General features: G+C 39.7%; 1 protein-coding gene across 2 annotated transcripts; it reads right to left on the reverse strand.

The window, feature by feature from the left end:
- Positions 1 to 12,801: 12,801 nt before the first annotated feature.
- Positions 12,802 to 71,745, reverse strand: LOC127421749 (WSC domain-containing protein 1-like). Of its 2 annotated transcripts, XM_051664834.1 has the most exons (10): positions 71,438 to 71,745; positions 46,783 to 46,868; positions 44,426 to 45,148; positions 44,131 to 44,245; positions 28,340 to 28,524; positions 24,476 to 24,597; positions 21,413 to 21,584; positions 17,195 to 17,359; positions 16,013 to 16,213; positions 12,802 to 13,992 (listed from the first exon to the last, which is right to left on the reverse strand). In XM_051664834.1, exons 3-10 carry the CDS (start codon positions 44,829 to 44,831, stop codon positions 13,640 to 13,642), a joined length of 1,719 nt encoding a protein of 572 aa, XP_051520794.1. In that variant the 5' UTR covers positions 44,832 to 45,148; positions 46,783 to 46,868; positions 71,438 to 71,745; the 3' UTR covers positions 12,802 to 13,639. The 2 variants fall into 2 exon arrangements, with proteins under 2 accessions (XP_051520794.1, XP_051520795.1); XM_051664835.1 differs by lacking the exon at positions 46,783 to 46,868.
- Positions 71,746 to 144,179: the final 72,434 nt, after the last annotated feature.

Genomic DNA, 144,179 nt, shown 5'->3' on the forward strand with positions numbered 1-144,179 from the left:
AGCACATTTCAAAACAACAAGTGTATACCAAATTGCTGTACATGGGCAAATAAAACAATGAACTAAGGGGAAATAAAAAACAAGGTTGACATTAAAAACAATAAACAATGCAATATACATTCATACAAAAGCCAAAGAATATACATCTTCAGATGTGATTTTAAAATGTGAAGCGTAGGAGCGGATCTAATGTCCAGAGGTATGTTATTCCATAGTCTAGGACCAACTACGGAGAAGGCACGATCCCCTTTAAACTTAAAGCATGAGTGTTGTGTATGCAGGATTTGAGAGTCCTGGAGGATTGTTGATGACTAAGGAGATCTGAGAGATGAGGCTAAACCATTAATAGCTTTAAAAACAAATAACAAAATCTTAAAATGAATCCTGTATTAGACTGGTAACCAGTGAAGAGATACTAGAACAGGTGAAATACTTTCCCTCTTCCTAGTTCCAGTCAGCAACGTAGCAGCTGCATTTTGGACTAACTGCAAGCGATGAATGACTAAGACCCATGTAAGGTACACTATATTGCCAAAAGTATTCGCTCATCTGCCTTTAGACGCATATGAACTTAAGTGACATCCCATTCTTAATCCATAGGGTTTAATATGACGTCGGCCCACCCTTTGCAGCTATAACAGCTTCAACTCTTCTGGGAAGGCTTTCCACAAGGTTTAGGAGTGTGTTTTGGGAATTTTTGACCATTCTTCCAGAAGCGGATTTGTGAGGTCAGACACTGATGTAGGATGAGAAGGCCTGGCTCGCAGTCTTCGGTCTAATTCATCCCAAAGGTGCTCTATCGGGTTGAGGTCAGGACTCTGTGCAGGCCAGTCAAGTTCTTCCACACCAAACTTGCTCATCCATGTCTTTATGGACCTTGCTTTGTGCACTGGTGCGCAGTCATGTTGGAACAGGAAGGAGCCATCCCCAAACTGTTCCCACAAAGTTGGGAGCATGGAATTGTCCAAAATCTCTTGGTATGCTGAAGCATTCAGAGTTCCTTTCACTGGAACTAAGGGGCCAAGCCCAGCTCCTGAAAAACAACCCCACACCATAATCCCCCCTCCAACAAACTTCACAGTTGGCACAACGCAGTCAGACAAGTACCGTTCTCCTGGCAACCGCCAAACCCAGACTCGTCCATCAGATTGCCAGATGGAGAAGCGTGATTCGTCACTCCAGAGAACGCGTCTCCACTGCTCTAGAGTCCAGTGGCGGCGTGCTTTACACCACTGCATCCGACACTTTGCATTGCAATTGGTGATGTATGGCTTGGATGCAGCTGCTCAGCCATGGAAACCCATTCCATGAAGCTCTCTACGCACTGTTCTTGAGCTAATCTGAAGGCCACATGAACTTTGGAGGTCTGTAGCGATTGACTCTGCAGAAAGTTGGCGACCTCTGCGCACTATGCGCCTCAGCATCCACTGACCCCGCTCTGTCATTTTACGTGGCCTACCACTTCGTGGCTGAGTTGCTGTCATTCCCAATCGCTTCCACTTTGTTATAATACCACTGACAGTTGACTGTGGAATATTTAGTAGCGAGGAAATTTCACGACTGGACTTGTTGCACAGGTGGCATCCTATCACAATACTATGCTGGAATTCACTGAGCTCCTGAGAGCGGCCCATTCTTTCACAAATGTTTGTAGAAGCAGTCTGCATGCCTAGGTGCTTCATTTTATACACCTGTGGCCATGGAAGTGATTGGAACACCTGAATTCAATTATTTGGATGGGTGAGCGAAAACTTTTGGCAATATAGTGTATATTACAATAGTCAAGTCTGGATGAGATGAAGGCATGAATAACTATCTCCAAATCCTTAAATGAGAGCAATGGTTTTAATTTAGCAATCAACCTGAATTGCAAAAAGCTGCCCTTCACTGCAGCACTTATTTGTTTTTCAAAATTTAGAGCCTTGTCAAAGATCACTCCCAAGTTTTTAGCAAAGGGGTGAACATTTAATGACAGGGTCGTTAGATTGCTAGTGATTTCAGAGACAGTGATAGGGAGGTCAAACACAACTATTTCAGTCTTGCTCTCATTTAGCTGGAGAAAGTTTCTTGCTGTCCTGCATTTTATATCCTCAGAGCATTGAAAAATATCTGAATATGAATCATCAGAACTAAGTGGGACATACAGCTGTGTATCATCGGCATAACAATGATATGAAATGTTATATTTCCTAAAAAATTAACCCAGGGGAAGCATATATAAAGAAAATAAAATCAGGCCTAAAGTGGAACCTAGAGGTACCCCACAAGTGAAAAGTGAGAGGAAGAATTCCCAAACCCAACACTCAGAGTTCTATATGAAAGGTAAGATGTAAACCAATCTGAGGTTGTGCCTTTAATACCAACTTCACACCTAAGATGGTCTAGGAGGATAGTATGATCAACTTTATCGAAAGCAGCACTAAGATCAAGCAACATTAAAATTGCAGGTCTACCAGAATCCAAAGTGAGCAGTAAATCATTCATCACCTTGAGTAGTGCAGACTCTGTGCAGTAACGAGCTTTAAAACCAGACTGAAACTTGTCTAAAATGTTGTTTTCAGATAGGAATGAAGAGAGTTGAGAAAAAAACTATTATTATTATTATTATTTATATTTATATATATAAGAATGGCAGTTTAGGAATGGGCCGGAAATTATTGAGGTTGGTAGGATCCAAATTTGGCTTCTTAAGAAGTGTCTGGATCACTGCTTGCTTAAAGCAGGATTGAACAATGCCATTAAATAAGGAGCTATTCATAATAGGAAACACACTAGAACCAACAGTGTCCAGCATCTTTCTGAGGAGCCGAGCAGGAATAACATCAACATAAGAGGTGGTATCATCAGCTCGGTGAGAGATATAGGTTTAAACCGATCAAACAAAACATAATAAGTGACTGGTTTAGAGGGGTCATGACTACTAGTGGTAATGCAAGATCTTAAAGCATCAATCTTACCAATAAAGAAATCTAAAACGCTACACTAGTCTCAGGTGTAGCATCAAAACATCAGCAAATTCCTGAATGAGGTCCTTATTATATTTAGGAGGCCTGTAAATGAGAGCACAGAGTACTGGACTGTACAGCTGAGACTTTAGTAAATGTACTTCAAAACTATTGTAATGTTCTGAGGGCAATAATTGGCACTTAAAACAATTTTTAAAAACTGAAGTCAACCCCCACCTAGCCCCACAGTCCTAGGGGAGCTAAAAAAGTCACAGTCACTTGGAGAGAGTTCAGATAAAGGATCCAACTCACCAATGTGAAGCCAAGTCTCTGTTACAAACAGGAAACCCAGTTTATAAGATTTGAGGAAGTAATTTTAGATGAATGTTTTATTGGAAATAGATCTTGTGTTTACCAAAGCCATCTTAGCAAGATAGGAATTTTCAGCTTGTAGTGAAGCAGCATCTGATGATGCTTTTGATGGCTTTGAGTCTTCCAGTGATTGGAGATTTCTGAGATTGGCGCCTCTTCTGATGATTCGCGGTCGCACTGGAGCGCACACAGATGATGCCATATCTGGTAGGATGGGCAGTAGACAAGTGTATCGGGGCTCCAAAGTATGCAGAGGGATGATGTATTTGTGCCAGCCATCGTCTCCACAAACATCGGCAAACGTGGAACCGACAATCACCGTAGACGTGTGCAGAGATCTCTTAATCCTAACCAAGAGACGTTTTCCTCGTTTTCTGTGGCATCTCTTACGATGAAGCGAGCAGCCGGGAATATGGCACACACCCATGGGAAAAGGTGAAGAAAAGCATTTATAGAAAAATCGCTCTCCACCATTTCGAACACACAAGTCCATGACTGAGGATTGTATATTAAGAAGGGCTTGGCGATCATAGGACAGTAAGGTACTAATTCCTTGTGCATACACACACGAATACCACAAACAGACTCAGGACAGGTAACAAGGGACAGGGGCGACGGCATGCCAACTACCACACTGGCGCCATCTTGCCATCTTGCCACCTGTGATAACTCAACCCATAGCCCAACCCTAACCTAACCATCAGTGGAGTAAAATTAAAATTTTAGAGCAAAAATGCATCCTTCAAATCCATTGTTTATGTGAACGCAATTACTTCCTGGTTCCCATGGGACCAGAACCTGTGTCTCGGGGGTTGCTTGCGCAATGTGCTATCAGTAAAATTAGAAACATATTTACTTTTTAATTGATGCAAACACATCTGTTGGGGGATGGCTCTTGTCAGTATTTCAGCTGTATGGAGTTGATTTAAGGGTACATGAGCTTTCGGAAGCAACATGTCGATTTGCCGTGTGATCTTGTTACAAAAGCATAGAGCCTTGAGTGAGAATATTACTTGCATCCAACAATCTCTCTGGTTGTTTTTATGTGGGTTGAAAACATACGCTTATAGGTAGCCTACTTATATTTACCTTATTGATGAAAATCAATTTATACAGTATGCATATTGTGGCTGGAAATGTTCATGTTTGTAAACGTGTAATATGAGTTATCACAAACACTGGATTTGTTACTGTTTGAGGCTACGTCTACATAAATCCGGATACATTTGAAAATGGTGTTTTCGTAACACTCTCCGTCCACAATGCCGCTTTCAAGCATTTTCCAAAAGTTGCATGTCCACATTGACCATGTATGTTCTGAAATGCAATTGTCCTCATGTTCCGTAACAGGACAGCAATTCAGAGTAAACTTCCCTTCAACTTTGAAGGAATGCATTGCGACGGTTGTACAAAGTAACATTTATCTTTAACAATGCTATCAAAGTGAATATCAGGCATAATAGAGCTGCTACAACATGTGCCGGCATCTTGATTGTTTTGGGTTGAATGGATCACATGACTGCGTCACATGACAACAGTGACGGACTGGCCATTTTAAGCACCGGGACTTTTTCCCAGTGGGCCGGTCAGTGCCCCACTCTTATTTATTAAGCACTGCCATTTATTGCTGTGCATGGAAAACACCAAATACTCCCAAAATTATGACGAAACAGCACTGTCTGATTAAACAGCACAGCACGAGAGCAAAGCGGGACTGGCCCTCCCGCACAAGGCATCTACTGGCTGCAGTGCAAGAGCCGAGAGGGACTGACCCTCCTGTGCAATGCATCTACTGGCCACAGAGTGAGATCTTTTCAATCCACACATCTCCATTTTTATTGCATTGCAGTTAGTAGCCTAACACTAACTGTAGAAACTGTGGTACCGATTTTTTGTCCCAGTCCAGCCCTGTATGACAACAAATACGTCATCAATTTCAAATATCTCCATTTTCCCTGTCCACACTACAACACGATTTATCCACTTGGGAGAGTGTTTTCGAAAAGCTCAGTTTTTGCTGTCAAAAATGCCGTCTCAGTGTGGACAGAAGACTGAAACGTGCAGAAAATGATGCATTTTCAAACAAAATGTTTCAGTGTGGACGTGGCCTGAGATGTTTGCTGTTGTACAACCATTATGTGCCTTTGTCAGAGTACTCAGATAAACCTTTGCATTCTCAAGCTTTTGCTTAGTTTACTGCCACAGGGCTCCTTTTTCATCTCAGGTATGTTTTAACTGTACACGCATGATATAGGGCAAGAGTCAGTTGTGTTGAACTTGAGCTACCATGAGAGAGGCACACAGCCATATTTAAAAGACAGAATGCCTGCAGCTTTAAATGACACAAGGGAATGAATATGCAGTCTTTTTCTGTTTGGTGTGCTCTAAGGGGGCTCAAAGCAATGAACACAGAGAGAGAATAAAATTATGAATAAAGTGCAATGCAAGATGGATTCAGGCACCCCGTCTTCTAAGAGAGGTGGCAAATCATAAAATAGAGCCCTTAAAGCCCTTTAAAAGGGATGGTTCACCCAAAAATTAAAATTCTCTCATTATTTACTCAATATCATGCCATCCCATATGTGTATGACTTACTTTCTTCAGCAGAACACAAATGAAGATTTTTAGAAGAACATCTCAGCTCTGTAGGTCCTTACAATGCAAGTGAATGGTGATTAGACCGTTGTAGCTCCATGTGGCATAGGGGGGCGTGGTCATGTGTCGGTCTGCGGGAGAGGGAGAATGGTAAGGCTCGTCCCCTGGCTCATAATTATCTCTAACACCTGACTCTTGTTATAGTGATGGCGGAGGGATACTTAAAAGGCCCGCCAGAGCATCAGATGGGGAGAGTGGCCAGAGAGCTTCATCAGACAGAGCTTCTGATATTTTGATGTTCATAACGACGGTTACCATCATGTGTGTGTAAAGCAATACTGCAAATTAAAGAACTGACCTTGAACCTGCTTCGTGTTCTCCTGACTCCTCCATTGCCCTGAACAAAGAGAATACAACTCAGCTGTTAGTACCAAAGAGCCATCGGGAAACACTCTTCCAGGCGGCTCACTATAATCCAATGGCTGGCCACTTAGGTCACGAAAAGATTTTGAACCGTATAATGGCACATTTCTTTTGGCCGGGCATTCACGGGGACATTCGCAAGTGGTGTGCGGCATGATGTGAATGTCAATTGGTGAATCCACCGGCCACCCCAAACGCACCATTGATGCCAACGATGCCGTTGATCGTGATCCCCTTTGACAGAATTGGCATGGATGTTGTCGGGCCATTAGAGTGGACTGCACGCAGGCATCGCTTTGTATTAGTTCTGGTGGACTATGCAACGCGATATCCGGATGCAGTGCCCCAGCGCAACATCTCAGCACATAGTGTTGCAGAGGCACTCTTCAAAATTATCTCCCGAGTGGGGATTCCAAAGGAAATCCTCACTGATCAAGGCACAACATTCATGTCATATACACTTCGCGAACTATGTGAATTATTAGGCATTAAGTCGATTCGCACCAGCGTTTATCACCCACAAACCGACGGGTTGGTTGAACGATTTAATAAGACTTTAAAAATATGATTCGTAAGTTCGTACACGAAGATGCTAAAAACTGGGATAAGTGGTTCGAACCCCTGCTGTTTGCGGTACAGAGGTCCCGCAAGCCTCCACCGTGTTTTCTCTGTTTGAGTTACTGTATGAGCGCTGGCCACGTGGCGTGCTTGATGTCATACGGGAAGCTTGGGAGGAAGGTCCTTCGAATAGTAAAAATCAAATTCAATATGTTCTTGACCTTAGAGCAAAACTCCACACTTTGGGGCAGGTAACACAGGAAAATTTGCTCCAAGCGCAAGAACATCAGCGCCGACTGTTCAACAGGGGCACTCGACTATGGGAATTTGCACAGGGAGATAAAGTGCTTGTATTGCTGCCCACCTTGAGCTCCAAATTACTCGCCAAGTAGCAAGGACCCTTTGAGTTCACACGACGATTCGGAGATCTCGATTATGAGGTTAAGCGAATGGATAGGAGGGGAGCACATCAAACCTACCACCTCAACCTCCTCAAACCATGGAGGGAGGCGGTACCTGTAGCCTTGGTGATGGTAGTTCCGGAGAGGGCAGAGCTCGGGCCGGAGGAATCTACCAAATCAAGTTCATTCACGCCGGTCCCTTGCGGAGACCACCTCTCACCGTCGCAGCTTACAGATATTGCCAGGTTGCAAGCGGAATTCGCAGACATGTTTTCACCCCTACCGGGCCTCATAGAGCACCGCATATCGAGACCACCCCGGGTTGGTGGTTCGTAGCCGCCCCTATCATGAACACAAGAAAAAGATTGTTCAGGAAGAATTAGAGGCAATGCTCGAAATGGGCGTAATACAAGAGTCACAGAGCGATTGGGCCAGCCTGGTAGTTCTGGTACCAAAGAGCGATGGCTCGGTCTGCTTCTGTGTTGACTACCGGAAAGTGAACATGGTGTCCAAATTTGATGCTTATCCAATGCCGCGAATTGATGAGTTACTCGATCAGTTGGGCGTGGCTCAAATTTACTTGACGCTGGACTTAACAAAGGGTTATTGGCAGATCCCTTTAACTCCAATGTCCTGAGAAAACATGGCTTTTTCCACACCGTTTTGATTACACCAATTTGTGACTCTTCCATTCGGTTTGTTCGGAGCCTCAGCCTCATTTCAGCGCCTTATGGACAAGGTCTTCAGACCGCACATGGCATATTCCGCCGCATATCAAGATGACATCATCATTTACAGTAATGACTGGCAGCGACTTGTGCAACATCTGGTAACATCTGGGCTGTCCTGAGAGCGCTGAGACAGGTGGGACTCATGGCCAACCCGAAGAAGTGTGCAATTGGGCGGGTAGAAGTTAGGTATCTGGGGTTCCACTTGGGTCACGGGCAGGTGGTTGACAAAACCGCAGCAATCGCAGCCTGCCCAGCGCCCAAGACCAAAATGGGGGTAAGGCAGTTTTTGGGGCTGGCTGGCTACTACCGAAGGTTTGTACCTAGTTATTCTGATGACACCAGCCCGCTGTCCAGTGGACAGAGTCGTGTCAACAGGCCTTCCTTAAGGTAAAATCTGCACTGTGTGGGGGGCTGCTTTTACATGCACCTGATTTCTCTCTCCCCTTTATTTTGCAGACTGATGCATCTGACGGGGCTGGGCGCGGTGATCTCGCAGGAGGTGGGAGGGGAGGAATGGCCAGTGCTATTTATTAGTCGCAAACTCTCCTTCAGGGAGACAAAATATAGTACCATCGAGAAGGAGTGTCTTGCAATTAAGTGGGCTGTTCTGACCCTCCGCTACTACCTGCTGGGGTGGGCCTTCACCCTCTGTTCTGATCACGCTCCTCTGCAGTGGTTCCACTGCATGAAGGATACTAACGCGTGGATCACCTGTTGGTATCTGGCTCTCCAGCCCTTTAAGTTCAAGGTGGTCCACAGAGCGGGGGCCCAGATGGTTGTGGCTGACTTTCTCTCCAGAAACGGGGGGTGGAGTAGGCAGGCCGAATGTTGCCCTGGCCTGAGTCAGCGGTGGGGGCATGTGGCATGGGGGGGCGTGGTCATGTGTCGGTCTGCAGGAGAGGGAGAGCGGTAAGGCTCGTCACCTGTCTCTCATTATAGTGATGGCAGAGGGAGACTTAAAAGGCCCGCCAGAGCATCAGATGGGGAGAGAGAGTGGCCAGAGAGCTTTATCAGACAGAGCTTCTGATATTTTGATGTTCATAAAGACGGTTACCTTCCTGTGTGTGTGTGCGTGTGTGTGTAAAGTAATACTGCAAATTAAAGAACTGACCTTGAACCTGCTTCGTTGTCTCCTGACGCCTCCATTGCCCCGAACAAAGAGCTTTTCTTCATAAGTGAGATGAAAGGTGTGGGTGAGAAACAGATAAAAATTTAAGTCCTTTTTTACTCTTACATCTCTACTTTTACAGCTGAAAGCCACATGTGGTGCCTGTTAAGTTTCACTTTCACATCTGAAAGTGAAAGTGCAGATTTAGAGTAAAAAAAAGGACTTACATTTTGCATTGTATGGACCAACAGAGCTGAGATAATCTTATAAAAATCTTTGTTTGTGTTCTGCTGAAGAAAGTCATACACATTTGGGTTGGCATGAGTGTGAGTAAATGATGAGAGAATTTTCATTTTTGGGTGAACTATCCTTTTAAAGAAAGAAAAAGTTTTATAGTGAACAAATAATTTTTTTTGAAAAAAATAAATAAATACAATAAAATACACAGAATAAAGAATAAAGTCTGTAGATTATATAGAATGAATTCTTCTAAGTTTTGGATATTGTTGATAAGATAAAATAACAAATAATCCAGTCTGCCAGGCATCTGTCAGAGTTTATTTTTCACTGTATATCGTAAGAGTGAATCATTGAACACCTGACACATTCAAGTGACTTTATGGCCTGAAACAATTTTATCAGTTTCTGAGACAAGTGAATATCAGTCACCAAGTCTGAATGACATCAAAAGACTTTAGCCCATTAAGCCTCTTGTTCTTGTTCCTTTGCTTTAAGATGGCAGAAACAAGAACCAATTTCCTGCTGTGGAAGGATCAGCAAACATAATTAATTCATGAAGAAATAATTTTTTCTCCCCACAGAATGAGGCACTAAAACACAAGCACAAGTGTACGTGCATACACACACAACACATATGCAGTCACACACTACCATACTTTGATGTTGTGCATGTGTACCGTATACTGCAGCAATCTTCAACTTAAGCATGGAAATAAAAGTCCTTTTCATTTAGAAATTAATCTGTCACAGTTCTCCATGCAAGACTCAATGACCTCAGCACCAAGCCTGCAGGAAATCACAGTGGGGGCACACATCATTCTACTCTCGAAGGCATAGACTTGCTGAATCCCTTTTTTTGACAATTAAGGGGGGAAGCTGTATAGACCAACCTATTGCATTTATATTTCATTAAACCTGATATATGGCTCACATTATTCAAATTTGTGTTGAGATCACTGATGAATCTATTCCAGAATCCAGAACTGGGCAAAAAATATGATTGCCAAACAAATTTATTAACAACTTACAAAGTAACTAAATGATAAAGTAAACATGAGGACTGGTGTATCAAACTCAAACATTATATTTGCATTACCTGAAGGAAATGCCAGTGCTTCCAAGGCAGCAAATGAATAGTTAAAAAAAGTTTTAGATAAGCTCAGGTTTTAGGCTTTGGATCTGTTTCAAAGAATAGTTGAATTAATTGCAAATTCAATCAAACTGAATCAACATCCTTGTAGTGCAAAGGCAGCTATAGGTGGTTTAATTGATATATGAAAAAAAAAAAAAAAAAACAGTCTGAATTTATCTGCAAATAATTGCAATGATGTCATTGTAATCATTACATTTAGAATGCTGAACATTCAATCAAAGTTAGTCAGTGGAAGATTTTCAAACTTTAGTCTTGCATTTTTTAAAAGACTTACAAAAACCTCAAAACAGATAGCACATCTAAAACTAAAATGTAGTTTTATGGAGTTTGTACTGCAAAGTAACAGTTTGTCAACCGTGTAACAGTAAAGTAGTTGTTCAGTAAAAATCTTCCCCTCCAGTGTACTGTGACCAGATCATTGAGTCAGTTAGTAGAACTCAAGAACTGAATTAGTCCAATACATGTACGAATCAATCAGAACAGTTTTGTTAACTGGAGAAACATTGGGTTTGGGACTATTTCTTTAAATGGTTCAGGCTGAATTATTGGCAAACATTTATAAAAGAAGAATAAAAAGAAGAGGAATATCAATACTCGCCTTGTAAGCACAGTAATTATTACAATAAGATGGAAATATTCTTAACCTCTTCCAGAAATTTTCATTAGCCTATATTAAATCATACAAACTGATAGATCTTTTGTGTCTCTTTAAATAAATTAGACCCTTGTGGGAATCCTGCCACCAACCCTACGGTGACATTGTCTTAATTTGCAGCTGATCCCAGTTCAGCAATGTGTAATGTAGTATTACACCAGCTCTTAATCCAGACACATCTGGAGCATGCTAGTGGTGTGCTAATCAGCACTGGGAGGATTAGCATCAGGCTAACATCATTCTGCTATTCAAGTCTTGAATAGGCCAGCTGAAAAAGCTTCCTTTCCATGTTTGAAGGAAGCTAGCAGGATGGGGACAATCACCATTCATTTGACTTTGATGTATGCCAAGGCTGTTTGCTGCATTATTCTTCATCGTTCACAGGTCTTCGGTGAAGGTTTACAAAGCAAATGTGGCTTATTCAATCTGCGACCCCATGACATTTCCCAGAACTAAGTATTATGTTTATCATCCGTTATGTTAATAGGTTACAACCATCCTGGTGTTTATCAGCCTTGTAAATGTTCTGAAACTTTCTGCGACATACAATTAGAGTTCAAATTTGTTCCTACATAGAAAACAGTCACTGTTTACAACAATAGTGAAATGGTAATGTTGTTATTATAACATTTAATGTTGTAAACTCTAATATTTCAAAGAAATCTGTCATCTAACTGATCATGTCAGATTAATTAGCAACATCTGTTGTGCACTAAAACTCTTGTAGGTTAAGTGTTAAGCATTTAAAGTCAACAAAATTTTTGTCATGGTACCAAAATTTCAGTAGTCGGTACCGATCACAGTGAAATTTCACGGTTCTTGATACCACAGAAAAAAATTGCTAATATGACAATGTGTATTGAACACACTCCTTTGGCCTGAAGTTAATTTTGTAAGTAATAAATTAAAAGATATGCATGTTTCCTTCAAGTGTTTCTAACACTTGTTTGTTTTTTAGCAGGGCCCTACTGAAATCTGTTTTATTTTTTCGCCAAATTATTTTTTCCCCCATTTTTTAAATAAAATTTTCCAGAATTTCATGTTTTAATGTTTAATTTACTGTCATTATCAAAATGGTGTCTAATCAAATAATTTACCTTAAACTTTTAACCAGTAAAAAAATAGAACAATTACTTGTCAACATACCACTGCATTTTTTAACAAACATTTATTCAGTACAAAAGCACTCTTGCTTGTGATATATTGATTAATTTGTATTATTACAATAATTAATAATTAATCATTATTTAATATTATTATTATTATTTCTACAGTGAGGATTACATTTTACCATACAGTTATATTTCAGTTGCAATTTCTTCAATTTCAGACATTTAGTTTTATTATGAATCGTGCTTTTATTTTGACGTGTATTGTTGACGGAAGTTCAATTTCTCCGGATAAACAGTTTTCTACATGGCCCAGTGTGATCGTTTAAGCGCAAATGCTGTGATTTAATTATATAAATGATATAAAAATAACACATCAGAGTAGATTAGTGCTCTGCTCTGTCATCTCTCATACAACGTGAATGATTCTCATAGTCTGTGGAGTTTCCAGTGTATGAGCGGTCTGCTTCACACATTCATTTAAAGCTCAAGCAGCTCATACAGACTAAGATTGCAGCATTTCATGGTTTAATAATAACACTAGGACATATCACGATTTTAATTTGAGTAGTTGTGCATTTCAGTGTAAAAGGAGCAACAGAGCACACGCTCACATAAGCATGTGACCATTTGAAAACAATCGTGTGTCAGTAAGACAGTGTGCGGGTACCGAATTAAGTCGGCGCTCGGTACTACCAGTACTGTAGAATCACTGGTATCGGTACATCTTTTTTATTTTAGTACCGACTTGGTACCAAAGTACCGGTACTTTTGACAACACCAGTCAACATGAAATCAAAATGGGCCCTATTTACTTTCTTAATGCATGTTTTTGGTTGTATTGTAAACAATTAAATTAGCTTCAAATTGCTTGGTTCCATACTGGTACTGTATGTAATGCTCACTTTCTACAATCCAGTGATTTTCCAGTGGATAAAATCAAGTCATGGCCTACATTTTTCTTGTTGAACTCTAAATCTCTCAAAAAACGTGACATTATGATGTAAAATGAATACAAATGCTGTTTCATGTTGACTAAGTTCTTCCCATATGTGTAGAGAAAGACCTAAACAACTTTAATATAGACTTCAACTAGAGATGTTCATTTAGAGTCCCAGTTTGCCATTGTCAGATCTAATGTCTATAATTATTCATCACAGTATTTCACCATGTTGAAGTACTACTTGTAGTGTAATGAACAGTATCATATGCCATTATTTTCCACCACACTTTGGGAGGAATTACATTGTCGGGAGATTTAAAATATCTCCAGTGGTTGGTAGTCCTAGACATCACAGTTTTAGGTACCGGGCCTTGAGGCTATGAGTGCTGCACTAGTTCTGGACTTATCATCTTGGAAGGTACTCCTGTGGCAAGCAGGTATGGTTGCTGGCTTTGAGAGCCTGGCTCACAGCACTAATGTAACCATCAATCAACCGCTTCATATCTGGGGTGAAAGGGTCAAAGGTGGGCCGTCGCGCACCTGAGCGTTTAAAGTGGCCATCCTTGTTGCACTCAGCACAGAGGAGGCGTTCTTCACTGACATTTGCATTGAGGAAAGAAGTGATGGATTGCAGTGTAGGCACCAGTGACTCTTGCAACTCCTCATAATGCACCACCAGCAGTCTCTTTCCATAACGCAGCCAGTCCAATACGTGTGAAGCCCACCAGGATGCATAACTACCCACAAATTCTGGCCAGTCTAGTAAGGGAGAGAAAGAAGAATAAAGTTGGTGAGAAAGAAAGATTAGATACAGGATTTATATGATGGATGGATGGATGGATGCATGGATGGATTGTGATTAAATTGTACTTGTTTAACAAAATCTGAATAGACTATTTTCACAGTTGTTGTTACTATGTCATATATTCAGGTCACTGGACAATGCCCACCTTTCTGGATATACAATGGAAAGAAAAAGTATGAACCCTTTGGAATTACCTGCATTTACTGTATGTATAAATTTGTCTTAAAATCTGATTTGATTTTCATCTAAGTTACAATAATGAACAAACACAATCTGTTTGAACTAATAACACACAAATTATTGTATTGTTCTTGCACATACTGAATACATCATTCAAACATTCTCAGTGTATGTTGGAAAAAGTATGTGAACCCCTAGTCTAATGATGTCAACAAAAGTTAATTCGATTCAGGAGTTGGCAAACCAGGCATCCAGTTAATGAAACTAGATTGGAGGTGTGGGTTAGAGCTGCTTTGCTTTTCCTGTATGTGCCGTTGGTATTTTGTCAGTTGTATCCATCCAGGTTCTTTCTGTATTAGTTCATATAGTTTGAGTTCACCCCGCGTGGGTTATTAGCCCTACGGAAGCTAGCGCGATGTATGGGCTGCCTCCTTACAGCGGTCATGCCCGCTGGGTTTTCTGCCAGGTTGTCTTCCCTTGTCTCCTGTTGGAGTGTCCCAGTTAGAGCCCAGACCTTAACCCAATAGAGATGCTGTAAAATGACCTCAAGAGAGCCATTCACACCAAACATTCTAAGAATATGGCTGAGCTGAAACAGTTCTGTAAGAAAGAACGGTTCAAAATTCCTTCTGAAAGTTGTGCAGGTCTAATCCGCAGCTACCACAAAATCTTGGTTGAGGTTATTGCTGCTTAAGAAGGATCGACCAGTTATTAAATCCAAGGGTTCACTTACTTTTTCCACAGCACTGTGAATGTATATTGGGATGTGTTCAGTAAAGACAAGAAAGATTATAATTGTTTTTGTGTTGTTAGCTTATGCACGTTGTGCTTTGTCTATTCTTGTGACTTTGATGAAGATGAGATCACATTTTATGACCAATTAATGCAGAAAACCAGCTAATTCCACATACTTTTTCTTGCCCCTCTATGTCCAGGAATGTTTACATACTACTCACCTGCATACCTAAAGAACATTTTTACACTTTAATGGCCGAGAAGTACGTTCTTTGTAAATGCAGAACATACTTTAACAGTACGCAATAAAAGTTTGAATGAATTCTCGAGTACATTAGTTCAGGCTGAATGAATTACAGAAGTTTAACATGTGAGATAAGGAGTTAAATAAGAAAAAACAGGATGTCTGAGGAATGTCAATACAGTACTGCCTTGGGGGCCTGGGTAGCTCAGCGAGTAAATACGCTGACTACCACCCCTGGAGTCGCGAGTTCAAATCCAGGGCGTGCTGAATGACTCCAGCCAGGTCTCCTAAGCAACCAAATTGGCCCGGTTGCTAGGGAGGGTAGAGTCACATGGGGTAACCTCCTCATGGTTGCTATAATGTGGTTCTCATTCTCGGTGGGGCGCGTGGCGAGTTGTGTGTGGATGCTGCAGAGAATAGCGTGAAGCCTACACACGCGCTATGTCTCCACGGTAACGCGCTCAACAAGCCACGTGATAAGATGCATGGACTGGCAGTCTCAGATGCGGAGGAAACTGAGATTCGTCCTCCGCCACCCGGATTGAGGTGAGTCACTACACCACCACGAGGACTTTGAGAAGTGGGCATTCCAAATTGGGAAGCAAAGGGGAGAAATAAAAATAAAATAAAATAGAATACAGTGCTGCCTTGCAAGCACTGTAAAAAAGGAATCTTTTTAAAACCACATGATTAGTTGTGTGACTGTGTATTTTCGTCATGAGAAGGCAGTGTGTAATCTTATAGAGTCTGTGTCCTCATTTTTGTGTCTGTAAGTCACGCACCCTGCAGAGCTAAACATAATGCAGTCATAATACCTTTGCTTTTCCAATGCTGATCAGAAGCATAACCGAGATGCCCGGCGCATTTGCGGTTGAACTCAGCCATTAGCGAGCGGTAGGGGTTTCTTATCAACAGGATTGCTGAGTCATACATCTCTATATCCCGCTGGCTGCTCTCGTGTGTTTTCACGCAGATGGTTCGTCCACTCTTCCAGTAATCTTTCTCACCCTTAAAGCCTGCAGAGTTGGAAGGAGAAGAGGATTAGCATATACAGCCAACTGCATGTGGCGACCACTCAGTGCCACCTCTAAGTCCAAACAAATACATTCCGAAAAATGCTATTACATTAAGCATGAGCACCAAGACCCCCCTCAGGCAAATGTTTCAGGCTCTGTGATAGATCTGAAAAGGCACTGTGACTTTCAAGGCAGGTCAAGTTTATAATGACAGAAAAAAAAAAAAAAAAAAGCTCAATAAAATTTGGCATTTGAAAGAGAAAAAAAGGTCAGCCGTGCCCACTAAATGCACATAGACTTACTGCACAATCTCAAATTGTGGCACTGTAGGAGCTGAAGAAAAATAAAAGACATATAGTTTCCATTAGTGGCTTAGCCAAGTATAGACTGGAATGGAGCATATATTCACCCATTATACAGTACTTTATGCATCACATACACATACAGAAGTACAAACCATGACCTGCTGTATTATATTGATATGTATTTATTTTCACTGTACTTTGCAGTCTTAAATAGCTGTACATTGTAAGACAGCACAATTTAATTACAACAATCCTGTAAATAGAAAAATAGAAAACGTGTGAAATGTTTAGGTTGTCGAAGGATAAGCATGAAATCAGTGAGACTTGGGATCAAAACCAGTATTATACACTTCACTTTTCAATAAATTGAGTAACAGGGCGCCCAAACCTGCTCTACAGAACAAAGCATATATTGCCTCTCTATTGTGCTCCCTATGGCCAGTTCTATACCTGCATGACAGCAGGACAAAAATGGATGGGGTGTATCGGTAGAACTGAAGACCTCTTCAAAAGAGATAGCAATGATGATAATCTCATCTCATCAAATATCCAGGCATTATTATCTTTCTGAATGGCTGAATTTGCAGGACATTTTGCCACCAGTAGAGATGTGTATGAGCTTCTAAAATGACAAGATTTATTATCACAGACAGAATGGCAATAGTGTTAGTGTTACCTCTGTTGTAGAGGGTGCCATCAAAGTAGTAACTGCCTGTGTAGTAGCCTGTTGCAAGCTCGATCAGGTGCCTCACCCAGGTGTTCCCAGCACCGGGAAAACTGGATAAAGCCACCAGAGAGCTTGACTTCTCCGGCAGAAACTTCTTCTCTGTGCATCTGGAGTCTTTAAAAAAAAGGGATTCCAAATATTTATTTGCCACTTATAAGAAAAAGTACACACAAACCTCATAAAACCATTATTTTCAGCCATCAGATTAATTTGTGTCTACTCATAGATAACATATAATTAAAGACTTTTAAATAGGTCATATAATGAAAAACCTAATATTCCTTCAATCCTTTACATTTTGAGAAAAAGAAAAGCAAACTTTCACTACTAACAAATTTCACTTTTCTGTTTTTCGCTGTGTGTAGCACCTGCCGCATGCTGAAGGATCCATACGTAATTAAAGAGTGGCTGAGTTTTAAGCTCTAAAGGTGTTTTTACAGATTTCCTGTTTCAGTGGCATGCCCAAAATTAAAGGCATATAACTCTACAAAAACCCCAAACAGGGCCAATTGCTTGGTATCATTTTAAAGAAAACTATTCAAAATGTATAATGATGTAAAATATGACTAATTATGAGACTCTCAGCCTAAGAAACAAAAATAAACTTTTTTTCTTATTTGTTTTATTTGACATCATATTGTATATTTCAGGGTTTAAATAAGGTAGCTCCAAAAAAAAAAACTGCTTTTGTTTTGTTCCCAATCATGTAAACTGTACCTGAACAAAATGTTGTGTTGATATGATAAAGCAATCAAAAGTTACAGCATTACAAAAATAATTTATCCTAGTGTCCAAAAATGTCTTCAAACAAATAAAACATATTAATTGTGCATAAGAACTAATTACAAATGCAAATACTGTACAACAATGACTAAAGGTATGCTCTCTCTCCAAAGCATGCAGACATGAGTAATGAGATTTCATTCAGTTCAATTCTGTGTCATTTGAGCCATCATATGACCTATGATACTTGGCGCCATCTCCTGGTGGCCATATGTAATTAGAGTGAACGGTCCTCTCTGCCCATATTTGGATGACTTCTATCTCTGGTTCCAGCGATCTGAATCCTAATACGATTGGTTTAGCGTACAATGATGCTGTATAATGTACTGCATAATTTATGATGAAGTCATCTGATCCAGGAAAGCTAACGTATTTTTAGCCAGATAGGACATTATCTATGCATCTGATTACGTTGAATCCCCTCCTCTAAGTAACAGTATGTGATTTTATCGTGAAGTTATAAGCGAAAATGTGGCTTATAAGCAACACCTGTTTACATGTAACGTATGTCAAAGACATGTACTTAGCTATTGCTCGCAATGTGTGTGTGTGTGTATATACAGTGGTGTGAAAAATTGTTTGCCCCCTTTCTGATTTCTTATTTTTTTGCATGTTTGTCACACTTAAATGTTTCAGATCATCAAACAAGTTTAAATATTAGTTAAAGATAACACAAGTAAACACAAAATGCAGTTTTTAAATGAAGGTTGTTATTATTAAAGGAAAACAAAATCCAAACCTACATGGCCCTGTGTGAAAAAGTGATTATAACTGGTTGGGCCACCCTTAGCAGCAACAACTGCAATCAAGTGTTTGCGATAACTTGCAGTGAGTCTTTTACAGCGCTGTGGAGGAATTTTGGCCCACTCATCTTTGCAGAATTGTTGTAATTCAGCCACATTGGAGGGTTTTCGAGCATGAACTGCCTTTTTAAGGTCATGCCACAGCATCTCAATAGGATTCAGGTCAGGACTTTGACTAGGCCACTCCAAAGTCTTCATTTTGTTTTTCTTCAGCCATTCAGAGGTGGACTTGCTGGTGTGTTTTGGATCATTGTCCTGCTGCAGAACCCAAGTTCGCTTCAGCTTGAGGTCACGTACAGATGGCCGGACATTCTCCTTCAGGATTTTTTGGTAGACAGCAGAATTCATGGTTCCATTTATCACAGCACGTCTTCCAGGTCCTGAAGCAGCAAAACAGCCCCAGACCATCACACTACCACCACCATATTTTACTGTTGGTATGATGTTCTTTTTCTGAAATGTGGTGTTACTTTTACGCCAGATGTAATGGGACACACACCTTCCAAAAAGTTCAACTTTTGTCTCGTCAGTCCACAGAGTATTTTCCCAAAAGTCTTGGGGATCATCAAGATGTTTTCTGGCAAAAATGAGACGAGCCTTAATGTTCTTTTTGCTCAGCAGTGGTTTTCGTCTTGGAACTCTGCCATGCAGGCCATTTTTGCCCAGTCTCTTTCTTATGGTGGAGTCATGAACACTGACCTTAACTGAGGCAAGTGAGGCCTGCAGTTCTTTGGATGTTGTTGTGGGGTCTTTTGTGACCTCTTGGATGAGTCGTCGCTGCGCTCTTGGGGTAATTTTGGTCAGCTGGCCACTCCTGGGAAGGTTCACCACTGTTCCATGTTTTCACCATTTGTGGATAATGGCTCTCACTGTGGTTCTCTGGAGTCCCAAAGCTTTAGAAATGGCTTTATAACCTTTTCTAGACTGATAGATCTCAATTACTTTCTTTCTCATTTGTTCCTGAATTTCTTAGGATCTCGGCATGATGTCTAGCTTTTGAAGATATTTTGGTCTACTTCACTCTGTCAGGCAGGTCCTATTTAAGTGATTTCTTGATTGAGAACAGGTGTGGCAGTAATCAGGCATGGGTGTGGCTAGAGAAATTGAACTCAGGTGTGATAAACCACAGTTAAGTTATGTTTTAACAGGTGGGGCAATCACTTTTTCACACAGGGCCATGTAGGTTTGGATTTTGTTTTCCCTTAATAATAACAACCTTCATTTAAAAACTGCATTTTGTGTTTACTTGTGTTATCTTTGACTAATATTTAAACTTGTTTGATGATCTGAAACATTTAAGTGTGACAAACATGCAAAAAAATAAGAAATCAGGAAGGGGGCAAACACTTTTTCACACCACTGTATATATTGATGTTTTTACCAATGACAGTAATAGGTAAGAATGGGCCAAGATTTCAGCAACTTATTGTGAGAAGCTTGTGGAAGGCTACCCAAAACGTTTGACCCAAGTTAAACAATTTAAAGGCAATGCTACCAAATACTAACCAAGTGTATGTAAACTTCTGACCCACTGGGAATGTGATGAAAGAAAGAAAAGCTGAAAGAAATCATTCTCTCTGCTATTATTCTGACATTTCACATTCTTAAAGTAAAGAAGTGATCCTAACTGACCTAAGACAGGGAATGTTTTCTATGATTAAATGTCAGGAATGTTGAAAAACTGAGTTTAAATGTATTTGGCTAAGGTGTATGTAAACTTCTGATTCAACTGTAGGACATGTGCCTATAGAAGATGGATGTATGGAACACTTCTGATTTGTCTGCTTATGTTTGTTCATAATGCCTATATGCATTGTAAAGTAAAGCTTCTAAGCTTTAAAACCATACCTATTTTGTGTTGGTCAAGACTGTAGTTATTAATATTTTTATTTTATTTTTTTCTCAGTGGGTACATCCGAGCTTAAATTGTTAAGTTCAGTCCGACCTCAACAGTTTGTGCAGCACATTAAAGCGCATATTGATTTGTGAACCTGCAAAAATGTGATGCAGGCTTCACAAAAAGGCAGTTTTTGAAGGATGGGGCAGCGCAACTACTGGACTCAACAGTAATCAACCTGTAAGTAAATATTCTTATTCATTTCACATGCAGAGGTTAGCTAGTCATAAGAAAGGATTAAGTCATAAAGGCATAGTGGTCAGAGTGAGGGTAGAAAATGGACAGGTAAAACTGAATAATGACTGTTTTTGGTTCAAGATACCCTTACTAACACAATAACCACAGGGGAAAAATCTAATTATATTTTTTAAGCAAGTATCAGTCTCAGAACTTTTCAGACATGCAGGTACCCTTGAGCTACTATGTGTTGCTTTAAAGGTCACCATTTCTAAATAACAAAAAGGTATTCACTTATACATTCATTTATGACCTACCAGAGGGAAAGGTTAAAAATTATTTAAATCTTATAATGGAAGGAACAGGTACCCTTTTAAAAAAAATAGCATATTTACTTCTGATGGCTAAGCTCTACGTGAGAAGAATAAATAGACCGAGCAGGGAAACATGAGCACCTAGGCAATTATAAAGACCAGTGAGAATGTATCCATAGATTCACAGTCTTACCCTGAACGGGTGTCTGGTAGACCTGGAGAAAGAGCTGCTGGGAACTCCTGATATTCAAACTGCTGTTGTCCAGAGCACAGAACTGCTCATTCATCGGATCATGAAGAGTGAAGTGAGGGGTGGCATAGCCACAGTAACAGTCTGGTTTCCTGATCATGGCCAGAGGAAACTCCTGATGTGGAAGAACAGGGAATACATTTTTATGGGATATTTATTTACACCACTCAAATGAACTAGTAGATTACAAGTGGTGAAAAACTTTCCCTTAAACAAATAAATACATTTACCTAAAAGTTCATGTCCATCTATATTTGTCAACTGCCCAATAAATACATGTATGAGTAAGGATGACACCAATCTCTCTCCATCCATACATCAAATCGAATTTATTCTCTATAGGGACACATTAAAGTTTAAATAAGCAGACAGTTTTCAGAAGACTGTGGGAAAGATCAAACCTTAAAATAAAATATCAGGTGGTCACCTAACAGTGCAATAACTAAAGCAGAGCCATATCCAATCCACTTTAATCTAGTACAGTGGTTTTCAACTGTTGGGTCGCATAACTGATCTTACGGTCATGAACAGCAGAGAAAATACACTGTTTAATGCAAGAAATAAAATGCTGTTTATTCCAAAATGTTAAATTTGTTCTATTCAGCCTATGTGATGGTAATAATATTGCATATTGTTGGACCTATGCAGTTTCTGGTACTATTAACCCTTAAATGCATATCTCGGGTCTTTAGTGACCTGGGACCTCATTCCACCCCCTGTACCTCATCCATTTTTTGGAGTTTTGCCCACACCTCTTTAGTATTCCTCAATCAAAAAAGCCAAAATTCCAAAAGAAATTAAAATAAATAATCATAATTTATAATTGCTTCAATGTGCTGCAAGCGATTATTTCATGGAAAGGTATGCAAAAAAATGAAATAAGTGTTGTGAGATATCTCACCGGTCACTGTGACAGCACTAGACTCTGTAAACAGCCAACAAAAATGTGTCCATGGGCCGCGGACGATGCTTTCTTCCTGTCAGTCATTTTGCATGTTCTCATAGCATTATGCCATTTTTTATGCCATGTTGCTCATAATAGTTATCAGTTGAGGGCGCTATTTTGCTGCTGTTGATTTGACAACCGTTTCTGCTCATGTTGGTCTCAGTAGAGCTCATTTGGTTTCTTTGGAGTGCGGAGTTTTGGAAAAAGGTGGCGTGGCTAATACGTTCTCAGCTTGTGGAAATTCTAGAACAGCTAAAATTGCATACAGCACCTTTAAGTACCAAAAGTGTACAGGGTCATTAGAGACACTAGGTATGTAATAGTGTCGCTTTTTTTTATATTTGTATGATTACTTCTTATCTATATAAGTTTACTATCACAGGATACCTATTTCTTTGTTTATTATAAGACAAATGAGTATTATATTCATACAAATAGATACTATATCACATTATTTTTCTGGGCAACAATGGTGAATTATCAGTATCCCATATGCTATGCTATTTACACATGCTATTTCTCACTCAAGGTTGTGCTGATGTTTCAGTGATTGGTTTGAGATACATTTGACATTGCTATTTGATGAAGAAACAACATGGAAGTAAACTATAGCAAGTACAACACATGAACAGTATGATATGACTGTTGTCATTTGGGTTACTCCTAAAATTATGTAAATTGTGCATCTGTTTAGACTCAATAAGTGCCTGAGAAAATACATGTATAGCTTATGCGTAGCTTATGTGTAGCTCAATATGTGTTTGACAGTCAGTTGCGTCTCGTTAAATTTCAGTGTGAAAGTAATGAATCCTGTTCTAGATTTGTCCTGATTTGATGCATTTTTTCTTTGATATGTAAAAAAATGTAAACATCAAAATATATCAGAATATATTCTATTCTATTATTTTCTAAAAGTCTTGAAAATATTTTGAAAACGTTACACTACCTGGGCATTTTGTAGATCCATTTGAGATAGATATTCGTGCCGGGTCTCTAAAGACCCAAATATGTAAGAGTGTTTGGTGAAATTCCCATGCATTTAAGGGTTGATACATATCAATGTTTAATTCAAAGGACTTTTTTTTTTGTTTAGTTTTGTGCGATAAACAACTTTGGAACTGTGTTGGGTCACAACTTCATTTACAATGTAAAGGATTCTCACCCTTTTTGAATAAATAATTTTCATGACCTTTTCAGACATTTGTGATTTTTAAAACACATTTTGATTCAGATAGATTTGTTAATGAATCATTCAGATCTATTTGTAAACCATTTCGACTACTCATTCGTGAATCATTCACTGACAAATCACACAACTTTTACTCTACACAAGAGCAATATCTAGCTCATAAAATATATTGTAGAGCAGAGAACAACTAAAAAAAAATATTTTCTACAGAAACTTCTATGACACTTCCATTACTTCTGAGAATTTATTTATTTCTGTGACCTTCCCAGGCCTGGAAAAAACAATTTTACAATACCGGATATATCCACATTTTCCATGACAGGGGGAACCCTGAATGCTAAATTCTACAGCCTGAATGCCTGAATTCTAAAGCAACCCTAGTTGAGAACCACCTCAATCTTTCTCATATAAATAGTGTAAAAAAAAAATTAAAAAAAATTTTTACATTAATTTTTATAATGGCTTCAATGTGCTGTGAGCGATTTTATTTTTATTTTTTCATGGAAAGGTATGCAAAAAAAGGAAATAAATGTCATGAGATATCTCTCCGGTCTCTGTGACAGCAATAGACTCTGTAAACAGCAAACAATAATGTGTCCACGGGCAGCGGACATTGATGCTTTCTGCCTGTCAATCATTTCGCACATTCTCATAGTATTGTAGTTGCAGCGAATTATTAAGCATAATGCCATTTTTATGCCATGTTGCACATAACAGTTGTCAGTTGAGGGCCCCATTTTGCTGCTGTTGTTTTTGATAACCGTTTCTGCTCGTGTCGGTCTCAATAAAGCTCAAAAGAACCACCAGTATTGATATAGTCAGAGAAGATAAAAGTTAGTATGTTGCAAAGCTGTTGAGAAATATGTCAGACCTGATCCATGCAGGTCTCAGTGCACCAATGGGAAGTAAGGTTGGGCTGGACTACATGGACCAGGGAAGCTGCTGTTGTGTTGTCAGGTTGTTTGAAGCACCCCCGGTAGTGCACATTCCTGTCTGAAGGCAAAGAAGACATGAAGAATATTGCTGATTGACAACAAAAATTATGTAAGGGAACACAGCATTTTGTGCCGACACTCAATTTATTGCTTTAAGGTCTGGAATACTGTAATTTGGTAATCAGTAATTAGGTGTAAAGTAAAAAACCTTACAGACCTTTAAAACAACTTCAAACAGTTCAAGGAGTGAACAGCAAGGAAGCCTCAGAAACAGGAAACTAAGCTATATGAATAAATCCAAAATTTTTCCTTGGTTTCTTTAACTTTTTCAAAACCCATAAAGGCACAGCTGGATGTTACTTTTATCAGGTTCTCTCTTTAATCTAAGCAAATTTGTTGACAATTTAGGATGCCTTAATTTGCCATTTTGATTTAGAACTAACCCTCTTCTAACGATATCATATACACACACTATAGAAACATTATAATGGTATACTTCCAACTAATTCAATATAACCGATCAGCCACAACATAAAACCACCTGCCTATTATTGTGTAGGTCACTCTCGTGCCACCAAAACAGCGCCAACTCGCATCTCAGAATAGCATTCTGAGATGCTATTCTTCTCACCACAATTGTACAGAGCAGTTATCTGAGTTACAGTAGACTCTGTCAGTTCGAACCAGTCAGGCCATTCTCTGTTGACTTCTCTCATCAACAAGGCGTTTCCATCTGCAGAACTGCCACTCACTGGATGTTTTTTGTTTTTGGCACCTTTCGGAGTAAATTCTAGAGACTGTTGTATGTAAAAATCCCAGGAGATCAGCAGTTACAGAAATACTCAAACCAGCCCATCTGGCACCGACAATCATCCATGCGATTATCTAATCAGCCAATGTTGCAGCAGTGCAGTACAAAAAAATCATGCAGATACGGGTCAGAAGCTTCAGTTAATGTTCACATCAACCATCAGAATGGGAAAAAATATGATCTTAGTGATTTTGACCGTGGCATGATTGTTGGTGCCAGATAGGCTGGTTTGAGTATTTCTGTAACTGCTGATCTCCTGGGATTTTTACACACAACAGTCTCTAGAATTTACTCAGAATGGTGCCAAAAACTAAAAAACATCCAGAGAGCGACAGTTCTGTGGACAGAAATGTCTTGTTGACGAGAGAGGTCAACAGAGAATGGCCAGACTGGTTCAAACTGACAAAGTCTACGGTAACTCAGATAACCGCTCTGTACAACTGTGGTGAGAAGAATAGCATCTCAGAATGCTACTCTGAGATGCGGGTTGCCGCTGTCTGGTGGCACGAGAGGGACCTACACAATATTAGGCAGGTGGTTTTAATGTTGTGTATGTCTACATAATTGTATCTACATAATAAATATCTATTGCAAATGTAACCATTATAAATGCTATAATTGTCTGTAGCTAATATCCCTTCCCCACTAGCGAGCTGTTAACTGCTGCAACTGGATCTGTTTCAGAAAGTTAAACTCAAGCACCGGGTCAATACGATTCGTTAATTAATCATTCAGACTAATTTTGTGAATTGGATCAACCAATTCATTTAAAGCATCCGACTCGAAAGAACGATTCGTTGTTTATAAATCAGACATTGCTGTTTCTCTTATGAACTCTTATAATGGCGTGGAGAGCAATGTCAAGATTTTCAGTGAGTACTCATTTAAATTTTGGTCTGTTTCTCACACAAAGCTAACATATGGCTTCATAATTGACATATCGTGATGAGTTATATGGACCACTTTTATGATACTTTTATACTGCTTTTGCATCCATTTTTTAAGCTTAAAAGCATCATTCTGCTTCTGCAAATCCCTCTGGATAAGAGTGTCAGCTGAATTCATCAAATGTAAATGGGCAAACAATGGCAGGATTTTCATTTTTGGATGAGCTATTCCTTTAAAGTTACTGATCCAAATATTCAACATAGAATGAAACCCAGCTGAATAAAGAAAACAGATTCACCTCATCGACAAACACCAAATGTGTGTGGATGGATACTGTGATTAAGGCAGTTGTAGCTGCATTAGCTAGTGTGTGCAAGGCCATCATTGCACTGTGTCACTTCTGCAGAGTAAACAAGCAGTCTGTGAAACCCTGGGACTTTTGTTTGCCTCTTCAAATAAATGAAAAGGCCCTGCAAAATGCTGTTAGCTTTTGTAGGGATCACATGATTCTTTGTAAGGGCTGTGAATGAGACACAGCTGCACAAAAGTATCAAACATATCGCTATTAAAACAGACAATAGCACAGAGAACCACTGCAGGCCTTGGCTTAGTCTCCAAACATCTTAGCAGACAGCAGGGACTGTTCAACTACACCAAACATACTCAGGTAACCAGTTACTAACACATGTAGAAAAAAATATTACTCTTTTGAGGAATATGAAAAAGAATGTAAAAAATAGGCTATATCAGGACCCGAGGACCTCTCTGTTCACCAAGGCCCCTTTTACATATTATAAATGTAAGTGTTGTGTTTGAATCCATAAGATGCATATATTATATTAATGTATTTACATACTTTGTTATAATGCATACTGTACAAAGCTATTAAAATAAACATTATTGATGTTCAGAATCATATACTTTGCACATTATATTTGAATTTTACTTAATACATTTTAATGTAATAGAGACGATAAAACATTTAACTGAACTTTAGCCTCTTAACCTGAGCTTTGGTTGATGTTAACTTAATATTGTAACTTTGTTTTATGCATAGTTTCATTTTGAACAAAAATTAGTTTGAGGTCAAACAATAATAAAACCCCTGAGCTACATAGTAAGCTATAGATATAGAGCTCTTTATTTTGAGATAATTAATGGTTTATTTTTCTCTTAGGTTCATATCTAATAATTTAATATACGGTATATAAAATAAAAAAAACAACAATAAAAAAAAAAAGGATTATATTACATTATTTATAGATTTGTGAGAGTGCATATTTGATAAAATGCAAATGCATTCATAATACATATAAAAATAAAAAATGTTTTTACAATTTGCAGATTTACAATTCTTACAGGTTGGCATTACGTTAAATTGTAATTAAATTGAGTATTCTTTATGGGTTTCCAATTGCATTAAGATCTTACAACCAAAAACTGCAAATTCCCTCTCATCAAAACTTTATTATCTAGATCAATGGATAGCATTTCCAATTTATAGCACAAAACATATGGTCAAGGTTTAATAGCTGTGTCTGTGAGCACTGAGTTGGGCAGACTTCAGTTGGCTTGAATCTGCACAGGGACATTAGGCCAGATCACTGAGGACCAGCAGCATGTGGAAGAGACTGATGAAGGAACCAGTTTCAAACATATGGCCACATCAAAGCTATACTTCCAGACTGTGTATCACCTGCAGAAGCAGCTCTGGGTAGGACAAGCAGGTATGTGCATTCGTGTGTGTGTGTGTGTGTGTGTGTGTTTACTGATTTCTGCCACTGCATTTCAGACACTTTAAACAATTTTTTTGCCCACAATAACAATGCAACTTAATTATTAAAACACATGAGTTGTTTATCTGTGCCAGATAGAGGCATATTACTTATAAGACTTCCATATGTGTGTGTAAAATATATTCACTTCCTGAATTTTGTGGGTAAGTGATTTGGTGTTCTTTCTAATGTGCTGTTAAAGCCTTCATGCTAGACATACAGGTATGTCCCAGTAAGTGTGTGACACAAGGTAATTAACATGTGACAAGCAGAAGAGGGGTGGGAATTCTGACCTGTGGCAAGGTAAATTTATTTCAGGCACTTACATCTCCGCTGGCCAGGATGAACCTCCTCCACCTTGTAAATGGACAGACGGGACACACCTCCACAGATGGAGCCTTTCTCGCCTTTGCAGTCCAAATTACACTCCTCCTCTTTCATCCGAACGCTTGTGATACGGTTGCCACAGTAACACTCGGACCCGTATTCAAGGCCAGCAAACTGGTACCCGCTGTGTAAAACAAAACATTCAAAATCTAATTATACTCACAAAAAGGCAGACACTGTTGATGACTAACAGGAACATTTACAGTGAAAGCTCTATTGCATTGGCTTAATACAGGACAATGTTACATTTATAAAATAATAAAATAAATGTTAATGCATTGTTTAATAATTTTATTATTTCTCTTTATAAAACTGATTTAATTAAGTTACATTGTCACAGAATAACCTGCAATAAAATGTTTGACTACGCTGGGGCACATTGTGTTGACAAATCCTTAAAGGGACAGTTCATCCAAAAATGAAAATGATGTCATCATTTACTCACCCTCATGTTGTTCTAAAACCCTATGAAATTTTTTTCTCCTCAATTTCCAATGCGCTTTAAGTCCTCGTGGTGGCGTAGTGACTTGCCTCAATCTGGGTGGCGGAGGACAAATATCAGTTGTCTGAGACCGTCAATCCACGCATTTTATCATGTGGCTTGTTGAGCGCGTTACCGCAGAGACGTAGCGCATGTGGAGGCTTCACGCTGTCATCCACACACAACTCACCACGCGCCCCACCGAGAGCGAGAACCACACATTATAGCAACCACGAGGAGGTTACCCCATGTGACTCTACCCTCCCTAGCAACCGGGCCAATTTCGTTGCTTAGGAGACCTGACTGGAGTCACTCAGCACACCCTGGATTCGAACTCACAACTCCAGGGGTGGTAGTCAGCATATTTTCTTGCTGAGCTACCCAGGCCCCGAACCTCTTTCTTATGAGAAATACAAAAGAGATGTTAGGCAGAATGTTTGGAACATCATGAGGGTGAGTACATGATTTTGGGGTAAACTATTCCTTTAAACAATAAAGAAGCCTACCTAAACCATATACTGATTTACAATAATCTTGACTTTAAACATGCACATCTTGTTGCATCAATATAAATGACAGATTATAAATGACAACAGAAGGTTAAATAAAAGCTGGCTAAAAACAGCTGGGTTCGGTTTGTTTTTTTCCCTAAGCACTGAGACTCCAAGAAAAGCCCATACACTACGCCACTCGCATTAAAGCCCCTGAATACAGCCCAGACCCAGTAGGGATTCTGATAAAGTCCTGCAGCATCTCTCTGTCCATCCCAGCCTGGGAACTAGAGTCAGCCCAGGGGGCTAACAGTTGGTGATTGGCCAACTTGCTGAGCCAAACATCTCTCTCTCCTTCTCCATGCCCTGCAATGCTAGCATAAACCACTTTGTAGTGGCAGCCCTTTATAGAGTGCCATTCCAGGCCACCTGGCCAGATATCTCACAGTAACAAGCTTGTGCAGGAAACTCCTGAACATATCTACATCTCATCTTTGTCAATGGGGGATCTAGCAGACTTTTGACTTGTGATTCATGACTTTTGCCTAACATTTTTCCTAACATATTCTTTTGTGTTAGACAGAAGAAAGTTGGAACATGAGGGTGAAAGAATGATGACAGAACTTTCATGTTTGGGAGAACTTTTCATGCTTTTCATATTTGTGATTCAATAGCTTTTGGTGAGAAATAGACCAATATTTATATCTTTTTTTACTATAAATATCTATAAAGATTTAGACTTAAATATTGATCTGTTTCTCACACACACCTATCATATCGCTTCAGAAGACATATCTTAAAATCATATGGATTACTTTTATGCTGCCTTTATATGTTTTTTGGAGCTTGAAAGTGTTTGACCCCATTCACTTGCATTGTATGGACCCACAGAGTTGAAATATTCTTTTAAAAATCATTGTTGGTGTTCTGCAGAAAAAAGAAAGTCATACACATCTGGGATGGCATGAGGATGAGTAAATGATGAGAGAATATAAATTTTTGGTAAACTATCCCTTTAAGAGCCCTCCAAAAAAATTATATCACTTTAATATAATGACATATTTGCCATTTATAGGTTTTGCCAGAATAATCAATCTAAAAACAGCATAATAAAAATTTTGTCAGAATATACAGCTACTTGTTAAATGGTCGTCATTGGAGAAAGAAGCTTCTTTGGAACCAGATGGAATAGTTACAACATCGACCTCCAGGGGATAACTTGACAAAGCTTAAGAAACTTGCTTCATAAAACATTGTAATCTTAACAAACAATTTGTCTTGATCCAATGCTTCCAAGCGTGTATCACTCTGATCAAATCATGTGATTACACCAGAAAATTTTCTAGTTTGTGATGCTATAAGCTCTTCAAATCACAGAATAACTTACCAAATGGTTTACTAAATCAATTGATTTACTTGATTCTGATCTCCAAAAAGCTTTGTGTTACCTGCCATTACTTCAAACAGTATCACACCTAACTCAAAGGATCACTAATCTCACCCACGGTAACTTAAAAAAAAAAAAAAAAAATATGTCATAACATAAAGAACAATTAACATTAAATGGAACATAAAACATAACTATAACCCCCAATAACTTTTAAATGTTAATTAATAACACCCCCAAACAGTCCCCAAAACTTGAATATGCAGTGACAACAGCCAATAGCAAGTCCTCAATCATAAACAACAACAGACATTAAAATATATTCCTATAATGCGATGTAGTTTTAGCACCTGATATTAATTTAAATAGGTAAATGTGCCATTTTACCCTTTGCACCAAGAAAAGTAAAAAAATGCAGACGTCTGATCGATCCATCTAACCACTGATCTACAAAAGCCCCGGAACCTGAATAAAACAAGTAAGAAATAAATGAAAGTAGATGAGGGGGTGCTGGCTGTCACTGCCATTTTGTGCTGTTTGTAGATGTTTATGTAAGTAGTTATAACTTGCATGATATGACTTAAATGATAGTCGTAGAATGACCATATACTGTTTGCACTATGTTATCAAGCTTATCAAGTACAATAATGGTGTTTTAAATCCTATGTGGGTTTTGTGTTATTCTTCTTTCAAGAGGGAAATTTTACTTAATTCACAGTAAGACAAGACTGATATCAAAGATCAGTTATAAAGTCAGCAGAATTAGACAAAGTAGGATAATGAATAAATCTTGCTTTGTATCCTATTATTGGGGATGAGGAAATAACTTTAACCCTTACCTCTTCAAGTCACACAATGTCAAATGCAATATGAAGTTCCCTTACGACTCAGTACACCTGACATTGTGTTTATTAATGCATACGGGGCACAGAATCCCATCAGGCCGCACTACACAACATACAGTGCATCCGGAAAGTATTCACAGTGCTTCACTTTTTCCACATTTTGTTATGTTACAGCCTTATTCCAAAATGTATTAAATTACTTATTTTCCTCACAATTCTACAAACAATACCCCATAATGACAACGTGAAAGACGTTTGTTTGAAATCTTTGCAAATTTATTAAAATAAAAAAAAAAAAAAAAAAATCACATGTACATAATTATTCACAGCCTTTGCCATGACACTCAAAATTGCCATGACACTCAAAATTGAGCTCAGGTGCATCCTGTTTCCACTGATCATCCTTGAGATGTTTCTACAACTTGATTGGAGTCCACCTGTGGTAAATTCAGTTGATTGGACATGATTTGGAAAGGCACACACCTGTCTATATAAGGTCACACAGTTAACAGTGCATGTCAGAGCACAAACCAGCCATGAAGTCCAAGGAATTGTCTGTAGACCTCCGAGACAGGATTGTATTTAGGCACAGATCTGGGGAAGGGTACAGAAAAATTTCTGCAGCATTGAAGGTCCCAATGAGCACAGTGGCCTCCATCATCAGTAAATGGAAGAAGTTTGGAACCACCAGGACTCTTCCTAGAACTGGCTGCCTGGCCAAACTGAGTGATCGGGGAGAAGGGCCTTAGTCAGGGAGGTGACCAAGAACCCAATGGTCACTCTGACAGAGCTCCAGCATTTCTCTGTGGAGAGAGGAGAACCTTCCAGAAGAACAACCATCTCTGCAGCACTCCACCAATCAGGCCTGTATGGTAGAGTGGCCAGATGGAAGCCACTCCTCAGTAAAAGGCACATGACAGCCCAACTGGAGTTTGCCAAAAGGCACCTGAAGGACTCTCAGACCATGAGAAACAAAGATTGAACTCTTTGGCCTGAATGGCAAGCATCATGTCTGGAGGAAACCAGGCACCGCTCATCACTTGGCCAATACCATCCCTACAGTGAAGCATGGTGGTGGCAGCATCATGCTGTGGGGATGTTTTTCAGCGGCAGGAACTGAGAGACTAGTCAGGATCGAGGGAAAGATGAATGCAGCAAATGTACAGAGACATCCTTGATGAAAACTTGCTCCAGAGCGCTCTGGACCTCAGACTGGGGTGAAGGTTCATCTTCCAACAGGACAACGACCCTAAGCACACAGCCAAGATAACAAAGGAGTGGCTCCAGGACAACTCTGTGAATGTCCTTGAGTGGCCCAGCCAGAGCCCAGACTTGAACCCAATTGAACATCTCTGGAGAGATCTGAAAATGGCTGTGCACCGACGCTCCCCATCCAACCTGATGGAGCTTGAGAGGTCCTGCAAAGAAGAATGGGAGAAACTGCCCAAAAATAGGTGTGCCAAGCTTGTAGCATCATACTCAAAATACTTGAGGCTGTAATTGGTGCCAAAGGTGCTTCAACAAAGTATTGAGCAAAGGCTGGAAATACTTATGTACATGTGATTTTTGTTTTTTATTTTTAATAAATTTGCAAAGATTTCAAACAAACTTCTTTCACGTTGTCATTATGGGGTATTGTTTGTAGAATTTTGAGGGAAATAATTAATTTAATCCATTTTGGAATAAAGCTGTAACATAAAAAAAATTTGGAAAAAAGTGAAGCGTTGTGAATACTTTCCGGATGCACTGTAACCTCCCAGAAAGGAATCATGGCACCGCAGTCTCGTGGGACAATGACCAACATGAGTATGCCACAGTGAGTGATCACCATGTTGGGCCAAGAGAGGAGCAATCAAAAAAAACAAAAACAAAAAGAAACTATAGTCATATAGTATGAATTAACTCCTTCACGAACCCAGTTGGGAAGGGAGTTTATTTATAATGTAAGTGCTTGTGACTTATGGTAAATTACAAATGGCCTGAATGCAGGCGGTTGTGTAAAATGATGGGGAGCGTACTTAAGGGGAGGGGCATAAGTATATGTTTGGCAAACGAAATAGCAAGCGCTCTAAACAGCAAGGACTTGTGGAAAGAGAGACATTACATCTAGGTTGTGAAACCTTGCGAATGTGTTTTGAGAAGACCATCCTGCTGCAAAATATATGTCTTGTAAGGACACACCATTCTTCCATGCCCATGAGGAGGCCATGCCTCTAGCTGAGTGTGCTTTAACACCAATTGGGCAAGTCTTACCTTGCGACTCATAAGCCAAGGCAATTGCATCGACAATCCAGTGAGAAAGTCTTTGCTTGGAGACAAACATTCCTTTCGTGTGCCTTCCATAGCATACAAAGAGCAGATCAGACAGTCTGAACTGGCGTGTATGCTCAAAGTATGCGTGTAGTGCTTGCACAGGGCATAACAAATGCAGTGATTGTTCATCATCCGAATTAAATGGAGGAGGGAAGAATGCCTGAAGGTGAACCACCTGCACTCTGAAGGGCGTGGTTAGGACTTTAGGCACATAGCCTTTTCTGGGTTTGACAGTGGCTTTTGAAAGACTGGGGCCAAACTCCAGACATAAATTGTCAATTGATAGTGCATGCAGGTCACTGACCCGCTTTACTGAGGTTAGAGCCAGCAGTAGTGTGGTCTTAACGGAGAGCATGCACAAATCAACGGAGTCCAAAGGCTCTGCGAGAGCTTTTAGGACTAAAGTTAAGACCCAAGTCGGGACTGTAGCCAGGTGAGGTGGGTTTAATCGTCTTGCTCCTTTAAGGAACTTTATGATTAAATCATGCTTGCCTATAGAGGCACCAGCTTCTTGTGCGTGATATGCAGATATAGTTGCCACATACACTTTGAGCGTTGACGGAGTGAGTCCTACATCTAATCGCTCTTGAAGAAACATGATAATTTCACGTATGGGGCAGCTTACCGGGTCTTTGCCATGTGAGAGATACCAATCAGTGAACACCTTCCATTTTACCATGTAGAGGCATCTCGTGGACGGCGCTCTGGCCTGTAAAATGGTGTTCATGACTGAATGTGTCAGTTCTAGCGTGTTTAGCGTGCTCTGTTCAGGGGCCACACATGCAGGTTCCACAGCTGGGGCTGGGGATGCCAGATTGTGCCTTGCGCCTGAGAGAGGAGACCCTCCTCAGTGGTATTTCCCATGGCGAGCTTTAAGGCATCTCTATCATTTCCAGAAACCATGGCTGGTTGGGCCATTTCGGCACAACCAATAGAATCGTTTCCTTGTCCTCTCAGACTTTACATATGACAAAGTGAATCAGGTATACCAGGGGAAATGCATAATTGTGTTTCGCCGGCCATTTGTGTGCCACTGCGTCCGCTCCCAGTGGGGCTTGTGACTTCGAGTACCAGAGGGGACAGTGGGTATTCCCCACTGAGGCAAATAGATCGATTTCTGCTTTGCCGAATATTTCCCAAATCCTCAATACAGTTTGAGGATGAATTCACCATTCGCCCAGTATCACCTCTTCGCATGACAGTAGGTTCGTGCCGTAATTCAGGTGGCCCGGGACATATGTCGCTCTCAGGGGGATGAGATGATGCTCACTCCACAGGAGGAGGCGACGCGTCAGTCTCAGCAGTGGCGGTGAATGAATTCCGCTTTGGTGGTTTATATATATAAAAAATAAACATTATATATGTTGTCTGAGCGAACCAGGACATAGCAGTTTGCTATTTCTGACTGAAAATCCTTTAAGGCTAGAGATACAGCCGATAGCTCTAGGTGGTTGATGTGCCACACTTTCTTCGTCCCTGTCCAGGTGCCGAAAGTCAGGTGTCCATCGCACATGCCCCCAACCTGTGTTGGAAGCATCCGTAGTCACCACTTTCCACCTGACAACTTGCCCCAGCGCAACACCTCGCTGGTAAAATGCAGGAGCTGTCTATGGTGCTAAAGCAACTATACAGTGACAGGATATAGTGATGCGCATGCGCCCTTGGCGCCAAGCATGTCGTGGCACACGGCGCTTTAGCCAGCACTGAAGAGGTCTCATGTTAAGAGACCTAATGGATGCCGCCTCCATAAATCCCAATGCTTTCTGAAACAGCTTCAGTGAAAGTGTTCTCCCCAGTTTGAACTGAGACAGACACTGTAAAATGCCTGAATGTGCTCGCTTGTGAGATGCGCACGCCCACTCGTGAAGTCGAGGAGGACTCCCAAAAAGGAGATTTGTTGGCTGGGGGAGAACATGCTCTTCACCCATTTCACATTGAGGCCCAAGCTGTTTAGATGCTGAAGCAGTAAGTCTCTGTGCTGGCGTAACAGAGCCTCTGATTGCGGCAGTAACAGCCAATCGTCGAGGTAGTTCAAAATGTGCACGCCGTTCAGTCTCAGAGGGGCGAAAACCGCATCGATGCACTTTGTGAACGTGCGAGGAGTCAGAGACTTCGAATTGATACGCTGTTCCCTCAAACGTGAATCTCAAAAACATCCTGTGGTGTCATACAATTTGGATATGAAAGTACGCATCCTTCAGATCTATCAACGCAAACCAATCATGTGGGCGTACATGCGATAAGACCCGTTTCTGAGTAATCATTTTGAATGGGCGCTTTGTGAGTGTGTGATTAAAATGTCTCAGATCCAGGATCGGCTGAAGCCCGCCATCTTTCTTTGGAACAAGAAAATAATGGCTGTAAAACCCTTTTTGGGCTTGACAATTTGGCACAATCTCTATCGTACTTTTCACAATGAGATTGTGTATTTTGGCTGGTAACACTGGCACGTCTTTGGGTGAAACCTTGGAAGACAGAACGCCGTTGAAATGGGGTGGCTGGTGTGCAAATTGGATCGTATAACCATGTTCGATCGTTTTTTGCATCCATTCTGAAGGGCTCGCCACGCGTCCGCGTAATAGGATAGAGGGCAATTTGGTTTGATATGATATGAGACGCTCACCATAGGGAAGTGGTTGCACATAATGTGTGTGCTTTGAACAGGAAAAGGGCTCTTTTTTGAGAATGTATGAGCATCTTGTGCATTTACAACAAGTGCTGTATTCTTTATTGCATTTTCTATAGCATTTTTTATTGAATAAGACACAGAAACAACATTTTGCATAACATTGTGAACAAAAATATTCCTTTCCTGATGAAAAGCATTGGGGAGATGGGGAACAGTGTTCTGTGTCTCCAATCAAACCTTTTTCGGAGCAGACCCAGAGGGAACCACGGGCTCCGCTTTCCGCTTCAAAGTGTTGCGCCCATCAGGAATGCTTCCACTGTACAGGGGTGTTCCTCCCGTTGGTGCGAGGTGGGTATGGCTGCTTCCGTTTGGGCCACTGCTTGTGTGGCCTCACCGGTGGCTCGGCGGCAGCAGGTGCCAGCGCTGAGGTAGCAGGCATGGGGCTTTTTGCCGGGCTCTGGCTCGAAACAGAGTGAGGGCGAGCCGGCTGTTGTATGCTCCATTTGGGCATGAAGCGTCTCATGGCTTGTAACTGCTGCTGAGTCACGATGTAACGCTCAGCAAATGTATTCACCGTGCCTCCAAAGAGGCCGGCTGGAGACACTGAAGCATCCAACAGAGAGACTTTTTCCCTATCACTCATCTCTGTGGGGGTCAGCCATTATTTGCCGATCCAGAACGACCAGGTTGCCTATGGACTTGCCGATAGACTGCGCCATGACTTTCGTGGCATGCAGCGCTAAGTCTGTAGTGGCCCGTAGCTCTTTGAAAGTCTCTGGATTGAAGCCTTGCTCGTCCATTTGCCTGAGGAGCTTGGCTTGAAATATCTGGAGCACCAGAGGTCTGACCATGGGTGCCAGAGCGTGCCCTGCCCCTGAGTGAGAAGGTCCTGCCTCAGGGGAATGTGCCACGGAGGGGCTACTGCCAGGAGCACCAGGTCTGAAAACCAAGTCCGGTTGGGCCAGTATGGCGCAACCATCAGGACTTGTTGCCTGTCATCTCTGACTTTGCACAACATCTGTGCAATGAGGCTCACTGGGGGAAATGCGTACTTGTGCAGCCCCCGAGGCCAGCTGTGCACCAAGGCATCCGTGCCGAGGGGAGCCTCGGACAGGGAGTACCAAAGGGGGCAGTGAGAGGACTCTCGGGAGGCGAACAGGTCAACCTGCGCCTCTCTGAATCTCTCCCAAATCAGCTGGACTACATGGGGGTGGAGTCTCCACTCTCCGTGGAGCGTTACCTGCCATGAGAGCATGTCCGCTGCATGGTTGAGGACACCCGGGAGGTGAGTGGCTCACAGAGACTTCAACATATGCTGACTCCAAAGGAGGTGGCAGTGGGCGAGTTGCGACATGAGCGTACCCCGCCCTGGTGGTTTATGTACGCCACAGTCGCTGTGAAGTCTGTCCAGACCAACACGTGCTTGCCCTGAATCAACGGCCGAAGCCTCCGCAGGGCCAGCGATACTGCCAGCAACTCTAGGCAGTTGATGTGCCATTGCAGGCAGGGCCCTGTCCAGAGCCCCGATACTGCCTGCCCATTGCACACAGCGCCCCAGCCCAAATTCGAGGCTTCTCGCCTCAAGACCTGCTCTAAGGGAACCCCTGTCCATAGAAACACCAGGTATGACCAAGGACTGAAAGTTTGATGGCACCGAGGTGTGATAGTCACATGCTGGGTGTCGTGGTGCCATGCCCACCTCGGGATTTGAGTTTGTAGCCAGTGCTGGAACGGTCTCATATGCATCAACCCGAGGGGGAGTACCGCCGCTGAGGATGCCATATGCCCCAGGAGCCTCTGAAATTGTTTCACTGGGACCACTACCTTCTGCCTGAAGGTTTTCAGGCAGGCTAGCACTAACTGTGCACACTCATTCGTAAGGAGTGCCATCAGGGTGACCGAGTCCAACTCCATACCGAGAAAAGATATGCTCTGTGCTAGGGAGAGCTTGCTCTTTTCCCAGTTGACCTGAAGCCCCAGTCGGTCGAGGTGCCGAAGCACAAGGTCCCTGTGTGCACACAATAGATCTCGCGAGTGAGTTAGGATCAGCCAGTTGTCGAGATAATTAAGAATGCGAATGCCCTTCTCCCTCAGCGGGGCCAGGGCAGCCTCTGCTACTTTGGTAAAGACACGAGGAGACAGGGACAGACCGACAGGGAGCACCTTGTACTGGTATGCTCGTCCCTCGAAGGCAAACCGAGGAAGCGTCTGTGTCTGATCGAAACATGAAAGTACGCGTCCTTCAGGTCGATGGCCGCAAACCAATCCTGATGTCATACAGACGTCAGGATGCGCTTCTGCGTCAACATCTTGAACACAAGCCTGTGTAAGGCTCTGTTCAAGGCACGCAGATCCAGGATCGGGCGCAAACCCCGGGCATGATAAAATAAGGGCTGCAAAAGCCCTTGTGCGACTCGGCTAAGGGGACAGGTTCTATCGCTCCCTTCGCCCGAAGGACCGAGGCATCCTCGCCTTGCACTGCGGTGGGGAGGATGCCACTGAACCTGGGGGGCCGTCTTGCGAACTGGATCGCGTAGCCGAGCCGGATCGTCCTGATGAACCATCACGACGGGCTGGAATGCGCTAACCAGGCTTCCAGCCTTTGCGCTAACAGCACCAGGGGGACGATTGGATTTATCACACCCGGGGTGGGTGGTTCACGGCAAGGCAGAGCAGACGCCCCACCGGGAGGGTCATCCAGGGGAGGCGTGCTGCTCCGAGAGCGCACAACGGTGACCGGTGGTTGGGGTGGGCGAGCGGCCCCAAGAACCACCCCGTACTTACCTTTTTGCTGGATTTCTTTCGATGGAAAATAAGGGAACGCGAGATACTCGCGTCCCGCTCACTGACCGGAAAGACTTTCAGTGCCTGGCTGTCGTGGGTGCGAGGGCTGGAGGGGCTGAGCATTAGAGAATGACCCAGGAAATGAGGAAACTGCTCTTTTATTGACAATTTGGAAAACTTACATGCCTTGGAAGGGAGCCTTGGTCGGTTCCTCCAGGTGGCTGCGCCATGCGGGCATAAATGCACCGCAACGGCGCACTCTACCTGGGGAAGCTCGACATATCTCTTAGCCGCTCCACCGTTGAGGGTAGTTAGGGTGGATGAGCCAGCGAAGCGTGTACGGGCAGACAAAGGTGCCTTCCACGACTTCGCGAACTCCTCGTGCACTTCTGGGAAGAAGGGCACTGGGGCGTGGCATGCCTGTGAGTCGCGCTCCGAGCCCAGAAACCAATCATCTAGCTGCGACTGCTCAGGGCAGGGCGGAGGGTTCCACTCAAGTCCAATGTTCGCGGCCGCCCGGGCAAGCACGGCTGTCAACTCAGCGTCCACCTCATCCTGAGCTCTACTGCCCGAGAGCGGGAGCTCAGATGATTCGTCCATTTCCAAAAGCAGAAGCCCACCCTCCGATGCTGCAACCGATAACTCATTCTCGTCGTGAGCCCCGAACGAGATATTAAATCTGCCCTGAGGCGGACCGCCTACCTCACTTTGAGAACTCTACCGGGCAGAACGAGCATGCTGGGGGCTGGGAGGTCCGCGGGGATTGAGCCGGCGCTCCCCGAATTTTGAACACTCCCATATCCACATTCAGATCGCCCGCGGTGCTCGCTGACACAGCCACCTAAATTTCAACCCAGGACGGACCGGGTCGGGAAGCAGCCACAGTGGCTCTCTGCTTCAAGAAGAAGGAAGAGAGCCGCGACCGCAAAATTCTCATTGGCATGTTCTCGCAGTGAGAACATGACCCCTCCATGAAAGCTGCCTCGGCGTGCTGGTGACCCAAGCACTCGAGACAGATGTCACGGCCATCCGGTGGGGAGAGATAACGGCCGCATACAGTACCACAAAGGCGAAAGGACATCTTTAAAAAGCCGCCAATCGTTTATGCAAGCTCTTTTAGAGAAAATATACTCTAACACCTGTGGACTCGGTTGCCGAAGCGCCCAGGGGAAGCACAACATTCGACCGAGCGAGGGTGACCGCAGCAGAAGATAAGTTGACGGGATGAACCCACACAAACACATGCGCTCGGCTCCGAAGAACAAGTCTGAATGAGTGGTGCACGCCATCTCCTTTTATACCCATATGTCCGGGGTGGAGAGTGGCATGCAAATTCCACTCGCCAATTTTTCATTGGCCTTTTCTGAATAAAGGTGATTGGGGTTCTCAAGAGCAAACCCCTAGTGTCACTCACAATGTCAAGTGAGTGACAGACAGGGAACTGACTTTCTATAGCTTGGTATTATTTAAAATTTCACAACTTAGTCCCACTGTCCACATATGAGGACATACATTTTTAAGTAAACTATATGCTCTAGAATTGTATTTATTTATTTGCTTGTTTTTAAGGTGCTACTAGTTACAAATCAACAATGAAATGGAAAATACTCAAGTCACGCGGGGTCTCAGGAGGCTATAGAGAAAATAAGGCTTTGACTTCATAGTTTTTTACTTTTTCTCGTCTTTTAACGACATGAGAGACTTCAGAAGACATGACAATGTTTCCGGTAAGGGAACTGTGATGAGGAGGAGGGCGTGGCTGGGCTGTGATGATGGACGCCTTGCGCTGAATTGCCCCAATCAGCGGGAGAGAAATAAGGAGGAGCCGGGGACACCAGTTCGAGAGAGAGACACACACGGAACTGTGTTTGTGTATGTGCACATGTTTTGTTATGCTGAAAACCAGTTTTATGGTTATGTTATTAAAGTCTTTTTGATTGTTCACTCCGTTTCCCGCTTCCTCCTTAGTAGGGAAGGCAGAGGTCTGCCACAGGAACATAGTGAGCAACAGTGCATTCTGGGAATTTTTTGGGAGAGAATGTTGCAGTGCACTGGACTGATTTTGCAATTGAGGCAGCCCTAGAAATGGCCAACTCCCTGATCAGTGCCCTGACTAATGAAGTAGGGAGCTGACTGATATTCACCTCTTGACCACTTGATTTTGACACTGAGCTGGCTGATGGCTAACTTATTCATCTCAATTATTTTGTCCTCTGGCCCTCTTTTTTTTTATGGAGGTTGTAAAATAGGTGCAGCACAGTTTCATTCAAGCACGTTGGTGTAGGGCTCAACAGGTATTGACCTGAGCATCTCTGCAAATTGTTTTCCTGATCCTCTGCTTGAAACATGGCATTGGCACTGCCATGGCAACCTAGCCAGGGACATTCCCACTGTTAATCTGTGGTCTGAATTAATGGCTCAGTCTGAGCACACATGTACCTGCAGAAACACAAGAGGTGGAGATTTTCTCCCCTCAGCCTCCCTATAAGCTGATAATACTGGGCTGGGATGTCAGATCTGTTTCTGCCTGTGCAGCCATGCAGTAAAAAGAAAACCTATCCTTTGATAAAAGTAACTTTTAAAGGGATAGTTTGCCCAAAAATGAAAATTCAGTCATCATTTACCGTTACTGATCCTCATGTTGTTCCAAACCTGTATGACTTTCTTTCATCCCTGGAAAACAAAAGGAGCCTAAATCACCATTCACTTTCATTGTTTTGGAAAAAGAGCAGCATCAACATCTTTCAAATTTCTCCTGTCGTATTCCACAGAAGAAAGATGGGTTTGGAACAACATGAGGGTGAGTACCAGAAAATAATGAAATAATTTGCATTTTTGGGCGACCTATCCCTTTAGGCTGAAAGCGGAGAGCAAGGAGTTTGTTCTTTGTACATTTACACAGTAGAACATCTGTCTGTCTAGATGCAATATAAGAACATATTTTTATGCTGTGATGTAAACAAAAATAAAGGAAATATAATTTTGTACCACCAGGAAGCTGTCAACACTGTTAATTATATAAAATCCTCTTGATAGAAACCATGCTTAAAAAAAAAAAAAAACAGCTTAAACCAGCCTAGGCTGCTTTGCTGGTCTTAGCTGGTCTAGATGGTCTCCTTGCCTGGCCAAACTGGTCTTCAGCTGGTTTAGCTGATTCATTGGTGCCCAAAAACTCATCTAAACTAGGAAGCAGGCCAGCCAAACAAGGCTGGAAGACCAGCTAAAACCAGCAAGACATTTTAGGTTGGATTAAAGGAATAATTCACCCAAAAATTTAAATTCTCTCATCATTTACTCACCCTCATGGAGTGTGGAGGGCCCCAGATGTGTATGACTTACTTTCTTCTGCTGATCACAAACAAAGATTTTAGAATAATATCTCAGCTCTGTAGGTCCTCACAATGCAAGTGAATGGTGACCAGAACTTTGAAGGTCCAAAAAGCACATAAAGGCAGCTTTAAAAATAATCCATACGACTCCAGTGGTTAAATCAACATAGTCAGAAGCAATATGATAGGTGTGGGTGAGTAACAGATTAATATTTAAGTCCTTTTTTACTATCAATCTCCACTTTCACATTCTTCTTTTGTTTTTGTCGATTTGCATTCTTTGTGCATATTGCTACCTACTGGGCAGGGAGGAGAATTTATCATAAAAAGGACTTAAATGGGTTTCTCATCCACACATATCATATTGCTTCTGAAGATTTATACAGTATTTAACCACTGGAGTCTTATGGATTACTTTTATGCTGCCTTTATATGCTTTTTTGGAGCTTAAAAATTTTGGTAACCATTCACTTGCATTGTATGGACCTACAGAGCTCAGATATTCTTCTAAAACTCTTCATTTGTGTTCCATCTGGGATGACATATTAATTTTTGGGTGAACTATACATTTAAAGCTGATGTGTGATTTTTTTTATTTTTTTATTTATGTTCAAATCATCTCTCATATCCTAACTTAATATGCAGAGTCAAGTCATTTGTAGGTTGATTTCACCTAAAAGTATAACCCAGTGGCCCTTTACAAACATTCATCTGTGTGCTTCAGCACCCATCCAGCCCAAAACAGCAACATTGTAACAACCAATAGTTTGAGTTTGGGTTGGGACGATCTGTTTGTCTGATTAATTAAGTCAGTTTTGGGCAGGACTATCTGTTTGTACAACTAATGCAGGAGTTTTCTGGAATGTGTCTGAAAACAGGGATTATTTTTGAAATTCTGTTTGGGGATGTTAGTGGCACAGAAATTACATACTTCAGCTTTAAGCTGTTTTTTTTTTTTTTTCATCAGGGAAGCCACTATGTCAGCATGAACAAAGAAGATAATTTCAAGCGCATGTAAGACTCACATTTTCCAACAGACTATTTAGTTTACCCCTACACATTGCAAATGTCACCCAAGTAATTAAATAAGCTCTGAAGTGCTGGGGGTAATCACAAGAGGCTAACCTTCCTCACATTGTTCTCTGGTGGACAATTATTTAAAGATCTAATAACAGGAGAAAGTGTTTACTTCATCCCTGCAGATAGATCTTTCTCTTCCATCAGGCAACTATATTAGCAGACCACAGGTCTAGAGCTGCGCTCCCTAAATTGGGCCTGATCCAATTCCCAGCATGTGCCAAGCCAGCTGTCATAGGGATGCACACTGCGTGTTCTTTTCCCTAAACACAGTTTCATTATTTCTTGATTTAAGATGAGCATCCAGGCAACAGATGTCCATCCACTTTTTGGTGGCTTTAAAATAAAAAAGGCAAGGTGTTTTATCTGAGGGTATGGGACACTAATTGGATACCTTTCCATGCAGGTGTCCTGACACAAGGTGCTGGTCATTTTCCGAAAGTCAGAGAACATCATCCCTTTTAGGGCACGGTCCTTGGCATCGTCCAGAAAGCAGCCAACGTATGTGCCTGAGTAGAGAAATAATGATTGCATCAGAAATTCAGAGCGTGACCTTGTTCTTTGCAAACAAATGGGAAGATTCTGCAGCACAGCTTGGAATGAAGATAATTGAGAAAATAAACCAATTATCATAAACAACCAATTTGCCATTCTGAAAAGCACAGAACTCATTTAGTACTCAGTTTCACCTTTGTGTCTGATTTTTCTCTTTGGAGTTACTTTCTCCACCCTGGACACTTCCTTTTCGGACATAAGACTGTGGAACCAGCGTCGCCTCAAGTGTCGGATCTCCTGGTTTCGTGATATTAACCACTGTGGTCCAGCATTGTCCTCGTATCCTATCCCCTTAACGCTACGAGGGCGAGGGCCCATAATGCCATATCCAGAACGGAAGGCAGGGGCCTCCAGGGCCCTGGGAGGAGACGGCAAAGACGGCAATGGGAAATAACTGCTCATCCCACGTTGTGACACCACCAAACCATGTCTCTGGAGGAGGAGGACACTTCCTGCCATAATATAGGCTACACCGAGGAACAAAAGGAACAGCTGTGTCCGTCGCAGGAAGCGTTGAAGTCTGTAGAAGGGCTTTGCCATGTCACCCTCCTTGCAGGATAGCTTGAAATAGCTCAGCCTTGGTTCTCCGGTATCACGCTGCCATTGTTCCAACAAGAAAAAAATGGCAGAGACCTATTCCAAGAGCTTCATTCTCATGAAAGCTCTACCACTGATTACTTATTCACATTCTGGTTAAAAACTCTTTGAGCAAAAAAAATTCCACAGGCGAAATGTCCTGTCGTTTACCTATGAAAGGATTGGGTGACAGCTCGACTGTGGCACTATATCCTTTGATGACACAATTACTTGTGGCAGAATGTACTCTGAGCTCTTACGGCTCAAAGACTTCGGGGAACCTGGTGGAAAAATAGAAAGCAGTTAGATTCAAGTCAAAGCACATCTTTCACCTTTTTTTTTATTCTCAGGGATAGACCAGAGTGCTGGAGAGAAGAAAGAAATATGGAGAGAGCATATGGCAGTTATTTCTGGTTGTATGTCTCTATTAAGAGGAGTGGAGGCCTTGCTGGCTGGAGAAGCACTTCCAGTTTTTGCTCCAGTCTGTCTTTAAGAGTATACTACAGATGTGAAGAATGTAAAAGGGTACACAGTAGTCTCCTAGTGGCTAAGGTTGACAGAGTAAATCATTCTTGAAATTATCATTCATGATTCTCAGTACAATGTGTCTCATTTACTAATAATTGCATACAAGTGTTCTTATGTGCGAGAGTTCCCATAGTAATTAACACACACCCGAAGCATCTCCACATAAGGGTTTTCCGCACAACCTACCATCACTCTTTGCAAATGTATCTTTACTCTTTTTAAAGATGCCTGAGTAAAGCCAAGTGTGCCATTAGCAAAACCAGTTGAAACACAATCAACACACTTAACACAAGGCTAGACATCTCATATATCAAATTTAAATGCACATATTTTTTCCCCTCTCTCTGAAATAAGTAACATGTATTGTTTGTAGTAATTTTCTTCATAGCCACATACCTCTTTGATCTTTACAAAAAAATAAATAAATAAAAAATAAAAAAACTGTTGAAAGATTTCATTGTTTTTGCTCAAGAAAAACGATACAGCTCATTGAACGCACATTGACCATTTGTGACAACTTAACCCAATAGCAGAGTTTCCCCATCACCCCATAGACTCTTACTGAGCACTTTATTAGGAACACCTGTGCACCAACTTATTCATGCGATTATCTAAACAGCCAATCGTGTGGCAGCAGTGAAATGCATAAAATCATACAGATACAGGTCAGGAGCTACAGTTAATGTTCACATCAACCATCAGAAAGAGGAAAAAATTTGATCTCAGTGATTTTGAGTGTGGCATGATTGTTGGTGCCAGACGCACTGGTTTGAGTATTTCTGTAAGTGCTGATCTCCTGGGATTTTATCACACAACAGTCTCTAGAGTTTACTCTGAATGGTGCCAAAAACAAAAAACATCCAGTGAGCAGCAGTTCTGCGGACAGAAATGCCTTGTTGATCAGAGAGGTCAACGGAGAATGACCAGACTGGTTCGAGCTGACAGAAAGGCTACAGTAACTTGGATAACTACTCTGTACAACTGTAGTGAGCAGAATAGCATCTCAGAATGCACAACACGTTGAATGTTGAGGCGGATGGGCTACAACAGCAGAAGACCACGTCTGGCACTTTACTAATACCACAGTGTTCCTAATAAAGTGCTAAGTGAGTGTGTGTATATATATATATATATATATATAATAAATAGATTAAAATAGTTTTATATCTATATTGTATATATCATTGTAATATTGTTGGAAGTTCTTTATCAAGAGTGAAGGAGTCGGGAAGCAATGAAGCAGTTCAGGTCGGTGTTTATTTTCTGCCCTCTCACACAGTTCACGTAATCGCCCTTGGAGCTTCTTATCTCAAGGTGCTCAAACGGGTTTCTTAACGGTTCCACAACATAAAATTTCATAAACGACTTCTCATTAATATAAACTCACTGTAAACACACCAACACCGCACTCTCGTGCCACTCTCCTCCCCTCTCTGGCATGTTTGGGCTGCTTTTGAGGTCTCCCCCCCATCACTGTAACAAGAAACAGCTGTTAGAAATTACGGCAGCCAGTTTGATGAACCACACCACTCCCTCTCTCCCGCAAACAGACACATGACCACGCCCCCATCCCCACAATCATTAATCTGCAGAACATTTCTTTTTCACTGCTTTGAAGATTCTTGAAACATTCAGCCCATTATTTCAGCCCCAATGAGAATCCCTTTTGTGTGGTGAAAACTTGAAAAACAAACCTTGTAACAAGCCTAACTGAACTCAGGAGTGGGCTGTCCCTGTTTTGCCAATCAAGCTAGTCAAGCTCGACAGAACCCACTGCGTGCCTCACATACAGTATTTGGCTGTCCAGTCTTTTTCATCTAAAATATGTTTGTTGGGATCACAGAGAAAGAAAACACACACTGAGCCACACACTGATTAGGCAATAAAAGTATAACCAGCAGACTTCATATGCATATGAATGTGGATTTGGTGTGTGAGACTTAGAATCGGAGCCCAGACAAAGACTGAAAACTGAAAATCCAATACATTTTTTAAGCTGTTTGTATTATTTCTATTTTTTCATTGTATCGTAATTTTAATGCTTCATACTTTGAGGTAAAAATGACATTCTTATTCTTGTAACCCTCACTAGTTTTGGAGAGAGCTGGGATCTTGGAAATAACTGGCAATCTTTGCTCAAAAGTTACCTGAGCTAATTAAAAGCTTCCTGAAAACTAACAAAACTGTTTTTTGTCAATGTTACCCCCTTACCCCTTCTTGTTTGGCCTTGTGCTGGCAATGGGCCCAGATTTGCATAAAGGTTTGAGATGCATAGACGGGTGTTCTTGCCAATGCTAGAGAAAACCATCCCTATGTGGCGGCTGAGAATGTCAGTCAGCCTGAGGGCTCATTATTCTTCCAGCTATGAACAGTGAGTGACTGGCGTCTAGGATTTATTTTATTTTTATTTTTTTGCCTTTTTGTACACAGTTGCTTCTAACAAATAAATCCTTTAAGAGAAAGAGACAGCATACATAGTTATATCAAAATAACACATACTACCGCCATTCTGCACTTATTTTATCTTATGAAAACTACCAGGCAATACCAAATCTCATTTTGTTAAATTTGTTTCAGGAATTGTATTCTAGTGTGCTACTGGTCTAGTCTAGCAGTATGAATAGTGCAATTAAAAATAAATACTGTAGAATGAGAATTGGCCATCTAACATGTGAGAACAATTTGCTTCTCATAAACCTTGTCATATCTTTATGAATTTCCATGTTTTCCATGTTTGTTTTTCATATGAATCCATTAGTCACAGAGTGCAACATGTTTTCATAAACAGTCCCATTTCTACATAGACCTATACATAATTCATACTTTTTTAATAATACATGCTAATATGAAAAACTACTTCGTAACCATGTATATGAATCCAGATTTTGTATGAATATATACATTTCAACACCCTAAGACATTTTTTAAATAAATATACACATATTGAGAACATTACGTAAAACTTATGCAGTGTTTTTGCTGTAAGGAAAGTACGTTCATTTACCATCTCCTTGTCGTTATTTGCCCAGTATTACCCTCATTCTATGCATTCTTAATGTAAAAGTTAATGCCGAATGAGTCTAACATAAAATTATAATTATACATGTTCCTCTTCTTTTGTTTTCTTGTTCTTCTTGTATCTAAAGACTGTATATCCGTGAACTTTTCTAACATTAGCCAGATTAAAAGCAAGCTACTACAACTAACTGGCTCTTTTCTGCAAAAGAGTATTTTTGATGTTGCTTTATAACAGCGGTAAAAAAATACTACATAAAATTGTGCTGAAAAATATTCACATTCATTTATTAGAGCACTATAATTTATTCATAATCTTCTCTCTTAGCTACTGCAGGTCAAATAAACTCAATTTATTATTTGTCGTATTACAGTAAATGCACGATACAGGCTAACTGATATCTTACAGCGGTACAACCTTTATTTAAATATACATGGTGTATACAGAATACATGTCTGTGGGTGATAACTGTTACATAGCAACACAGTAGATATTCCCACTGTGATGTTTGTGCCAGTCTCTCATGACAATAAACATGGACAGGTACAAGGGGAAAAATCTGTGGTAAAAACTGCACTGAATAATTATTAGATATGACAAATTAATAATGATTCAATGCTGTTGGAGTTCGACTGAGAAGCACACCTTTAATTTATACTATCCAGACAGTTTGTGTTAATTTTCAGTTTTTAATGACTTGTTAATTTAAAGTTATCCAGCCGAGAGCATGAGCAATATTTCCTTTTCAATATTGTTGGTTGATTAACATTTCCATATTACTATTTACATAGGCAATACGTGTGTAATGTAAAGGCTTCTGGGTAGGGTCGCACCAGCTGTGTGTAAGATCTCACTTAAGTTGGGACGTAAAGCTCACACTAAGGGCTTGGTAACTACTAGTTAGTTTGCAACTACAGTTGAAGTCGTTTACATACACTTAGGTTGAAGTCATTAAAACAAATTTTTTAACCACTCTACAGATTTCATTTTGGCAAATTGTAGTTTTGGCAAGTTGTTTAGGACATCTACTTTGTGCGTGACAGGAGTAATTTTTCCAGCAATTGTTTACGTCATGGTTACTAGTGTAACCTCCGTTCCCTGATGGAGGGAACGAGACGTTGGTGTCGATGTAGTGACACTAGGGGTCACTCTTGGGAGCCCGAGACACCTCTGGTCTTTGATAAAAGGCCAATGAAAATTGGCGAGTGGTATTTGCATGCCACTCCCCCGAACATACGGGTATAAAAGGAGCTGGTATGCAACCACTCATTCAGGTTTTACGCTGAGGAGCCGATATAAGGTCCAGCCATTTCAGCGGGTAGTTCAGCATTGTGGCAGGAGGGACCAACGTCTCGTTCCCTCCATCAGGGAACGGAGGTTACACCAGTAACCATGACGTTCCCTATCTGTCACTCACTCGACGCTGGTGTCGATGTAGTGACACTAGGGGTCCCTATACAAAACGCCACAAGGCTGAACTGAGTTACGTGAACTGGCGGTGTGTGGTGGGCAGACTTGCTGTGTGCCTCATAGCCAGCGCACCAGGTCGACACGTAACCTCCCCCAACATAGTTATGAGTGTCGAACGGCCCTTTTTGGGGACAAGTCGACTACCCAGAGATAGAGACAGGCTTAACCCAGTCGTGGCCTCTTTCCCCTTCTCTTTTTCCACTCCCTAAAAAAGAAGGGGGATTATCCGACTGGGCCGCCAGGTCTAGTCGGGGGGTGTCCCTCCCAAGGGGAGGACACCGCGGAGATCACACCTCACCCCAGAGAGGGGGGGGATATTTAAGTGGAAAAATACATCACATGGTCTTTCCAACCATGTGGAGAGCCTTCAAGGTAGATCCTGCCCAATGGGGGAGGAGGTACTACAACATGGAGACTGGGGCAGAGGGGCTCTGCCCAAGGAACACGCAGTTTGCCAGCAGGGAAACGAGTTAGCTGAAGATATAGATCGCATGGGGTTAGCCTTACAGGGAACCGCCACATGCGGAGCACCTACCCCAGAACCGGGCTCTTAGCTAGCACGTGTACTGGGACGGCAGTGAGTTTCTCCGAAGACTCGACTGCCACAGGGCTCGGAAGAAGTCAACCAGGGAACAACTTTTGTGAACACTACTGGGAATTAACAGCGCACGTCTTCAGCTCAAAAGGAGGTGGAAGGTGCTATGTGCAAGCGATACACCCGGCTGGCTATCCCGGGCTTATCCGCTTGTGTTGCGTGCCACTACCTGGGACGAAACCGGTTCCACCCGGAGGTTGTAGAACCTTGCAAAGGTGTTGGGTGTTGCCCAGCCCGCTGCTCTACAAATGTCTGTTAGAGAGGCACCTCTGGCCAAGGCCCAAGAAGCCGCTACACCACGGGTAGAATGGGCTCGTAGCCCTACTGGGGGCGACATGTCTTGGGCGAGATATGCCATAGATATGGCATCAACGAGCCAGTGGGCGATCCTCTGCTTGGAGACAGCGCTTCCTTTCCGCTGTGCACCGAAGCAGACAAAGAGCTGCTCAGAGAGTCTAAAGCTCTGCGTGCGATTCAAATAGATGCGCAAAGCGCGCACCGGACACAGCAATGCCAGGGCTGGGTCTGCCTCCTCCTGGGGCAGCGCATGCAGGTTCACCACCTGGTCCCTAAAAGGAGTGGTGGGAACCTTGGGCACATAGCCCGGTCGGGGTCTCAGGGTCACGTGAGAATAGCCCGGACCGAACTCTAAGCACGTTTTGCTGACAGAGAACGCTTGCAGGTCACCTACCCTCTCGATGGAAGTGAGCGCAGTCAGGAGGGCAGTCTTCAGGGAGAGTGCCTTAAGCTCGACTGACTGCAAAGGCTCAAAGGGGGCTCTCTGTAGGCCCTGAAGAACTACGGAGAGATCCCATGAGGGAACGAAGGGCGGTCTGGAGGGATTCAGCCTCCTAGCGCCTCTTAGGAACCTGATGATCAGGTCGTGCTTCCCTAAGGACTTACCGTCAACTGCGTCGTGGTGTGCTGCTATGGCAGCAACGTACACCTTCAAGATGGAAGGGGACAGCCTCCCTTCCAACCTCTCCTGCAGGAAGGAAAGCACTGATCCGACTGCGCATCTCTGGGGGTCTTCGTGTTGAGAAGAACATCACTTAGCGAACAGAGACCACTTCAAGGCATACAGGCACCTCGTAGAGGGGGCCCTAGCCTGAGTGATCGTGTCTACCACCACGGGTGGTAGGCCACCTAGGTCTTCCGCGTCCCATCCAGGGGCCAGACATGGAGATTCCAGAGGTCTGGGCGCGGGTGCCAGAGGGTGCCCCGTCCCTGAGAAAGAAGGTCCTTCCTCAGGGGAATTTGCCAGGGGGGAGCTGTCGTGAGGAGCGTGAGGTCCGAGAACCATGTCTGGGTGGGCCAGTAGGGTGCTACCAGGACGACCTGCTCCTCGTCCTCCCTGACTTTGCACAGTGTCTGTGCAAGTAGGCTCACTGGGGGAAACGCGTATTTGCGAATGCCAGGGGGCCAGCTGTGTGCCAGCGCATCTATGCCGAGAGGAGCCTCGGTGAGGGCGTACCAGAGCGGGCAGTGGGAGGATTCTTGGGAGGCGAACAGGTCCACCTGAGCCTGACCGAATCGACTCCAAATCAGCTGGACCACCTGGGGGTGGAGTCTCCACTCTCCCCTGCGGGGAACCTGCCGTGACAGCGCTTCCGCTGTAGCGTTGAGGTTGCCCGGGATATGAGTGGCTCGCAGCGACTTGAGGTGCTGCTGACTCCGGAGGAGGAGACGGCGGGCGAGTTGTGACATACAGCGGGAGCGCAGACCGCCTTGGCGGTTGACATATGCTACCGCTGCCGTGCTGTCTGTCCGAACTAGCACGTGCTTGCCCTGGATCAACGGCCGGAACCTCCGCAGGGCGAGCAGAATTGCCAGTAACTCAAGGCAGTTGATGTGCCAATGCAGCCGCGGACCCGTCCAGAGGCTGGTGGCTGCGTGCCCGTTGCAAACAGCGCCCCAGCCCATCTTGGAGGCATCTGTCGTGACCACGACGCGCCTGGAGACCAGTTCTAGGGGAACACCTGCTCGTAGAAATGAGAGGTCGGTCCAAGGGCTGAAAAGACGGTGACAGACCGGTGTAATGGCCACGCGGTGTGTCCCGTGGCACCATGCCCGTCTCGGGGCTCGAGTCTGGAGCCAGTGCTGAAGCGGCCTCATATGCATCAACCCGAGCGGGGTGGCCACCGCCGAGGATGCCATATGCCCCAGGAGCCTCTGAAAAGGTTTCAGTGGAACCGCTGTTTTCTGTTTGAACGCCTTCAAACAGGTCAGCACCGACTGGGCGCGCTCGTTCGTAAGGCGCGCCGTCAGGGAGATCGAGTCCAACTCCAAACCGAGAAAAGAGATGCTCTGAACCGGGAGGAGCTTGCTCTTTTCCCAGTTGACCCGAAGCCCTAGTCGGCTGAGGTGCGTGAGCACCAGGTCCCTGTGTGCGCATAACACGTCTTGAGAGTGAGCTAAGATTAGCCAGTCGTTGAGATAGTTGAGAATGCGAATGCCTACCTCCCTTAACGGGGCGAGGGCAGCCTCTGTGATCTTCGTAAAGACGCGAGGAGACAGGGACAGGCCGAAAGGGAGGACTTTGTACTGATACGCCCGACCCTCGAACGCGAACCGCAGGAAGGGTCTGTGTCGAGGAAGGATCGAGATGTGAAAGTACGCGTCCTTCAGGTCTACCGCCGCGAACCAATCTTGATGCCGGACGCTCGCTAAAATGCGTCTTCGCGTCAGCATCTTGAACGGGAGTCTGTGTAAAGCCCGGTTCAGTACTCGCAGGTCCAAGATTGGCCGCAACCCACCGCCTTTCTTTGGTACGATGAAGTAGGGGCTGTAAAACCCTTTCTTCACCTCGGCTGGAGGGACAGGTTCTATCGCGCCCTTCTGTAGGAGGGTAGCGATTTCCAAGCGCAGGGTAACAGCGTTTCCGTCTTTCACCAAGGTGAAGTGGACACCGCTGGACCTGGGCAGATGCCCGGCGAAGTGAATCGCGCAGCCGAGTCGGACGGTCCGGACCAGCCCTCATGATGGACTGGAAAGCGCAAGCCATGCGTCCAAGTTCTGCGCAAGGGGGACCAAAGGGACAACGTCATCGGATGTACCGGCAGGTGGGGCCTCGCGGCGGGGCTGAGCTCGAGGTGCCACACCACATCGTGGCCGTGCTGAGTCCGAGGACATCGAAGCACTTACCTGGCTCCTTGTGACCACCCCCGGAACAGCCTGGGATGGGGGAGGAAGAGACCTGTCCTCGTGACCCGTGGAGACTGTCACATCGGGGGCGGATTTGTGCCACAGCTGGGTGCTCAGGGTGGGAGACCGCCGCTGGAGCGCCAACCTGCCAAATGGAGTGGTGGACGGTGGTCGTGATGCCAGCCGTACACACCGGATATTTGACCCAGGGAACAAGTAAACCACTCTTGCTGAGCTCTTGAGTACTGCAGCCTCTTGAGCATGCAGCGCAATTAAATGCAAAAGGTAACAAAAAGATGAAGATCTGCTTACCAGCTCCAGAGCAGTGGGTTTCGTTGTCCCTGGGTCGCCCGTCTCAGGGGCACTTCGAAGACCTCCATGGGTTCTTCGGTGCCGGCTGTAAGACGGGTGGCGTCGGCTTCCTGCGGTGGGCTCCACGCCAGGGCCGGGCTGGAGGGGCGGGCTGCGGCGGAGCCGGTGCAGTCACCGCAGGGGGACGCCCTCGGCGATGAGTAGATGGGGTGCGGGATCTTGAGCCGCGCCGGGGCAGGATAAGCTGGCTAGCATCCATCTACTGCTCTACCATCGAGAACTGCTGGGCCAAGTCCTCGACGGTGTCACCGAATAGGCCCGCCTGGGAAATGGGGGCAGCAAGGAATCGTGTCCTGTCGGCCTCACCCAACTCAACAAGTTTGAGCCAAAGGTGGCGCTCCTGGACCACTAGTGTGGCCATCGTCCGCCCGAGAGACCGCGCCGTGACCTCCGTCGCTCGGAGAGCGAGGTCGGTCGCCGAGCGCAGTTCCTGCATCAATCCCGGGGCGGAACTACCCTCGTGCAGTTCCTTTAGCGCCTTGGTGGACTTGCAGGAGAGCCATGGTGTGCAGGGCAGAGACAGCTTGTCCAGCGGCACCGTAGGCTTCGACCGTCAGAGATGACGTAAACCTACAGGACTTGGACGGGGGCTTTGGGCACCCGCGCCAGGTGGTGGTGCTCTGCGGGCATAGGTGCACCGCAAGCGCCTTTATCCACCGGGGGATTGCCAAATAACCCTTGGCCGCCCCACCATCGAGGGTAGTGAGAGCGGGGAAGCTGAAAAGATCGGGACCGGGCAGTAAAAAGTGCCTCCTGCGAACTTGTCAGCTCTTCATGCACTTCCGGGAAGAAAGGAACGGGGCAGGGTGTGGCTTTGAGCGGCGCCGCGAGCCCAGGAACCAATCACCGAGCCGCGAGGGTTCAGGGAAGAGCGGTGAAATCCACTCTAACCGATGCTCGCGGCTGTCCGGGAAAGCATGTCATCATCTCCGCATCAGCCTGTGACTGGGCGATCGACCCCGAAGGGAGGAGCCCAGCTGAGGCTTCCGACTGGACGAGCCCGCTCTCTGATGCTGCGCTCGAGAGCTCATCACTTTCGCGGGCTCCGAATAAGAGGTCGAACTCGCCGTGAGACGAGCCGGCGGACTCACCCGGAAGCCCGCTCGGGGCAGACGAGCGTGCTGGGGAATGGGAGGTCCACGGGGGGATACCCGGCGGAGGCAGTCCCATTGGGGTCCCCAAATCGCCCCCAGTGCTAGCCGCACTGGCCTCAATCCCGTGGGTAAAAGGACCGAGGCGGGAGCCTCTGGGGTGGCTCGCTTTCTTACGAAGGCGAGCCGCGACCGCAACGTTGCCATGGACATATTCTCGCAATGAGAACGTGACCATCCACGAACGCTGTCTCCGCATGAGCAGTGCCCAGACACGAAAGACAGTGATCGTGACCGTTAGAAGGCGAGAGATAACGAGCACAACCAGGAATAACACACAATCGGAAAAGCATCTTTAAAAGACGCGTCTTTAAAAAGACGTTCCGTGTGTGCGCTCTTTTAGAGAAATATATACTCTTTTAGAGGGGAAAAATGCTCTTTCAGAAAATATACTCTCTAGTTTTTCTGCCGAAGCGCCCAGGGGCGTTCTCTGCAGTGCACCAGTGCAGAGGAGGGAGAAGCCGCTGAAATGCGCCGTCAGATCCAGCAGGTGAATGAACAGTAGTATTCAGCTCAGCGAGCATGACCGTTCGGCTCCGAAGAGAAAATCTGAATGAGTGGTTGCATACCAGCTCCTTTTATACCCGTATGTTCGGGGGAGTGGCATGCAAATACCACTCGCCAATTTTCATTGGCCTTTTATCAAAGACCAGAGGTGTCTCGGGCTCCCAAGAGTGACCCCTAGTGTCACTACATCGACACCAATGTCGAGTGAGTGACAGATAGGGAACAGACAGATTGTTTCACTTTTAATTGATTATATCACAGTTCCAGTGGGTCAAAGGATTACATACACTAAGTTAAAGGTGCTGTATGCAAGACTGACAACAAGCATTTGAAATGGGTACTGCAGTCCACATTCAAAATATTGGAGAGTTGTCTGCCCCGCCCCAGACTTGAAGCTCATGCGGGTTGCCAGAATGTTGACATGCAAATTAGCCAACTCAGCATCCGTTTTAAAGGATTTCTGGGCTCTGTCTCCATCTTCCAAAGGCATCTCCAATATTTATCCTTGTTTTACTACACCTCTGGTCATGGTGGTTTTTAGACGGATGGTGAGGCTTTTTAGGTCAGGTGGAATCTGTTATCTCTGATCCAGTTCGTTTGCTGGCTTCCATGGCTGCAGCACACAGTGTTGTTTGCCTGCAAACTTGTTCAAATCTGGTAACCTAGCAGTGTTGAAATACTATTGGTGAGTGGGCAGTGGGTGGGATCACACAGGCCAAAAGATAAACAGAAATTCCAGCCTGGAATGGAAAGGTCAAAGTAGAATATACTGGCTGTAGCACTGTTATCAGAGAAGCCATTATTTCAACTTAGCATGTTTTCTAATTCTCTAATGACATATTATGGTCATTTGATGATTTTGAACAGTAAAAATATTACATATAGCACATTTAACTGTAATTTTAAGCAGCTTGGAAAAGTCCAGAAAATGATGTCAAGCCTTTAGGCAATTAGCTTCAGATAGGCTAATTGGAGTCAATTGGAAGTGTACCTGTGGATGTATTTAAGGCCTACCTTCAAACCCTGTACCTCTTTGCTTGACATCATTGGAAAATCAAAAGAAATCAGCCAAGACCTAAAAAAATAAAATAAAATTGTGGACCTCCACAAGTCTGTTTCATCCTTGGGAGCAATTTCCAAATGCCTGAAGGTACCACATTCATCTGTACAAACAATAGTACGCATGTACACACACCATGGGACCACGCAGCCATAGAAAGGAGATGCATTCTGTCTCCTAGAGATTAACATAGTTTGGTGCGAAAAGTGCAAATCAATGCCAGAACAACAGCAAAGGACCTTGTGAAGATGCTGGAGGAAACAGGTAGACAAGTATCTATATCCACAGTAAAACGAGTCCTATATCGAAATAACCTGAAAGGCTGATCAGCAAGGAATAAGCCACTGCTCCAAAACCACCATAAAAAAGTCAGACTATAGTTTGCGGGTGCACATGGGGACTTACTTTTTGGAGAAATTTCCTCTGGTCAAATGAAACAAAAATTGAACTGTTTGGCCATAATGACCATCGTTATGTTTGGAGGAAAAAGGGTGAGGCTTGCAAGCCGAAGAACACCATCCCAACCGTGAAGCATGGGGGTGGCAGCATCATGTTGTGGGGGTGCTTTGCTGCAAGAGGGACTGGTGCACTTCACAAAATAGATGGCATCATGAGGAAGGAAAATGATGTGGATATACTGAAGCAACATTTCAAGACATTAGCCAGGAAGTTAAAGCTTGGTTGCAAATGGGTCTTTCAAATGGACAATGACCCCAAGCATACCTCCTAAGTTGTGGCAAAATGGCTTAAGGACAACACAGTCAAGGTATAGGAGTGGCCATCACAAAGCCCTGACCTCAGTTTGATAGACAGTTTGTAGGCAGAAATGAAAAGGCGTGTGTGAGCAAGGAGGCCTAAAACCTGACTCAGCTGCACCAGTTCTGTATGGAGGAATGGGCCAAAATTTCAGCAATTTATTGTGAGAAGCTTGTGGAAGGCTACCCAAAACATTTGACCCAAGTTAAACTATTTAAAGGCAATGCTACCAAATACCAACAAAGTGTATGTAAACTTCTGACCCACTGGGAATGTGATGAAAGAAATAAAAGCTGAAATAAATAATTATCTCTAATATTATTCTGACATTCACATTCTTAAAATAAAGTAGTGATCCTAACTGACCTAAAACAGGGAATGTTTTCTATGATTAAATGTCAGGAATTGTGAAAAACTGAGTTTAAAAGTATTTGGCTAATGTGTATGTAAACTTCTGACTTCAACTGTAAGTCAATGCTTAATTTGGTTGCACCACCTGTTCTTAAGACAAGACTAAGCTAGTAGGTCTTAAACTCTCCGTAAAGAAATGCGTAGTCGCATAATATGACGTTTACCTATATTGATCCAATAAGCATCCTTCAAATTTGAACACCAAAGTGTTAAGTGCATTTCAGTTTTATCTGGTTACAGTTGATGTTCAAACCTTGTTTTCTCATGTAATTGTCAGCTGTAATAAATTGTATCCCCATTAAAATACAATACATAATAAAAGTAGTTTTATTAAATAGTATATTTATCCTATGTAAAAAAAAAAAAAATATTCAGGAACTGTATCTAAAATTAGTAAGAGGCAATAAATAAATACTAATACAACAGGCTGGAACAATTGACATTTATTTATTTTAATATCCTATATATGTGGTCTCGATATAGTGTTTTATGAGGTTTGTGCGACCGGGGAGAGGCGAGAACACGTCTGCGAATTCTGCTTGCAACTTGGCCGTGTCTGTGAGCTGCGATGGAGAGAGGTGGTCTCCACACAGGACCGGGGTGAATGAATTAAGCTTGAGAGTTACCTCCAGCACAAGCTCCACCCTCTCCAGGACTATTGTCGCCAAGGCCACAGGGACCGCCTCCCTCCACGATTTTAGGAGGTTGAGGTGGTAAATTTGACATGCCCCGCCACTGTCCATTCGCCTAACCTAATAATCGAGATCTCAGACTCGCCGTGTGACCTCAAAGGGCCCTTGCCACTTGTCGAGTAATTTAGAGCTTGAGGTGGGCAGCAATATAAGCACTTTAACTCCCGGTGTGAATTCCCATTGTCGAGTGCCCATCATTAGTCGGCTTTGACATTCCTGAGCTTGGAGCAAATTCTCTAGTGTGGAGTTTTGCTCTAAGATCAGGAACATATTGATTTCTTTTGGAATCCCCACTCGGGAGATAATTCTGAAGAGTGCCTACGCAACACTATGTGCTGAGATGTTGCGCGGGGCACTGCTTCTGGATATCGTGTTGCATAGTCCACCAGAACTAACACAAAGCGATGCCTGCGTGTGGTCCATTCTAATGGCCTGATGAGGTCCATGCCGATTCTTTCAAAAGGGACCTCAATTAGCAGTAGATGCCGCTTTTGAGGTGGCTGGTGGATTCACCAACTGACCAAAAAAAAAAACAGGCCATTATTCGGTTGAGTGTTTTTTTGTGACCTAGATGGCAAGCCATTGGATTATGATGAGCTGCCTGGAAGAACATTTCCCGACGGCTCTTCGGTACTAATAATTGGGTTGTATTTTCTTTTGTTTCAGTGTCCTGCATCACTTGATACAACCTATCTTTGATAATTGAAAAATATGGGTATGTGAGTGCGACTACTCTCACTTACTTCGATTACCCTCACTTGGTCAAACACGTGTTTGAGAGATTCGTCACATGATTGCTCTAGAGGGAAATGCCCCTCAGGGAACCTCCTGAGGACAGGAACTCTCTCTCTTGCATCATGGAGCAGACGTAGACGGCCCTGGCACCACTTTTTTTCCAGGGATTCGGCACCACTGTTGCAGGTTTGCAATCTGGGCATGGAAGGAGTCAGGAGGCAGCGAACTGTCAACTTGAGTATTTTTTATTACTCTACAGCATCATTCACAAACTGAAACAAAAAGGGCACTCAGTGGCCATGTAATCACACACAAACGAGTCAACAATTCTTGTCACGCACACACTCAGGAACAGTCTCTCTCTGGTACTCTGACGCCTCGTGCACCTTTTATGTCTTCCTCTGCCATCACTCCAACAAGAAACAGGTGAGATAATGATAACCCAGGTGACGAGCCTTACCGCTCTCTCTCTCCTGCAGACAGATACATGACCATGCTCCCATCACCACATTTTGTTTTCTAGATTGAGTAGCCATGCTAAGAGATTTTTCTCTATGTGTCTTGCCCAGTAGTAGACTTATGTGATAGTCCTGGGCCTATGGATCATACTTGTATATTTTAATCAGACTAAATAATTCAGTCTTAATCAGTCAACCAGTGAACCTTTATTGTTGTTCCTTTCCTGTTGTGCCTGGAGTTTTTGGTTCCTTTATTACACTCATAGGTCTAATAGGACTTCTTTTTTCCAACAGCAATTTCATTTAGACACTGACATCTTTTGGTATTGAAACCCTGGATGGTTGGACTCTAGGTTCTGTTGATGTCACAGTCCAATCAGATGGATCAAGCTGTGGAGTTTTCCTTCTGATGGTTAGCAACTGCTTGATGATTGCATGTCAATTAATTAAATGACAGTGATGTTTGTTTAACTATTCTATTGTAATATGTAATATGTGAAAACAATGTACACTTTTTGCAAATACCATATAACCTGTTTTTTAAATGTGTGAAAAAGCATATATTACAATCTGCAGTAGGTGTAAATAGTATCTGCCTAAATAGAAACTTAGTGAAAATAGCATCTACCAACTATGTACACCTAGTGTAAATAGCATTTAACGCTATTTGCACTTAATGTGAAGATGCTGATTTTTGCTATTTACACAGTGTAAATAGAAACCATCGCTTTTTGCACTTAATGTAAATAGCATCTACTGCTATTTGCACTTAGTGTAAAGAAGATGCTCTTTGTTGCTATTTACACTTGGTGTAAATAACATCTACCACTATTTGCACTCAGTGCAAATAGCATCTATTGTGCAAATAACATCTTAGTGCAAATAGACGCTGCCTTTAATAATTCACTCCAAACGACTCATCAACTCATTTATGGGTTTATATATACTGTATATTATAACACATAAAGATGCCGCTTGGTCCAATTTTTCCCTCTACCTAAAATGAGTTTGACACCCCTGCTTTATAAGATGTTATGTTGAGGTTTGTGATGGGTTCATTTATTATAAAGTAAGTTATACTGCTGATAGCTGATGCTCAGCAATTTTTTATTCTCTATAAATTAAAATACCTGTTCACTGATATAAGCTCCAACGGGGTAACGTTTCACTGCTTTGAAAACTGCACACAAAGAATTTTCACTATAGATCTATTCAGTTGAAAATCACTTCTGAAAACTGAACCTGAAATGATGTTGAGATACCTCTGTATGTTTAGGAGAAATGGGTTTCTTATTTGTAAACCATAGTGTTTGGTAATCCTGAACTTTATGTAAACTTATTCAATTTAAATAATGTTACTCACTGTAATTAAATGAGCCAAAGGGAGGTGGCTGTATTAATTACAGGATGGTCCTCCTAACACAAAGTTTGTTACTGAATGTTATAGCAGAGTCTTATCTTTCAGCTCTATTGTGTGCCTTCTGGTTAATTATATTTAATTTCACACAGAAACGATTTTTTCAATAATAATGCTGGGCCAAGGGCATTTCCATTTTCTGATCAGGCAAGTCTGACAACTTGGGGGTATACTGTATTACAGAGGGCATTAAAGATGATGTTTGTTATTTGTTTTTATGTTAAAATACTTTCTTCTATCCTAGCTTAATTTTGATAGACAACTATAAGCAAATAAGCCACTTGTATTGAAACAACTATCTAGAAGCATGTTTTAACATACTTTATTTGATGTAATATTTGTTTGTTTATTTTGCTGTTGCTCTAGTGACGCATGCCACAAAATTCTGAATTGTAAAATCATCCTGCTGAGTCTTTATGGGTATCAGTGGACAGCAGAGAGTGGACGCTGTATGTCCAGATTGGTGCTCATTTGTCTTCATCTACTTTTCCAGCATGTTATCATCTCACTTACTCCAGGGCAACGACACTTCCATCTCAGAGGCTGATGGGACTGACCCTGGAACTCAGGTGCTGGAAAGCTCTCTTATCTCTCATCTAAGTGTCTAGCCACCAACTATAACCATCTGGTTGTTTTGTGCAGGTCTTTAGTGCCACTGAATACAGCATTTTTTATTTTTTGAGAGCAGTAAAAAGTATGTCTAAGCGAAGAAGATATTCAAGGTTTTTTGTTTACCATCAGAATCTTGCCTCTAATGATATTCACAGCAGAACAGCAGATTTATGAAATATGGCCCACTGTTATCTTGGCCTGCAGTGACCCCAATCTCCCCTATTCTGCTCTAATATATTTCAAGGCCAAGTTCAATAAAATAGAAAAATAAAACATTTTAGATTATTTTATTAATTTGTCACAATCTGAAATGAGTTTCCACCACATTTCTTGCCAATTAAAATAAACAGTCATGAATTGGACCCAAAGGGGTGGATTCACAAACCATTTGTGTCACTTTTGCCTGCAGTATTTCAGCACAATCAAAATTTCCATTTGCAATCCAGTTTAAACAGGTGCTAAATGCCAACATAGTTTAATGCCATCTCATAATAATTTGTACAAGATGGCAACAATGTAAGATATCATATGACTTGGCTCATACAAAAAGCTTTTTACAAAAAGCACTTTTATTCCTACAGAGACCAACCAATGAACAAACAGAATTTCAAACTGATATATAATACAGACATTACAATTTCAGATTCTAAAAGAAATGTAGTGTCAGTGAACAAATTTGGTTACTCATTCCATCCTTAATGCAATACAAATGACTGATGTATGTCAATAACCTGTAAATAGCTTCCTTCATCTCGTTCCAAACCATATGTTTTCTTTCTTCCATGGTACACAAATTATTTTCCTATTAACACTTTCTCACATGCGATCAAACCGCTGTGATTACACTAAGCTGGACTCAGAGGCATAGGATCAAACTGGTGCATTCGTGCTGCTGTTTATCAGCAAAGAGGGACTGAAGAGGTTGTCATTAGAGCTGCACGATTTGGACAAAAAGTCATATTGCGATTATTTTGAAAAATATTGCGATTGCGATTTGAACTTCAATTATGACAGAAAAAAAAAAAAGTACGGTTTTTCACATTCAACTGCTAAAAGGCTACTGGGGATTTAACACTTGAGTTCTCTTAAAAAGAACCAAACTGAGACTTTTTTTTATTTTATTTTTTATTTACCCACAAACAAACAAATATATAAACAGTGAAAAAACAAAGAACATTTTTTCTTCATTTTCAAATCCACCGTGAACCTATTTTTGTCCATTCTGTGATAGGGTCTCAGCTCACTAATCATCATCAATAGTTTTTGAAAACCAGTCAACTTGAATATTAGGGATGCTCCAATCAGGATTTTAACATCCGATACCGATCTCCAATTGTCTTTTCATCTAATCGTCCGATGCTGATCATTTAACTTTTTATCAGCAACTCTGTCAAAACTGGTTATATGTAAGCATTCTGCTCAATGTCACTGATAACTGAATTTCCCTGTTGGTAATAGGATAGTTGTTGCCTAGATTTTGCTGTCAAAAATACTGTTGGTTGGTTGAATAATTAAATAAACATAAAATATTCCATTTTACAATTTACTCTAGGCCTTTAAAAAATAGGCTTATACAAACATTCCTTACTGTATATACGGTAGTCCTAAAGAATGAGGCTTAATGTCAAACTGAAGTTGAACTGATAACCTATTGGTGTAATTAAACTTAAAGTGAATGTTTTGGTTAGTTTGTCACCATTTCATTTATTTATTTATTTTTTCATTATTTTCATTATAATTAATTTAATAATGCATTATATTATAGTTCTAAATATTTTATATAGATTTATGTAAGTTCCTTTTCATTTTGTTGGATGAAGGTAATATAAGTTCCCCTTTCACTTGTTGCCACTGGGAGTGTAATGAGGGCGGCACACTCTCTCGTGAGACAAACAGATAAACAGAAACAGGAGAATGGAGGAAGAACGCATGTTTCTTGACTCTACAGGTGCTACTGTGCAGCTGTTTGCTCAGCATTCATTTAATAAATATGTTTGAATTATACCCCATCTTGTATTCTGCGTTATTATTATGATTCCTTTGCCTGGCGGAGACTAAAATGCTGCTACCGCAGATGATAATAAAAACTGCTTCATGCAAGACCTGCTGGTTTAGTTTAAATAAAGCGCTTAGTGCATGTAAGCTAATGGAACCAAACTCTGAGTAATTCTGTTACCCTAAGCATAAGATGGTGTTGTGGAGCACAGAAACGCTCTGAAAACACTGTAATAATGCTCTAACTTAATAAAGATATAGACAGAGCAGCGCAAATAAACTTTGAAGCGAGTAGATTATTTATTTATTTAATTAAATTGCAGCCCATTGCGATGTAATAATCACATGAGGTCATATCGCAATTTCAATTTTATTTTGATTAATTGTGCAACCCTGGTTGTCATAATGAATCAGTTGCTCAAATAGTCTTTTGAACATCACAATATCTTTATTTGTGTGACAAAAATTTAAACAATCACTAAATAAGTTTAAATCCATTACTGTCGAAGCTTACTGTTTTGATGCAGCCATGTTCCCTATCTGTCACTCACTCGACATTGCATCGATGTAGTGACACTAGGGGTCACTCTTGGGAGCCCCAAACACCTCTGCTTTTTGAAAAAAGGCCAATGGAAATTGGCGAATGGAATTTGCATGCCACTCCCCCAGACATACGAGTATAAAAGGAGCTGGTATGCAACCACTCATTCAAATTTTCTCCTTGGTGCGGAGCGGTTCTATTCATTGAGCTCAATTCACCGAGTTCATTCACCTCGTCTGCTGGATTTACGGCACATTTCAGCAGCTTCTCCCCCTCTGCACCCATGGACTACAGAGATCGCCACTGGGCGCTTCGGCAGAACAGCAAAAAGAGAGTATATTCTAAAAGAGTATATTTTCAACTCTAAAAGAGCGGCACACACGGAACGTCTTTTTAAAGATGACTTTCCGTTTGTGTGTTATTCCTGGTTGTGGTCGTTATCTCTCCGCTTCTGAAGACCACAATCGCTGTCATACGTCACATGGAGACTTCGTTCGTGGATGGGTCTTGTCCTCATTGCGAGAACATGACCATGGCAACGTTGCCTTCGTAAAAAAGCAAGCCACCCCAGCGCCCGAAGCTCCCGTCCAGGGCCTGTAGGTTTACGTTGTCTCTGACGGTTAAGGCCTACGGTGCCACTGGACAAGCCGCCTCCGCCCTGCACGCCATGGATCTTCTGCAGGTACACCAATCCAAGGCACTAAAAGAGTTGCACGAGGGTAGTTCTGACCCAGAATTGTTGCAGGAACTGCGCTCGGCGACCGACCTCGCTCTCCGGGCGACGAAGGTCACGCCGTTGTCTCTCGGGCAAGCGATGTCCACCCTGGTGGTCCAGGAACATCACCTTTGGCTCAACCTGGTCGACAAGAGAGAGGCTGACAAGGCACGGTTCCTTGACGCCCCCATCTCCCAGGTTGGCCTGTTCTGCGACACCGTCGAGGTCTTTTCCCAGCAGTTCTCGGCGGTGAAGCAGCAGACGGAGGCCATTCAACAAATCCTGCCCCGGCGTGGCTCCAGACCCTGCACCCCGTCTGCTCATCGCCAAGGGCGTCCTCCTGCAGCAACAGCACCAGCTCCGCCACAGCCCGCCCCCGCGGCCCGGCCCCGGTGTGGAGCCCACCGCAGGAAGCAGACGCCACCCGTCTCATGGCCGGCCGCCAAGAACTCTAGGAAGGCTTTGAATCGCCCCTGAGACGGGCGACACAGGGGCGAGGAGACCCACTTCCACGGAGCTGGTAGACAGACCACTCCCGGCCCTCCATTAGGGGATGGAGGAGAATCTTTTGTTTAATTTTTCGCCGCATGCCCAAGAGGCTGCGGTACCCAAAACTTCAACAAAAGAGTGGTTTCCTTGTTCTCTGGGTCATATGTCAGGTTTGCACGGCCGTCGACATGACCACCATCCACCGTCCCATTTTGGCAGGCCTTGCACGCCCAGCTGTGGCACAAACACGCCCATCCCGGGTTGGTTCCGATGGACTGCGGGGACGATATTCCTCCTCCCCCCTTCCCGGCCAATCTTATGGTGGGTATAAGGAGCCAGGTAAGTGCTTTGATGTCCCTGGTCTCAGCACAGCCACGGGGCTCGAGCCCCCTTGACGTGGCACCTCAGGCTCCACCCCACCGCGAGGCCCCACCCACCGGTACGTCCGACGTGATTATCCCCTTGGTCCCCCTCGCCCGGAGTTTGGACGCGTGGCTCGCGCTTTCCAACCCGTCGCGATGGCTGACCCGGACCGTCCAACTCGGCTACGTGATTCAGTTCGCCAGGCGCCCGCCCAGGTTCAGCAGCGTCCGCTTTACCTCGGAGAAGGGCGAGAATGCCGCTACCTTGCGTGTGGAGATCGCTACCCTTCTACGAGATGAAGAAAGGGTTTTACAGCCCCTACTTCATTGTACCAAAGAAAGGTGGTGGGTTGTGGCCAATCTTGGACCTGCGAGTACTGGACCGGGCCTTGCACAGACTCCCGTTCAAGATGCTGATGCAAAAATTTTAGCGAGCATCCAGCATCAAGATTGGTTCGCTGCGGTAGACCTGAAGGACGCGTACTTCCACGTCTCGACACAGACCCTTCCTGCAGTTTGCTTTCAAGGGCTGGGCATACCAGTACAAGGTCCTCCCCTTCGGCTTGTCCTTGTCCCCTCGCGTCTTCACGAAGGTCGCAGAGGCAGCCCTTGCCCCGCTAAGGGAAGTGGGCGTCCACATACTCAATTACCTCGACGACTGGCTGATCCTAGCTCACTCTCGAGAGTTACTGTGCGCACACAGGGACCTGGTGCTCAGGCACCTCAGCCGTCTAGGGCTTTGGGTCAACTGGGAAAAGAGCAAGCTCTCCCCGGTTCAGAGCATCTCTTTTCTCGGCTTGGAGTTGGACTCAGTCTCGATGATGGTGCACCTCATGAACGAGCGTGCACAGTCGATTTGGTCGAGCACAGGTAGACCTGTTTGCTTCCTGGGAATCATCCCACTGCCCACTTTGGTACGCCCTGACCGAGGCACCCCTCGGTATAGATGCGCTGGCACGCAGCTGGCCCCCTGGACTATGCAAATATGTGTTTCTCCCAGTGAGCCTGCTTGCACAGATCCTGTGCAAGGTCAGGGAGGATGAGGAGCAGATCATCCTAGTAGCACACCTACTGGCCCACCAGACGTGGTTCTCGGACCTCACGCTCCTCGTGACAGCTCCCCCCTGGAGAATTCCCCTGAGGAAGGACCTTCTTTCTCAGGGACGGGGCACCCTCTGGCACCCGTGCCCAGACCTCTGGAATCTCCATGTCTGGCCCCTGGATGGGACCAGACATGGTGGTAGACACGATCACTCAGGCTAGGGCCCCCTCTACGAGGCGCCTGTATGCCTTTAAGTGGCGTCTGTTCGCTAAGTGGTATTTTTCCCGACGTGAAGACCCCAGAGATGCGCAGTCAGATCAGTGCTTTTCTTCCTGCAGGAGAGGCTGGAAGGGAGGCTGTCCCCTTCCACCTTGAAGGTGTACGTTGCCGCCATAGCAGCACACCACAACGCAGTCGACGGTAAGTCCTTAGGGAAGCACGACCTGATCATCATGTTCCTAAGAGGCGCCAGGAGGCTGAATCCCTCCAGACCGTGCCTCGTTCCCTCATCGGACCTCTCCGTAGTTCTTCAGGGTCTACAGAGAGCCCCCTTTGAGCCTTTGCAGTCAGCCGAGCTTAAGGCACTCTCCTTGAAGACTGCCCTCCTGACTGCGCTCACTTCCATCAAGAGGGTAGGTGGCCTGCAAGTGTTCTCTGTCAGCGAAACGTGCCTGGAGTTCAGTCCGGGTTACTCTCACGTGATCCTGAGACCCTGACCGGGCTATGTGCCCAAGGTTCCCACCACCCCTTTCAGGGACCAGGTGGTGAACCTGCAAGCGCTGCCTCAGGAGGAGGCAGATCCAGCCCTGTCGTTGCTGTGTCCGGTGCGTGCTTTATGCATCTATTTGGATCGCACACAGAGCTTTAGAATCTCTGAGCAGCTCTTTGTCTGCTTTGGTGCACAGTGGAAAGGAAGTGCTGTCTTCTTTTTTAGGGAGAGGAAAATAAAGAAGGGGAAAAGAGGCCACGACTGGGTTAAGCCTGTCTCTATCTTTTGGGTAGTCGACTTGTCCCCAAAAAGGGCCGTTCAACACTCATAACTATGTTGGGGGAGGTTACGTGTCGACCTGGTGTGCTGGTTATGAGGCACACAGTAGTCTGCCCACCACACACCGCCAGTTCAAGTAACACAGTTCAGCTAGTTGTGGTGTTTCGTATAGGGACCCCTAGTGTCACTACATCGACACAACGTCGAGTGAGTGACAGACAGGGAACGTCATGGTTACTTTTGTAACCTCCGTTCCCTGATGGAGGGAACGAGACATTGTGTCCCTCCTGCCACAACGCTGAACTACCCGCTGAAATGGCCGAACCTTATATCGGCTCCTCAGCATAAAACCTGAATGAGTGGTTGCATACTAGCTCCTTTTATACCCGTATGTCCGGGGGAGTGGCATGCAAATACCACTCGCCAATTTTCATTGGCCTTTTATCAAAGACCAGAGGTGTCTCGGGCTCCCAAGAGTGACCCCTAGTGTCACTACATCGACACAACGTCTCGTTCCCTCCATCAGGGAACGGAGGTTACACAAGTAACCATGACGTTTTAATTACAATGCGCATGAAAGAACTCCGTTATGGTTAGGTTTAGGATTCGGTCGCCTTAAGCTTGCTCAGTGGGGGTCTAAATATAAATATAATTATGATTTCTTACAATTTTGTCCTCTCATGCTTATTAATATGACTTGTCATGAGACCGGGTTGTTAATTTTTTCCAGCGCAAACATGCTTCCCTCCTATGTAAATCAGGCTTGTTAAAGATTCCATTTTACTCACAAAACTCAGCACTATTTGCCTGGTGCAATCAACATTGCGCTATTACCGCCCAAGGAAAGCAGATGGTAATCTGAATTTTATTAAAAAGAGATGTTTGTGTACATTTTCTATTGACCATGACAGCAGTAATTCATTCAGAAGAGCATAATAACCTGGCATATATCCAGACGCACAGTGTAGTTGAGCGCACTTTGGCATTTCAAAGAGTTGATTCAGGTGTTTAGATTGCAGTGATGGAGTAATGCTGTACAGTCCCAGTAAAGAATGCCATTTAGACACAGTCTGCATCATCCTCCAAAACCTAGCACTCAGATACAGCTTGCAAGGCTTTTTTTGGCTGTGGCTGTGCCATAACTGTGCATAATTCGATTAGTGAATCGGGAGACAAAATAATGCAGACAGCATGTGCAAATAAACAATGCTTTCAGTGGGCGCAATTCATTCTTAGTGATTTACCTCGATCTTGATAATTTAAGACATTCATTTTTGCCTCACTCTAGATGTATATAGAAGTTAAATTTAAAGATTAGTTTATAGGGATGTGTGCTTCATATATTCTGTCATATGTTTTGGGTAATAATCTTGCTGAGTATCACAGACTGCAGACCCAAGGGTTGAATAATCTAATCAAAGAGATTTAAAGAGTTGTTTCCTGCAGTTCATTGATTGGCAGTCTGCCAGTGAATTCATAATAGTGGATGGAATCTTCCCAAGAGAGGTCAAAACAGATTAACACATTGGAATGACTCCACCCTCCCAATAATTTTGATGAAACAAGAAAATAAATAAACAGCTAACATACAAGCAGCATGTTATTCAGCATAGTGAGTGAAAATAGAACAAACAACCAAGTCTGCCAATATTTAGACAAAGATGTATCTGATTTAAAACACAAGGCTTCAATTATTTAAGAATCAAGCTTAATGCTTAATCCAAAACCTCTGAAGAAAGAGGAACCTCTAGCTGTGAGCTGAACCACAGGTGATTGCCAATCACTTTATTTACAGCCCTTCTCATACTACTGAATGCCCACTGCACGAATTGATTGCACTGCTATTTCAAAAACCCTTTATATAAATAGAAAGGTTTATTTGTTCCTAATTCAGGACGATTTTGCTTTTGATCCAAAGCTTTTGGTTAGAACATACAAAGACTGTTGTAAGACTGACAGAAGTTGCTACTGGTGTATTCGCTATACTGTAATCATTATTCTGATACATTTCAAGCATCTTCAGTTTGGTTAGGTGCCAGCCAGTATTTACTAGACACTTACAGCAGCAATAGAGGAATGGAGATAAATTAGACTATGCATTAAAATTTTGTTAGGAATAGTCTGTCTTTGATTATTTATGCTTTGTGTTGCTTGAGGCACATTTACATTTGCAGATTTACAGCCTAGCCATAAACAAGGCACTATAACAAAAATTCGCTCAATAAATGCCGGCTGAAAAAATGGCGAATGCTGGCCCCTGGGCACCATTTTATTGACCACTAAACCACGACGGATGTGCGCGCAAAACGGTGTAGCTGGGCTACTGACACTAGAGCGCTTTAACACCCAGAGACAAGTAAGTGTGATCATTCTGTGGCCCCTTCTGGGAGATTAAAGCGAGTCCTGACAAACCGCAACACACACAAACATATACAGTAGCCCTCAGTGGAACAACCTGACAAGACTGGAGCTTTATTTCCCCACACTTTGCAGAAGAACTCATCTGCAATAGTGACATCGCATTCCAAGAAATGTAGCTCTTTATTTCTAGAGTATAATGCTTTCTCTCTTTTTTTCAGCTGCAGCAGTAAGTAAATGTAGAGGTTTTTCATCATAAATCTACCGCGAATACTTTTGTGCAGACTATGCTGTCAGGTTTGATGTAACAAGCTACATTATCACAATTATTTCTAAGGTCCTTAACCAAGAGTAGAGTTAAAGGGATAGTATACAAAAATTTTTACAATTCTGCCATCATTTACTCAACCTCATGTTGTGAGTCCCCAAAAACCTTTATGACTTTCATTCTTCGGTGGATCACAAAAGGAAATGTTAGGCTGAATGTTAAGGAATAACAGCCTCAGTCACCATTCACTTTCTTTGCATCTTTTTGTGGTTTGCCCCCTAGGTGGTAAATGTTTGATGCTGAAAGTTCAACCATGACAAAATGATATTGATTAACCCTGTGAGATATGTAGGCTGAAGACTGACTCATAAACAGTCAGTCTGGACATATTCCTTTTCTATGGCTGTAAAGAAGCGAGGATAATCAATGGTCTAAAGAAAATTATTGTATATTTTGCTCTAAAAATCAATATAACATTATATTTCTTCATCATATCATCATAATATTTCTCAATAATTCTATTATTCACTTCTGATGAGCTTTTAAACCTTCTCAAGCAACGTCTTATCAATTAAGCATTCTTTGAGCAAAAAATAAAAATGTCTGGAAAATCTAAAAGGCAGAAAACAAGGATCAGTCACTTGCACACCAGTTTATCAACACTTAATTTTGACAAAACTCCCCATGCATTATGAACAGATAGATTGGTGAATAAAAGTCACATTTCATATAATCCACATAAACTTTCCAGCGCATTTAGCATGTATAAAGTTAAATAAAACAACTAAAATTACTAAATAAAATAGCATAGAAAAAAACTAAATAAAACACGTTACATTAATAACTATTTAAACATTTTTGTTGGAAAAATATATTAAATTGTCTTACCTTCATCTAAAACCCCTTAGATGCGAAGATTAACCAAATTAAAGCAGCGGTGCGAATGTATTGCACAGCTTTAGATCACCTCGGGTTTTAAGACATTCTTCACAAACACGAGTAGTCACAACAAGCATCTCTTTCATCTCTGAGGCGAGCCGAGTCTCGCGCTCTCACTCTGTTTTGCTATTTCGCTCCACTTGATGTGCGTCACTAATCCTCTGGCGTTTTCTTATTTCGCATAGCTGTGAAACCACTATAACAGCGATAATCCTTATCTAAATCCACGCCGTGTCCCCTTTACTTTGCAGTCCCACGTCTCTCTCTCTCAATCTCTCTCTCAATCCCTCTCTCTCTCTCTATACGCACGTAATAGCCCAGCTGTTTTTAAGTCAGACAGCGCTGCCAATGTGCGCATGCACCGAATGGAATAGGAACCTAAACGCACCAGTAGGACAGAGTTGGGACCAGAGCATCAGCACTACTTTCAAGGAATAAGCTACATAGCGGTTCTAAAGTCTAAGACCACATTGAAAATCTGGCATTTATAATTTAATTCTGGAATTTAAAGGTTTTGAAAAATGTAAAAGCAAGAAAAGTTATGAAGACGAAATATTGACTGGGGCTTGGCGATATGGCTCCGAATATTATATCTAAAAAATGTTGAGCCTGTTGACGATATTCAATGTATATCTCGAAAAAGCTATAGAAAACCTTTTCACCTGTTTCGTCACATTCAAAGTCAACAAATATCCAAAAGACTATTTTTTCTAACCCTAACATTTTCTTTTCCTTTCTTTTCAATTCTTGTTGAAAAAAATAAAATATTTAGGCTACAGTGTAGTCCATATGATATGAAGTTTAGGCTGAATACTCAATTCATGATCATGCAAACAACTGTTAAAGGCACAATGGGCCCTCTCGTGTTTTCTGGGAATGTAAGTCAAATATGCTTCTGAAGAAATACCAACATATTTCTCAGCTCTGAAAAATATTGCTGCCTGTGTAGACTCAGTAACTCACACCAATGCATACACACACTTAGAACCACACAGAAATGAATTAAATAATAAATGAATGAATAAATAAACAGTGGTAAAGAGAATCAAGAATGGAAATAAATCTGATGTTGTAAATTAATGATTATAAAAATCACTGACATGTTTGTGTAACTCACACACCAATGCACATATGCACAAAAGCACACTATGACATACATAAACACATAATAAATAATTGAATAAACCACTAAACAGTGGCCAAGTAAGCAGAAGAAAGAGAAAAAAAAAAACCTGTAGATGTAACCTAATGGCCATATTTAGATGCAAGGCACAAACCCATTTACACAAGCAGCAGCACAGGGGCCGAAAACTCTCTTGGTAACATTTAGACAGAAAAAGAGATCAGATGACTATCCAGATGACTAGCAGTTTACAATGGCAGTCTCTTTCAGGGCCCCCAGCAAACATGCAGTGCAATTCAATGTCTTAATTTAAAGTTCACTGAAAGTGTTGCATTGATTGTGTTTAAGAAGATAAATTGTATGCAAATTAATTGTGATGTTGATGAATGCAGTCTAATGCACAGAAGGAGGAAAAGGTTGCCAAATCACTGTGTGCAGGAAGCTACATGGTCTTTTTCTAACACCAGATAGCACTATATGTAAAGTGTGTTGTGGGCATTTGATTGCTAAATAGGTTTGTTAGGTGAACATTATAGTGGACAAATTCCAAAGGGCATTTTTGCACTCTCGAAGTGCACTGTGTGAAGGGGGTGCTATTTGTAGGGTCGTTCCAAATTAAAGTGAGCAACTGAATTCATTCGCAAAGGGCCTTCAAAAAAGGGACTTAAAGAAAGTAATACAGTTGATAATCATGTGATCCTTGGTGGTGAGTCCTGCGATTCATTTTTAAACTGAGGTAATTCATTTAAGATCTTACATGGGATTTTCTAATGCTCATTTGTAAGGACTAACAGCAGAAAATGTTCCTTTCATATCTCAGAATCAGAATGAGCTTTATTGCCAAGTATTCTTACACATACAAGGAATTTGTCTTGGTGACAGAAGCTTCCAGTGCACAAACAATACAGCAACAAGACAGAGAAAAAATAAAATAAAAATAAAAAGTGAATAGAAAATATAAGTATATATAGAAATACACAATAAGTCTATATATATGTAATGGTGGCCAGCTGATAGATAGCTGTGCAATATGTTTAAACCTCACTCTCCTGACCTCAAGAGGTGCACTAGTGACTGACGCTAGAGGCTTTAGCCTCCTTGTTAGCACACCCGCCTTCCATGCTGGAGATGCTGGTTTGAGTCCCATATGGAGCAGGTAGAACAGGAGCATCACAATGGTGCCGTGACACAGATAGAAGTGAGGTTTAGGGGGGTGAGTGTAATGGTAGCCAGCTGATAGACAGCTGTGCAATGTGTATAAACCTCACTCTCCTGACCTCAAAAGGTGCAATAGCGACTGACACTAGAGGCTGTAGCCTTTAGCCTCCTTGTTAGTGCACCCCCCCTCCCATGCTGGAGACACCGGATCGAGTCCCGTACGAAGCGGGAAGAACAGGAGCGTCACATGTATATACACACAATATATAAATACAAATCTGTTATATACAGATGCAAGGGAATGTATGGCAGAAGAGGTATGGTATGTTGGATAAATATAAATAGACTAAGCTGTGTATTGCACATATCTATATATTTTCATGTTTATATATATATATACCAATCTCAAATCTTCCTTTCACAGGCAAGATCACTGAAAAAATTCTTACACACGAATGGCTACTTGGATAATTTCCAGTCTGGTTTCCAACTGCATCACAGCAAAGAAATGGCACTTATAAAGATACTTAATGATATTTGGCTAAAAACTGATTCAGGCAAAATATCAGTGATAGTATTACTAGATCTCAGTGCTGCCTTTGACACTGTTGACCACAACATTCTTCTAGACAGATTGGAAAACTGGGTAAGGCTCTCTGGGACGGTCCTCAGCTGGTTCAGGTCATATCTAGATAGGAGGGGTTACTATGTGAACATAGGCAACTATGAATCTGATTGGACATCCATGATGTGTGGAGTCCCACAAGGTAGAGGTCTGCATGGGCCTTAAAATGAAACCTGAACCTGACCCATAGCCCCTAACTCGTCCTTTTGCGCATGTCTGTGAGTGAGAGTGAGTGCGCGAGACAAGTTCGGTAAGCCTGTTTATTTTTTCATTAATTACAAACCCAAACCCGACCCGAAGTCCTACTTGAAAAACTGACCCGAACCCAGCCTGAAACCCATCGGGTTCTGGGGTCCTGTTGGGCCCGGGTCAGGTTGCAGACCTCTACCACAAGGCTCAATTCTTTTACCGCTCCTGTTCAACCTATATATGCTCCCACTAGGCCAAATTATGAAAAAGAACCAAGCTGATTTACCAAGCCCTATCGCCAAATGACGACAGCCCCATAGACTCTCTGTGCAAGTGCATTGATGAAATCAAAAGTTGGATGTGCTGTAACTTTCTTCAGTTAAACAACGACAAGACAGAAGTCATTGCATTTGGCAACAAAGGTGAAATTCCCAACATATGTGAACACATACCTTGACTCCAGGGGTCTAAAGACAAAAAATCAAGTCAGGAATCTTGTTATCATTTTGGAGTCAGACCTTACTTTCAGTTGTCACATCAAAGCAATAACTAAATCAGCCTACTATCATCTCAAAAATATAGCAAGAAGAATAAGAAACTTGTTCATGCATTCATCACCAGTAGGGTGGACTACTGCAATGGAATTCTCACTGCCCTTCCCAAAAAGACCTTTAGACACCTGCAGCTCATTCAGAATGCTGCTGCCAGGATTCTCACCAAAACCAAAAGATCTGAGCATATTACTCATCATCATTTCTTTACACTGGCTTCCATTTACATTTAGAATTGATTTTAAATTACTATTACTCATTTATAAATCACTCAATGGTGTAGGACCTAAATACATTGCAGATATGCTTGTTGAATATAAACCTAACAGACCTCTCAGATCATTAGGATCACGTCAGTTAGAAGTACCAAGGGTTTACTCAAAAAAAGGTGAGACTGTGTTTAGCTATTATGCCACCCACAGCTGGAACCAGCTTCCAGAAGAGGTCTAGACTGTGATTCACTTACTGATTGCACTGCATCATTTTATATTATTATTATTATTATTATAATTATTTATTTTAATCATTTTAACAATTTGGGTATTTTTCATTTTTCATTTTTATTCATTTGAATCATTTTAACTTTTTATTTTATTTATTTTTATTCTTATTTCATGTTCTAATTTTTTATTTTTTATTTTATTTTTTTATGTATCTTGTATTTTCTTTATCATTTTTATGTAAAGCACTTTGAATTGCCATTTTGTATGAAATGTGCTATATAAATAAACTTGCCTTGCCTTGCCTCTCTCTCTCTCTCTATATATATATTATGAATAATAATAATAATAAAGATTTTGCTTTAATGGAAAGAAATTGATACTTTTATTCATCAAAATGGCATTCAACTGATCACAATGTATAGTCAGGACATTAATACTATTACAATTTGAAAAAAAAATTCAGAACTTCTTAAACTACTTCAAAGCAATGACAGCTTTACAGATCCTTGGCATTCTAGCTGTCAGTTAGTCCAGATACTCTTGTAACATTTCACCCCATGCTTCCTGTAGCACTTGCCATAGATGTGGCTGTCTTGTCGGGCACTTCTCACGCACCTTACAGTCTAGCTGATCCCACAAAAGCTGAATGGGGTTAAAATCCATAACACCCTTTTCCAATTATCTGTTGTCCAATGTCTGTGTTTCTTTGCCCACTCTAAACTTTTCTTTTTGTTTTTCTGTTTCAAAAGTGGCTTTTCTTTGCAATTCTTCCCATAAGGCCTGCAACCCTGAGTCTTCTCTTTACTGTTGTACATGAAACTGGTGCCGAATGGGTAGAATTCAATGAAGATGTCAGCTGAGGACATGTGAGGCATCTATTTCTCAAACTAGAGACTCTGATGTACGTATCCTCGTTTAGTTGTACATCTGGCCTTCCTCATCTCTTTCATCCTTGTTAGAGCTAGTTTAAGACTGTAGTGTACACCTTTAAATGAAATCTTCAGTTTTTTTTTTGGCAATTTCAAGCATTGTATAGCTTTCATTCCTCAAAACAATGATTGACTGACGAGTTTCTAAAGAAAGCTGTTTCTTTTTTGCCATTTTTGACCTAATATTGACCTTAAGACATGCCAGTCTATTGCATACTGTGGCAACTCAAAAACAAACACAAAGACAATGTTAAGCTTCATTTAACGACCCAAATAGCTTTCAGCAGTGTTTGATATAATGGCAAGTGATTTTCTTGGAACAAATTAGCAATTTAGCATGATTACTTAAGGATAAGGTGTTGGAGTGATGGTTGCTGGAAATGGGACCTGTCTAGATTTGATCAAAAAAATACTTTTTTCAAATAGTAATGGTGCTGATTTTTACATCAGTAATGTCCTGACTATACTTCGTGATCAGTTGAATGCCACTTTGGTGAATTAAAGTACCAATTTCCTCCCAAAACAGCAAAATCTGAACATTATTCCAAACTTTTGGCCGCTAGTGTATATATATTTGAAATAAATGTGAATTAAAGACATAAAAGAGGCAATATTTGATGCAAAAACAAAAGTTAAGTTGATGCAACATAAATGTTTGATACTTTATCAATTTAAAATTCCACTAAATAGATAATTCACCCAAAATTTTAATTTCTGTCATCATTTACTCACCTTCATGTTGTTCCAAACCTGCATGACCTTCTTTTTCTGCAGAACACATATTTTAATTCAGTCCATGTTGGCTGAATTCAGTACAATGGCAGTACATAGGGACTAACTTTAATAGCTTAAACACACCTAAAAGTGTCATAAAAGTAGTCCATGTGACTCGTGCATCATATTCCATGTCATCTAAAGGAACAGATCCTATTTTAAGTTCTTTTTTCACTCAGATCAAATAATTAATAAATGTAAACAAAGCTGAATCCATTATGACGGTGACGTTGCTAGCATCTAATCTCGTTGGTTCTTGCACATCTTGAGACCAAACATCATGATGTCATGCACCGATTTGGAATGATATTAGGGTGAATAAAAGGTGACAGAGTTTTCATTTTTGGGTGAACTCTTCCTTTAAAATAAAGAGAAAGTGACATATCACTTTGTCTAGTTTGCTCCAAATATGCCCATATGAGTCAGTAATGCCCAGCTCCCTTCAAAGTACTCACTTCAAGTGCTCTGCCCTTTGAAGTGTTTAAGGCACAGTGATGCTCACTTTCGAATAGAATTCACCCAACCAGTCATTACGCTGCCATTATCCACTCACATCATGCTCATGAAAATTACATATGAACACAGATATGAAAAATGTACAATAACAAGACAGCAATTATCTTAATATTTTTGCAAGGATAATTGTTTAGGGCCCAGATGCTTATTTTTCAAAATAGGGTTAGAGCACCCCAACATTCACTACCACTAATTTGTTTTTTATTTATTTTTTTTATTTTTTTTATAATTGCTTTGTTTGAGACAAACAGTCCCTACCTCACATAGAGAAGTCAGTTTTACACCAAACAATAAGCCTATTAGCATTCCAGGGCCTATTTGTGCTATTATTTACATTTTCAAAAGTTACGATAAGCATTGCCATAAATCTCTTCATACCCATGATGCCTCTCTCAACCCTTTTGTTGAGCACATCATTGTTGTTTCACACTGTAAGGGAATAATTGCTCATGCACATTGTGTGACACTACACTCAGGGGATGCGTTTTTTGTTTGGTGTGTTCCTCATAAAATAAACAGGCATTAGAGAATAAGGGTGGTGGAGTCACATTAATTAGAATGCCAACCCCCAGAAGAGAACACTGGAAACACTGAAAGATAACATGATTTTTGGTATTTTCATCAAAAGAGGCAATTTGGAGATATAATGGCAACTCACACAGGAGACCAAGATATATTGATACAGTAGCTGAACTGAATGGACTTTATTAACCTTCTTGTTAGTCGCTTTTGTAAGAAAGTGTCAGTCATGGAAATGAATGCAGATGTGAACCTTTCCTATCCTATTACACAAAATCTGCAATAGCAGGACTTTGCATATTTCTGAGGAATTGGAGTGTCCATTATTCACTAAGTTCAACACATCCCTTCGCTATCAGAATAAAAGAGTACTGTTTGAGGTACAAAGGCATCATTGGGGTGGTACCCTTGTTTTGGGGAACAGTTTTGTTTTCTTAAGGAGACAAAAAGGTACACTTTTTGTTCCTCAAAGGAATAAAACATACAAATGAACCTTTAAAGGAAACAATTGGCCCCCAAGGGAGCAATTATGTACCCAAAATGAGTTATAAGATTTAACTAGAGGTAAAGAAAAGCTCCCCTTGATAGTACCACCCAAGTGTTTTGAGAGGGTTGGGTTGCATGTTTGTTTATTATTTGTTTATAATTTTTACACATTTAAATATATATTTTTTAATAAATCAAATTTTTGCCTTCACTAGTTTATTTTAAACAAATGAGCTTTTAAAAGTAAAATTATTTTCTCAGTTAGTCTCTCAATAAATTTAAGTTAATGAAAGTGCTTAATAATTCATAAAAGAATAAGCAAAACGATGTTTACAATAATTTTAAATAGAGTATAACATGTCACACTGCAAAACATGTACATTTTCAAAAAGTATTTAATATCTAACCCTTATGCTTTCGCTGCCTTAAAGGATTAGTTCACCCCAAAATGAAAAATCTCTCATCATTTACTCACCCTCATGCCATCCCAGATGTTTATGACATTCTTTCTTCAGCAGAACACAAATGAAGGTTTTTAGAATATCACAGCTATGTAGGTCCTTACAATGCAAGTGAATGGTGAATTTTTTTTTAACTTTAAATATCCACTTTCACTTTTACATCTGAAAGTTACATGGTGCCTGTTTAGTTTTGCTTTCGTATCTGAAAGTGAAAGTGAAAGTGGAGATTTAGGGTAAAAAAAGGACATACATTTTGATCTCTTTCTCACGCACACCTATCATATTGCTTCTGAAGATACAGATTTAACCACTAGAGTCATATGAATTACTTTTATGTTTCCTTTATGTGATTTTTGGAGCTACAAACGTCTGATCACCATTCAAGGTTTGTTTGTATTCTGCTGAAGAAAAAAAGTAATTCACATCTGGGATGGCAAGAGGGTGAGTAAATAATGAAAAAAAAAATCATTTTTGGGAGAACTATTGTGCAGAATTCTGCAAATTTCCCCCCAAAATCAGCACAGAAAATACAACAACAGTAAAAATAAGTTATATGGTACAGATAGTAGCAAATGTTTACAACAGAAGCAGTGAGAGGGACACAGATATGCAGCACTATATTCACAGTGTGAGTTTTTAGTCTCGGTTCCAGGTGGATTGTTTTTTTTAATCAACTTCAGTCACTATTGATTCACATTTAAACAAAAGTGGTTTTGTCAATGTGCACATCTAAACCAAACATTAACACTGTCTTCTGATTATTAAGGCCTCTGCAAATCCATTTAATTTTGCCTGTTCCTTCAGCAACAGTGTTGAACAAGCAAGCGGAGTGAATCATGATTACTGGCACAAACACAGTCTTCCTAGAACAAAGAGTTTCCTTTTCATAATGTTCTCATCAAATAGCAACTTGAGCGACCAAGGATTTTGTAACAAATTTTATGATGGACTATGCATATTCATGATTTATTTTAGTTTGCTGTCGCTATTTGCAGAGGTACAATTACAATCCAAATCTTTATTGTATTATTGTATCCTTCATCGATTTACCAGTTATTAGGAGAAATCTAAACAAAGAAGCAAATAAAACAGTTGCCTTTCCTTTGCATTTACAGTTAATGGTTAAGTGCCAGAAAACACAATTCATGAGAAGTGTACACTTTTGCTTATTTGCTTCACTAATGATAACAAATACTTAATATTAAACATATCTGTATACTTTCTGATTGATATTTGGATTACATTCTCAATAACACTCAAGGACAAAATTCTTGAGACTGAAAGATTATTCACATACACTTTTTATAAGGACTCTCTTTTGTCTGTCGGCCAGTGATATGTTAGTTATGAACTGAGAGAAATGGACATTTGATGGAGCTGTGTGAAGGCGTGGCTCAATTTCACCCGGGTTTGCCATGCATCCACATGGCTGGTCTTTGGTACCATACTTCTGTCTGTCAATGGACCCCTATCTACCTTCAACACCTTCCAATCACAATAGCCCTGGGAGGCAAAGAAAGAGCACAGTCCAAACAACAAACCCAAACCTTTTCAGAAATACCTCAATCCCATGAGGCACAATTTCAGCAAAGCTGTTTCAATGAATGCCTAGGCTTTGTTCCACAAGAAACACACCAGACACACACACCCACAAACACACCCACACACACACTCACACAAACAGGGAAGAAAAACCTGCCACAGATATGATGTATGTATTCAATTAATCTTGGATTAGGTGGGACAAAGCAAAGAGTCAAATCTCTGTCTCTCTTTAAGTGTCAAGACCCCATCAAAACCATGAAATTCCCAGCCTGTGGCTTTGAGGGAGAGTATTGTGTTTTTAATAGTATTTGGTTGGTGGGTTACGCACACAGGTCTTTGGTTGATGTTTGATGGCAATGATGAGCCAAGGTAGTCTGTTTTAAATTTATCTGGCAATTTACATTCCAGATCATGGAAAAGTGGTGATATATATCTACAACTAATAGGAAGATTCTGTTTTTCAAATGTCTCTTTGGGCATTGATGGTTTGAGGCATTTACTTTATGCTACACAAACATGAATAGAGTGCCATATCTTAAAGTCAATGTGAAGCGCCATTTACAATTCATTTAACTTTCATAATTTGAGTGAAAAGGGATATTCAATGAGAGAAACCTTATTTTATCCATGAATTGTGGATAATTAGGAGTTACATACCAGAATAGGCAACATGACCACACAGAAAATTGACATTTTGCATCCGTAAATTCATGTACCCTGAAATAAACCCCATTAGGCCGAATTACTGAAAAGCACCATATCCTATCAGACCCATATTTATAATGCATTGTAAAGGTATTGCAAATGCATTATACTGCATTCATAATGTCTCATAATTCACCTTATAATAAGTTAGAACTTCTCATGAATAATTATAACTACACTTATAATATATTATAAGACTTCCCTTTTCATAGTTATACTTTAGAATATAATTAATTATAACACAAGCAACATCCAATTTTAATGCAGTAGATGTTAATAAAGTTAATCGTATTAGTGCTGTCATGCAAAAGCAGCATATGTAAACAGTCAAAAGGCTTTATGACATGATCATATTATAAGTGGTCTTTGCCTGCTTTAAGTAAAGTTATAAAATCAATATCTTCTTATAAACAGCCATAACATAAACTTGTAACATACAATACCTTACAACAGAACATCCAGCTTTGGCCACTGGGGGCAGTGATTCAAATTTAGGTACGCACCAACCGATTTCAGCTGCAAAACCTTTGACCAGGTGGTCGGAGAGAAGGTGGAATTGGTGATGTCAGCCAAAATGAAAATTGTGTCAGAGGTGGAACAAGTCATTGCATTTTAATCAAAGATTACAAAAACAATTTTATTTGAAATAACGAGCACTAAAGAACTGTGACCATAATACCAGGACTGTGCATTTAGAAAGTAAATAGGGTACATTTTATTGATATTGTCAATGGACTTGATATCGTCAGTGGACTTCTGTGACATTTATATACTGTATCATTTATGCCATGCATGTTTGTTTTCAGTAATGAAGTGTATTTCACATCCTGGAATATTCATACTGTATGTGCATCATATTAAATTCTTATGACTTACTTTAGTGCATGTTGTTTATACATTTACTCAAATTTCAAGAATTATCACACTTCCTATACAAATTCTCTTCTAGATCAATTCGTACTGCAGTATACTTCTGTTATGTGAGTGTCTCTTTTGAAATCAGATGCTGAGTGTAAATTGTTCTAATGATGTGCTCGCCAGCCACCCACCCTCAGGTGCTTCCCCACTCTCACTGCTAACAACCCGTTTTGATGGCTCTGTTTTCCTCCTCTCCCTCCTCCTTTTCCTCTCATTTTCTCCTGTGTGCTCTTCAGTGTCAGCGGAGTGTGGGCTAACAGTGGAACAGGGTTTTTGATGTACAAAGAGCCATGTTTTCCGCAACAATAAAGACAGAACACACCCACTCCTACACACACAAACATCAAACACACATCGGCAGATATAGGATAAGAAAAAGGTGGGCTGCAGACTCACAACTGGGTGGTGTCGAAGGACATTAACACATTGCTCAAAAAACACAAACTTATTTTTAAACTGATGTCAGAGTGGCTTTGAGCTTCATAGAAGCATGTGCTTCTGAGCAATTAAATGGGAAATGACAGATGATTGGCCCCTGGTTTTATATTTCAAGAAATAATGTGCATTGTCTTGCTGTTTATCATTGAGTTCAATATTAGCATGTGACAAAAGACTGATAGTAAATGGCCCTCGTTTAATTAAGAAGTGGACAATAAATGTAGATTTCAAAATACTGATTTTATATCTCAAAACTGTGATTAACAAGTTTTCATTCTGATGATCAGTGAAATTGCCAGGCTTACAAATTATTTAGTCAGATATGTTAAAGGTGAAGTCTGTAAATTCTGCAGAGCTACTGTCACCATACAGAATCAGACCTGCCATTGGTCAGACTAACAAGTAGTCCCGCCCCAAATTCATGCCATTGGTTGGGTCCTGGGGTGTTACTAGGATGTGAGGACATTGGGGGCCCAAAGACACAACCACAGTAAGGAGGTCCTGGCAATGGTGGATCTAGGCATAGGGAATATAGGTAGTCACCATGGGCGGTAGCATTCTCTGCAAACTGAGCCAGTAATCAATTTCACAGTTTTGTTTTTAAGTACATTTAAACATATTATTCAGAAACAATATTTTAATATTCAGATATGTAACATATAGCAGGTCTTGTGACTGAGAAAAGATACTGTATGGGAGAAATTTTAGAAAACGTAAACTCCGAATGGACCATTTTTAAATTTTCCTTCATTTGAGGATTTATCAACAACAAAACAATTTCCACCACAACAGTGCAGCTTAAAGAACATTGCTTGGTATAGAGTGCAACAATCCCCGCCCACTTTTTCAACCGTGTTGGTTCCGAAAGTGTTTTTCCCATTCATTTTTCCCATTGACTTTTCAAAAAATATTTCATAAAAAAGTTCTAAACCATGAACCAAACCAAACAGCTTTGAGGTGAATCACAACATTACAAACTTTGATTTGAAGTATTTTAAAATCAGATAAAAGACAATGGTACAAAACTGTGCACTTACCATTTTTCATGAGGGCACAAACTACAATCCCATGAAACATTTCGAATGATTGAATTGGAAAAAAACCGATGGAAATATATAAAGCTATTGATTTTAGGTTGTTGATTATAAGTATAGAATAAATATATTTTATGCTTATTGCTAAATATTCTGCTATACTGTATACTAATAAATAAGTAGTTTGATGGTTAAGGAAGAATGACTCTAATGCGTCACTCAGAAAAACTCATGAAAGTGGGCGGTCTCTTCCGGGCCAATTTTTTTTGGGCCTCAGTTCTCTGAGTGGTGGATCTTCCACTGCTGTTCCATGGGTAGTGTAGTTGTTCACCAGGAATTCAGCTATTAGGCACTGTTTTTAAACAATGAAGTTGAAATAACACTGACTGATGGCTTCAAACAGAAGCATATACCGTGGATTAACAACCTCGGAGCACACGGTAGGTCTGTCTTTAAAGGTTTATAAGTTATTGTTAAAAATCAATTTGTCTAGAAAAAATGTATAGGAGTTTTGCATCCTGACTGTTGCGCTCTATTGTGAAGTAATAAATGGGCTGACTGTCACTTCAGGAAACATTTGTTTGCATTATTGACACAACAGAGAAGTCTATAGTATATATACAGTTGTGCTCAAAAGTTTGCATACCCTGGCAGAAATTGTGAATTTTTGGCATTGATTTTGAAAATATGACTGATCATGCAAAAAAACTGTCTTTTATCTAAGGATAGTGATCATATGAAGCCATTTATCATCACATAGTTATATGGCTCCTTTTTAAATCATAATGATAACAGAAATCACCCAAATGGCCCTGATCAAAAGTTTACATATCCTTGAATGTTTGGCCTTACAGACACACAAGGTGACACAGACAGGTTTAAATGGCAATTAAAGGTTAATTTCCACATCTGTGGCTTTTTAAATTGCAATTAGTGCCTGTGTAGAAATAGTCAAAGAGTTTGTTAGCGCTCATGTGGATGCACTGAGCAGGCTAGATACTGAGCCATGGGGAGCAGAAAATAACTGTCAAAAGACCTGCGTAACAAGTTAAAGGAACTTTAGAAAGATGGAAAAGGATATAAAAAGATATCCAAAGCCTTGAAAATGCCAGTCAGTACTGTTCAATCACTTATTAAGAAGTGGAAAATTCGGGGATCTCTTGATACCAAGCCAAGGTCAGGTAGACCAAAAAAGATTTCAGCCACAACTGCCAGAAGAATTGTTCGGGATACAAAGAAAAACCCACAGGTAACCTCAGGAGAAATACAGGCTGCTCTGGAAAAAGACGGTGTGGTTGTTTCAAGAAGCACAATATGACGATACTTGAACAAAAATGAGCTGCATGGTCCAGTTGCCAGAAAGAAGCCTTTACTGTGCCAATGCCACAAAAAATCCTGGTTAAAATATGCCCGACAACACCCTGACATGCCTCACAGCAGTGACGAGACCAAAATAGAGCTTTATGGTCACAACCATAAGCGCTATGTTTGGAGAGGGGTCAACATGGTGGTGGCTCACTGATGTTTGGGGGTGTGTGAGCTCTAAAGGCACGGGGAATCTTGTGAAAATTGATGGCAAGGTGAATGCAGCATGTTATCAGAAAATACTGGCAGACAATTTGCATTCTTCTGCACGAAAGCTGCGCATGGGACGCTCTTGGACTTTCCAGCACGACAATGACCCTGAGCACAAGGCTAAGTTGACCCTCCTGTGGTTACAGCAGAAAAAGGTGAAGGTTTTGGAGTGGCCATCACAGTCTCCTGACCTTAATATCATCGAGCCACTCTGGGGAGATCTCAAACGTGCGGATCATGCAAGACGACCAAAGACTTTGCATGACATGGAGGCATTTTGCCAAGACGAATGGGCAGCTATAACACCTGCAAGAATTTGGGGCCTCATAGACAACTATTACAAAAGACTGCACGCTGTCATTGATGCTAAAGGGGGCAATACACAGTATTAAGAACTAAGGGTATGCAGACTTTTGAACAGGGGTCATTTCATTTTTTTCATTGTTGCCATGTTTGTTTTATGATTGTGCCATTCTGTTATAACCTACAGTTGAATATGAATCCCATTAGAAATAAAATAAATGTGTTTTGCCTGCTCACTCATGTTTTCTTTAAAAATGGTACATATATTACCGATTCTCCAAGGGTATGCAAACTTTTGAGCACAACTGTATATTTTAAAACCTTGGTTGTCTTTAGTGATGCCATTTTTAAATTAATTTCACAAAACAATATTGTTCTTGCTGTTTATTTACTCTGACAGGCTGGTCACTAGTTGTTTAATTAGGATGATTTTAAATAAATAAACAAATTAACAAATAAACAATTAAATAAAAAAATATTATATTAAATAAAGAAATACACATAGGTTAAATAAATAACATCAGGTTTGGGCTACAGAAAGAAAGATAAAAAATATTTGGATATCTATGTCACAGAGTTGAGCCAGAGATGTTCGGTTGGACTGATTGGGATAATCAAACAAACAATTTAGTTGAGAGCACACAATGTTGTTGTTTTCAGCTGTAGGTCATCACTGAAAGCAGTGAATCTCACATGAACAGACATTATAAAGCACATTCAGATGTTCACTGCCTCTCATACATTCTTATATCTCTCTTTACGGTAATTCACAATACATAAAAAATAAAATTGTATCTTGCTAGAACAAGCTTTAAACCAAGGCTAGCTTTTGCAGATATATATTCGTATTAGAACAGTCTTGTCTATCCAAACAGTTCTGCACTTCAAACTGTGTTGCTCATTGAGACTAACTACACCTGGGCTGTGGCACAGTGATATTGCCATTTCTCCTGGACTACAGTGAGACACAGGAAATCATCCATGCTCCTCATTTGCCTGTGGTCCTGAGATCTGAAAATAGCTAGTGTGATGGGCCGATGACACCCAGGCATGGACGATGAGAGTAACTGACAGAACTCTAGTGTGATCACTGCCAAAGATCTTGCTAATGATTGCTGAGCACCATGCATTCCACTTACCTCTGGGAACCCAGTGAGATGTTTCCTGTTTTCCAGTCATGAAGATTGACATGTATCTCAAGCAAGTATCTACGCTTCTTAATTCCCAGCGTTGTGTTGTCTTGTGAATTTTCAGGGTCTGCTTTTGAGATCCATGAACCAACAAAACAAGACTTATTGTTCTCCTCTTGCTCATTGTACTGCACTCTTTACCCAAAGTGTAGGGTAGACTGAGTGCAGTAACACTTTTTGCTTTTGCTATACTGCACAAATACAGACCAGAATAAAATTGCAATTTTTTTCACATGAGATACCTTTATCTACTTTTATCTGTCTATCATCAAATGAAAAAAATCCATCCATCATCCATCCATCCAATTTCTTTCTTTCTTTTTTCTTTCTTTCTTTCTACCAATTAATTAATTCATTTATTTGTCTTAATTATCTAAGCTTTCTAATGGAATAAAAGCTAACAAAATATTAATGTGAATGTGAAAACTGATAATAAAACTTGCATTAGAAGGGAAATATTCTCAGCGTTACAACAGTACTCTGTTTCAACTGTACTTGGTCTACCCTATTTATATAAACATTTCACATATTTGGGAAAACTTTTACAGTTACAAACCTTCATGAGGCCAAAACATTCATATTGAAATGCACAATGAAACATTATGACAGTTTTGTACATATTAAAGTTTTGTTTAATTTACATGATTTCCCTCAAGGAAGATCATACCTCATTACTTTTTGGGAGCAGTACAACAATTTGGGCCTAAGTGGTGAAGGTTTGATTAGCTTGGCAGATTCTGAAACTACACAATCCAGTTCTGAAAAAGCATCTTTCTCTATTCACGGCCATTCAGAAGTAGCTGTGTTTTCTGAATAAATATTCAAACAACATATAATTGCAAATATTTAATTAAATTATAGTAGTGTTCACTATTTTGTGAGTCTCTTACAAGCATACTTGACTTTGAGCAATAAATGGTTTCTATACTGGATAAATGTGCCCAAGTTTGAGTCATTAATTATATATTCAGATCTGTCAACATACATGGTCCTGAATAAACACATTTTGTTTTTACTACTTGGACATTTATATTTACAAAATTATTTATCAGTTTTGACTTGAGTGATCAAGATTAAGTTCATATCTGTGTCCATGCAATAATGATGATAGAAGTGCAATTCATAGTGCATTTTTCAATGCAGTTTTGTCTTATATTGTTGACAGGCCACTTCCTCCAAAAAGCTGGTTCTGTTGAGACATGCTTTGACAGGTGCCTGGATCTAGACCTCACCGGTGTCAGCCCAGAGGCAATCATAACATGGAGTTGCTCAAAACCTTACACAGACAGTCTATACAGCAGGACTGAAATCCATGTCCAGGAATGGTAAACAATTCCAATATTTCCGCTGTGCTTGATAAACTGGATTATATGAAGGGCTTGTCAGCAAGAGATAAAGCAGCCATGGTATTGGAAAAATGACTGTGATTACATCATTGTCTCCACATCTTCTATTATTATTATCTATTAGTATCTAATATGATGTAAGAAAATCTTATTAACTAATAGAGGTTTAACTTTGACCTTTTGTCTGGAATTTGTGAATATCTTTTACATTGGGAAGAGAGTAATTCACAAAAACCCAAGACCAAAAATCCTTAGTAACACATGTCTTTACATGACATCAAAATTGACCAAATGTATTTTATTACAGTAAATTGTTATATTGCCACTTTCCTGGTCTTCTTTGGTCCATGTTATTCCAAAGGGGGAAAATGTTTGTCTTTGCAATCTTACAATTTAATTTGCTCCACCTTTAAAACAACTTTACATTTCAGCTGATGTCACTAAACCAACCCCTCACCTCCAACCACTTTTCACAATCCAGTCAATTTCCTGATTGTTAAAATGAAGTCTCGCCCTACATTTTATCTGTTAAAGACCTGTTTCCAACAGAGATATGTACATCACATTACAGAAGTAAAATGGGTAGTGAATTAAAAAGTTGTAAATTTTAACCTTAAAACAGGCAGGAGTGGAAAATGATTAGCAAAAAATCATTCACTTTTTATATCATTTGGACTTACAGTAAGTAAAACATATCCAAAGGAATTTTTGATATATTTGATATATTTTGGATTTTATGAGTTGTATCTCCCAGGATACATTGCCCTATTAAGGTACAAAAAATTCAAAGTCATCAATATGAAGGTAAAATAATGCCTAAATGATTTAGATTTGTAAAAGCGTAAATCAAATTGCAAGAGTAAAAATAAATTGCATTCACACAGAATGTTTTGTAAAGGTGTAAATCAAGTTGCAAGCGTGAGAAAAAAAATATTAGCAATACTTTAATGCTTTGCATGAATCTGTAATTGCGTATTAACACAAAATAAATTTGGTTTGTATTCTTCTGACCTCCTTTTTTTCACGCTTACACTTTTGGCACTGTGTTTGCACCTAAACATGGCCAAAACATTGCAAACCTGCAATCAGCGATATGCAAGCAAAGAAAGGGTGTCATGAACAGCAAAATGGATTCACAGCATTGAATCAGTCTGTATGTGTCAGAATGCTGGGGAAACAGGACCCAAGAGCAGAGGAGATAAATGTCAGTCTTTTATTAAACACAAAAAAACACAAAAGGCGCTCCAGCGCCGGCTCGTCCGAGCTCATTAAGGAAAGACGCTAAGCGGGCAAGGGATGAGAGTTCGTGAGATGGGTGTGTGCGTTTCAAGCCCAGGCGAGTGATTCCTCCTCTAACAGACAGGTGCAACACTGGCAAGGGCGACAGCGATCTGCAAGGTGAGAAACATGCAATGCATCCACATTGACAAATAACAGAAACACTGTTAACACGCACACGACAGCAAGTACTAACAAAAACAACATCGGACATGGCACACGAGAGGAAATAAATAGGGGGAAACAAACAAGAGACAGCTGCCACTCGCAGTTGATGGTTGTAACAAATCAGTGTTCCCGTGGAAACAATCAGGGTTCCCATGGAAGCTCTGATACATCATACCAGCAGTAGCTGAAAACCATAAGGGCAAAACGTAAACACGTTCTGACAAAACAGACAAGGGATGATGATGCGAATAATCACTCTGGACTCCACTCACCCAGTCCACCTTTTTGAACTGTTGCCTTCTGGCCGACGCTTCAGAGCTCTGAGCACCAGAACCGTCAGACCGTCAGGTGACGTGCGCACTGCGGTCCAAACAACCTGACCTGTGCACTCACACAAAAGGGGAACACAAATCACAAAGGCAGTTACAGTCCTAATAAGGCCAGCATGCAACCTGGCAAGGTGCCATGACCGTGACATCACCGGAGTGCGCCCACACATAACACGAACACGAAACACAAAACAGACAGGGGACAATGATGTCATGGTCCTCATCAGACAAAATCCAACTGGACTGGTTGACAGAACCATGACATACTGCCACGGTCCCATCACGTAGAACCTAAACCTGACAAGGTGACTGGACTGTGACAGTATGTGTAAAATAAACTACGGCAAACGTGTAAATGACTTGTGTTTGTGACATAAATATTTTCCAGAAATAATCCGATATACACTGTTCCGTCTTCCCTTTGTTGCGCTTGCACTTTTGGCAGAAATTTCTCACTGAAAAGAGTTTTGCGAGTGCGAGGGGGAAGGCAGGTCTACCTGCTTCAAGTAACCAATCAAATGAGGTTTTCCTTGACCAGTTTACTCTGACCTGATTGGTTTAATAACATGAGAGACAGCTTCTTCATATGGCTAAACGTTCCTCTGGGTATCTTTCCTCCCTTAAATATTAAACTGAAATATTAATACAAACACGATTTAATTATATTTGCTAATAATGATCATTGGCAAGACAATTTTAGTGAATAGATGGACTGGTATCACAAAACTCATGCTAGAAAACAAATTAATAAAGTAAGCTATATAAAACAAAACTCTGTGGAAAGATATATAGATAGATAGTTTACTTATATAATTTAGTTTTTTAGAATGTGTTCAGTGATACCAGCAAATTCCACCTGTCCATCCGTCCATCCGTCCATCCATCCAATATCTTTCTTTCTTTCTTTCTTTCTTTACATCCATCCATCCACCCATTTGCCATTCCAATAATAATTGAAAGTAATTAAAACATAATTATGAACAGCGATAAGAAGAAACATTTGAATGATGTCAGATCAACTTTACACTCGCAATAAAATAATGTGTATGTATTAATATTTCAGTTTAATATTTAAGAGAGGAGAGATACCCAGAGGAACGATGCTTAGCCATATGAAGAAGAAGCTGTCTATAACACTGTTAGACCAATCAGGTCAGAGTAAACTGGTCAACGAAAACTTAATTTGATTGGTTACTAGAAACAGGTGGACCCACATTCCCCCTCATGCTTGCACATCTTTTTTCAGTGAGAAATTTGTGCCAAAAGTGTGAGCGCAACAAAGGGGAGATGGAACAGTGTATACCGGATTATTTCTGGAAAATATTTATGCCACAAACACAAGTCATTTACACGTTTGCAGTATTTTTTGGCCATGTTTTGGTGTGAAAAAAAGGAAGTCAGAAGAATACACACCAAATTTACTTTATTGATATGAAATTACAGATTCACAACACATGAATTTCACTTATGCAAAGCATTAAAGTATTGCTAATATTTTTTCTTACACTTCCAACTTAATTTACACCTTTACAAAACTTTCTGTGCACATGCAATTTATTTTTAAGATTGCAATTTGATTTACGCTTTCACAAATCTAACTCTGTTCATGCTAATTTTTCAAACACACTTGTAACTTCTTTTACACTTTAACAAATCTTTCTCTGTGCATGCAAATCATTTAGGCACTATTTTACCTTCATACATCAATATTTCTGTGTTTTATTTGATGCAAAAAATGATGAATTTCTGACTTCTGACCCCTCTAATTTTAAAACATATCATACATGTGTGTGTGTGTATGTGTGTGTGTGTGTGTGTGTGTGTGTATGTGTGTGTGTGTGTGTGTATGTGTGTGTGTGTGTGTGTGTGTGTGTGTGTAAGTGTCTGAGAGAGAGAGAGAGAGAGAGAGAGAGAGAGAGAGAGAGAGAGAGAGAAAGAGAGAGAGAGTGTAACCAGTGCTGGGCAGATTACTTGTGAAATTTTATCAGATATTGATTACAAATTCCATGACAAAAAATGTAATCAGTAACATAATCTTGTAGATTATTTTTTTGGGGGGTAATATAATCTGATTACTTTTGGATTAGTTTCAACCTACAGTAATTCTATTTTATTTGATGTCACTAATGTCAGTTGGATAACCTCGTATCATTTTAACAGAAAAGTACAGTAAGATAGAAAATGTATTCCATGCTTTGTTACAAACAAAAATAGCCTCACAAAAAGAGCTCCTTATGACATTTTTAAAAAGTGCATTAAACATTACATGAACACAGAATAAACATTAAATCTAAGAGCAATGACAGTGCATGGCCAAAGTTTATAATTCAAAACACTGTGACATCAAGTTCATTTTAAGTGCATAAAAGAATAGAAACATTATGAACATTAATTGGTCATAAAATCATAAAATCAACATAAAATGATTATAAAATTAACAAAAATTAATGACCATAAAATCAACAGCAATGACGTTGTTAGGTATATCAGTGGTATGCTGATTTAGAATGAAAAATGCAAACGATTGAAAAAAAGTGAATGATTAGGGTGATCAATAAAATATTAACAGTTTACTGCTGTTGCCTGCTTAATATGTAATCATGTAATCCATAGTCCAATTATGAATATTTTAAAATGTAATTTAATCCAATTACAAGTACTTGATTTTTGTAATCTGATTATGTAATCCTGATTACATGTAATCCGTTACTACCCAGCACTGTGTGTAACAAAATTGAGAAAAGTTTAGCTTTAAGGTTGCATGTATGACATGTGTAAGTGTAATAAATCTGTATGTGTAATATTGTGGATTAACTGTTCTTCTTTCCTTAATTTGGCAACATATCTCAGGGGATATGCACACTTCAAAATGTGCTAAATAAAAGCATGAACAACATATGACTTAATTTTCTTATTCGGCATCTTAAGACAATGTTCTCAATTAATATTAGCAGCTTTTTTTAAGATTAATATATAATTAATTATCATAAAGTCAGCATGTCCTGCAGTATGGGCGGCCATGTTAGTTTTAGGTAATGCTGACTTAACGATCACAGAAAATCTGTGAGTCATGTGATTTCATTCATGTCATTTCTTGCAAACTTATTGTAAAAATTAACTCAGAATAAAAAAGAATAAAAAGAAAGCTTTCTGACCACAGAAATACTTCTAAATGTAAAAATCTAGTTATATTTGTCCTGCCAAGGGTCTTGATTCTTTCTGTAGTTTCTGTCAGGGAAAAGAACCGGAAAGAGAATTAATTCTTGCCAGGATTATCCCTCCACACTCAGCAGCCAGATATTTCTTGCAAACAGAACATTAGTTCTTCTGCGTAAAACTCTCATTAATGAGCCCAGCCACCTTGTCTGCTCACCTCCGTGTTTGTATAGTTTTCTGTCTGACAGCACAAACTTAAATGCATCCTGGAGTGGATTTTTTCTGCAATTAAAATAATGTCACCCTTCAAGTAGACCTCGTCCCTGCATTAGCAGCCCTTCCTTGAACCATGAAATACCCATTTATTACAGAAACATAAATTAAATTCCTCTTTCCCTGCTTCTCACACACACTCTCTCACTCCTTGTTTCCATGAGTACACCTAAAAAGTACCCAGCGCTGAACACTCTATGAGTTTTACTGTTGTAGGGCTTGAGAGTCCAGCCAGGCATTTGAAGGCAGTTTAATCATTATTACTGAGCTGATGTTGGGGGTTCTCTCGGGAGTAGGGATGAAGAACTTCTTGGGAAGATTCCGACGTAATGAGGCTGACACTCATGGCAGGGGACCTGTAACTGATTGCTTAATGCATGCAGATGAAATGTTAATGGGAAAGCTCCATGTTGAGACACAGTGGTGGAGAGCTTTGCTTAAAACTGCCAACACCCTCCCACCATATTCCCCAACAACACCCAATGACAGTGACAGCGGACAATTAGGGACATTACCAGATGTGTCAACACTTACACCGGTGGGAGGGGTTGCAAGTTAGCAACCATCATAACTGAGGGGGGCATCTCCACCTCACTTCTAGAAATTTCTAATTTCATCCCCCGGAACATTATATTATATTATACATTATATTTTCCATCCGCTGTGCAAAGAAATTGTAGCTGGCCACATAAAACGACAGTTTTAAGATCCAGCAGAAACATGCTGATACCATAATGTGCTTTAATTTGACAAGATTTTAGTCTTACATACAGTATGTGTGAATTTGTGACCAAAGTCATTAGCGATCAAACAGAGAAATCCTTATCGACACACAAACACACTTATACACAAGCCTTTGATCCAGTTTGAGTGCCAGAAGCAAAAAGCAGCTTTGAATAATAGATCAAATTAGATAAAAGGTGTGACATTTCTCATGCTATTCTTCTCCAGTGTTAATAAAAGGCTCTAATAAGAAGATGACCTTTTGGAATAGATTTGTAAATGTCACAAAGCAAGACCGTCCGTATGAAATTGGCACCTTAAACAGAGGTGCTGAAAGGAGGAGAATGGGCTCCTTTTGCCTCATAACTGAAGATGTCACATGTGTTTAGCATTTACTGATATTTTAATGTGCGTTTGAATGGACAACCAAACATAATTAAAACTAGTGGTCGATCGTTATGGGTTTTTCAATTGCCAATGCTGATACAGATATCTAGAGGGCAGGGTGGCTGATAAAATGCAGATATTTACAGAAAACAGTCTAATGATAGCAAATGAGACATAGACAAAATTGCTAAATTTTCAGCATTGGCAATTGAAAAACCCATAAGGCAAAACCCAAAAATGACTATTCTGTCATCATTTATTTACCCCATGTTGCTGATATCATGTCACTGTTGCTATTCTACAAACATTTATACCAGTCTCCTGCTCGCACCTTCAGCTGTTAGAGATTGATATACAGTATTGAAAGCATTTATTTACATTATTTGGCATAACTGTTTCATTATGTTCTTTCAATGGTGTTGATGCATTCTGAGAAGTATACATTCTGTGTTTTTATGCAAATGAGATGCGTAAAGAGCGCTGTTGCATAAATGTACATCCTGTTTATATTTGCACATTTATTTATCTACGAGTATATTCCAAACAGACTCCCCAACCCCACTACTCTTTTTATAATGTCTGGATGGTAACACTTTACATTAACATTCCCTTTGTAGAGGGTTTATAAGGGTGTTCATTAATGATAAATAACTCATCTACAAATGCATTATATATCATTTATGTGCAGTTATAACAACATAAATAAAAAGGGTGACTTTCATGCAATACCTGCCAAATAGTGAGCCAATTTTAACTCACATGTTATAAATGTTTAATAAAGGTAGTTGTTCATACTTATTTTAATCAAAATTAAAGAAATGTCATAATTAATAATTTATGTAAGGATCCAGCAAAAATAGACTAATATAGAGATTAAAAGGTCTTGTGGCTATATTCATTATTGTATTGTCTATGACTATGACACTTTCCTGGTAATGTTCATGTAAAAAGAATGGTGCTACTCCGAGTGGTGTCTTACACAGTCCTCTGCAGGTCTTCATGAAAATTCTAATTTCTTTATTGTTTATAAAAAGATTGTTCATGAATCTTTAATTTTATTGGCTATTTATGAACTAACTTTAATCGTATCTTATAAAGATTTAAGATGAATACATCAACCTTGTAACCTCAGAAAGGGTACCTTAATGCAAAATGAACACCTATGTTGTTTATTCATGAGTTAACCATGAACCATTTATTACCAACATTCTTAAACTATGAAAATGTACTTTTTATATTAATAAGTTACCAACATTAGTAAGCTGAATGTGTACTTTTATTTAAAGTGAACACCTGGGAACCATTTATTAATTAGCTACAAATGTTAGTAAATGAAAATGTGTACGTTAATGTAAAATGAGCACTTGTGAGCCATTTATTAATGACTTTCCAACATTAGTAACCTCGGAGAGTAAAACTTAAAGTGCACAATAAAGAAACCTTTATTAAACAAGTTCCCAACTGGCACACTCCATTAATTAATGAGTGACTTTTAATGTTTCAAAATTACATAATTTATCATACATATTATTCCATTCATAAATGAACATACATCATGTAATATAGTCTGATGAACATTAAGCCATTCTAAACTTTACATAAAGCAAATAAACAGTATAACAGACATTCATTAACATTAACACTTATCATAGGAAAATAGACTTAAACTATCATTAGAGAAAAATAAACACATGCATATATATATATGCTAAGGCTTTATTATTACATTAGCCTAGCCTATATGTACTATAAACAGTAGACTATTATAAGCACAAAAAAAAAAAAAAAAAAAAAAAAAAAAACATAAATAAATACATTTATAAATAAATTTCAGAACACATTTCAATCATCTAAAAAATAATCAACAAAAAACATTTGGCAACTTTTACAGGATGCGTTAAGAGTAATTAAATAAATATAACTGTGATTGGTTAGGAGAAGGGACACAGGTAATTGAAATGCAGGACTATGGAACAGCAGTGAGAAGCAAGCCAAAATTTTGAAAAGACACGTGGTATGCATAAACGAACTAGGTGAAATATAATACTTTGCTGAATGTTTTATTTTAATATCGAAGTGCTTGGATTGAAAGAGACTGAAAGGCAATAACATGAGCAAACATAACTGCTGTACTGGAAAGAGCAATGCTAATGCTAATGCTACAATGTTAGAAAGGCAGTAGCGGTTCTAGCTTGTATGGCGCCCTGGGCGAAACCCGCTTAAATAATGTTGATAATAAATGGTTCATGGTTAACTCATGAATAAACAACATAGGTGCCCATTTTGCATTAAGGAACCCTTTCTGAAGTTACAAGGTTGATATATTAAACTTAAAGCTTTATACGGTACGATTAAAGTTAGTTCATAAATAGCCAATTAAATTAAAGATTCATGAACAATCTTTTTATAAACAATAAAGAAATTAGAATTTTCAAACAATGCTGTGTGTGAGCATGAAGACCTGCAGAGAACTTTGTAAGACACCACTTGGAGTAGCACCATTCTTTTTACATTAACATTACTAGGAAAATGTCATATACATTACAATAATGAATACAGACACAACACCTTTTAATCTCTATACTAGTAAAAATAAGTATGAACCAGTACCTTTATTAAGCATTAACAACATGTGAGTTAAAATTAGCTCACTATTTGGCAAATATTGCATGAAAGTTACTCTTTTTATTCATGTTGTTATAACTGCACAAATGTTATTAATCATTAATTAACCCATTTATAAACCCTTTACAAAGGGAATGTTAATGTAAAGTGTTACTCTCTGGATTAACGCCTGGCCCTAGATAATATAACACAAGGTACTGTGATACAAATATGTGTGCACAATAGTGCACATTAAGAATAACATGTATGGTACAGCATAAAATATGATGCATAATATAAAAAATTATATAAAATATAACACTGGCTCACAGTCTTTTCTTTTTAGGAATTATTGCAATACTTTGTTATATTATCCTTGCAATAAAAATAGCACTGTGGTTCTGCAATTCATTTGTTTACAGTAAAATATTGCATGTGTGTGTTTGTGTGTGTGTGTGTGTGTGTGTGTGGGTCTGCACTTCCATAAATTACATTTTTATAATTATTTCAAATCTATATAAGTTTACTATCACAGGATATGTATTTATTTGTATATTACATTTATACAAATAATTTCTAGATCACATTGATTTGTGTGCAACAATGGTGAATTATCAGTATTCCATAGGTGTGTACACATACATAATATATTATGCTATTTCTTACTGAAAGTGGTGCTGATTTTTCAGTGATTGACTTAATTTACATTTGACATTGCTATTTGATGAAGAAACAATGTGGAAGTAAACTTTAGCAAGTGTAACACATGAACAGTATTATATTGTCATTTGGGTGTACTACTAAAATTATATAAATTGTGCATTTATTTAGACTAAATAAGTGCCTGAGAAAATACTTATGTGTAGCTTATGTGTAGCTCAAAATGTGTTCGACAGCTAGTTGCGTATCATGAAATTTCAGTGTGGAAATAATAAATCCTGTGCTAAATTTGTCCCGATTTGTTGCATTATCTCTTTGATATATGGAAAATAAAACATCAAACTATATTTTATTCTTTTATTTTCTCATTTTCTTAAAAACATTTTGAAAACTGTACACTATCTGTGCATTTTGTAGATTCATTTGATATAGATATACATATACATATATATATATATATATATATATATATATATATATATATATATATATATATATATATATATATATATATAGAATATGTAAGAGTGTTTTGTGAAATTCCCATGCATTTAAGGGTTAAGAAGCTCTAGTTTAGGTATAAACTAGGTCCTGGTGCTGAGAAGTTGGAAATCTCAGTGAGAAAAAATAAAAATAAAAATCTTACTGAATATCTGTTTTGTATTTACACTTCCTAATTTAGTAATGAATATCTCAGTTGATTTTATGGCTTTCATTGGTTATGAACAACTGAATGACACTTTTCAGTTAGATGTTTATGACCTGCAAAAACCAAGGAAGGTCGCAAGGTTTTTCCAGTCCATGGGGGGCTAAAACTGAGGCCAAAACAGCATATACGGCAGAGGCTGTGATCTGAGGTGAAGTTTAAGAACATACACTTCTTTTCAAGTTTCTGTCACAGAATGATAATGTAGTATTTTTCTGGATGTTCCTTACAGGTGAAGTGTGTAATTTCTTCTCCACATGCAGAAAAAATGAGTGATTTTTTTCAAAATGGTTTTCCCAACACTTCCCCTGTTTCCCTTCTGTCACTCACTTGACGTTGTGTCGATGTAGTGACACTAGGGGTTGCTCTTGAGAGCCCCGATCACCTCAGATCTTTGAGAAAAGATGCCTCGGCCACGTGTGATCGCTGCCCAGACACGTGAGGCAGTGCCTGTGGCCATTGGAGGCGGAGAGATAACGATCACATCCAGGAATCACACAAAGACGGAAAGGCATCTTTAAAAAGACGCGTCTTTAAAAAGACGTTCAACGTCAATGTGTGTGCTCTAATAGAGAAAATATACTCTTTAGCAGGAATATACACACTTTTAGCGCTTTCGAAGCGCCCAGGGGTGAAATCTGCCCTCGTCGTGCAGAAGGAGAGAAAGCCGCTGGAAATGCGCCATATATCCAACAGCATACGCTTCTTAAGAGGTGAATGGAACAGCAGTAGTGAATCCTGCATTCCAGCTCCCTTTTATACCCATATGTCCAGGGGAGTGGCATGCAAATTCCACTCGCCAATTCTCATTGGCCTTTTCTCAAAGATCTGAGGTGATCGGGGCTCTCAAGAGCGACCCCTAGTGTCACTACATCGACACAACGTCGATGTGTCGATCAGGGAACGAAGGTTATGATAGTAACCGAGACGTTTCCATTGGTTGGATAAACAGATAGTCCCGCCCAAAACGTATGTCATTGACATTTAATAAGGCTGTGTCAGGCTCATACAAACAGAACAATGTTTTTATAGCACCACAGTGTTTACATTATTCAGGGAATTAAACCCATAAAGCTTACTTGTCTCTGGATATTATCTGGGATAGGAGAATATTTTAACATAAAAAAGTATATGCTTCAGCTTCAAATGTTGAATGAAGGAAAGTAAGAAAAACTTTAAAAAAAAGAAAAATTAAATGTTATGGGTGCTAGGATATAATAAAAATCAACTGAGTCTGCATAGGCTTTAAGACCCCTCACACACCTTCATTTACTCCCATAAAAACACAGTTCATTGACCTATGCTTCCTGGATCCACTTTGGCTTTTAAACTTCAATATTAATTCAGTCAGTCTTCATTCAGTGTTCAAAGCTCTTCAAGCTGGCAGTGCAGGACATGAGAGAGTATTATGGTGCACTCAGTATGCATTTTACATGACTGGACACAGCGCATTTTATTAGATGATGTTTTTGTGTGAGAGATGAAATGCAGTGAGCTTGGAACTAGTTTCTAGTGAGGAGGATGTTTTAGAGTATCGAATGAAGGGAATGCTTAGAGCCTGTTTTGTTTTGGGCTGACTTAAATTCACTCTCTTCTTGATTACTGCAAACTGCATGAATCTGAAAGACTTGAGTGTGAGCATGGTTGGAGATGGGCCCCTTTCTGCTCTCCTGCTGAAATACCAATTTCTGTCTCGTCCAAGTCTCTGGGTGTGTGAATAACACATGAAGGTCTGTGTTGGGTGAAAATGTGTGTGTGTGTGTGTGTGTGTGTCATCACCTTCCAATTCATCTATCAGGTGAGAAGGTAACAAAACACAGAGAAACGTCCTGGTTACTTTCATAACCTCCGTTCCCCGATGGAAGGAACGAGATGTTGTGTCTATGTAGTGACATTAGGGGTCACTCTTGGGAGCCCCAAACACCTCTGCTTTTTGAAAAAAGGCCAATGGGAATTGGCGAGTGGAATTTGCATGCCACTCCCCTGGACATACGGGTATAAAAGAAGCTGGTATGTAACCACTCATTCAGGTTTTGTGCTGAGGAGCCGTAACAAGGTCCCGGCCATTTCAGCGGGTAATTCAGCGTTGTTGCAAGAGGGACACAATGTCTCGTTCCCTCCATCAGGGAACGGAGGTTTCGAAAGTAACCAGGACATTCCCTATCTGTCACTCACTCGACGTTGTGTCGATGTAGTGACACTAGGGGTCCCTATACAAAACACCACAACTAGCTGAACTGTGTTACGTGGACTGGTGGTGCGAGACGGGCAGACACTTATGAGTGTCGAACAATCCTTCGGGAACAAGTTGACTGCCCTGGGCTCTGGGCCCAGAAACCAATCATCGAGCCACAAGGGTTCAGGGGAGAATGGAGGGTTCCACTCTAGCCCGATGCTTGTGGCTGCCCGGGAAAGCATGTCCGTCATCTCCGCGTCGGCCTGAGAATGGGCGTCAGAGTGGACGTGTCCGCTCTCTGATGCTGCTCTCGATAACTCATCGTCTTCTCGGGCCCTGAATAAGAGGTCGAACTCGCCCTGAGACGAGCCGGCGGACTCATCTGAGAGCCCGACCTGGGTAAGCGAGTGTGCTGAGGAATGGGAGGTCCGTGGGGGGTTACCCGGCGGAGGTGGTCCCATTGGAGTTCCCGAATCACCCCCAGTGCTAACCGGCGTGGCCTCATACCCATAGGTAGAAGGACCGAGGCGGGGAGCCGCTGGGGTGGCTTGCTTTCTTACAAAGGCAAGCCGCGACCGCAACGTTGCCATGGTCATGTTCTCGCAATGAGGACAAGACCCATCCACGAACGAAGTCTCCACGTGGGCAGTGCCCAGACACGTCAGACAGCAATCGTGGCCGTCAGAAGCGGAGAGATAACAACCACAACCAGGAATGACACACAAACGGAAAGACATCTTTAAAAAGACGTTCCATGTGTGCCGCTCTTTTAGAGTTTGAATATATACTCTTTTTGATGTTCTGCCGAAGCGCCCAGGGGCGATCTCTGCACTCCACGGGTGCAGAGGGGGAGAAGCCGCTGAAGTGGGCCGTAAAATCCAGCAGATGAGGTGAATGAACTCGCCGGGTCAATTCAGCTCAATGAATAGAACCGCTCAGCTCCGAAGAGAAAATCTGAATGAGTGGTTGCATACCAGCTACTTTTATACCCGTATGTCCGGGGTAGTGGCATGCAAATTCCTCTCGCCAATTTCAATTGGCCTTTTTTCAAAAAGCAGTCAACAGTAGCTGCATACATCATATACACTTACTGGGCACTTTATTAGGTACACCTGTACATCTACTTATTCATTATCTAATCAGCCAATCGTGTGGTAGCAGTGAAATGAATAAAATCATGCAGCTATGGGTCAGGAGCTTCAGTTAATGTTCACATCAAGCATCAGAATGAGGAAAAATGTGATATCAGTGATTTCGACCGTGGCATTATTGTTGGTGCTAGACGGGCTGGTTTGAGTATTTCTGTGACTGCTGATCTCCTGGGATTTTCACGCACAACAGTCTCTAGAGTTTACTCAGAATTGTGCCAAAAACAAACAAAACTTCCAGTGAGCGGCAGTTCTGCAGATGGAAATGCCTTGTTGATGAGAGAGGTCAATAGAAAATCGCCATACTGGTTCAAGCTGACAGAAAAGCTACGGTAACTCAGATAACCAAGTACAATTGTAGTGAGCAGAATAGTATCTCAGAATGCACAAAATGTTATGAGGCAGATGGGCTACAACAGCAGAAGACCACATCTGGAACTTTATTTGGACCATAGTGTTCCTAATAAAGTGCTCAGTGAGTGAAGGTATAAAATAGGTTATATACATAATACTTAAAATATATATACTAAATATAGTTATTATTATAACTATATTTCTTTAACATACATAAATATAGAATGAGGCATGTTAATGTCTATCTCTCGTTGTTCTCTGTGAAGATTCGATCAATGTAAAATTTATATTACACATTTTAATTGTATATGGGTAGTTGACACGAAATATTTTTTGTGAAGTTGACTTGACCTTATGTGTGACATGATATACTCCAACTAAAACGGTTTAAATTGCATTTTGCTTATTCTTTTTATAATTGTATGCATGCAGTTTTTATGACCATATCGACAGACTACATAACATATTTGTACTTTTAAAACTGTATTTGTCACACTGCAAGATCATTTAAAAGGAACTAGTAAAAGCAAAAAGGTGATTAAAACCTGTGAAAAAAATTTAAAGAAATGGCGACCAGTCACAACACCTAAAATATACACTTTCCCTTATATTCATATATTTGAATGTAAAATGTTGAGGTTGATTAAAATAAGTTCATGGCCCTGTTATAATGAGCCATATATAAATGATTCAATGTCTAAGATGTTACTGTTCTTTTATTTTGAGTAGCATACATAAAATGCATTTATGTTAATCATCTAAAATGTAAATGCACATCTAAGGACCCATTCTGGTTGTGTTTAATTCATTGTTTAATTCATAATTAATGTTTGGAAAATGAGTATGTGTGCATTCATTTGGTGGTCCCATGTTTATGCAATGTGTAATTTGCTCTCAAGCAATGTTATTTTGCCAAATCTGACTCTAGAGTGAAGTGGACCATTGGGCCAAAAATGATGATAACAGTTACATAAATAAATAAATGTAAAAAAAAAAACACGACTTATGTTGTGTCTCTTAAAGTGCTTTGTGTTAAATTAGACACATGGTCACTCATGGCAACTAATTTTATACTATTTTAATAGAAAATGGTTTTGAGACTTATTCTTAAAGTTAAGAGATTCAAAAGATCGAAAACAGATTTGAAGGGAACCATGATCTTGAGTCATTTCAGCCATTTTTCTTAGTTTCCTTAATATCCTTAATATCTTAATGCTTTGACATCTTCTCTTTCTACATCGAGTGTAAGTGTGAGTGTAAGTGGGCATCAGTGACTCAAATAAACATCAGGAAACTCCCACAGTCTTGTAAATGGACATATGGCAACAGGACGACTGGTAAATGTAAAGCCCTCTGCTTTAATCTGTGTACATAATCATATGAAGAACAAATTGCCCCACTTTATGGCCTGATATGAACACAGAATAAAAATAAGTGGTTGCATGAAATTGATTTAAGTACTCGTATTATGAGTTATTTTTAAGTTAAAACAATTAAACTCAAGGCTGTAACCATGTCTTGAACATTGGGTGTGTTATGGTCACAAATGTACAAATGTAATGGTCTTTTTTGCTCTTTAAAGTACAGTAGTAAAGGTGCTGAATGGAATAATTTTTTGGAATAAAGGCTATAAATGTGATAAAGGTCCAAAATGTAATAGTTTTTGGTTTAAAAATATACACTGTTCTTTTAGTTCACACAGTAAATTCAGCTAACATAAAATTGCAGTATATAAATAACAGGAAATGTTCACACTTTTCATATTCTTTGCCACAAAATAGATTTGTGCACTGTCCAAATAGAAAATCATTTAATAGCCTCACAAGTAGTCACAAGTGTATATGTTGTAATAGAGAAATGAATTAGATAGTTAATCATTGCAATGTTATTTATATTTTACAGCCTAAATCAATGGTTGCCAAACTTTTGCTAACTTTGTAACCCTTTTTAGATGTACAGTACTCACTCTCTAAATCCCAGCTATAGACTTTTGTCTTATTGTGTATAGACACAATGAATAATCTTGAAAAAGTAAGGGTAAGAAAATTACAGATTTTTCTATTTTTAGGTGAACTACACCTTTTACGTATGGCTCTCTTTTTGAGCACAGACCTCAAAAAATGCCCGCTCAAAAAAATGGTTGCAATTCATGAACCCTGATTTTTTTTTTTCTTTATAAAGAAGACACTTAGATTGATTTTTTTCTTTTGTTATAAGAACCTCCCTATGATTCTGCAATCTGAATCCCTTGTCCTAGATTAGCCAATAATATATACATTTACAGAAATGTACACACTGTGCCACTCAGTTGACATGATTCATGAATGGCAAAAAGACATGCCAAGGTTGGAGGCAGCACATAAGTGTGGATTATCTTTTGATCTATAGCTGGTGCTGTCTCCAAACTGCTCAGGTATGTTCAGGACATGATATCAATGATGCATACCAAATTTCTTATAAATCTGACAATGCATTCAAAAGATATTTAACTTTTTGATAAAAATCAATGTGCCAGAGTGGCAGTATGGCTGATATATGGGTATCCTTGAAATCCTCATGATCGAAGGAATCCATAGACACCAAACTCATGATTTTATGACATACGGTTCACAAGTTCACGGTTCACAGGCAAATAAATAGCCATTTTCACATTTCTTGACCCATTGGTGGCGCTGTCACCAAACTTTGCATGTACCCTCAGATCATGGTCCTGATGAAGCATACCAAGCTTTGTTTCAATATGACAAACCATTGGTAAGATATAGCCTCACTTCCTGTCAATCTCGTTAAATTTGTGTTAACGTAACTTTTTAACTTAATAAAAAATAAAAATTTGGTACTATTCATTCTGTGCAGATCAGTCTGGAGTCACTGTTTAGGCAAATCGGGCAAAGTTGGTAAGAATAGTAGTGAATAAACGTCATAATACAAGATAGCGGCCACTGTAATGGTATGAGTTTTAATTTAAACAGTCCATTTGTATCATCAGGAGGACCGTAATTACATGCAATAATAATTTCTAGGACAAATGTTTTTTTGAACTGGTGGTGGCACTATAGAGTTTTCCTAGAGACTGCAAATTTGGTATGGGGCTATTCATGCTCAGAAATTACTCTTCATTTTAAAATGACTTAAATCGGAGCAACAAGTCATAAATTCATAAGGTCATGGTATTAAATGTTGCATGAGGGATTGGTTTCTCAATGCATTTAAGACCTATTTAAGACCTTTTTAATTTGCGAAAGGGCAATTTAAGACTTTTTCAAACTTTTATCAGACCTGCAGAAACCCTGAACAGATAATATATTTAAAAGCAACGTATTATTATTGAGTAAAATGAAAAACATAATTCAAACGAAAAGAAAAAAAGAAGAAGAAGCTAAATTTGATAACATCAAATTTACTATGGGTCAAATTGATTTTTTTTCTTCTTCAGTGAATGAAAGCATAGATGATTTCTGCATGTGGATTGTACTTTGACCCTTGTAATGCATTCATAATGCACAACAGCCAAGATATCCAAGCAAAGCCTCGGTTTCACCTATAAGAACAGATTACTATTTCAGCCTTGCCCCCCAATTTACCCAGTACCTCAGAAAGGCCCTAAACATTTAGCAAATATGAACCTCATTATAACAGTGGAAGCCCAATCAACTCTAAATCAAATTTGTCTGTCTGGAAATAGAATTACATTGCTGGATTTTTATTGCAGTCTGCAATTGCTTTTTAACAAACTTTAAAAGATGGGCAGTAGGCTTGTCTGCATTTATAAACATGCTTGCTCACATAAATATGAGGTTCAATGTTGTATGGACCTTAGTCAGGGTAGATATCATACCAAAGTCCCTTCAAAGCAAGTCAGTTTACTCGATGGCCATCTTTGTAATATCCCTGTCAGCTATTTTCTATATACTGTAGGCAATATGCTTATAAGTGCAGCTCTGATCTACTTAAATGGGGATATAGTATTCAAAAGTGCATGTCAAGATTATATTCATATTTGAAATCAGGAATAATATCGGACAAAATTGAGACATAATACATTTTGCTTATTTATCTCAAAGGATGCTAAAAAATGTTATTTTTCAGGCTGGTCCAGCTATTGTTTATGTGCTTTCTAGAAAAAAAAGAAAAAAAAAAAGAAAAGGCAGTCGGCTTTGTTAACTGAAAGGCGTGTCTTCCATTCCTACTGCCACCATACTGAGGATCACGAGTGGTCTGTCTCCTCCTTGTACTGTCTCTGGCTTAATGTTGATGTGAATGAAAATGTCACAGTACAGTCTGTTAAACGGGATCTACTGCAGGCTATAAGGTCTTGTCTCATTTTCACATCCCATGTTTTCCAGAGTTTTTTGTCCACTGGAAATTTTCTGAAAGACGTATTTTCAATATTTTGTTGGCAATCGACATCCAGGCATTCGACAGTAGGCTACAACAGATTGAAAGGACTGTACTTTTATCTCATATAATCTAAATATAAAATACAAATATTTTAAATATAAAAATATACAGTAGGTATATAAATACAGCATATACAGTACTCAGACTAATGTCCATTGTGCCAAGATAAGTAAATATGACAATGCGACATTCATTCATAGCATTTTTCTATATTGTGATACATGATCCGAGAAAAAAAAAAAATGTAGTTACTGTACGTGCAAGCAAACAGGAAACGCTTATTGGATTCAGTTGTAAGGTCAGTAGCTGGTGTTAGTTTGCTCTCTCTGTTTTAACCGAGGTCTATTGATGAGCACATGATTACATGAGGCTGGAGATGGAAGATGAAGTGTGAAAATGGAGTGACGTGTGGGATTATCACAGCCTGTGAAAATCAATATTACTTTCCTTGAGATCCTCTTTCTCTCAGCATGTAGACCAAAGAGGGTTGAGTCAGAGTCAAGACTAGAGAGGGCCAAGTCTGAGTCGAGACCGAGACAAGAAGAGGCTCAGTCTAGGACAAGACTTTTATAGGCCTAATGCAATCTCAATGAATGTGCTAAATGTTCATTATAAACAACTAAATTGACTCTCGTCATATATCAAATATACCTCATTTATTATTTGCTTATGCTTACAGTATGTTGGTTTAAACAATTTATCCAGTCTAGAATAAAAAAGAAATAAATGCCACATCCTAGGTTAAGTGAACACAATTTTAATACAATATGACATGTCAGTTAACAATCTGTCAGTAAAAAAACAAAAAAACAAAACAAAAAACAACTCAAATTAAAGGTGCAAGGTTCCTTTGACTTAGCATGGCAATACAAACTACCAACTTCTGTGTTCTATTATATTTTATTCTTTGTAAGACAAGTAAAAATGTCTGCTATACAAAATACAGTATTACTCTACTATAACTAAAATGGAAAAAACCTAACAATGATGTATTAAATGTAAACTGTTAAACGTAGTAAGTGAACCGAAACCTTTACTTTCAATGTGTTTACAACTTTGTCAATTGTACTATTATATTCCATCCATTGTAAGCCAAGTGAGCATTTCTGAAATACACAGGGGTGTAAAAAGTTCTCAAAAATTATACTTAAGTGAAAGTATGTATACTGTGCGAAAATTGTACTCAATTAAAAGTCCAAGTATCTAGCCAAAAACATACTTGAGTGAAAGTAAAAAGTATTCACATTAAATTGTACTTAAGTATTAAAAAAGTAAAAAGTAACTTTTTCCTAGCTAGAATGAAATCAAGAGAGGAGATTGTGTGAGAGAGGATGTTGTTAAATTCGATTGGTTTGTTAAGTTGCCTTTTTACTGTCTCTGATGACTGTCATATTTCTCCCCCAGTGGCATTCACAACCCGGTCAAAGAATCATGTTACAGTAACTACATTTTTGCAAAATGATTTTTTTGTGGCCTGTTGTATACATAACGGATATGCATTTCCTGGTGGAATGAACACTAGAGGCATTAAAACAACAATGACTTTTATCCCTTTCACCCAAATCACAAGTAAAATGGCAGATTATCAGTTCATAAACATGTACATTTTACCCTGTTCCTCACACAATTCTATCTTATTACATATAAACACTTTTACTATAGTGGATAACAAATGTTATTTGTTTAAGTGTGAACTAATTGTGAGGTAGCTCAACTGATAGAATGTTGCATATGCGATACAAAGTTCTGGGGTATAAGTCCTGAAGAGCAAGAAGATGACACATGAGCCGAAAGTGTCATAGAAGCACCACAAAATGATGTGGTTGCTTCAGAAATTGTGTTTTTCATGTCACATATGCTATTTATATTAGGTTCAGGTTTAAGGTTTAGGGTAGGGAGGTCAGTTTTGTTGATTTAAATCTTGATAAAACATTAACCTTTAAAACTTTATCTGTTCGGGACAATTTTTCTCGCTTTTAGCACCACACAGTGGACATTTCACTTCGGAACTGCCCTTAAACGTGTAATGAACCACATAATTTAATTTTGCAACAATGTTGCCACAGTGTTCACAATGTTCATTGCATGGGAGGAGGCACTCATGAATTGCTATGTCAGAGCATCCAGCCCTTTGAGACATAGAGAAAGTTATTTCAAAATAAGCTTTGAAAAAAGTTGATAATGTTGTTGGTTTTGTGAGTTGTTTTCTGAGGTTTGCTGTTGAGCAGATGAATAAATTCAATAAAATTTATAATTAATATTTGCTCAGATTCAATTATTTTTATTATCATTATTATTTTCATCATTATCATTGCTGGTTTTATAGTTATTATCATAATTATTAGTTGCTCAACAACAACAACAACTACAACAATAATTCAGCAAATAGGGAGTAGAAATTCATTGATATGATTGAAATAGGCAAGTGTAGAAATTAATGACATGTACACATTTAATTACGAAAGCCTTTATATATATATATATATATATATATATGTATGCAACGTGAATGATAATTTTTGACTTCATAACTGTCCAATCTGTTGAAGTAGCAGGTGTTTATAACAAAGTTTTGAACAAAAACTGTCAGTATTTCTCACTTCGTGCTCATAGTTTTGAATGAATACATCACATTCAGTTGGGCGGTCACATACGGTCCAGTCACACAAATATTTAGATATATTTTAAATTTGGCCTCTGCAGGTCAGAACTCCACACAGCAAATCATGTGACACTCTATTTGAAAATGACTGACCTCTGGTCTGTCAACTGTCATTTGTCGGATGCAGTAAAAAGGTGGCACCAGTCCAGTAAGACAAAAGAAAATGTTTTCCAAAAATGTAGTGAGTATTTTTCAAGTTTAAATAAAATTGTTAGTAAAAAGTACTATTTTTCTTTGGAAATATAATTAAGTACAAGTATTCTGTTTAAACTGCACTCGAGTAAAGTACAAATCCCAAAAAATAATACTTAAGTATTTTTACTCAATTACTTTACACCCCTGGAAATACTAAATACAGCATTGCTGTACAATAGTTACAGATCTTGACAGCTATAGCAGGGAATAATTACTTTTCAAAAATATGAGGGAGACCACCCTGTTACCCAAACGTACACCAGGCTCCAGATAACCCCTTTTATTATAGCCATGTATAATAAAAGTTTAAATGTTACATCTGTGTTATTGATATATAAAGTAAATATTTAAATATTACTGTAAATAAAACTATAAGGTCCACTAACTTTTGTCTGAGCCTCAGATATGCTCAATGAGTAGATTTTTTTTTTTTTTTTTTTTTTTAAATGCACTTTAAAACATGATTAAAAACTACTCCTTTAGTCCCTTTCGCTTTCTGTAGTTAAACCAAATTGTGTACAATTGTCAATATTACATCACTGTTTTGTCATGTGTGTGTGTGTGTGTTTTTTTTTTTTAAAGTTAGTTAAGAAGTTAGCAGGCTGTTAAAAATAGGTGCTTATGAGGAAAAAAATATTTCTGGGTACACTGTAAAATATAATATCTTACATTTTTCAAGGCAATTGGTTTGCATGCTTTTTCTAAGCTAATGCAATACTTATTTGGCTCAAGTAAACTGAACTTATTTAAGTAAAATAACTAGTTAAGTAAACTTAACTCATCTGTGATTAAAGTATCATTGATTTTATTTAAATATTTAAACTGAGTTATAGCACATCTTGTACAGTATAAGGGGAATGATGACTGGAATCTCGGTTAGCCATATAGTACATTGGATTCTCCTCAGTACTTCTTAGTGCACATAAATCTGCACTTTTATAAAGTAAAATTTAGTAAAGAATGTCAAACATTTCACAGGCTTCAAGTTCACCAGAGGAGCACTAATCACCCTAATGGTGACTTCACACAAATCACAACTATCAACCAGTTACAAAAAAAAAAAAAAAAAACAACAACAATAGTCATAAGAATTAAAACTATATACATTTTTAAATAACAATTGTTATTTTTTCTACATAAGTTCCCTTATTTATTCAAGTGCAAGTGCTTATGGGTATTCCACACAGCCACAATTTTGTACTTGATAATTTTGAGTTAGTAGTACTCAAAGCCAAAGTTTAAAGAACATATATATTTGAGTTATGATTCCAAAACGTGACATTTCAAGTTCCATTTAATTAGAACCACTTAAATGTTTTTATTAATGACAATTTTTGGATTTAGAGAGGAAAGGTGTAACATTGCTGGCACTGGCAATGATGAAGACGATGACGAAGTGTAGAGAACCCAAGTGCAGTTTATTTACAAACGTGATAACCTATAACCCTAACTACAAATGTGAAACAAAACATAAACTTGACTATGACTTGACTATAAGCAAGACTTGAAACAACCTTACAATCAACATTCACATTCAATACTTGACAATGGACAATGGCAAACATGAGGCTTATATACAGGACATGGGAGAACATAAACCAATGAACAAACAGAACTCTAACAAGATAATTAAACAATAAACTAATGAAAACATGACAAATTAACATGGAGGGAAAACATGAAATCACATGACAAGGGAACCGGAACTAAACTTTTCAAAATAAAAGACATGAATCAACAAAATACACGACATATCCCCCCACTAAGGGGCGGCTCCCAACGTCCCAACACAAGAACAAACACAAAAACAAAAAAAAAACATACAAAGTTCCAAAGTTCTGTAGGGAGCTGGGGGGGGGGTGTCTTTAGGCGTGGCGAGAAAGGGCGAGGGGCATGGGACCAGGGCAAAGTCTGTGGGGGGTGGAGCCATGAGAGGCTCGAGGGGTGGAGCCATGGAAGGCAGAGCCGTGAGAGGCTCGAGGGGCAGAGCCATGGAAGGCAGAGCCATGGAAGGCAGAGCCGTGAGAGGCTTGAGGGGCAGAGCCATGGAACTTGGTGCCCGGAGAGTAACCGAAGACTCGAAGGGCCAGGGTGGAGCCGATGGCAGGGAGGACCAAGGCGGTGCTGGAGGCTCGGAGGAGCAAGACGGAGCTGGGTGATCAGAAGAATGAGGTGGAGCCGGTGGGACTGAGGACCAAGGTGGAGCCGTAGGGAAGGAGGTCCCCGGTGGAGCTGACAGATTGGAAGGACAAGGCACAGCCAGAGGATCGGAGAGCCAAGGCGGAGCCAGGTGACCGACAGACCAAGGAGGAGCCAGAGGGACGAGGGACCCCGGCAAAGCCGACAGGCTGAAGGACCACAGTGGAGCCGAGGGAATGCCGAGCTGAGGCAATGTCGGGGGACCGACAGGCCAAGGTGAAGTCCAGGGCTCGGAGGGTCCAGGCAGATTCAGAGGGCTGAAAGTTCCCCTTGCCTGCTCAGTAGAACTAATGGTGGGTATAAGGGTGGGAACCATCTCCAGGTCCAACTGCTCAGGTGTGGCTGTGACGTGGCATGGAGCAGGCTGAGGCGTTGCTGTGACGTGGCATGGAGCAGGCTGAGGCGTTGCTGTGATGCGGCATGGAGCAGGCTGAGGCATTGCTGTGACGCAGAATGGAGCAGGATGAGGCGTTGCTCACTTAACCCCACCCTAAAAATGTCCTTGAGGGCAACCACATTAAAGTTCACCTGGCTGGCCAAATCGCAGAACATAATCCTCCAGGGAACGATTCCCCTGACGTAGCCGTATGAGTCAAACTGCTGGGTTCATAGTCGGTCAAGTATTTTGTAACGTTGCTGGCACTGGCAATGATGAAGATGATGACGATGACGAAGTGTAGAGAACCCAAGTGCAGTTTATTTACAAACGTGATAACCTATAACCCTAACTACAAATGTGAACCATAAAACATAAACATGAACTTGACTAGGACTTGACTATAAGCAAGACTTGACTTGAAACAACCTTACATCAACATTCACATTCAATACTTGACAATGGACAATGGCAAACATGAGGCTTAAATACAGGACATGGGAGAACATAAACCAATGAACAAACAGAACTCTAACAAGATAATTAAACAATAAACCAGTGAAAACATGACACATGAACATGGAGGGAAAACATGAAATCACATGACAAGGGAACAGGAACTAAACTTTTCAAAATAAAAGACATGAATCAACAAAATACACATGACAAACAGTAACTTCATTAAATTTAGTAAGAATAGTGAAAACTTAAGCTTAAGTTGAGTAATAAACATTTTTTACAATTTGAGATAACTATAAGTATTTACAGTAAGTTTGGATGCATCATGTTTTAATAAAAGAGTTTTGAAAAAAACGCTTATGTCCTGCTCGTGTCTTGAAGCTTGTAAATTCCTCAGGTACATCTGTATGTAACTCTTTGTTTCTGTATATGGACCAAATCAACACAGTTTTCAATATTTCATCAAGACAGGCATTTTGACTGTTCTCACACACAGCCGCAGTAGAGAGTCGTGAGCACTCTTCTTGCATACGTGCTGGAAAGCAGCTGCCAGACAGTCCATGATAATAAGCAGGCTTTTTTAAGGGTCTCGACTGGCCTTGGGAAAAAGTCAGATTCCACACTTGTTTGAGTCCAAGACCAAGTCCAAGACAGAGTCTGGTTTTGAATACTACAACACCGGTATTTACAGTAGTGTGGACATGGCCTGACAGATGTGTTGTCTCAACAACTATCATTTTCAAAGTAAATGGATGAGATGGTTTTATACAATGAAACAATATAAAATTCATTGTATATTTTTGAGTAACAAAAAAAAATTGACTTGAGAAGCTGAAAGCCTAAATATTTTGTCTTGTCTACAGATAAATCAAACAAAATGTAGTGAAGTTTATACTCAAAAAAATATTTGTCAATGGGGTAAGAAGACACTTGTTTCCCTTTGAATCAAGATTTGTATTTTTTTTTTCCCACATCGGCAAAATATTTTCACTTGTGATAATAAACCTGACAAAATTTTGTTTGAAAACAAGGTCAAATCTTATTTAACTTTACAGCTCAAGTAAATTTATTTAACTTTTTGTTTTAAGAATGTTTATACATTTTTACTGGAAAACAAGACAAACATTATTCAGTAAGAAATTATTTGCATGCAGTGTAATCCACCTTTGGCTGGACAAGCAAAAAACTTTGAAGCCTTTCTTCACAGTTTCAGTGTTGGTGCACAGTAGTTACTGTATTTGGGCTATCTAGGGCAGTATAAATCTAAGGGAATGTGACAGATCACTAGCTCTCTTGTGAAGGAGGAAGCGTGGGCCAGGTAAACTGTCCAAAGTCTTTATTTTACGCACTTTTCAGTGCAAAACAAAAGGTTTGCTTTTCAGCACAACAAATGTACACACACACGAACAATGCTGCGTGCATCTCTGTCTCTCTTCCCTCTGGCAGTCTGGTCTGCCCTTTTATCTCTCTCCATCTCTCACTGCAATGCAAAACAGCTGTTAGAGATAATTTCCCACAGGTGTCAATCCTTAATACACTTCCTCTCCCGGCGTCGCACTCCACAGACTTCGCTTGGCCACGCCCCCATCTCCACATACCCACATCGCCCAACTCAGGCCTGGGAGTCATCTGGCCTGTCACTTACTCCCCCCCCCCCCCCCCCAACATTTCTGGAGAGGAAATCCGCAGCATCCATCTGCACCCTTGGCCTGTGGACCACCTCGAACTTAAAAGGCTGGAGAGCTAGATACCAAAGGGTGATCTGCACGTTGGCATCCTTCATGTGATAGAACCACTGGAGCAGGGTGTGGTCCAAACAGAGGGTGAAAGCACGCCCCAACACATAGTATCGGAGGGTGAGGACCACCCACTTGATGGCCAAACACTCCTTCTCAATTGTGCTGTACTTAGTCTCCCTCATCGAGAGCTTTCGACTAATGTACAGCATTGGCGCTCCTCCCCCTCCACCATCTGGGACAGTACCGATCCCACCCCTCTGTCCGATGCGTCTGTCTGCAAGATAAAGGTGAGAGTGAAGTCAGGAGATAGCCTGCCGCAAAGTGCAGCCTCCACCCATGTGAACGCCTGCTGACACGGCTCTGTCCACTGGACCGGATATAGTGCCCCCTTTTTAGTCAGATCAGTCAGCAGGCTGGTGACGGCACAAACCTACGATAATAGCCAGCCAGCCCCAGGAACTGTCTCACATCCTTTTTCATCTTAGGTCTCGGAAGTGTCACGAATTGGTGTAATCTGAACGGTGTGGAAAACGCTGTTTTTTTCACGGGACATGGGAGTTAAGGGGATCTGCCAGTATCCCTTTGTCAAATCCAGTGTCAAATTAAAGTAAGACGCGCCTAACCGATCGAGCAGTTCATCAATCCGAATTGGTTTTATTTTAATCATTCTGGTAATCCAACTGCAAATCGAGGTATACTAAAAGAAGTATCAAATGGTTCTCAAGGCATTGTCTATAGACTCCATAAAGTTCATTTTCTCTGTACAGATCATTTCATTCACCTTCTGTTTAGATTAGCAATAAAGTCTTGTTTGTATTCAAAGATAATTTTGACTGTGGTATATTTTGATAAATAATCTCGTCACTTGATTTTTCAAAGACCTGTGCTCTGAAGCTCGAACAATATCTAAACATGTTTGTGATATTATTTTCAATATTGTGAATAGTATTACTCCAATAAGTGAATTAATCATAATTCCCTTATTAAAGCTAATTCCTTACAATAGAAATTGTAAGCAGATACAATGAGCTGTTGTATTACATGTTAACGGTGGAGAATTTTATTCAGACAAATAATCTAATTATTTGTAATTTATCCTTCTAATAATGTTGGTCGAACATGGCTAATTCCATTATAAAATTCCTTACATATTATGTTGAAGGTACCGGACACTTTAATCCATACCATGTACATTTATATCATCTAAATTCCTACAGTTGATTTTTTAACTGCTAGTTTGCCCAAGAGAACCCTACATTTCACAGAGAAACTAATAGAAAGACAAACCTTTATTAATTATTGTGCAGTAAATACACACAATAGTAGGTTCTGTATTTTTGTAGTCTTACAAGGTTAGAGAGTTCTTTTATCAAAAAATCTATCTTGTTCCATAATTTTGTGAGTTTAGACACAAGCAAATGACTGACTGTGCTCTGTTAAAGCTGATACAACTTAAATAAAACAAGACGTTAAATATAAAGAATGCTTTATACTTTTTGATTTCTTCTTAAACTGCTGCCAGCAAGGCAAGAATGAAAGCGCCATAAAGACTGCCAGCATTATCCTTGTTAGTGTCTGTAGATAGAATGTTTTACGAGACAAAGGATCCACACTCTGCTGGAGAAATTAAAGACTTTCTTTGAAAAGAGGGTCTCAATGTTGTTATGGAAACCTCCTTTCAAGAGATGCTAATAAGTTCAAGCCAGGTTCTCTGGTTTCCCCCACAAAACCTGCAGGTTCAGTGAATTGGAGATTCTAAATTTCCTGTAGGTGTGAATGTTTATGCATGTGTGTGTTAGCCTGTGATGGACTGGCCACCTTCAGCTGGGATAGGCGCCAGCACTACCTGTGACCCTACATAAGACGAGTGGCTTTAGAAGATGGATGGATTCAAAGGGAAAAAATGTTAGCTTTTCTTATTCTATTGGCAAACATTTATTAATTTATTTATTTATTTAAGCACAAACCTATGGAAGCCCTGAACCACACCATGAAAAAAATTAAAATCAATAAATCAATAGGTGAAAAACAGTCCTACCAAAAACAATAAAATGATCTCTCAAATAAAATAAATTTTCTTTCTCAAAAAAAAGTTTTCTCTCAATTTTCTTTCTCTCTCTCTCTCTCTCTCTCTCTCTCTCTCTCTCTCTCTCTATATATATATATATATATATATATATATATAATTATTATTATTATTTTATTTTTTTTCAAAATTTTTTTTTTTTCTCTTCAAGAGGTAACACATGAGACTTTTTTTTCTGGAAAAAAGACAAACATTATTCAGTAAGAAATTATTTGTATTCAGTGTAATCCACCTTTGGCTGGACAATCAAAAAACTCTGAAGCCTTTTTTTCTCTGTTTCAGTGTTGGTGTACAGTAGTTGCTGCGTTTGGGCTTTATAGAGCAGTATAAAGCTGAGGGAACAACTCCAAACTAGTTCCTGTATGACTCACGCAGTAATGAACTGTTTCAGTGTATAAATTTACACTTCTTAGTCTAATGTGTTTTTAACATAACAAGGCCTTACACAAGTCTTATACTGTTTACAACCACAGAATGTCTTTTTCTACCATTAATGCCTTTGCCTACGCACCACCTCTGCCTCGGGTATATGTCAGAGCATATTAGTCCAGTCAGGTGGAACCAAAACGACACTGTGAGCATTATTCAGTCAGGGGTGGGTGCGGGGTGTAAGGAGGTTGAGTCCTGTGACTCATTACTGCACTGCCCAGCGGCCCCACAGGCTCTGCTGATAAGGACCGCTCCCCTGCGTCCCTGTGCCTAGACAGAGTAATTGGAACAGTGAGGTAAAATGGCCACCCAGACTCCAGGAATGGCGAATTAAATGCATATTGACAGCTTTAGGTTGGTTCCAAAGGCTGAATGGTGATTTTTGAACTGCTAGTTTGTCCAAGAGAACCCTAAATTTCACAGCGAAACTAATAGAAAGACAAACCTTTATGAATTTTGGTGCAGTAAATGCACACAACAATAAGTTCTATATTTTTGTAGTCTTACAAGGTTAGAGAGTTCTTTTATCAAAATATCTATCTTGTTCCATAATTTTGTGAGTTTAAACAGGAGCCAATGACTGACTGTACTCTGTAAAAGCAGATACAACTTAAATAACACAAGACGTTAAATATAAAGAATGCTTTATACTTTTTGATAAACTGCTGCCAGCAAGGCAAGAATGAAAGCGCCATAAAGACTGCCAGCATTATCCTTGTTAGTGTCTGCAGATAGAATGTTTTATGAGACAAAGGATCCATACTCTGCTGGAGAAATTAATGACTTTCTTTTAAAAGAGGGTCTCAGTGTTGTTATGGAAACCTCCTCTCAAGAGATGCTAATAAGTTCAAGCCAAAGCAAAAGAAACATGTGACAGTTTTCAATGTGGAAATAATGTCCTTTATGCACTAGACTTTGCATCAATGCACTAGACTTTTAACATGCTGTAGGACATTCTGTAATTGGTGCTTGGTAAGGCAAGCATCACTATTACTATTGCTCAAGGAAAAATCCTTAACCCAAAGAAATGAACTTCAGCTCAAAAAATCATTTTCTTGTCTTGTTTACCAGTAAAAGATGGATGGATGGATTAAAATGGAAAAAAGTTAATTTTTCTTACTCCATTGGCAAACAGTTTTGTTGTTATTTGTTTGTTTTAAGCACAAACCTATGGAAGCCCTGAACTGCACTGTGAAAAAAAAAAACTGAACCGCACAGTTCAAAATTCAGTAGGTGAAAAACATTTCCAATAAAAAAAATAAAAATAAAAAAAAATTTTTTTTTTTTACATTCAACATTTTTTGCTACTCAAGAGGCAACACATGAGCATTTTTTATTTTTTTTTTGGCTTGTTAGCTAGCTAACAATTAGCATGTGGTACCAACCTCGGCTACCAGGTGCCACTATCAGTAAGCATAAAATCTTAATAAGTGCCATGACAGCTGTGGTACTTGATCTGTTGATTTATAGTTGTACAATACTCTAACAAGAATATTTTGCAAATCTTAATCAAGGAAAGAAACATACATTATATAATGTTTGAGGGTCTACTAATACATTAAATACTACAATTAAATGAATATACCTCAGGTTACATACAGTATGTTTCATATGGCATTCGTTGTCAAGTGGGACAACGGGAGATATTTCTGATTGTTTGATGACATTCACCACTGGGAATATGGATGATTTCTATTGATATTGTGCTTTTTTTAATTTGTTGAACCATGTAAACATTCGCTAGATAGACATCTTTGACTGCTGTGGTGGCTCTTGCTGTGTTTTCAGGGCTGTGATTAAAGGGATGACTTATGTTAGCGTTGTCCAAACCAGTGAACTATTTGGAGTGACGCATCAGCTTCAACGGTACCACAGCACCGTGTCAAGTTAAAGACAGATGCAGAGCTGCTTGAGGAAATGTTGTACACTTCGTGCTCAAACAACGTACGGCTGTCTGGTTGATATTTTCGTGGTGCGATTAAAGCTTTGTTTTCGCTCAGTTGTTATGGAACCACTTGCGCCAATGACCTGCTCTGCTCTAATCTACTGTATCTCTGGTGCACGAAGCATACACCATTTCCTCAAGCAGCTCTGCATCTTCCTTTAACTCGACATGGTGCCATGGTACCGTTGAAGCTGATGCGTACAAACACTACTAAATTTTATTTGGTTTATCTGAAAATAAGACTTAATATCTTATTTCATTCTGCTTCTCAAGATATTTTTCTTGTTTTAAGTTTAGATTTATTTTATTTTTTTACCCAAAAATAAAACAAAAAATACTTTGTAAGAAAATACTTTTTTTGCAGTGTGGGAGAGGATCTATTTCTTTTCTAAGTGATCAGACTCATGATTGTCACCTCAAGAACAATACAACGGGCATAAAAAATCACAGAGACAAGCCACATCTAGGGAACAGAATGTCACAGTTGCTACTGGACTATCTTTTTTACTTAGGCCTGTAAGCAACAACCTACAAATGCATAGCAAAATGTTGAATACCCAGACCACCAGCATGCCTAGGCAACCACCCAAAACACCCTAGCACTGATGTCTCATCTTTTGAACAGACAAGAATTACTTTAGCTAAAAAAATCTAGTTAAAATAGTACTGTTCCACCAAGATATCAAGAGTTAATGCTATTATTATGTTAAGAACATGCTGTTACTGGGCTATTACTATGATATTACAAATGTAAATGGATATGAAGATATCAGGCCTGTTTGAAGTTAATTGAGTGAAGTGGGATATCTGTTGACCCTTGAAGGTGGTGAAAAGTGGAGCAGTAAATGGTGATGATAATGGCAAGGTCCCAACACAGTCATGACTATGGGAAAATGGGCCTTATGCATTTTCATGAGAAACCTTGGGTGATGAGAGGTGTGACCCAATTGCAGACATAATCTGAAATGATGAAGTTCACATATGCTGAACTCACCTGAGAGCCAAGAACCCCTGTACATTTACTACTTTTATGGTTTTTATGGCAGTTATTGTGTAAACATGCTCTTCGACCCATCAGCAGCACTCTTAGTTCTTCCCTATTAACCATGTGAGAAAAAAAAAATTACAAACACTTTAAAGAACATTTGACCATGGATATGCATATGCTGTCAATAGTATAATTTCCTCTAATCAGTATGGAAAATTAGATTATAATCCAAAGGCTGTAGACAGAGATGTTTGTTGGCTATGGTTGCTGTTCAGTGCTTGACATTTTGGTTTGATATAGACACATTTTTTCTCATAAAGTTGAAACCAATCTCCTTTGGGTCTACTGGCTCTCGGCTCTCAGGTTTAAGAGGACAAACATTCAACACACCGTCTCAGGGCAGAATTTCATGTCTGTCATTTTTTCCTAGAATTGTAGATTACCTGTAACCTTTTACAGCTTCTGAGACTTATTGTCAAGCCTATATGGTGTAAAAAACTTAAATTCCTTTTTCCTGGAAACAGACCAGAAAAGGGAAAAAAAAAAAAAAGGTATACACCTCCAATTCAAATAACTGATGAAAAATATACCAGGGATGTCTTTTATACTCAGGTTCTGTATTCAATTAAAAGACTTGCATTGCATATATAAATTATCAATACAAATGTATTCAATTGTACTATTATAAAATTGTATTTTTTCTAAGATAATGTTGAATAACCCTGTTGCCATGAGACCTATGGTTATTCACACAGTCTAAGGATTCAAGTTTATTATGCACTAATCGGATTAAATTAATTGCACTGCATAATGCAATCTGTAGCAGGGCCGTAGCAAAGATTTCTGGGCCCCCTGACTGTATATTGCTCTGGGCCCTTTACCTATTAAAAAATACAGTTTTGAATTTTTGTGGGACACCCTGGACCTTTGGGCCCCTAGAATCATTACCACATTTCACCCCACTAGCTACGGCCCTGATCTGTAGCAATAGATTGTAATTTATTTATTTACTTTATTTTATTTAGGAGCAACTTGGGTGTGGGATAGACTATTTTGTATTCATTTGAGCACATTTCAACTTCTCCTAAATGAGAACACTCACGTGGGCTTTGAAGATGAGCTTAAAATTAATTATTTAACACATGTTCATCAAACAGTATTAATTTATCAGGAGGTAATTAATGGTTTTTAAATGAGCTTCAATTACCTGCATCTACATCCATGTACATGCACCTATTAATCCTAATATGTAGCACATGCACAGACTGCAGATGTCTTACATCAATTCAATTCAATATGATTCAGTTCAGTTTAGTTTTGCATAGCACTCTTTACAATTGTGGCTTACATTTAGATCATACTTGTCTTATTTATTTATTTATTTTTTACTTGAATTAAGACAGACAACACCTTTAATCACTTTGATCAATTTTAACTTTGATAATTAAATTTAATGGGATAGTTCACCCCAAAATTAAAATTATCTCTGTGTGTATGACTTTCTTTCTTCTGCAGAACACACAGAAAAATATTTCAGCTCTGTAGGTCCATACAATGCAAGTGAATAGTGCCCAGACCTTTGAAGCTCCAGAAATCACATAAAGGCAGCATAAAGGTAATCCATATGACTCAGGGGTTAAATCCATGTCTTCAGAAGAGATATGATAGGTGTGGGTGAGAAACATATCAATATTTAAGTCCTTTTTTTACTTTAAATCTCTACTTTCATATTCTTTCACATTCTGAAAATTAAAGTGAAAGTGGAGATTTATAGTAAAAAGGTATTGTAGCAAATTAGCTTAAAAAGGGAATTATTTATAATTAATTATAACTGGTTATAATCAATAACAAATATTTAGATTAGATCTTTGAATTAACTGTAGCAGAATCGATATTACAATTACTTGATCTGTCCGTCCACCGAGCAGACATATAATTATTTATCAATTCTAGGAAGATTACTTTCCTGGCCAAGGAACGATAGCCTTCCTGCTTATACAGTGCTAGCAGTAGTTTAGCATGTAGCAAGGAGCAACATTCAGTGACTTTGAATTGTGAGCGGAACACAGAGGCAATCAATTGTGAATATAAGGGATTTAATAAATGAAACTATAACTAACATACAAACAAACTAAGCAAAACATACATATATAGAATGAAGGAATAGTGAGAAAAGGAGAGACAGAGAGCAGAGAATGGCAATATTTCACGTCAGTTAACCACAACCTAAATGAGAATCATCAGAGGCACAATTCACCTTAAAAGGGGTTCAAACTTAAACGCGCATCTAATCAGTTGTAAATGGTTACTTGCATTGGTTTGTTGCTGAATAAGAGTCTTGATGCGGTAGACGAGGTTCTCGACGATTTCTTTAGGAGTGAGTTGAAGAAGTCCACAGGAAATCCACAAAGTTACTTGAACGTAAACACTGCCAGAAGGTTAAACTCAAGAGGAGAGTTTTGGAGTGGGTTGGTCTCAAGAAGAAGAGTTTTGAGCGATGATTAGTCTGCGTTCTGGAGTTTTGATAGTTCATTGCCGCACCCATTTTGTGGGTGGAGTGGCCAATCAGAGGCATGCATTTTGAGCGGGAGAAACATCCTTTGTCTCCGTTTATGGCCCATTCGCATTTTATTGCTGATCTGGACCGCTAGTGCAGCTTTTAATTCAAAACATAGTAAGAATTGTTCGATGCATTTCACGATCACATGGTGTACATTATTGTGTGAGAAATAAAGGGAAGATCATTTTGATACCAAGAAGGTAACCTCCAGACGATATTAAAGCAGAGGTACACTCATACACTTGAATATAGGCATTTAACGTCTAACTAATACAAGTAAAGGGTTTTAACTAAGTTAATATAATAGGGGAATATACATACAACACATGCATATAGCAGATACATTTATAACTGCTTACTATGGCCTAAAATAGAGAAAATGTCTTTAGGTGTGTGTGTGACGTGTATTGGAATTACTGGAGACAGACAACTGCTCTGGTGCCTGGCACGGGGGGGTCACCCCCCTTTCTGTGGAATGTGTTTGAAGCTTGATGGAGACACTTCAGAGGAGACCTGTTTTAGCATCCTTTTGATAGTGATAAAGAGCATCTGCAATTTAGCACCCATATAAATGTAAACGCGGAGACCAGGTCAGTAATTTATAAGCAAATGTCAAAAGGCTAAAAGGTTTTTTTTTTAAACAAAGTGTAATTAACCATCACTGATCTTACACAGACGTTACAGTATTGAAATATTGATCTTTTTCTCAACTGTTTCTCACCCAAAGTAATTGCATCACTTCAGAAGACATTTATTAAACCACTGGATTCGTATGGATTAAGTTTGTGCTGCATTTATGTGATTTTTGGATTTCTGGTCACCATTCACTTGCACTGAAAAGACCCACAGAGCTCAGATATCCTGCTAAAAATCTTAATTTGTGTTCTGCAGAAGAGAGAAAGTCATACACATCTGAGATGGCCTGAAAGTGAGTAAACGGCAAGATAACTTTCATTCAAAACTATCTTTTAGGCTGTAGCTAGAAAGTGTCTAAAATGCTGTGGCAGAAATGATCTATTCACATATCAACATTTGGTCAGTCTAATCGAGTTGCACCTCCTGCAGATCATTGTTTTAAACTGAAAATTTTGTTATCTACCCACCCTCATGAAATGCTTGAATCTCTATTAATTTTTCCTGTGAAACACAAAAGGTGTTATTATCAAATTGGCAAAGCTGCTATTTTCTATATAGCATTCAATATGCATTATGTTCACTGGCAGTCAAGTTCGGTTGTTATTGTTTTCTTGATTTATGACAAAATATGTGAAATTTTAACCAGGGCCTCATGCTTTTCAAAAATAATATCACTAGACTAATATTTCTTACACCTAAGAAAAAATATTATGGTTGTAACACTAAGATACTGCCCCCTAAAGAAAATGAATGCTTGACATCCTTGAGTATGTATACTTCTGCTCTTATCTGTCAGTTCCTCAAGACTACAATTGAAAGGAGGTGGGCCACAAATCAAGCAGATCAGTGGTCAAGACCACAGCCTATATCTGCAGCCCATGGCTGATTGATGCGTCTCTAAATGAGCCCTAACAATAACTGAGTGTCTATGTCAGTGCCTGCTTGCTCATACTCCTTTATCCTTGAAAACTCACCATCCAAGAGAACACCTACACAGATTGAAAAAGCTCAGATGGTGGCAGGCACTTTTTGTGCTCAGTGTATCGACAAGCATTTTCTGAGCCATCCATCACAGCCCTGAACTCTCGAAAAGAAAGAATCCACTTCGCCACTCCCTCATTCGGTGCACATTCATATCTTTGCGTTATCTGGAAGCTCCCAAAGCAGCCTCCCTCACTGAAATCATGAAGTGATATAATCTCAGTGTAATGCATTATCTTTGATCCAGCTGCTCTCTCAATTAAAAGCTTTATTTTTCAGGCTGTCAGTTCATTGCCTCATTCAATTTTATTGCTGTGTGAGGTTCCAAGGGAAGTTTAAGATTTTTCATTTTGTCCACTTTTTATTTCAACCTAGTCTCATAGAATGAACGTTACTATAAATTATTTTTTTTGTGCCGCACTCTACATTTTGCTGCAGTTTCCTGATGAAATTAAAACTAGAGGCGCTACAACAACTGTGCTTTTTATTCTCTTTCACACAAATCATGGGTACTATGGCCATTTATGACTTTATAAACACATATTATTCACTCTATTTCTCCCACCCTGCTATGTTATGATATCGAAACACTTTTACTCTAAAGCATAATTTGGAAAACAATACATTTTAATGCTTGTATTGTGGACCAACCTACATTTACACATTTATTCCAAAGTGATTAGCTAAAGTGCCATAGAGAGACACAAAATTACATGGTTGCTTCGGCAAATGCGCTTTTAATGACAAATTTGCTTTTAAAATACTATCGGTCAGGTTTAGGGGTTGATTTAGGGTTAGGATGTCTGTTTTGTTTACCTCTCATTTAATTTTTTTTTTTAACACTATTGGTCATATTTAGGTTAAAGTTTTAGGTTAGGGAATTACGTTTTACTCATTAAAGGGATGAAAAGCTTAATTGACATGATTACATGTGTTTAAAAAAAAACAATAATTTAGTAAATCTTTCATAATTTCTCCTGGATTATTCACTTGATCTTAAAATATTATTTACCACTGTATTTATTTTTTTTTATTTTTTTATTTTTTTTACATAGTATTTTTTTGTTTCTATGTTCACATGGTTAAATACCATTTTACTGGTCTTTAACTGCAGTAGGATGGGTTACCATTCACTCAGCTTTAATGTTTGTGATTCTAAAGGGCTTCAGATGTCACTGTTCAGAATGCATGCAGAGAACTACCCAAGAGACAATGATGCAACACAGAGGAAAGCTAAGAGGCAAGGATGTATTCTTGATGTTTTCTCACTCTTTGTTTGTTGGTGTCTGTTTGTTTGGTTGTGCTAGCGAAGATTGCAATGCTCATTTCTGAGTCAATTATGAAACAGGGAAGTGTTCACAGACGACATGACCTAGATTTCCTCCAAAATATCCCGGAGCAACCAGATGAGCAAATAAACCACGTTGCATCACCATAAACAACTGACCCGCAGTTACTGTAACTTCAACACGTCTTTCACATGTGGAAAAATGATCTGTGTTCCACATTTCTCTGCTGACAGGTGCTGTTCTCTTTGCATTATAATTTTGTACTATTTATTTTAACCTTTCAAGGAGGACTATAATACCTAGAAAAATCTGTACATAGCATTCCCATTTATCTCAATGGTAGATGCTTGGCTGGCACAGGACACCTCATAAGTACACGATTTGAAATCTGCCATCTTTGCTAATGGGAGCTCAGTTCTGTAGCCAGGTTTTTTCTGAGCCAATCACTCGAACCATAAATGCCATGTGACTAATGGTTCTGGTGCCACTGTCAAATGATGTAATGACCACACTGATTGGCTGATGGCAGTCCCAAGTTCTTCATTAAAAACTAACCTGAGTTGTGACGTGATATGCAGCAGAAGTCCATTTACAGCTTTTAAATGAGACTCCCAAAAATATTGTGTATCTACTATAATATAATAAGATATTTGTCATTTATATGTTACTTGCAAAAACTTTTATACAGCAACTTTTTAATGACCATCAGAGAAAGGAGAAAATACATTTTTTGGTATCTGATGGTGTAGTTACAACATCTGCCAGCACAGGATAATCCTGATCAAACCAGTTAGTTTTAATTTCGCAAAGACATTTGGATAACATTGTGCTTGTCTACAGTTGTCAGTATGTTCTCTTTGCTCAAATAATTGTGAGCATGCATTAGATAGAATAAGGTGAACTATACTGAGAAATGACTGATATAAAATGCATTTTATATTATATGTCAACCACATTTAGAATCTTTTAAAACAACAACTAAAAACCTTAATACAGTATCTTGCTAGTTCTCTTGATAGTGGAATCATGTTAGAAAAGTTAAATACATTCAACAATGGAGCTCAATTTTACAATTTTTGCTTCATATCACTGGAAAGCAGCTGACCAAGAAAAGTTTACACCTAAACAGGCAAATCGAACCAGAATTGCATTGGCTCATAATTTTTTATCTTCTTTTAACTTTTTAAAAGATTTTTATACAAAATACTAATTCAGCCCTCCTCAACTGTGCTCAACCGTGATATGCATGCATTTCAGCAAAACAAATGGTTTTGCAATGAATGTGAGGGTTTTCAAAACATATATATATATATATATATATAGATATAGATATAGATATATATATATATATATATTTTATTTATTTTTTTTTATATTTTTTTTGTGGGTATAATCCATTGGAGTAATTTTCATAGTTTTTTATTCTGTTTGTTAATATATAAGTGTTGAAACCCTTGGAAGTCCTGAAGTGTCCTCGGGTACAGATTGGTTTTAATGAAAGCTAAATGCAGTTTCTAATTATTGTATTTTTATGTTATGTTGAGAGGATACCAAAAGTGATGAATAGTCGTTGCACTTAGCACGGGCACGGAAATAAAGCCCTTAACGTTTAATTGTGTAAAAGACACCGAATTGTTTTTGTCAATGTTGCGCTGACCAATATGGCAGTCGTTTTTTGTTTATTTTTTGTAATTTAGCAACAAAGATGTAGAATCACGCAAAAGCAATCAATTTCGTTTACAAATGGCATTGTACAGATGCACTATTTGCAACTCCCAAAAAAGCATACAGTAATAGGGGTTTATCAAGATAAAATAGTCGCTGGTCATGGGATCGCAATATGCACCATGCAAAATGAAACTTATAGTAGCTAATTAATCTATTAGCTATATTAATCTGCTTATATTAGGCTCCTAATATGACTGGAGTCTTTATTGCATTTGTCATTTTAAACATAATTTTCAAAAGTGCTATGCATTTCTTTAGGGATAAAACATTTTTAATGAGGAAAAAAGTTACAAAGTGCATCTTTAAAGATAATGAGGTTAAGAAAGAACAGAAATCATTTGAAAACTTTTCTAACACTTTGCATAAATCCTGTTGCATACAAAGTGGAACCAAATATTTGCCTCTTACAGTATCAGCTGTAGTTCAAAAGGAAGAATTCTCTTTTTAAATGCATAACTTCCTGCAGTAAACATGCCACAATATTCCATCAGCAGATCATAGAGATCTTTCAGATTGGATGCATTCAGAGGGAAACAGTGGCGGGTAACAGTAATTTGATGGGTGAGAAATCCTCTTTCAGAAATGGGATTACAGTGGAACCTTGACATCTGCAGCACAAGGACTGGAAAAGTGTGACTACAATCTTGTTACTTTCATCAAAGATGGAAAACAAAGGCGCCAGCTTTATGGACAGCCTCTAAATATCCTCTCACTCTGTTGGGTAGTACAGTGCCTTTCTCTGCATGAACAAAAACAGAATCAGAGGAACAGAATTCAGATTAAATGTAAGACACGTCCTTGACCAACCCAGAAATCTGTCATTTTTTATTTATTTGAAAGTTGTTTTGCTCTATAATAATAACTCAGAGAGTATTTCTTTGAAAACATGATGCAGACTAGACTTTTCAGGGTATTTAAAGAGATGAACTTATGGCTGTGCAATCCACTTGATAAAATTGCTGGAAAAAGCAATTGGACGTTGATTAATTATCGATCAGTTTGAAAATAAAAATACAAATAAAAGTCTAGGCCTTCAGTGTGATTCATGTCATTAAGAAAACAGAGTTTCACAATGAACAAGACACCCTATGCCTTTGGGCATCATACAATATGTCGCAGCTAACTAATAATAACAATTGACGTTTTAAAAACACGTCCATGCACGAAAGCCAGAACTTGAAATGACACTTAATGCTCAAGCAAGCCTAAATTTTAACTGCAGCATGACTGTTTTGTGAATTGAACGTCTCCTGAACAGACATTCAAAAATCATAATTTTTCATATGAATATAGGAGGTCTATAATACCTGGAAAAATCTATCTAATAATACTTGCGATTTAAATGTTGCTTGCAATAAATTTCGTTTCGTCAGAGTACACAGTTATGCTGCATTCCATTCAAGTCAGATGTGGGATATTCCTACATGATATCTCCGACCATAAATGCATTCCAATCCCTGATGGAACTGCAACGCTCCCGTTAGCTTAGCGGGTGTTTGAGATGTCTCCTAGCAACCCAACTGATAATCAATGCTGCAATCACACGGTCATGCAGAACATCTCGTGTTTTTAAATCCATAAGGATCTCTATCTCAATGGCAATACCAGCAATGATGACAGCCGACTCGTCAGGCAGCTTGATCTTACACTTTTCGCTCTTGAATTACATACATCACTTAAAGCGTGATTGCGTCATTCAAGGCCAGCTAGAAGGCCTCAACTGGGACATATCCTAAAGATCACACCCACCAAGAACAAATAAATCAATCTGATTGGCTGATAAATCTGACAATCTGACTAGTTGCCCATTCATTTGCACTGTTGAGGGATTCTGCAGAAATTCTGATGGCCTGACGGGGTGGAGCTCAGACTCACGTGCTGCTTTGGGCATGCGATTTGTGAATTAGTTCTCACAATTTTGTAAGCATCAAGGAATAAATTCTGACTGGATACACTTTTTGTTTTTCTCTATTTGTTTGTAGATTAATTAAGAGTGGAAAGCAATTAAAAAATACATAAGCAAAAAGGTGATTGAGAAAGAAAGGATGAAAAATATTTATTTATTTGATATGTTAGGCCAGCAGAGAAGGATTTGCTGGCCCTGAGAGTTCACCACTGGTTATCGCAGACACTTAAATATACAGTAAAAACCTATTAACCAGACTGTTTTGATTTTTCTGAACACACCGTAGCCCCTATCCACAAGTCAAGGTTCACAACCAAGGACCAAAATTAACACTTGATTTTATATTTATTTTCAAATATTTCATGTTTACTTATTTTATGTATTTTTTTTTTTTTTAACTGTTCATTTAGTTTCTTAAATGTTCACGGTTCTGTTCAAAGTTCCTTTTTTTGTGATCTTTTAATTTAAAACACAAATTTAGTGTTTTAAAAAAAACAATTAAACTTGTCATTAAGAACAACAATAAAGTTTGTTTATCTTTTACTCTGTTTTTTTTAATACAGTACTGCAATAATACTGTATACCATGATAAAAGAGGTAACATTTTACAATAAGGTTCCATTCGTTAACATTAGTTAATGCATATAGGTATCATGAGTAATATATATATATATATATATATATATATATATATATATATATATATATATATATATATATATATGTATATATATATATATTTATTTTTATTTTTTTACAGCATTTATTCATCTTTGTTATAGTTAGTTAATAAAAACACAATTGTTCATTGTTAGTTCATATTAGTTCATAGTGAATTAGCTAAAGTTAACGTATAATGTTGATTTAAAAAATGTATTACTATATATTGAAATTAGCATCAACAAAGATTAATTAATGCTGTAAGAAGTATTGCTCATTGTTAGTTCATGTGAACTAATGTTATTAACTAATGTAAACATATGGAACCTTATTGCAAAGTGTTACCACTTCAGCAATTACCATAATATGAAAACTTGATACCGGCTTATGCCTTTTACTGGGTTGATAATATGAAAGAATTTGAGGATGAACCAACACTTTATTTGCCAAAGTTTATTGCATTAAAGATATTCAAAGAGTTTTGTTTAATGCACTAAAATGCAAGAGAACTAAATTGTGTCTGTTTATATATATGTGTGGAGACTGGCACATCATGACTTGAATTAATTTTTTCAGTCTATTGTTGTGGTAAAATATATCTCAATAAACAGATATAAAAAAAACATAGATTCTTTCAGAATTCTTTCAAAATTTCTTTCATAAATAGGTGTATGTGCATGGGTTTGTTTGTTGCTTTGTACTGTGCAATGATTCTTGCAGTTGTTATAACCTCTAGCTAACCTTGACTATTTTTGCAATCCTTCTCAACCCTTCTTACTGTGCAGAAGTGTTATGCACAGTAATTACATATATCAGAAAAAAATATTTTATCATTTTTGTGTGTATAATTGCTAAACAAGAATTAAATAGTTTTTGTTGCACAGCAAAGGTTTAAAAGATGCATGACTCCATTTGTGAAGGTTTTGTTCTGCAAATAGAATTCAAATAGGCATTCCAAATAGGAATTGATTTTCCTTTTGAAATTCACTCCACCACCATATTCTTAACACAAAAAAATCAGCCACATGTATCATTTTTAAAAATGGGATTTATTTTCCTTTTGAATCTGAATAAACCTTTTTAGACTTATGCTGCACCTCTTTGGTAAACATGAAAATGCAGTTCAGTCTCCCAGCTCCTCTGATTATAATCAAAGATCCTGCCTGTGAAGAAAACCCCTTCAGAAAGGACTGCAGTCCATCACCGGATGCACTTTCAAACACAAACTTCATTAACATTGCTAATGTGGCTTTTCATCCTCACTAATTAGAGGCTCAGTGAAGTCAGTCTTGCTTTTCAAAAGAGAGAAAAAATGAGACAGGGGCAACGGGGTCCCTGCTCTTGATCTCCACTCTGCTGTGTGAGGCTCCATATACCAATTACTGAAATACTGCTGGTGACACCGAAGCAAATATCTGCATCATCTCTTGGGTTTCTGTCTCTTGAAATGAAGAGTGAGTGAGTGACTGGCAGAGCAGAACTTGTGGTCAATCAGTGACTGCTTGCACATGGGTTCATGTGTATTCACGTAAACTTGTTTAACAGTCCTTGCCAAAATCAAGTAAATAAAGAAAAGCCAATATGCCATAAGTGTGTAAGAGGGATTTTGGAGAGGGTAAACACATTTGTGGGTGTCCTTTAAAAAACAAAACATAGGCTACAGGCTATTAGAACAGCTCAAAATGTGGCATCATCTGCCGATCCTAAATTAATCAATAAAGACAGAATTTCTATATGAAATTGTGGCAGCAGGGGCATGGTCAAGAGAGAGATTTGCAGGTTGCGGCACCAGTGTAACGAAGCTCAATGGAAAGGAGGAGGCGAGAACCGGGTTAACAATATAAATAATAGTTTAATAACAAACTTAAACAAAAAGACAAACACATGCCGGGCAGCTGCCCGTAACTCTCTCTCTCCTCTGCTGGTGGTGTGGCTGCTTATATGCCGCTCTCCCCATGCTCACTGGAATTAGAAACAGGTGTTAACCATAATCTAGCTCAGGTGCAAGTGCCCTAACCGCTTTCTCTCTCTCCAGATGGATGCTTGACCATGCCCCCGCTGCCACAGAAATATTTTTGTATTTAATATTTCTGTCTGACAGTAATGACATTAAATGTCACCATATCCTGCTTCTCAGATTTTCCCCTCAACCCATCTCATGACAAGTCTTAATAATAGTATGAGATGGTGAAGTCGTAAGAAGTTGGCACAATAAAAAACATAAAACCATCTAATAGAGACAAAATAAAGGGACCAACAAACAATGTTATTATGATTTTTCTTAACCCTTTTATACGTATCGTCACACATATGTGTTTCTGCAACAGCCAGTTACAAGCTGCCAGATTCAAATTGGCTTTCGCACCAACACAGGTTGTACTGGTCAAGTGTCTGTAATTTATATTCACTCAAACAGTTACTCATACAGTCTTTTAAACCACAGAATAAGTTTATTTTATATACATACATCCAACTCCTCACCAAAGTACCACGATAAAAAGTTTACAGCGCTTATACGCACAGTCAATACATCAAACCCAATCTTCCTCTGATGCGGCTTTCGTCAAGCAAACAGCTACTCAAAGAGTCTTTTCAAGCACTTAATATATTTATTTTATTTAACAAACAGCCTAATTGTCACCAAAGTACCACGATAACAGCTCACAGCTTGTATATGCACAGCCATCATATCTAAACGTGATCTTCCCATGCACGCAGCCATGTCTACTTATTAGGTGCAGATGCGGTTTTCATTCACACAAACAGCAACTCAAACAGTCTTTTCAGGCATTTAATACATTTGTTTTCTAAAACAGACAAACTTTCACAAAAGCACCATGATAACAGTTTAAAACTTATTTACTCACAGTGAAAACATGCTAATTGAGCATGATTATCCGATGCATGCAGCCAAGTCTGTTTACATTAGCGCTTGTCTCAAACACACACACACACACACACACATGTTGGTGCAGCTATCATTATGAGGACTCTCCATAGACAAAATTATTTTTATACTCTATGAACTATAGATTATTTCCCCTAACCCTACCCCTAAACCTACACCTCACAAAAAACTTTCTGCATTTTTACATTTTCAATAAAACATCATTTAGAATGTTTTGTAAGCGATTTGAATTATGGGGACACTAGAAATGTCCTCATAAACCACATTTAGCACATAATACCCTTGTAATTATCAGTTTGTAACCTAAAAAAAAGTCCTTGTAAACCACTTAAACCTGCCCACGTACACAATATCTGAGAAGTCAAACAGTGCATATAGGTAAACCGGACTGCTGATATTATTTGTTAATTTGTTTTTACAGCTATAAAAATGAAATAAATATAACAAATACAGTACAGCAGACATAACCCATTTGTTCACATGTTTACTATATTATATATATAGTATTTTTTTATGATAAGAAATCAAAAATTTAAATCAATAAATAAAATACTCCTCTACACTCTGCCCACCTCTACCAGCTGTGCAGTGTCACATGCAAAATAACTCACTCCAGGGGGCACTGCAGGGGAATTTAGACCCTACTCATGACCCTTTAACCCTTAACCCAAGCCTAAACCATGATTTTAATAGGACAATATCCTATTGAAAAAATAAATGTGGAATGAGTAATCAGATTTGTTCACAGACATTTCCTTTCTTAAATAAAGTGTTCGATAGTAGGCTAGCTAAAATGTAATGCCTGTATTGCATGAATTTGAAATTCTGTTTGTTGATTGGTTGGTCTATATGGGAATAAAAGTAGTATCTTTTCACCATCTTATTCAAATTATTATAGGTTTTCATGAGAATATGTTGACAACCTCCCAGAACAGTCTCGCTAGCACATAGCAATGCATAAAAAAATAAATTAAAAAAAAAACATACAGCTACTCGACAACACCTGGCAACCACCCAGAAAATCCTAGCATGGCTCACATATTGCACAGGCGAGCAACATGCGCATTTTCTACAGAAAGTTTAAAAATCCAGTTCCCTATATTTCTTTGCAGCTATTGCACCCTTGGGAACCTTCTCTGTCAACTGAACAACTGCATCCAAGCCCACAACAACTAAAGCTTGCCAGTGGCACAACATTTCAAAGGCTGACTAATTTAATCCCTCAACATACTGTGTTTAGACTGGCAGCAGTCACAAAAGGATTAGCATGTCATTGTTCCCAGATCTGTTCCATTATCTGCCTCTGTTGTTCTGATGCGTAATCCATAATAAGCGGGGCTTTACATTAATTACTTTACAGTGATCTGTAGACTCCCTACATTTATTTTTGCTATGTAAAATTACAAACAGAATTGGACACTTGCATCTTCTCATCAGTTATTAGTGATTTTGGTGATCTGGAATACTGATGTTTCTCCAGAGGTTCAAATAGAGGTAAATTACATTAAAAGCTCATATTGCTTTAAAAACTGATCTAATACCATGCAAAATAATGACTATTTCAGTCTGGTCTCATAAAAATTATATGATGACATCATTTTGCAAAGCGCAATTACGTGCCTTATTACACGTTTGGCTGCAGTTTTCCAGTGAAATGTCCAGCTGGGGGGCGCTAAAAGCAAGTGAAATGGTGTCGTAATCAGACAAGTTTTTGAGGAAAATATTAAATGGGGGTTTTAATGAGTAAAACGTACTAAACCTAAAACTTTAACCTAAACATAACCAATAGTGATCTAAACTGAAATAAGGGGTAGACACAAAACAGGCATCCTTACCCTTAACCAATGCCTAAACCTAACTGATACTATCCAAAAAAGAAAGTGAGAGATTAAAATCACATTTTCTGAGGTAACCACTTCATTTAGTGTCGCTTCTATGACACTCTCGTCTCACGTGTCAGCTTGCGTGTTTGACAGGTCTCCAACCGTAGTCGTCTGAGTCCAAAGTCCAACACTCTATAAGGTGAGCTACCACAGAAGCTAATCACATTGGAGTAAGTGTGTAAATGTAGGTAACACAAGTCTGTAATACAATCGTCAAATGATGCATTGGAGTAAAAGTGTTTCAATTTCATAACATAGTAATGTGTGAGTAATAGTGTGGAAAATGAATGTTTATAAAGAGATAATCAGCCATTGTAGTCGTGATTTGTGTGAAAGTGAATAAAAAGCACAGTTGTTGTAGCGCCTCTAGTGTTCATTTCACCAGGAAACTGCAATAAAACGTAGAATTCGGTACGTAAAAGTCAGTTTGCAAAAATGTAGTTATAGTAATGTACATTCACATTTATATTTAGTCATTTAGCAGACACTTTTATCCAAAGCGACTTACAAATGATGAGCATAGCAAGCAATTTGTTGTACAAAATTCAACAATATCTGTAGTATCGTGCTGCCAAGTTTTCAATGTGGCTGGAGTAGAGTAGAAGCTAGCGTGGAAGAAAGAGACAGACAAGATTTTTTTTAAAATATATAATGTTAAGTTAATTTAGTGTGGATTGGTTAAGTGCTCTCTAAACAGACGTATTTTCAGCTGGTTCTTGAATGTTGAGATGGTTTCAGCAGATCGTGTGGAGGTTGGAAGCTCATTCCACCATAGAGGAACTGAGAAAGTGAATGACCTTAAAATAGACTTTGTGCCTCTGTGCGACGGGACCACCAGGTGCCACTCATTCACTGACTGCAGAGAGCGAGTTGGGACATAGACTTGGAGGAGTGAATTGAAGTAAGAGGGTGCTGTTTCACAGGCTGTCCTGAAGGCCAGAGTCAAAGCCTTGAATTTGATGAGGGCAGCTACAGGTATCCAGTGGGGTTTAATCAAGAATGGGCTGACTTGAGCCCTCTTTGGCTAATTGAAGACCAGATGCACTGCTGTGTTCTGGATAATCTGCAGTGGCTTAATCATGCTAGCTGGGAGTCCGGCCAAAATAGCATTACAGTAGTCCAGTCTTGAGATAACCAGAGCTTGGACCAGGAACTGTACAGCATATTCAGTGAGGAAAGGTCTAATTCTCCTAATGTTTTAAAGTGTGAATCTGCAAGACCGGGCGGTTGATGAGAAGAAGCACTATTTAATGGTATCTTACTACTGTAGTTTCTTCATTTATAATTCATGAAGGCGCATTATGATTTTTAGCTATTCCCCCTCAATGTGGCCCACTTTTTCAGCACAGACATGTGGGAGTTGTATTAAGTCTTTCATGTTCTGGATATTCCCATGATAGCTCAGTTTAGTAAAGATGCAACTTCAGAGGGTTCTGGCTATAGTCAGCCATAGACTTTCAAATAAGCAATACATGTCTTTCATATACAATATGCAGATGTACACATCTGTTTCAGCTGTTTTAAAATGTAATATATTTCTCTACATCGTCAAAACATGATCTACTAAAAATATACCCCTTTTGATGCAATATGGACCTAAAGAATTACCATACTTTTCAACAAACAGTGCATAATGCATTTAGAGTTACCCAGCGATGCCCCACAACTTCTCAGGAAGTGGTTGTACTCTGTGTGCTATGCTCTGTTGATCTTAGTTCAGCACACGCCTCAGGGTATCATTTGTAAGGCTTATTAGAGAAGCTTTGAGTAAGTAGATATTATTCTCCTCCCTGCACTGCCCTAGCAAAACTGCTTCTGTATTGCATCTGCATGTCTATTTTATGATCCTTATATTTGTGTGTTTGTGTATCTATCTCTATGATGGCTTTAGGAGATGTTGTCTGTTATCCTAGATATTATTAAGTACTCCTTGCACAGCATATTTTATACATATATCTCACAGTACTATGATAAAGTTCATATTAAGATTGTTTATGACTGTCATACAAAATAGTTACTAGCTATTGTTAAAACTGAAATTATGTTATAATTAGTTTGCATTAGCTAATTGGTTTCATATGTTCATGTTTATATTTGTTATCAAATGACATGAAATGTCTACCTTTTTTAAGGCGGGCTTAAGTATTCACATATTTGTGTGGCATTAGCAGAGATACATGTTCTGGTTCTATCAGAGCAAGTTGTTCTGACTGTGTTGATTCAACAACTTTCTCCTGCCTGCATTTTAAACCCTCCTTTCTTCCACTGCAGAGGAAAATGGTTACGCTCTAAAAGGGAATTTACATTAAGGCTGATTCATTTATGCCAAAGACCATTCAATGTGCTCTGTTTTTCCCTGTTCCGTATCCATGGAGATCCACAATGTTCCATTACAGATGACATTTTTCTCCACTCGATGTAATTCACTGCCGCTCCTTCTCGACTCTACCCTCTCTCTTTGAGTAGGCCATAAGAACAACGCCTGAATAATACATACATGGAACACTTTCTCCTGAGCCGTGAATACGTACTCAGTTCACCAGGCAGAAAATGAAACCTCTCCTTCTCCGCTGTCACCTCCTCCACGCGTACGCTGGTGTGCTGGGTAGTAGTGAAGGGAAAGAATACTAATGAGGAATCATCAAACATGAACATAGCTCTTGAAGTAGTGAGTCCTTCAAGAGGTTTGCCTTAAGACTTGTTGAGCGTGACACTGACAATGTAAAAATTTAACTTTTTTTGCTTGTGACTCCAATTTTCCATTAACTTAGCTCAGTGTTGCAGAGAAGTGGTAGATTGCAGTGTAAGTCATTGTGCAAATGTGCATGACATTCAAGAGTGAATTCACAAAATAGTTGGTGTTTTGGCGCAAAAACCTGCATTTGATTCACTTATCACCTGCAATAAAATGTTATTAAAAGTGATGTTTGTGTACATTTTCTATTGATGATGGCAGCAGTAATTCACCAAATAATGATCAAATGAAGGAGAAGAGTATTAGAACCAGTTCTTTAATTGTTTCATCATTGTAACGAGCCCATTCAGGTGCCTTAGTTAAGTATTTCCTCAATACATTAAAGGAATATTCTGGGTTGAATACAAATTAAGCTCAGTCGACAGCATTTGTGGGATAATGTTGATTAGCACAAAAATATATTTTCGACTTGTTCCTCCTTTTCTCACTGGGTTACAGTGAGGCAAGTGCCATGGAAGTGAATGGGGCCAATCCGTAAATGTTAAAATGCTCACTGTTTCAAAAGTATAGCCACAAGACATAAACAATATGCATGTTAAAATGATTTGAGTGTAATAAAATCACGTATTAACCTCACCTGTAAAAAGTTATATTCAACTGTATAATTTCGTTGCCATAACAACGTAAAGTCATAAACCCTAAAGCCCTAAAATGACCATAAAATGATAAGCTTCACATTGTTGCCTTTAAACTCTCCAAAAATTGGCCCCATTAACTTCCATTCTAAGTGCCTCACTGTAACCTCGATTTTTGCATTTTATTTGTATTTTTATTTAATTTTTTAGAAATTATCAATTTTATTTTTGTGTTAATCAATATTATGCCACAAATGCTGTCAATTGAGCTTAATTTGTATTGAACCTGGAATATTCCTTTAAAGGTAGACTTCACCCAAAAAGTCTTCACAGGGTTTACTTGCCCTACAGTTAACAACATTAGTTAACGAACTAACAATGAACAATACATTTGCAGCATGTATTAATCTTGTTTAATGTTAATTTCAACTTGTAAAACATTTTAAATCCAAAAGCTGTTGTTAACAGTTAATAAACTATGAACTAACATGAACTGAAAATGAACAATTGTAGTTTTATTAACTAACATTAACAAAGATGAATAAATTCTGTAAATAAAATTATTGTTCATTGTTAGTTCATGATACCTAATGCATTAACTAATGTTAACAAATGGAACCTTACTGTAAAGTGTTGCAAAGTAATCAATATGACTCATGCACTCTATTGCATATCTCCTAAAGTGATACAATTACTTTGTGATGAATCGAATGAAATTGAAGTCATTATTCACTCTCAAATCAAATTATATAAAGCGCTATCAAGTATGGCGGCTACGTCGATAGCACCAAACCTCATACAGTATGTTCTCACATGCCCTGTTTCCACTTGGTATTAACATGCGCTTCAGTTGATCCGATCACATGTGGTCAGGTGAGACACATGGCTGTTTATACCTGGTCTTTTAAATGTGTCTCTTGTGACCACTGGTGATCGGATTTTGAGGGGAGGGTCTCTCTTTCATGACGACATACATCAATCACTATGTCAGTGTGTTACTGCATGATATTAAAGCACAACAAAGTCAGAAAAGACAAAGAAAGCACCAAAAAATGGCACGCTGCTTCTCCCAGATGTGGTTGAAATTTAATCTAAGCACAAATGCAAAATGTCAAGCAGAATTATCCATTATTTTAGTGGATTACCTGTATTAAAGGAGCTTCAGGTGTTCGTGCTTGTCATCTGTGTTGATATCAGACACACTAAAGAAGATCCGTGAAGCTCTCGTGATTGTGTATGTATCCGTTTTTTTATAATTATCCGATCGGACGGTTATTTCATTTTAAAGCCACTCATAACCGGCAAAGTTTAAACTCTTGTTTTAGTGCAGTGGTTGATTGACAGGTGAGGCGTGGAGCTTCACTGCTGCTGGGACGCATTCAGGACGGATTACTGTTTACACCTCAAATGTGATGCGGTCACATGCGTTTTTGACCACATTCGGATGTGGTTTCTGTAATCCGGTCACAAAACGTTTTAAACCCAGTTTAGACCTGTATTTAGGGCTGACCACATGTGATCAGAACCAAATGTGATCAGACCGAAACGTATCTAAATACCAGGTGGAAACGGGGCCATTACGTCTAGTGAGCAAACATCATGATGTCATTAGGGTGAGGACATTTTTGGGTGAACTATTCCTTTAAAAATGTCTTAGAGTTACATTTTTAATGGTCTATTGATTTGCTACATCAAAATTAATTTCCTTTCTGCACATTGTCAGAAAGGAAGTGTGAGAGATAGATAGATAGAGAGAGAGAGATATGAAGAGAGAGAGAGAGAGAGAGAGAGAGAGAGAGAGAGAGAGAGAGAGAGATAAAAGAAACACAGACTTACAGCGATGTGGAGCCATATGGCTCTGCATATTTCAGGATGATAAAGTCCTACACTGAGGACAGAGTAATACAGAGATGCCTTCACTTAGCTCCAGTCCAGACGCAAGGAAAAAGAGGTAATAAAGTGCTGATTAATGACCTTCTAAGTATTTTCAATAGAAATTGTATAATTTGAACAATGCATGAAATATAGATGATTAAATAGGTCAATATCTGATGATATATGATAATGAGAGGTATCTTCATTTGGCCCTTAGCCGGTGTGGTGCATTAAAACTTTCATGATTACAATAATTACAGTCCTACTTTATATTAGGTGTCTTTAAATACTGTGTACTAACATTAAAATACATACAATAATATGTATTTATTGTGTAACTACAACTTGTTCTCACAAGATTCACATTTGCTGCTACTGAAGTTGTGGTACGGGTAGGTTTAGGAGTAGGGTAGGGTTAGGGTTTAGGTTAACAGAGTAACAACAGATGTAATTAAATGCAGGTGCTTTAAATGTAAGTACAATACAACAACCAGAGGTGGGGGTCTCAAGTTACATGACTTGGCAAATTTAAGGACTTGTGACTTGCTTGACTAAATGAAGAAACTGACTTGACTTGACTTTGACTTGAGAACCAGCGACTCAAGACTTGACTTGACTTGAACTGCATGACTCGACAATGACTTGAATGTTTTTTATGATTACTATTTTCAATAACTTATTATAAACAGTAATGAAATGTGTTTAAAAAAAATATTGCGACATCAATTAATTCATATGCAAAAATGTAAGCCCGCCAGCACCACTGATCTGCATCTGCGCAGTTAACGCTGTGCTCACAAAATGACAGATGATTGTCGAGTTCCCAAAATAATCTCCTTTGGATATAAAGATTTCGAATTGGACCGTGTGAATAAAAAAGATTTGCCAGATGCACAATATGCAATGCAAAAATATCCGATACAACCACCACAACCTCGAATTTCATCAGACATTTCAAAAACCACAAGGAAAGGTAAGTAAATCATTTCATTATCATTTCATTATACAGAAAGTTTAATATGTAAAATTTCTGTTCAAATGTTTGAGGGTTGTCAGTAAATTAAAATGATTCACGATTAATCTCATGTTTTGTAGCGCGACAAGTTTGAAATTACCCGACATTGCCTCTAAATGTGTGGGTCTTTTCTAAACCTTCTCAACAGTCAACAATATACCATTAATATTGGCAATATAAAAACATAACAGGCAGATTTGCTGTCACAACATTTTATTTAAAACGTGACAAGTAGTATAAAATATACAGAATGACTCGTGACGAAATCCGAGTGTGTTCATAGTGATTATGACTTCTGAAGACTTTAACTAATGATGCAATACCTTTATGACTATTTTATATAAATGTATCTCTGAAGGGAACTGACTGTCTTCAGAAAAGTTTCGATGGCATTTTCTTTTCATCTTACTTCCGTATAATGCCTAATAAATTAGTGTATATAAGCTCAGGCCTGCTTTGTGTACAGGCGTAACCAGGGTAACAGCTATATTTCTGCTGTTCCATAAGCGCCACCTACTGTCAGAGAGCGAATTTGCATTTTCATTCAGCCTGTCTGACGTTTTTGTTAGATCCGCATTTTTACACAGCATAAACGCAGTTTTATACATTTTAACTGGTTAATTCTAAAAATCTAAACAATTCGGATTACAACAAAAAGGTATCTAGAAGTATTCACAGTATTTTTAAATGCTCACGATAAAAATACGTTGCATGTTTATTAACGCAATTCATATAAAAAATTTTTTTTATGTAAGATATGTATATAAGTTCATCTTTTCAGAGCAAAAATAAATATTTATTTCAAAAATGAACCTCTGTTTATTTTAGTACCGTGGCTTGACTCGACTTGACTTGAAACTCACCAGGACTCGACTTGACTTGCTTGAGATGAGTCACTGACTTGACTTGCTTGATTTGTCCGCACTGCACTTGAGACTTGACTCGAGACTTGATGGTTAAAACTTGAGACTTGCTTGTGACTTGAACATGTGTGACTTGCTCCCACCTCTGGCAACAAACCATATGTACATAATAAGTACACTGTAACAAATGCTTAAGTACATAGTAATTAAAGACACCTAATATAAAGTTGGACCATAATTATTTACAGTGTAAAGAAGCTGACAAGACAGAGATCATTTTTGTTTCCCTTGTTGTATCCTCTATTCCATTTAATTGATGTGTCAGATAGAAAGGACTTTGTTTGTAGTATTTGTTATTCAGATGCTGGCTCAGGAAGCTCTGTTAAATTATATATACTTGGTCTTGAAAGTGCCAAGTTTATGCCATTTCAAAGTGCCAGTTCATTGATTAGACAGACAGACAGACAGACAGACAGATAGACAGATAGACAGATAGATAGATAGATAGATAGATAGATAGATAGATAGATAGATAGGTAGGTAGATGTACCGTAGTTTCAGTTGCCCACGTGACTAGCTTTGTGCTACGTAGCATTAAGGCATGACCTGCTTTTTTCACTGTATGGCTCGTTAGCATCGTGTATATATTTGACGTGAATGCTGACGCGGAAGTGGCAGTGGAAGTGGTAGCCCTCGTGTAAAGCCCTCCTTGTGTAAATCCCTCCTCGTGTAAAGCCCTCCTCGTGTGAAGACCTTCTTGTTTAAAGACCAACGAGTCTACCTGTGCGAGTCCACCGAGCAAGGACACCGACAAGGCGCCACTCACCATAGCACTTAAGTATCTTTTAATTTTATCTCTCTTCTTATTTTTCTTGTACATACTAACATGTCTACTTCACGAATAACATATGCCTTCAAGCACATCCCTGTTATCTGTTACAGACCATTTACACGATATAGACGCAACCCAAACAACCTACGGCCACTTTGCACTTCAGCACCTGCTCTGCTCTCTTTCTCAGTGGGACTCTGGAACTGCCAGTCAGCTGTGAACAAAGCTGACTTCATTCCAGCCTTTGCCACACAGTCCCACCCTCAGCATCCTGGTTCTGACAGAAACATGGATACGTCCAGATAATACAGCAACACCTGCTGCTCTCTCCAACAACTTCTCCTTCTCTCACACCCCACGACACACCGGTAGGTGTGGGGGAACAAGTTTGCTCATTCATAACAACTGGACTTTTTCACCACACTCTTCTCTATGTAACAATACTAATTTTGAATTCCATGCTATTACTACAATGCAACCCACAAAAATACATGTTGTTGTCATTTATCGCCCTCCAGGTCAGCTGGAAAACTTTCTTGAGGAGTTGGATGTCCTGCTGTCCTCCTTCCTGGAGGATGGTAAGCCACTTGTGATTCTTGGTGATTTCAGCATACACCAAGACAAGCCCCAGGCCACTGAACTGAATGCTTTTCTGGCCTCATTTGACTTGGAAAGACTAAGCACCACAGCAACTCACAGATTGGGCAACCAGCTGGACCTCATTTTTACACATAACTGTACCAACTCAAATATTCCTGTTACTCTTTTACATGTCTCTGATCACTACTTTGTTCAATTCAACATGACTCTCCCATCTACATTAAAACAGACTCCACCTTTGGTTTCCTTTCGCCGTAACCTCTGTTCTCTTTCACCTTCTAGCCTTTCCACTGCTGTCTCTACCTCTCTTCCCACACAAAATGTATTTTCCACCCTTGATGTAAACACTGCCACAGACACACTAAGCTCTACTTTAACAACCTGTCTAGACAACATCTGTCCTCTCTCCTCAAGGCCAGCGTGTACTACACCACCCAGCCCCTGGCTCTCTGATGTCCTTCGTGAACATCGGACTAACCTCAGGGCAGCTGAGAGGAGATGGCAGAAATCTAAAGATCCAGCAGATCTAGGTAAGTATCAGTCTCTGCTTGCAACTTTTTCAGATAATGTTAAATCTGCAAAAACTTCCTACTACTAGAACAAGATCAAAAGCACCACAGACACTTGCAGCTTGTTTAGAACATTCAACACACTTCTCTGCCCTCCTCCTCCACTTCCCGACACATCACTGACAGCAGATGTCTTCGCCACATTTTTTACTAATACGGTTACAACCATCAGCAATACATTCTCAGCACCACACCCTGTCAAACACCCGTCTCCTGTATGCAACTCCTCTGTCTCTATGTTTTCTCCTCTGACTGACACTGAGGTCTCTAAACTCCTCCTCTCCAACCACCCCACCACCTGTTCCCTTGACCCCATTCCTTCTCACCTTCTCCAGGCCATCTCTCCATCCATCTTACCTGCACTCACTCACATAATTAACACATCTCTACTTACAGGCACTTTTCCCATTACATTTAAGCAGGCTCGAGTAACCCCGCTGCTGAAGAAACCCACACTTAATCCTACACAAACAGAAAACTACAGACCAGTCTCTCTCATCCCATTCATGGCAAAAACACTTGAAAGGGCAGTTTTCAATCAAATCTCTGCCTATCTCTCACAGAACAAGCTGCTGGATGACAATCAGTCAGGCTTCAAAAGTGGACACTCCACCGAGACTGCCCTGCTCTCTGAGTCGCTGAGACAGGCGAGAGCTGAATCCAGATCATCCGTCCTGATTCTACTGGACCTTTCTGCAGCCTTCGACACTCAAGCTTGAGGTATCTCTTGCTTGTGAAATGGGCAGGGTGTGTGACACTGGCACCGCAGCAGCGAATTAAGGGCAGG

Source organism: Myxocyprinus asiaticus, chromosome 31 (genome assembly GCF_019703515.2).
Source record: "Myxocyprinus asiaticus isolate MX2 ecotype Aquarium Trade chromosome 31, UBuf_Myxa_2, whole genome shotgun sequence".
In the NCBI taxonomy this organism is placed as follows: domain Eukaryota; kingdom Metazoa; phylum Chordata; class Actinopteri; order Cypriniformes; family Catostomidae; genus Myxocyprinus; species Myxocyprinus asiaticus.

Excerpts from the sequence above, each read along its gene's own strand:
- LOC127421749 (XM_051664835.1), bottom strand. The coding sequence starts at position 44,831 with ATGGCAAAGCCCTTCTACAGACTTCAACGCTTCCTGCGACGGACACAG. Across the intron at positions 28,525-44,130 it reads CAGGACACCTGCATGGAAAG|CGGGTACCAGTTTGCTGGCC; the intron begins GTATCCAATTAG and ends TGTTTTACACAG. Across the intron at positions 13,993-16,012 it reads TCAGCATTGGAAAAGCAAAG|ACTGGCCAGAATTTGTGGGT; the intron begins GTATTATGACTG and ends CTCCCTTACTAG.